General features: G+C 45.5%; 2 protein-coding genes across 4 annotated transcripts; both read right to left on the bottom strand.

Moving 5' to 3' along the window:
* Positions 1-11,767: 11,767 nt before the first annotated feature.
* Positions 11,768-18,500, bottom strand: PUS1 (pseudouridine synthase 1). Its single transcript, XM_086623386.1, has 6 exons — positions 18,405-18,500; positions 17,817-18,041; positions 16,204-16,341; positions 15,397-15,499; positions 14,426-15,123; positions 11,768-12,051 (listed from the first exon to the last, which is right to left on the bottom strand). The coding sequence occupies exons 1-6, from the start codon at positions 18,498-18,500 to the stop codon at positions 12,001-12,003; spliced, it is 1,311 nt and encodes a 436-aa protein (XP_086479512.1). The 3' UTR covers positions 11,768-12,000.
* A 6,750-nt stretch (positions 18,501-25,250) lies between these two features.
* Positions 25,251-107,520, bottom strand: ULK1 (unc-51 like autophagy activating kinase 1). Of its 3 annotated transcripts, XM_086623242.1 has the most exons (30): positions 107,377-107,397; positions 107,034-107,184; positions 106,096-106,188; positions 105,962-106,003; positions 90,679-90,711; positions 89,810-89,846; positions 83,180-83,353; positions 81,328-81,401; positions 78,532-78,633; positions 70,487-70,545; positions 66,513-66,595; positions 62,095-62,145; positions 54,746-54,834; positions 52,406-52,571; positions 51,079-51,139; positions 50,653-50,742; positions 46,660-46,785; positions 42,960-43,111; positions 42,032-42,115; positions 41,194-41,456; positions 40,381-40,565; positions 39,272-39,387; positions 38,534-38,677; positions 38,218-38,259; positions 35,795-35,982; positions 32,865-33,043; positions 32,612-32,730; positions 30,247-30,404; positions 29,894-30,029; positions 25,251-28,142 (listed from the first exon to the last, which is right to left on the bottom strand). In XM_086623242.1, the coding sequence occupies exons 1-30, from the start codon at positions 107,385-107,387 to the stop codon at positions 28,087-28,089; spliced, it is 3,264 nt and encodes a 1,087-aa protein (XP_086479368.1). In that variant the 5' UTR covers positions 107,388-107,397; the 3' UTR covers positions 25,251-28,086. The 3 variants fall into 3 exon arrangements, with proteins under 3 accessions (XP_086479368.1, XP_086479367.1, XP_086479369.1); XM_086623241.1 differs by lacking the exon at positions 38,218-38,259 and having other exon boundaries at positions 107,034-107,227; positions 107,382-107,520; XM_086623243.1 differs by lacking the exon at positions 38,218-38,259 and having other exon boundaries at positions 52,406-52,568; positions 107,377-107,396.
* Between the last annotated feature and the right edge of the window lie 18,138 nt (positions 107,521-125,658).

The following is a 125,658-nucleotide window of genomic DNA, read 5'->3' on the forward strand; positions in this document are numbered from 1 at the left end:
CTATTGTTGCCAATTCTTAAATTTCATCAACTGATAAAGCTCCCTTCTGGCAGAACTGCCTAATAGAATTAGTGCAGGACATCCTCCTGGTCACCTGCTACACAAGCTGTCTTGGGCTTCAGCAACCATACTCTGCTTTTATCAGATTAATGTATTATAAAATGTTGAAGTATACATTGCTCTGATGTATTCTACAGCAGAATTACATTAGCTGCAAGACTCAAAAACGAGCCCTCCCAACTGTTGTTCAGAGAGAAGAGTCAATAGCAAAATAAAAGGTGAAAATTTAACAGAACACCTTTTTTTTTTCTTCCTCTTCCTGCTCTACAAGAAAAACCCCGAGACCTTCAAGTGCTTTGCAAGCCCATCTTAGACTTAAAATGAATTAGAAGATTTAATTATTCTGCTTAGGAAACTCTACCACAGAAATCACTGTTCCAATGGAGTTTGAGGCCTGTTGTGTTTTTGAGTTTGGCAGGGAAGATCCCAATGGAGACTTCATAAATGAAAAGAACTAGCATAAAAAGCAGTCGCTTTCCCTCAGAAGAACGGCATACAATCTTTAGCAGTGATCAGCCTGGAAACAAAAGATAGCAAGAAAAACAAATGTTTCTAAATGTACTCTCTCTGCCCTCACAAATATTAGTCATTTTCACCTAGTATTTAAAAAAAATAATTAAAAAAAAAATCACTAGAACACTGCATACCTATTTGGATAGAGCTTCACTGGCTCAAGTCTGGGTGACGAAGAAGAATAGCAGATCTCTTCAATAAGCTTCCTGGTTACCTTTGGTTTGGGCAGTATTTGTGCTTTGTAGCAAATCATTTGGTTTTCCATCCTGATCACATCAAAGAGAGACCAGTCTGCATGCTTAAGTTATTAAAAATAACGAGGAAAAAAAAAAACAACCTAAAGAAACATTCTACTAGCATTCAGTTCCAGTAAAAAAAAATCAAAACCAAAAAAAGAGTAATAATACCACATTATCTGAGAATGATTAAAAAGCTCGCAGCTGATGCCAGAATTAAAGCAGAACGTGGAAGAGCCAAGTGTCATGTGATTTTGCAGAGAGCAGCTGCCGTTACTTTAAATGGTTTCAGCAACCTACACCATGAAAATAGAGCATTATGCTCGTGTTACCAAGCGTCAAAAACAGGACAGCACCTCAAATTACAAGCTCTGCAGTTAATTCAATGCTTGTAATTAAAACATTCGAATTTATAGAACTGGCATTCCAGCCTCATCCATTCCCACCTTGATACATTAATCCTACTGCTTTCACAAGCCTTTTACACTTACCCCCCCAAATGATTTTTCCAACGGGCTTAAAGGCATAACTATATGAATTTCCCAGGATATATAATGTTACTCTTCTACTTTTCTCCAGTCGTCCTTAAGCCTCTAGTATTGCTGAAATCACTATTAAAAAATGGATTAAATCCCTTGCAATGTAACTTTAACAGAATCTCAGACACTTTCTCATCTCCGGAGTTGTATACTGCTAACTACACCCTTACTACTCCTCAGGACAGGACAGGAATGGCACCTTTCCCTTGATTCCGAGACCCATCAGTTTAGGTTAATTGGGAACTTTAACCAAAACCAGAAAATGCTGCGAAATAGTCTGACCTTCTTTGACAAGGATAGCAAATTCTCAGCATACCTACTAAATTCAGTACTACCATAAAGTCAAAGGTTATCATTTATAATCTTAGCAGTTGCTTCTGAAAACAAATGAATTAGCAATTCAGATTTTGAAATTTAATTGGAACCTGAATTACATCTTAGAAATTTTATGTCCTAAGCCACCTGCTCTCCCAGTCAAATCAAGTCAAGCACAAGAGAATTACTTCCCTACTCACCTTCCAAAGACCTCATCTGAATGCATTCAGCACTAGAGAAGCAGTTGTCAACTCCAGCATGTCTAATATAAAGAAAGAACTCGGAAGCTGAGGACTTACCAGATCAGGATGGTCACACACCCTTAGCAGCTGCGTCAGAATTTGCAACACTGACAATGTGCCCACTTCTAAGACGTTCTTGAATTCTGTTATTTAAAACAGAAAGTATAATTTAAATTATCTTTAAAAACCAGTGGTTTTTAGGCGTTTAGATCTTTCTGCTCACTCAAATTGTTTTTCTGACTAGATCTGGTAACAATACCAAGCTACCAAACTTAGAAAAGTATGAGTTTAAAAATGCGGTCTTCCATTCTTCCAGCTTCTCTCATAGTCACACAAACTTTTAATAATTTATAGCATATATTTTGATTTTAAAACTCACATTATCATCAACCTGGATTTCTCAAATAGCCACTCTATTTCAAATGGAAATATTCATTGGAAAATATATGAAATGCATATTTTTAATATTAAGGCCTTTTTTCAATGCCTGAATAAAGAGCGCTTTAAATTATCAAATTCACCGGAAAATATGAAGTAGACATATCAGAAAAATAAAGCAAAATATAATTTTGGATATTGATTTTCTAAATAACTGAAGAACTGAATTTAGACAAAAACTGTGACACACGCTTAATTGTCTAAGTTATAAATACAGAATACAGTGTTTTGTCCCATAATCTGCAAATACTGTTTATTTATGCATCTTTTCACCTTGTAAAACAATTAGAAACAAAAAAGAACACAGAAAGAACAAATTGCTGAATACAATTACCAGTTAATGTAGAACATAATTAGCCTGCACAGCACAATGATTATGCCATGTGCTTTAATCTTCAGGTTTGCCCATGACTCACTTAGAAATAACACCAGCAAACCAGTTCTCTTCCTGTGACTGGCACGGTTCCTAACTTTGACGATGAATGAACAATTAAGAACTACTTAACAGATGTACCTTGGCTGAGACAAGATGTCTTTATACATTTATTTCTGCCGATTAGACAAGTACATGTCAGCACGTGCTCATATTTCCTTGGTAACTGCTTCTCAGCGTGAATTTTGGACATCTGCAAAATAAACGACTGCATTACCTAAAAGAATACAAAACAGTAACTTCCTAATTGTACTTCTTCAGAGAAAGAGACACTGGTATTAAATCACTATACTCAAGGGAGATGTACTATCTGCAGTCTCATTGCCACTCTCTGGTAATGATCTTTATTCCTTTCCGCTGATGCTACCTCCGTAAAATCCAGACAGGATTGGGAAATCCCTGGAATGAGGAAACAGGCAATGGCCCACAGATCTTCTAAGGTAGTAGGCAGAAGCATATCTATCAAGAGTAAATGATGATGACTGTGAACAGTGAAGATAACTAAGATAAGATCTATTTCATAACACAAATCACATCACAGCAAGATATTTTAAAAAACCTGCCGTTACAAGAGCTGATGTTATTTCAGAAAGTAACTGACAGACAAAAGCAAAAGGAAAATTTCTAATGAACGCTCCAGACCTCCAAAGATTGAATATTTCATACTGGTGCATCTCTGTCAGATTATTACCATTTTGCCTCTCATCTAAACTATGTACCTCCATTGTAATTTCATTAATGCTTCACAGCCTTTAAAGAATTGCTTGCAGGAGGCAATACATACATTAAAGTTGCTGGGATCAGTCCATTTCTGCAACATAAACCCATAAAAATCCTAAAGGCTTTTTTGATGGCTTTCAGAGCAAAGATTAAGTGTTTCCTCTTCTGGGATTATAATAGATAATCTTGCACTTTATCCTAGTGCAGTTGTTCAAAGGTTTCAAAACACCAGAAGGAAAGAGAATGCTCAGTTTAACTCTCTGGTTATGATGTTTGAAACATTATATAAAATATCCTTAACAGAAACTGTTTTTTTAAAGAAGAAAAACATCCCCACAAATGTACCCAGCACATGTGTAGATGAAAATGTTCCATAATACCTGTCTTTTGAAAAAAGTTCTCCTGGGTTCCCAAGATACAGAAGAATTTTCAAAGCTGGACACCAGCATTTCAGTTCAATCTCCCACTTCAGGACATTAAAGTTTTGTGAAAGAACAAGAGTAGGACCTCAGTTCCTACAGAGATAAAAGGTACAGCGTGACTGGAAATGACTGCATACCACTTCAGAACTTACAGGAAAAGGCAACTGTGTATATACAAACAACATACACATGCACTAACACTCAATGAAAGGAATTATGTCTCCTTTTCCATAAAATTTATTCCCGTTACATTTCTTTAAATTATACATAAAAGCAATAATTTTTTTCTCTTACTGAAAACACATTCGGTAATGAACTGATAAAAATACGGATCCATAAAATGAAAGATCTACAATATTTCATACCTTCATTACATGCCAGGTGTGCAAAAAAAGCGACAGCTTGCACTGTTTTTCCAAGTCCAGCTTCATCAGCTAGAATGCCACTGAGATTCATCTTTACAGCTTTGCCAACCACTCTAGTCCAGTCTTCTGATACTCTACGAGTGCCGCACAATAAAGACAGAGTATCACGTTTTACTGCTGTTGTGGTTTGAGCACTGCCTTTGGGTTCTACAGCAGCAGCAACATCTGCTAAATCTGCCATGTATTTCTTTACAGTAGATGTGAGAAGACCTAGAAGCACCTCCTCCTTCTGAAGACTTTCTTTTTCAGGGAGTCTCTTATTTCTGGATAAAATAATAAAAATCGTGGCGCTGCCGTATCGGAGATGAATAATTCATTAACAGATTTGATTCCATTTACAGCTAAGCCAGGGTCTAAAGAACACAAGAATTCTACACCATAAGAATAATATAAAATCCAGTGCATCAAACTTGACTACATAAAACAAGGGCAACTGGGGTGGGCCACAGGTGCACACATGATAGTTTTAGTGAATCCAGTCTCACGCGTGGGCCCCAAAGGACAAAAACCTAAACCCTGATACAAAAAAGAGCTCAGCAACAAAAAGCCTTTACACAGTGTTCATCAAAGCTTTAGTAATCTACAGGAAGTTAGAGAGCTAGAGAAAGGAGGTATTTAGGATTCAAAACTAAGACAAAAATATCAGCTCCTAAACATTTATTTTGGTAAGCTTATACTACTACTACCAGTACTCAGAAGGAAAAAAAAAGGTCATGCAAAAGCTTGTTGTAGGTTCTTATTACCTTTTTTTTTTTGAGATGTTCTGTGAGTTTAATGCTTTCTTCTTCCTCTCTTCTAACTCCATTTGCAGTTTTAAATCTACCACCTAAAATGGAGAGAGAATGGGGAAAAAAGAACAGAAGGAAATGACAAACATGAATGCACTTAGCTTCAAATACAGCTATGAATTACTGAACATTTCTTTAACAGTAAGACAGGCAGCAAACACGTCTAGAATGCAGAGCACTCAAAGAAAAGAACAATGTGTACAAAACTGACCATGAATAGAAGTCACCCGCAAGCAAGAGCCACCCAACATAACTCCCACCAAAACTTAAAAATCTGCAGCGAGCCCACTGCACCAGCGAGGATTAGTGAAGCACTCTCCTTCATGACATATAAGGTCTAAAATTATTCATGCAACCATAACATGAAGCTATCTTTACCAGCAGATAATATTCACCATGTGGGCTGAGCAAAGCTCAGTTGTAAGATTCTTGCTGTTATGGTCGAATAGGCTTTTATTCAGTATGTCTTTAGATTTTTTTCTTTTTTTACATTTATCTGTTTAATGGTGGACCAGAAATGTTCCATTTCAGCAGTAAAGGCAGAGACAGCCCTCAGTTGCTCCTCTTCTCTTTTCTTGCATGTTTCCTTATGAAGTATCTTATCCTTGTGACGACGAGCCACACTTAAAATTAGCTGAAGAAAACTGTAAAATTATTTTAAGCTTTTACTCTGTTCTAACAAGCATATTTCTAAAGAAATAAAAAAAAATACAATCCCTTTAGGAGTACTGCCCAAACTTGACAAACACAGTGGAGAGGCAAACCAAACTCACACATCCTCAGTGATCACGTCCTAATCATGAAAACGCTGCCTATTCTTCCCCCCGCCTTTCTCTGGTTGAAAATACAAAATTCACATTACCCTCTTGGCAGTTATCATCTTCCGTCTTCTTTCTTGAACAAAATCAGTTGCCATCCACTGTATTTCTTCCAAAAGGTAATCCTGGTGTGATTTGTGCCATGGGGCCTCTTGGAGTTTGGACAGATGTTTCAGAGACTATAAACCTTCTTTCCTCAGTGCTGTTATTTGCTGCAGAATCTCATTTTCCTTCAAGTGAACATAATTAAACTTACGTTTCCTACTACATAACACAAAAACAAGACAGAGACACTGTGAAAAACATTACATGAATAACTAATAGAAATGACTAATCAGTCCTTGGAAACATTCTATGCTGTTCAAAGTTGCACTTTATTAAAAGATAATGAATAACACATCTAGTGCAGATTTATGTAAAGTCTCTGAAGGACTTTGTGATGCAGCAGTATTACGTAAAATCAGTAGAGAAGTTTGGGACACAGTGGTACTCAGTCTTGAGAACTTTATTTTTTCCTCCTGAATTACAGTACCCCTAGATCTCACAAGAAGAGCAGGACTGATTCAGTGAGAATTTTCACAGAATTGAAATGTTCTGCCAGACGGCAGATGGATAGAATTCTCTAAGAACTTCATATAAAAATACATTTAGTTTATGGCATTTTTATTGATACGTATAAGCATCCTGCAACTGCTGGCAAGTAAGCACAAGCAGCACAAATTGTCATTGTGATTTCTCCCCCCTTATTCTAAATATGCTGCATAAAAAGTTAAAATAATTGATTCTGTTTAATTAAATCTCCTTCTAGGATCTCATTACAAGAATGAATTCTACTTCCCTAGAGAATCTGCCTGATTCCTTCTTGTTCCTTTTCTTTCTTCAAGAAAAATTATATGGCATGTCTGCATCACTAATTAAAACCAAAAGAGAGACACAGCTATCTACAGAGCATTCTAAATTTAAATGAAGACAATGTTTTATTGTAAAGAAAGATTTTCACCCAGCCATGCTATGCAACTTCAGCTACCTGAAGCAAATTATTAGTGCTTGGTAAAGTTATTTGCTCATTTCTCCCCAGGTTGGAGTAATAAATTCTGTCATCCACAAAGTCTCAATACAAAAAACACAGAGGACAACACTGCCGGGACACAGTGAGAGCTGTTAGCACACTCTTCCCTCTTGCTGTAACTTACTTACCTGGAACCCTCCACACACGTTTGAAATTTACTTTGAGGCATGAAATGAATTTGATTCAATGAAAATGAAAATCTAGCACAAGAATATCTACACTGAGAGTTGGACAGCCATTGCAAATGACATAAATGAATAGATATGTTCTTCATGGAAGCAAAATTTCAAGAGAAAGTAGTGGTAAAGTGCGAAAAATTAATCTTGGCTAGACTCTGTTAACAAGACAGACGTTACGGCTCTGTTTCTGAGGATACTCTCTTCATGGTATTCAGGCAGACTATTTAACGGTGCAGAATAGACAACAATAGCGATTACAACACATAAAAAACAGCTGTTCAAAACCACATACAATCTAAAATGCAAATCAGATACCTACTGCTGTACAGGAACTGGAGTTGGGACCAAAATCACATGTTTCTTATCACAGCCTGCTGGTTGTACCTGCTGAAGAAAAGCTGGGTTCCTGCTACGTGGAACAGGTAAGGAGCTACGTAAACTTGGCAAGTTTGGTCCATTTTGCTGTTGGCTTTGCTCCTGGCTAATCTGTTGAGCCACTTGAGGAACAGGAGGCATTCCACCTGCAGGGAAACTTAAAAATTGCAATTTCAGTAATTAAAATAGTGGAATAGCAAAAAGAACCAAATAAAGCAGAAATTCAGACTGTTAAGTAGTTGGTCAAATCAACTTTCTACTATACCACGATACAATTGCATACCTAAAAGCTATGAAGATGCACATCAATCAGCATGCTAGTCTAGAACGTACTTATCAGCTCTTTAACCTGCCAAAACAAAGATCTTTTTCAACATCCTACAGAGGGGTGATAGCTAGGCAACCAATCTCTACCAGGGTATCAAAAGACCAAAAGGAAAAATTTCATGCAACATCAATTAAAGAAAACAAATTAAGCACAGAGGGTAGAAATTTAAGCCCAGTGCATGGAAAATGGGATGTGTAGTGCTCACTAAGATATCTAAGAATTTTTTCCAGAGGGTTTTTGAATTGTATAATAATTGGTATTAGATATAATGCTATAATTACAGGAAATCTCATTAAAGCAATTATATTTAATTACAGAGCTTAAAACTTACATTTGATCGCAAATACTTTATCATAAACCATTAATATATGTACTAGATGTACCAACTTTATTTGAAAGGTCACGACATTTTTTTAAAACTGTTATCACAACTAATTGTGAATCTCTCTGTGAAGTACTATTTTGGAACTAAAATAAAGTTAACCTAATAAAGCATCTCATCAATAAAACGGTGCATCGGTCTACCACTTCCAAAGCTCTATCCACACTGACCATTGATTTCATTTTTACATTCTCTTTATTTTGCTATGAAATGTTTTTTTATGGTCACAGAATTGCTTCCTGCCCAACTTTTATAAAGAGAGCTCATCTCAATGGTCATTGACCCTCTAACTCAATTTAACCACTTGAATTCTTTATCATTCCAGCAGATTTATCCTGTCACTTTATTTCTAGCAGCCAGACACAGAGGATCCCTGCGGCACACACTGAGCCCTGACTTTGAGGACAACACAGGACAGTCCAGAGGCGCTTTGGGCTTGGCCCAGCACACAGACTCGCCATAACCAACGCCGCAGTCGGCGTTGGGACTGGGAGAGGCCGGTGCTGTCATACGGACATGGTCACGCGCTGGAGACGATGGAGGCCGTAACAACAGGGTGCTGCCTGGCGTCACTCATGCGATTCCTAAATTCCCTGCTTCATAAAGCGCTGCTGTTTGACAGGCAGAACGATTTATCTGGCAACACGTTAGAACCACGCACGCCACTCATACAAACCCAACGGGGGGTTAAACGCTGCCTCGAAACCGCGGTAACGCCTGCCGCGCTGCTGGCCAGGCTGCGAGGAGGCTTCAGCGCAAAGATAAAGTTATCTGAACGCACAAGGGCCGCGCACCATCAAACCTCCTCCGCTGCACGGGGCGCCGGGAACCCGCCGGTGCGGACCGGCGCGGGCAGCGTCACCCGCAGCAACTTTCCCACCGGCTGCGCAGCGGCGCCCGCCGCGCACGGCCCCTGACCGACCCCGCGCCTCGCCACGGAGGGGCTGCAGTGCCCCACGCAGGAAGAAGACAGTTGACCTCACGCCTTCCATCTTCCAAAAGCGAGAAAAACAGACTCTAACGCCCAGCTCAGCAGCCGCGGCACGGCATCGAGATGCGCAGACTGAGGCGGCGGGGAGCCCTCCCTCAGCTGCCCCAGAGCGCCCGCGCGACCCCGACCTCTCCACCGCCCCAGCCCTCGCCCACCGCTCACACCGCGGAGTGTCCCGTTCCCACGCACACGCGCCGTCGCTCGCCGCCGCGCTCAGCCCCGCCGCGCAAACCCGCCCCGCCGCGCTCAGCCCCACCGCGCAGCGCCGCGCAAACCTGCGCCGCTACGCCCGGCCCGCCGCCGCGCCCGCAGCGCCCCCTCGCGGCCGCGGCCGCTGCGGCAGCCGCCCCTCGCCCCGCCCCCTCGCCCGGCCCCGCCCCCCGGGCACCAGGCGGTACCATTCCACTCTCGCCTGGGGGGGGCCGCCCCCCGCCCGCCGCTCCCACCCGCAGGGAGGGGGGGTGCGCCGCCGAGCTCGGCGCATGCGCGAAGCGGGGCTGGAGCCGCGCTTGGATTGCAGCGTCGGTTCGAGTTCGGGCCGCGGCGGAGAATCGGCGTTTCCCTTGAGCCGCATCTGGGAGCCCCACGGGGGGTCCCAGCGGGAAGATCCCAATGCGGGCTCCTGGCAGGGGCCGTCCGGGATACGGCGTCCCGCCGTGTGTCCGGCCCTGCAGCCGCTGGATGCGGCACAGCCCTGCCTGCCTGTGCGACGGCTCAGCGCGGCGCTCCCGGACAGCCCCGTTCAGAATCCGGACCGCATCCCGATTTTGTTTTAATTTTTCAATTCAGCTCCTGCACTGAAACCGGAGCTGAAAAACCAAATTAATAATCCCCATTAAATAAAAAAGCACACATACCAAGAGGTAAGAAATATCCTTTTTATTATTATTACTATTATTTTGTTTTCTCCAAAGGCTATAAATAGAAGTTCTTGTCGATTTCAACTGAGATACATGTCAGTTTTGGGGCTTTTTTCAGATTGAAAGGGATAGAAAGACAGAGCTTTGGATAGAAAACTAATGCAGATTAGGTCAATAGTATGAACCAGTAAGGGATATAAATGACAATCTAGGCGGAGTCCCTCTCCAGAACACTTTTACACACTTGCTCTCATAAAACAGAGCAAGTCCTTCACAATAAAACAAAAAGGTCTAATTAAAACCCAAATAAACAAGAAAAATCCCTTTTTAAAGGACAGCTGTGCTCTGGCAAAAAAACTCCGCTTAATTCCAGAAGGAGCCATAAACTTAGAGGCTTTGGCCAGAAACCACTGAACAAAGGAGCAAAGAGTTGACTCCTCATTTTCAGAAACTACCATATTACGAAGAAAGTATCCACGCAGACCCAGCTAGGGAAGCGTATCAACCACTTGTACTAATACTCCAATGCTTGGAGAGTCTTGTTCCACCTCTTCCAAAGTGTTCTACAGGCAGGGAGGGCAGGAGGGCTGCTGCCTTTACTTGTTTTTTCTTCTACCACCTCCACAGAGAGCTGGAAACAAGAACCAGAAGTCAAAGGAGAGCAAGAACTCTAGAGTATGCAGATCCCTGTAACGCAGAAAATTAAAATCAATTCCCAAAGGAAGGCAGTCTTCAGACGTGCGCTTCCTGTATCATTGTACACGTTCCTCTGTTCTGAGCAGCAGGATGGGAATTAAGAGTTCACACACACGGAGTGAATTCAGACTTGATTAACGCCCAGAGGAAGTCAGCACCTTTCCTTTCACTCACGTTAAACTGAGTCAACCCTGAATCTAGCAGGTGCCTAGATAGTTTCCACTAAAACCAGAAATACTAAACCAGCAGCAACACATTTAGTGATCCAACACAGGCAACCCTAAAACATTCATGGCTGCACACTCTGAATTGCAGTCCTAACAATTTACCTTTTCTCCTCACATTTCAGCTACAGGTCTGTGAAACGACGCTCCAGGCAGCAGAGGCCCAGTTACAAACACAACTGTGGATCTATACTCTTGGGTCTGCCCAAGCACATGGGCAATACTGGGAGGATGACATCTCCCAAGCAAAAGGTCTCATCCTGAAATACGTGGTTCAGTCCGTGTTCCAAAATTAACACCTTTTACTGAGCAAGGCGTCATTTCTTTTAGACTTGCAAAGCTTTAGAAACGCAGAAAACTTGTTTCAATAGCAAAAGAATTCACAGCAGTCAGCATGATAATGAGTTCGTGACCCATGCATGTTATTCCACAGGAAAAGTCATGGATGAAATGGAAAATAAAAGCTTAATGGTGTTTAGAGATCAGGTTAAGTAAAGGTGAAGAAAACAGTAATAATAATAATAGAATCAAAAGTTCATGGAGTCATAACTTCATGATAATAATCAAAAGAGTATATTAAAATGATTTACCCCATCCTTATGTAGAGATTATACATATTTAAAATACTATTTTCCAGGTAAACATATAATAAAAACATTATTCAAATAGCAACTAAGATATCCTGCATTACAAGAGTCTTTTAGAAAGCTGCTTTCTCATTACACTATTTTCAAGTATATCGGTCAGGTGAATCAGTGGTATAAAAAGCTTCTTTTTCTTTTTCTACTGGACTGTCTTCCCCACTCAGTTTCTCCTGGGCATCCGGTTCTTGTTCTGCAAGCACACAAACCCCTGATTTACAAGATTCTTGGATTCAGGAAGGCCACTTTTTTGTAGGCAAAGAGAATTGCAAGCAGTAAGGGTCCCACGTCCAGCCGCTCACTGGCTCAGTCAGAATCATCATCACAACCATCACTGCCTTCAAGATCGCTGCTGTTCTGTAAAGTAAAATAGAAAATGGTTTGTCAGTATTTCATTTACATCTAGAGACCAACTTAAATCAAAGATATTGACTTCAAACTTCTCCAAAAGTATAAAAAAAACTGGGGCTAGATCCTAACTTGTCTTAGACCCATCTATTGTAACAAACTTCTGTGATGGTAAATGACATTTCTGGTAGCAAAAAAAATGTACATTGGATTACACTCACGAGCAGAAGAAATTGCTTCTCAATTATATTTACAACTGCGTGATTCCAACCTGCACTATGTGGGAAACTGTAAGTGGGGTAATAGCGCCAAATGTTGATGTTTAAGATAAATGCAGGTGAGAATTTAACAAGTGCTTTTTTCATGCAAGTCCCTCAAAAGTTGTTTGTTACATTGTCTAAAGCCATATTTGAGAATTTTGTTTGTCTGCTGCAGAGAATTTCTGTCCAAACTGTATGAGAGATATGCAAGGGCTCACTAATACTTCTTTAAAAATGAAGTCAGTTGTACAAAGTAGTATTAGGGAAATGCTACAAATGTTGGCAACTTACAAGGAAACTGAAGTCTGAGTTCGCAACTGGGAGCTGCTCCTTCAGAAGTTCCGATGCAATAAATTTGGGGGGTTTATGTAATTTTTGAAGCAAGTATTTTGACTGATATGATTGGCATGAAAGGGTTTTATAAAGAAAGGCTAACACGACAACATGCCTGTAGTTACTCCTTTTTTTCCTCACCACCACTTGCTGAAAACACATAAACCTCCAAATCCCATGAATTTAACATTGACAATCTAATATCCTGCTACTACAAAACAAATTCGGAGAGACTTAGTTGCCTTCATAACAGCAAGCACAGCTCACTGAAGTGCAAACAGCCTGCAAAATCTCAAAGGAGTCTGTTGTATCATCCTTCTCCAGACAGCTCGTGCTGTGATGCCAAAACTGTCCTTGGTGGAGTTTATCTAGAGCAAGCAGACCTGCCTCCTGCTAGCAATACATCAGAGGTTTTGAACCTGTCAGCAGCAAGCCCTGTCAACATTATCATCAGCACCCCTGAGCCAGGTAAGGGCTCTCTGCACCACACGGTCTCTTTAGGTCCCATTTAACCCAGCGAACGTGGCATTTGTCATAACCTCCTGTCACAAACGTCCTCGTACAGCCCGACACTTCACAAAAACAATTACCGCAAGTACAAAAATAACCCTGAGAAATTTCTGGTATCTTGCTTGTACTGTTCAACGAGGCTGTAAATTTTATTTTATGTGTCGAAAGTCAGTCTCATACTCAAAACAAAACATGGCAGAGATAGGATTAAACCTAACTTTGTTCAGAGCAGGATCATTATCTACACAAAATAAAGGTAATTTTAAAGACTCCACTTGGTGGAAAAAAGGTCATTGCCTTCTGAGTTGCACTACACAGAAGTTTTAGCCCTGCCCATCAAGGATTTGCCAGCCCTCTGGCCAAGAAAATGTGAATTACACACAGACTGTAAGGTATCTTTAGGTCACCAAGCCCAGCCCCCTGCTCAAGCAGGGCTTGCTTCAAAGTTGATCAGGTTGATCAGGGGCCTGTCCAATCAAGCACTGTTGTATTTTAAGTCACTCCAGTGGTTGTCAATTTAAAGAAAAACTTTGTGAGTTTGACTCAAGATTCCTCATGTGGTTTCCAACCTACTTCTAGCATATCTCAAATATCTTTTCACTCTTTTTTTGTGAAGGTACTCTACATCTCAGCCAGAAAAAAAAAAAACAACTTAAAACTTAAATTTTCTTTTGGTTAAAAACATATTCTACACCTTTGTTTTATTGCAGCGTAGAGCCGACAGCAGTTTCTGTTGCAGAAATCAGATTTTGTAATATCCCATTTTACTCAGTAGGAGTTGTTCTCATGACCCATTTTGAGCTCATGGCAGATTTACTTAAAAAAAGTTGGTCCTAAATTTTCCCGATTCCAAACCTTATCTAGTGAACAGGGCATTACACAAAACGAGAATTAGCCCAAAATCAGCAAATAAGAAGAGCCAGCAGGTATTTAAAGGGAAATTGTCAACCTGAAAACTAGTCTCTCAAACAGCTTCGCAACAGCAGAGGCTGGTAATGTGTCCACAATTTCTGTTGCCAGTTTGATTCTGCAAATTGGCCTTCTGCAAATTCATTCCTCCCTCCCTCAACTGCCCCATGCAAAACCTGCAAAAATAACACTTTGTATAGTTCATTCCACTACCATCAAGCGCACAAAGATGGAGAAGATAATAAACATTTCATACTCCAGATGACTGTCATCTTCCATGGCATGTTCATGGAAAACAAAAATGTTAGTAAGGGAAGAGCTACTTCAACTTGACAGTTTCCATTTGATAAAATAATGGCTTCAATCATTACCTTTGAATTTTTGTTGTTAACTTGCATCCCAGCCACAGAAGAGTTGAAGTCATGAATGGAGAGGGTGTTCAGCCAGTTCACCATGGATTTCTCTTCCCTTTCTGTGTTGATAATGGTAGGATAGATATACTGCTCTTTGAAAACAGCAATCTTCTCCTCCTCCTCTGTCCACTCCAGTGGCTCATGCAGCCCATCATTTCCAAACCGTCTGTTGTATTTTTCGAAGTGTACTCTTTCCAAGACCAGCCCGAGCCCTGGGGCTTTGGGGACATCCACCTTCTCCTCTCCCCAGCTGCGCTCTATGATGGACTCAGCAGCGTAACCTTTCACAATAGCTATCACCAGCCCAATCATCTTCCTTATTTGGTGCATCATGAAACTCTGACCTTTCACTTTGATCACTGCAAACTCTATGTTTTCCCTCACAAATGGCTCTCCACAGTACATCTCCATTATGTACCGCTTGGCACTGGGGTCCCTGGGTCCCTTCTGAGACGTGAAGTTGTGGAAGTTGTGCGTTCCTTTATAGCACGCCAGCAGTTTATTGACTTTTTCAAGAGTCTCTTTGTCCAGTCGATAAACCTCTTCTTGCACATCACGGTCTTTATGGGCAAAGGCAAATGTTGGCAGCATGTAAGAGTAGGTTCTGGCATCACATTTGTTCTTGGAGTTGAATCCCCCAGTGACTCTCTTCAGACCTTGTTTTAAAAGTGACATTAGGTTTTTGAATCAGTAGGTTACAACCTGATTGCGATCTCGCGCCTACCAAGAAGAGTATTTTTTAAATAAACTACAATTAAAAGATAGAAAGATTTATTTTATAGGACTCCAATTTCAAACTAATGGAAACATACAGATTCATGTTAAAACTAAAGTGCTTATGAGTAAAATTATAATGATAAGGGAGAGACCATCTACATAAGAAAGCTCCTCTTTGAAAACATTTTCTCTGCCCATTTCAGTATCCTTACCCAGAATTCTGATGTGAGAAGGAAGATGGTTATTGATCTTTTCTAAGATGTCATCTATTAGCCTGACCTTTAGTGACACAATCTGTCCAGCTGCAGACACACCCTATAAGAACCATAAAACACACATACACAGTTATGTATCTTGGAAGCTCTGGGATAGCAGTTGCAGAACTGAAATAGCTGAAGAACAAGTTTATTCCTTTTTCTCACTGGTCATTTCAGGCTGAAGCGAGGCAAAGGCAAGGCCACAGGCAGAAATCCAAGTCAGGGTACTCCTGGAAGACCTGCTGGTGCTGTATAGCCATACAGCACCTTAGCAACCTTAGATAGCAGAACATTGCACTCCCTTCGATGACATCTTACTGTAGTTGGCTGCTATTACATAAAGCACCAACTGAAAAGAAATTACTTATACATAAGATCAGCCATGAACTCCAGTTCATAGAACCCCACTGTGACAGGCTTAAAAACAACTGAGATGTGACTAAGCTCACAAGCATCGCATCAACCAGGCAGCAACAACAAGAAGCTGCACCAGGTTGGGATGCTGAAGCAGATGAATGTGACAGAAACACAGAAGTAGTTTAGGAATGAAGCACCAGCTTTACAAACGCCATCTAATCAATATCCTGCACCTTCTAAATATCTGCTTGCACTTAAGCTTAGTAGTGGATAAAAGGAGAAGTTTCAAGCAACACTCACCATGAATAATATTTGCTATTGGATCCCACTCCAGACAACACTTTACCAGTCAATCCCAGTAGCACTGGTGGGGGTACACCAGAGTTTATGAGAGCACCAACGTACCTTATCTGTTCGAGCACACCGCTGAAAAGACATTTTCTTCATATCTTCCCCGTGGTTCTCTGGGATGCAGCCTGACTGAACAAGGGCAGATACTAAGTCATCTTCGATTGTCCTGAACTGTGAAGATCCCACGTTCCTCTGAAAGAGGATATATAGTAAAAATAAGAAATAGAACAAACAGTAATAATTGCATAACTGAAAAATTTTGTTCATCAAACACTGTTGTGAAATTATTTAAGTCTTCCTTTCGCAGCCCTAAAAGCGCTGCCATTCTCTAACAAAACTATACTTTACCAGAGGGTGTTAATAAAACATCTACATTCTGATTTACCTTTTACTGTTATTTCAAGTAAAGAATCATTTCTAATTTCACTGTGCAATCCTTCTGCAATGTTTTTTTTTTTTTATGACTCCTTCAACTGCATGAAACAGCACCAATGAAACACTGTCCCAGTGCCTGCAAGTTCACAGCTGCTGCTCCAAACCCAGCCTCTGCGAATTCTGCTTCTAGAAATCAGATTGGGTTCTTCTGCTCAGTTCACCTGAGCTGCTGTATAACACAGGCTGTGGTTTTCTCCAGTGACTTCTGCACTGCGCGCACAGATGAACTCCCAACAGAAATACACAACTGCACTTGTGTACAAGGCTTCAAAGCACACACCCTCGGCACACACAATTACGGGAGCAGTACAGCTGACAGGATGCACTCACAAGCATAAAGTTTACTGCTGTTGAACAAATCTGGTTTGTTGCATAAGCAGAAAAGACTTCCTTCCCTGTCTGTGTGCAATCTTGTCAATTATTCCGTGGAGCTTTTAAAGGACCCTCAAGCGTGTGTCTGGAGCTTGCAGTGCACGGAGAGGAGCAGCAGATGGAGCAACATCATCCTCTTGCTGCCAGTACTTACAAGACCATCCCTGCAGGGGCAGGTCTGGTGCTGGGGCACGGCTCCTATGCTGGTGCTGTAACAAAGCAACTTCCCACATGCAAACATGGTAGTCTTGCAACAGTTTTCCTGTTTCTAAACTGCTACAAGCCATCCCATTAGAGTGCATGAGAAAAAGGGCAATTTACAACACCTTCAACTACAGATAATCTTTAAAAGTAACAGACAGCAACATACATAACTTGTTTCATTCAAACACGCAGCTCAGTTCTCCAGAATCTGTGTTTTGCATAACATGGTGAGACAACCTGTGATGTAACCTAAAGAAAACTTAGCCCAACTGCTTTGAAATGTAAAGCTCCAACCAGAAGCTGGAGCACTGGTCCGAAGGGGATCACTAGACAGCATTTCAAGCTTTGACAGAACGGCAGTGCCCATGCTTTCAGTCTCCTTAGGAGCCTTATCTGCAGCACAGTCTTTGAAAGATCTTCTGCTGATACTCTATACTAAAGGCAGACTCCCTAAAATCACCAAATATCAGAGATGTACCACTGGCTTTTTTTATTCAAGCTACTACTAAGCCGTTTGAATCCAAGCACACACTGTTACTGCCCCAGCTTTTGAAGCTGCAACTGCTTCCCTACTCAGTCACTATGACTACAGTTATAAACCTAACAGACTTCAAAAAAAAAAAAAGCAGGCCACCTTCTTTTGCCAAACCACATACTTGCATCCCATGGTAGCCTTTCCCTGAATACGCCATCAACAACACAATCTTCCTTTTGGGTGACTTTTTATTCTGATCCTCCACATCTTCCTCATCCGCATCTCTCTTCAACCTCTTATTTTCGTGTCCATTTTCTTCTAGCCGTTCGACCACCTCACTGCTGCTGTTCAGTCTCTTTGTCTGGCTGGCAACCGCTGCTTTCACACCCTCAGCCATTGTGAGAACCTGCAAGGGACAGAACAGACGGGACTCAGCAACAAACTGCGGTGAAGACTGACAGCCCCAACCCCCGCAGCAGCAGAGGGGACACCCTGGGCCGTTCAAAAAGCTGGTGGCAGGATGGGCGCCCACCCCCTGCTTCCCCCGAGGCCATGTCCCCTCCGCTGAGGCTGCCACCGCTCACCGAAGGAGCCGGGGAGCCGGGCCCGCGCAGCCCGGGCCCCACGGCAGCGCCGAGCCCGCCGCCCTGCTGGGAAGACCGGCAGGACGGGAAGGTGACGAGCCGAGACGGGGCCCCCCGCGGCCCGCCCAGCCTCTCCCACCTCCCCACGGCGAGCGGCCGAGCGCGGCGGCCCGCTGGGTACGTACGCCGCGCAGCCGCCGCCCGGGCCCGCCGCACGCCGCGCTCCCCGGGGCGGAGAAGCCGCAGCTCACGGCCCTCAGCCCCCACCACAGCCGCAGCATCGTCCCCGGGCGCGGGCCGCGCCGGGCGGGCTCTGCCGGGGGTAGAGGCCCCGGCCGCGGGCCCGCGCCTCCCGCCGCCGCCGCCACTACTTACGCGGACGCTGCGGAGCGACGCCTCCGCGCGAGAGCCACGTGCCGCCGTATGGCGGCCGCGCGGGGACAGAGCGGGACGAGCGGCGGGGCGGGGGGGCGGCGCGCCGGGCCGGGCCGCCGGCAGCCGAGCGCGGGGAATCGCTGCGGCGGGCCTCGCTGGGCGGGGGCGGGCGCGTCCGGAGGGCCACGGGCAGGGCAGCGCGCTCGTGTGACGGCGGGACCGAACCCATCCCGCCGGTGTCACGGCCCGGCAGGCCCAGTCGGTGCCGGAGCACCCGGCTAGGTAGCGAGTCACCGTCTGAGTTCTAGAAAGGGAGGGCGAGGTGACCCCGGGTCTGTGAGGGGGTTTCCGGCCCGAGGAGCGGGCACTGGAGCCCTGGGGCCGTGCCTGCCTCCTGGCTCCCCCCGTGCTCGGTCTCTGCTGCCACGGGCCGGCTCCGAGGAGCCACACATGCAAAAAGGCTGTCAGGTTATTAAAGCGAGCAACAGCAGGGGAAAGGCAAACTGACAGACTGCATTGCTGTGGTAAATAGGAGCTGTGTAGGTAAACCAGTCCGCTTTCCCCTGCAAACCCACCTGGGGAAACTAGCAGCACCAGCAGCTGTCCAGTCTCAGCAAGAGCAGGACAACTGGGAGGAAATATTTCACATGACACTAAGGTCTGATAGTAAAAGCTCAAGGCTTCCCTTCCCGGAGGGATATAATGTTGGTCCCTGTCCTTATTTTCCACGCAGCTTCTGCTTGTGCCCGTATCACGCACAGACACCTAAGGTTTCATTTTCCCCCCAGGTTTTCCTCCAGCAGGCTTTCTCAAGCAATCATTGTCCTCATGTCTTCTGCAACAAGTTTTATCTGCAGTGATGCACTTAATGGGAAAGCTGGATACAATAAGCACCCTTATCAGGCAAGAGCATGTACCTCCTGAAAAGCCAAACGCACCTGGAAATTGTGTTGTTATGCTACGAGCTTCAGTGCTTTATAGGACGGAGCTACCCGGCACGCTGTGAGATTAGTGTAAGAGAGCTCCATTTATTCATTCAGATGGAAAATGGAAGGGCTGATGTTTCCAACCAGGCCAGATTATCAAACGCAGGACTGTTATTTCTGCTAATAAGGGGAAGAAACGCAGCACGTCCTTTTTCGAACCAACACTTCTGCGTTATTTCAGTAGCGGCATGGGGCAAGGGGAAGATTTATCACACGGTCCCAGCTGCACTTTGTTTAGAGAAGTGATAAAAGATCGCCTGCCACCGTGCAGCACTGCTGCCAAGGGAAACAGGAATACAAATTTCTCTATCGCTACGACCAGGGCATCTGAATCTTTTTTTACCTCATTTCCTTAGAAAGCGAAGCTTATGCAATCCCACTGCCTGTCTTCTTTCTCCTTCCCTGCTGTGATTTCTGAATTAGGTTCATTTCAGCTAAATTCGAGAGAGGGAAGAAGGCCCCAGCGCATATGGAAAAAACAGTGGTGGGACAAGAGAGCGACTTACAGGGATATCCCCATGAGGGAAGAGCTTTAGTATTCCAGTCCCTTACCCATTCCCTGAGCAGCAAAGGAGCTTCAAACCAGGCAGTACAAGCTCTGCTCTCAACCTGCCACAGCATGTTTCTTTTTAATTTCTCTATTTTATCTTTAAACAGGTAGCTACCAAAGGCAAGGAGAAATCAAAGCGGCTTTGCCAGAGTTGCCACTGTCAGTCAGTTCTGTGGGAGCTGGCACCAGGAAGGCAGAACCTCAGGGACATATGGCTCAGGCGAAAAGGCAGCGGAGACACGGCTGCAGTTTCTGACGTGGAGCAGAAGGCCCAATTGCAGATCGCTGCGTGGGGCCTGCGAAGCCGGCGTGCTTGCTTGGATTGGATTTGCAATGCACAGCGAGGTCCCAACATCTTCAGGAACTGAATTAACAAGGGGTTTCATTCCTCGCACACGCATACCCAGGATTAAATTGGACTTGGTACGAACAATTTGCGAGTTTCCCTGCTGTTTGTGTAATAGGACTGATAAAATTAAAGCACATTGAATGGTACCTCTGCTTGGCTGTGAGAGCGCCGCCGTCAAGTTTACTCAGCAGCGGAATCGGTCTCCTAAAAGCTCCCTGGGTAACAAGAGCACCTGGGGACAAGTGCACCTTTGTCCAGCAGCTGGCCAGCACTGGGAGCAAACAGCCGCAGGACAGGGAGATAGATTCAGGTTGGATATTAGGAAAAAATTTTTTACCATGAGAGTTGTAGAACACTAGAACAGGTTGCCCAGAGAGGTGGTGGATGCTCCATCCCTGGAGACGTTCAAGGCCAGGTTGGATGAGGCCCTGAGCAACCTGATCTAGTTGGAGATATCCCTGTTCCTTGCAGGGGGGTTGGACTAGATGACCTTTGAAGGTCCCTTCCAGCCCTAACGATTCTATGATTCTATGATTCTATGACAGGGCTCTGAGCATAGTCATGTTTTGAGGCACATTAGTTTCATTTCCATAATGACACTGGTATCATTCCTCACTCAAAATTGATGTCTAGGAGCACTCACAGAGGGTCCTTCAGAGTTTTTCTGGGGTGATTCCTCGCTGCATCCGTCCCTCTCAGGGTCATGCAGCTCACCAGGGCTGCGCCCCCGCCACTGCCCCTCTCCGGGGTCCCCTCTCCACGTTCCGCGGGGGCTCGGCAGGGTCTGCGGAGCGGGTCGCAGCCCTGCTCCTGGCCCGGCAGCCCGCGGCGGCTGCGCCGGGCGGCCCCGGGAGCGGCGGCATCCTGCAGGTGGGGCTCTGGCAGCACCGACCGCCGCCTCCGCCCGAAAGTGCCGCTGCTCCGGTGCCTCCTCCTCCTCCTCTCGGCGTGTTCCTCGGGAACGCAGCGAGACTCAGCACAGCCCCGGCTCCCCAGCACCTCCCTGCCAGAGCACCTCCCGGCCAGGAGAATTTGTTTTAAATCAGAAAAAGCTCTGAAGAAACGCTGTGTTTTGAAGGACATCATCTTTGAATGGTTTTCTGTTACAAAAGCCTCCTGAACTGATGTGAGGTTAGGGGTGAGCAGTGCAGCGTACCCAGCAATCAGCTGTAGCAACAGACCCCAGGAGAGGAGGAAAACCCACAGCCCTCCTGTCACCTGGAAAAGAGGTCGGGGCTGAGGGTTCATGCGTATCTTGAGACCACCACGGAAAGGTCTTCATTGCAGTGCTGGGAAAGTAAATCCGAAGCAAATTTGGGGAGACAAATGTTTCTCGTTTAGACAAATACCGTTTGTGGCATGGCACTAAAAGTTCAGGAGGTACCAAACGTTGTAGTGAAAGGCTATTTACCTCCATGTTGGGTGCTGAAGACGCGCTGCGCTGCAAGGGACGAGGAGTACCTTAGTCTGCAGCTCCCCAGCAGTTGTGTATCAAGGCATTAGCTGGAAAAAAGCACACAGAAGAATACAAGGCAAAAGCACTGGAAGTGCTTTCAGCTGTGGAGAATATTCGTTTGAGACCAAGGCAAGTGTTCTTCCTCCACCAGGTGCTCCTGGTGTAACACAGGCCAGCCCCTTCTCCCTTTGGAAGTGACTCAACTGCCTAAAACAAGATCTGAATTGTGAGAAGTTTAGCAACAATTCTCTTGTCAAGGTTTCAAGATTACCTGCAGCAGGAACCCTGGCAGACTTGTAATTCTGCACCACAGTGTGTTAATGATCCCTCTGCCCGTGTAAGCAAATGCTCAGGCACAGCAGACACTGAGAAGAAGCCGAAGGCATGAACATCACGCGCTGTAGGTCTGCAGCACGTTGTCTCGTGCACAACAGACCTGGAAATTGCTTTTTTGGGAGCTGACTCTGCTTGCACCAGGGCTTTGGATCTGACCTATATTGTGGACACAGCCAGGGGTGTTTAACAACACATGAGGTGGCTGGGTCCAACTCCCAGGGATCTCTAATATATAGCATCTGGGTGTCAGGGAGGGCTCATGAAGGACAACTGTGAAGATTTGGAGACTCAGTTACTCTCTGTCCACAGTAAGGAAAGAAACCTGTGTTTGATATTGTTTGCTTAAGCTCATTCTTAGAAATACGTTATTTAACATCTTTCCTGAAAGCATTCAAATCCCCTGCCAGGTTTCAGCCCCCAGGAGGGGGAGTGGTTCTGACTCTATTGTCCCTAAAAATGCTGGGTTTAGAACAGAAATGTCCCAGAGAGGTTTGTATCCCCACACTACGTGCCAGTCCTCATCCAGGAAATGGCACCCCTCATCAGTGCTACATTTATGGTAATAAATTTTAAATAAATCCAGCCGCTAGGATTTGTCTGCAGAGCATTAGGCTCCTGCCCGGCAGAACTTCAGTAGCACATTGCCTCCCTGCCACACAGCCCCTCGCCTCCTTCAACAGAAACCCTCCAGCTGTCCCAACTTCCAGGACCACTCGCCCTGTTCAGGTGAGCAGGACCATCCTCCAGCACACAGGAGGGAGCTGTAATCAGGCACAATGTGCCACCGCAGGAGGAGAAGACAATGTCAGGTTAAACACTGCAGAGCTGAAGTATGCTGTGAAGGAGTTAACTCCTTGTGAAACAAAGCTTTGAAAGAGCTGGTAACTAGAAGCGGAATACTTGATCTTTGTATGGCTTTGGTTCAACACAGATCCACCCATTTCTACTTCCTTGATGTCACTAAGCCACCTCTGATCTTTCAGAGTTGAATGAGCATGTTTTTGCTGACGTATTTACCAACAACTAAATATAAAACGTGGAAATGAAGCCAAATGCCCTGGAAGAATTGCTCGGGTTTGTTTTCTCCTAGAATCAACAGCAGTGTAACGTCACAGTCGACATCTAGAAAGTTGTGCAATTTTCACTGGTGCTTTTGAACTGTTCAGGCCCCATGGTTTAGTGCTTTTAGAAGAGACTTTCTATCTGTTGTTTAAGTCTCCCCAACTAGCACTTTCTCCCTTTGCTCTGCTGCCTGTGAAAGAGTCCCACGGATTCAGCAGAGTATTCTCTGTCCACACGGGCATGTGACACACAGCGTCCCATCTTTCATTTGGCTGTAGGTTTCCACCTGAACCTTTAAACTTCTTCACAGGCAGCTTCGAAAGAAACTGCCTGCCCCCCCTTACCCTCAGCATCAGAAATTTGCACGTATATATTTGTTACCACAATCCCATGCCGCAGGGAACAAACACACACGAGATTTTTCCACAAAAGGGGGCTTTACATGTTAAAAAAACAAACAAAAATCCCACAAAACCAATAAACGAAGATCCAAGTGTGCTGAGCTGTCAGACTTTAAGCAACACCAGCATTTCTCTTTATTTAGCTCTGACCAGCTTTCCAAGGGCTGCCGTAGGGTCTTGCCCAGGTTGGACCACCACGGTATTTTCACATTGAAGTGCAGCTTCTCAAGAGTTGTCCCCAGCACTGATGCTGCTGCAGCACCCAGCAACTCCGCAGGGAAAAGGAATCAACTCTTCCTGCGTGAGTCAGCATAAACGACAACTGCCCAGAGCCTGGCGTTTCCAGGCAGGACTGTTCTCACGGAGCGAACACGTGGTGGGAAAGGCAGGGGCAGGAAACAGAAATTATAAATAGGGCTGAGCAAGAAAAAACAATTCCAGCTCATGGTAAGCTAAGATTTTGAAATAGGGTCTTTTCTTACAACAACCAGGTCAGTAACTGTATGGGGTGATGCTGAGTCACACAGGGGCTGGTGGACAGGACTCTCCCCAGGGATGCTCTTGGCCAACAATAACATGCACAGTCCAGCAAGCTGAGTTTTGGGAAACGTTGGTGGAGTTACGGTATTTGGCTCCTGAAACTTACACCCCTGTTGCCTGGCTTTGTTGCTGTGTTCAGTGATTTTTTGCACAATTAGCCAGGCAAGAGAAAACTAAGCCACTTGCCATTCTGTTCAAATAACAAATCACAGCGAGTACAAAGACGTACGCTGAGTCCTCACCCTTCCGTACGGCCATCAGGCACCCCTGCTCCAGCGTGCCTTGCGCTGGAGTGCCAAGGAATAAACAGCTCTGACAGGTTGATCTTAAAAATGCTGAAATACAGGCAAAATTTAAGCATCTAACTGGACGGGAAGTGGTCTGCTATCAACTCGTGACAGAATTTGTAACCATAGCAGGAGGAGAGCATAGCCAGGTAACAAGCAGAGATGAGCAGACATTACAGCTCCTGCCCAGAAACTGGCTTCAACTTTTCCACATTCAAAGGCTTCATCTGCAGATTTAGGCAACGTGGCTCGTTTTGTCCCAAGCTTCACCCTCTGTGAAATGGGGGTAACAGCACTTTTTCACCTGAAAAGGCTGGTGGAACCAAACACATTAAATACTTTACTCAGATACTGCACTAACTGGAATTATAAAGCACTGAAAACAGGCCACTAACAATTTCAAATCAATTTTATTTTCTTAAATTGGTGTTGTACAATTTAAAGCCAAAAAAAAAAAAAGTCACACAAAACACAAATAAAAAATGTTGACAAAGTATCAAGCATTACCTTATAAAGAACATCATCATACGCTCTCACAAACCTGAAGATACGTGTTTATTAGACTGAGGTTTCTCAAAATCTATTAAAGACGCCAGACACAAACGCCGCAACAGTAATAAAGCCATGACAATAGCAGGTGGACTACACTAGCAACTTCGACAATGGTTGGGGGGTTGGTTTTTGGGGTGTTATCTTTTTTCTTTTTTTTATTTTTTGCATACCTTATTGTCTACAAAGCAATAAATATTTTTCACCAAAAAAAGCTGGTTTCACACTACATGCAGTTAGGTAAAAAAGAAAGTCACCAAAGTGATGGCAAAATAAATCACCTGTCCGATTTTTCTTTTTTTTTTTCCTCCCCCATTATTGGGGGTTGTTTTTGTGTTTTTTTTTTTTTTAATTCAAGCACAGTGGCTAAGTTTCAAGTATTGAGAGAGAACATATATATACACGTTTGTGTTTGTGTGTGTATATGTAGATACACACACATCCTTGTATGTATATACACAAACACATACATATATATTGGTTGTAGGTCTGTAAACCACGTTTTTTTTGGAGCAATATATACTTGTATACATTGAATGTGGACAATTTTGGTACATTCAAGTAATTAAGTACAGCTGGAAGGTTAGTGCTGAGCTTGCCACACACACGGATCATTACACCTGCGGCAGAGACGTGGATCCCGGGCTGTGCTTCTCCTCGGCAGGAGGCTGTCGGTGCAGGCTCGGGGGGTGGCCGGGAGGGCTCGGGGTGCGTAGCAGGTGTCTGTATTGCAGAGTCAGTCCTGGCTTAGTGCTTTCATGCTGCCTCCCGGTGCACCGCTCCCGCCTGCTGCATAGCCCTTTGCAGAACTGGTAAAATCCTTTCGGAAGCAGTCTGGGTCTCCTCGGCATTTCTGGCCACAGGCTGAGGGGGCTGGTTGGTTGTCTTTTATTTTTTTCTCCTTTTTTTTTTCCCAGGCACAAGCACAAACGGCCACAGAAGCAGCAGGCTGTGAACGTACGATGTAACAGAGGCCCAATACTGAAGCATTTGTGAAAGGTACTTAAACTTCCCTGGTTGGGGCAATTGGAAATATTTTTAAATTTCTTCATTGGCATTTCTGCCCTGTGATCAGAAACACCCATGTTGCCAATGATGACACCAGCTCCATAGTTAATTAACTTGCTCCTGAAACCCTTGTAAAGTATCACACTGAACGTGCCAATATTGAGAGAAAAAAAGCAATGAGGACTTAACCACCACGTGCAAGATATTTTTAGATCCCCAAAAACAAAGCCTGAGGTTTCGAGTTGCTTTCAAAGATACTTTTCTGCCCAGCGCTAACAAAATACTGCCACGACTCTGATAAATTAAGACACACACACGCGCACGCCGACGCAGACGGACGGAAAGGCAGCCGGCTCTCCGCTCACGCACATGCTCGCAGCACCCGAAGCCTCAACCAGAACTCGAGCCACTCGCTCCCGCAGCCCCACTGGGCTGTGGTCTCCTTAAAAGAAATGCTGAACATAAAACTGAACACTACAGGATTTCTTTATAAAAAAAATGAAGCAGCAAATAAAACTCCTTGAAAAATGCATTTCCAACTGTAACTGTGTAGAATCTTAACGCCTGTTCTTCTGCTCTTAAAAAGCACGGAGCTTTATATTGACTGTCCTTAAAAGAACATTTAAATAAAAACAGAACAAAACAAATCGTGGTACTGCCAGACTGCAAGTCAGCTTTGCCTAGTGTGGAGGAGGAACAGCACAGACTCCGCAGTGCTTTTTGCCTCACACTCACAAGATACAGTACAGTTAAATACGTACAGTTACACACAAACCATATATATATATCAATATATATTCACCCTTAGGAATACATATTAATATACGCACACACGTAGTGCAATAAAACAACCAGGAAGCGAGGAAAGGAATAAAAAGAACAGCATTCCTAACAGTCGTGATGTTCCTGGGTTGTTGGTGTGATGCAAAGTCAACTTCTCAAAGTTCCCATAGTGTGTAAAGTGCTCCTTTGATTCACAAAGCTAGTGTTTTCAGTTCGGGGTGGGGTGAGGGCTCCAGGGAAGGGGTTATGGAGCCAACAGCTGAAAGCAGGACAGCGCTAGTGCTTCCTCCTGGTAGATCCATACTGACAGGCCAAGCTGAACAGCCAGGAGTCTTTTGTGTTGATCCCACTGAGTCTGGGGACCAAGGGAGGAACGGATTCATTTTGGCTTCTTAGAAACACAGGAGCGTTACATTTTCTGTCGTCCTCCTGTTTCCTGCGCAGAGTCTCTTTCCCTGTGTCGTTTGCCCATCCAGGCAGAGGCAGCCCATGCGGCAGCCGCGGGAGATGCAAACCTGCCCAGCAGCAGCACGTCCTCTGCCTTGCTCGGAAAGTCTGTAGGAGCGGGGAGCTACTTCAGCAACGCTCAGGCAGAAGGGAGTGGACTCTCTCCTCTCTGCCATTCAGTAAGCACTCCAAGGCATAAACACGTATGAGAAGGGACAAAGGAGAGAAAGGAGAGGAGCCTCGGGTTGCCAGGAAGCTTGATGATGCCTGGCCCTCAGCTGGGTGGGGAAAAGTACACAAACTGGCCTTGATTTCTGAATGACAGCCTCCAACATTAACTGGAGCCAGCAGTTTCAGCACATCCATTGCCTGCAATGGACACAGCACTGGAATACCCTGTTCTTAAGCAAGAGGAATAGGCAGCAGTCTTATCCTTCAAAGTGCTGGGAAGAAGCAGACTTCTATCCTTCGTCTCCTCTGCCAACGAGGGAAACCTTTCTACATGAGCTACGTCTTCCCCCAGGCCTCAGGCAGGGAAGTATTTGTGCTTGCTGCAGTCACACGTCCCCACGAAGGAATCCGAGTCTGTGGAACAACTTCCCAAAACATCAAGATACAAAACACTGAGCAGTTCATCCTCTAGGTCTTCCACTGCCAAAATCGTTTCCCACTACAGCAGCACGCCGCTGGAAACAGAGTGATCAGCGGGGGTGAGGTGCGTGAAGAACACCACTGAAATCAGGCGCAGAACCCCGACAGCAGAGCTGACAGCCTGCGCTCGATGCACAGTTTACCTGGGAGAGAAAAAAACAACAAAAGAAATCAACCTCTCATCTTCCTGGCAATATAAAGACTACAAAACATGCTGGAGATGGAAAATAAAAAAAAAAGGCAGAACTTCAGCAAAACTAAGCAGCCCTTCAAGAATCATTATCATGTACCAATTTAGACTAGGTGAGGACCCGACCACAAACACCGTGCTGGGAAGGGACAGGCCGAAGGGTTGAGTAATCAGAGATCCAACAACGAAAGCCAGATTCTCATTGTCTGAGCCCAAGACTCTCTGAAAAGCTAGACATTTGGTGGAATTCATTCCTCCCACAGGAACACTTGCTGTATTTCTATGTTTATCATTTTACTTTTCAGAAATGAGTAATCATATACCTGAGACCTAAAATGAAATGCATACCCACTACACCCTACCAGGGAACAGCTCAATCAGGAAGCTGGAACATACAGTAAAACAGGGAATACCAGGATATCAACTGGGAGAAGAAATCTATTAGATGCATTAACTGTATCTCTGGAGAGAAGATGTGATTTAAGTTTGGTAAGAACTGGTACAATAGAAACTACTTAGTATTCCCTGTTCACTTAGCCCTCCAGTACCGCACACCACCTGCCAATCTCCTTTTGCTCTCCTTCAGCGAGCCTCGTATCAACTGTGAACGTCGGTGATAATTAACTGACTGATTGCCTGTGAGCCAGAAATCTCTTCTCTCATTACCTGTCCGAGCGCTCTGCCTACACGGAGGACTAGAGCAGCCTGGCAGCACTCTGGACGCCAGCCCAAGAAAGGCGTTCGGTAGCCAGCGGAAGGGAAGGGCACGGTGTGCCAGCTCCGGCCTTTCCCTTCAGCCGTGCCGACGTTGTCGGGCGCTGATGGGCTGGTTGAGCTGTGGTGGAGCAGCGCCCAGGCCAAGCCAAGCTGCTCTAACAGACGATGGCTGTCCCCCATCCCTCTGCTCGCCTCCCGCAGAGAGAGACGACAGAGGTGATTAAAGCCCAGCCACGAGGGCAGGGAAAGTGCGCTCAGAGCAAGCGACGTCTGTCCTTTCCACTCCACATGTGCCAGGTGTGGAGCCTGCAGCAGTGGAGAGTAACACCCCTCCCGACGACGGGAGAGCATGAGAGAGGGGACAGCTCGGAGCAGCAGAGGGGTCCATCTGTCTCTGGGAGTGGGAGCCAAACGATGGCAAGTCGGTAAGAGTTCAGCTTTCACTGCTACAGCAAGCACTTGCTGATGAGAAAAATATTTGTCTGCTGCCTTCTCAGCCAGGCGTGGGGCTGGGGAACCAGACAGGCGAGCAGTCCTGCTTCAGAAGACGCGGCGGAGGGAGCCCTCGCTGTGCTGACCAGCCACCTCTGCCCGACAGCCGCTGCAGTTTCGCCTTCCCAAACGCTCTGTGCAATCAGACGGATGGTTCTGGCTGGAAACCAAACCCAGGCCTCTGCTGTTGCCAAACCACTTCCTTTAGCAAGTTCTTGCACACATCAAAAGCTCCAACAAAGCCCTGGCAATCACTCTGCACGAGAAGCTCTCAAAATACGGGTCAGAACAGGGACCTGCTTTTCTAACAGTTTTCCCACTGGGAAAGCAGGAGGCCAGGCTTCTAGGAGCTGTAACAAGCTGAGAGATCTCTGCTATGTCCACCAAGATGTAGCCAAAGGAAAAAAGGACGCTGGGTACTGAAATTTCTGATCCATGCAGCTAGAAAAATACAACCTGGTTTAGTGAGGGGAAAAAAACCCACCAAACACTTACATTTACTGATGTTCTCTATGTCGCCCTGTTCAGTGATGATGTTCAGGAGCCCCTCCATCAGTAGCAGAGCCTTGTGGTACCTCTGTGCACAGTCCTCTCTGTGGTGGAACATCTCATCCAGGGCTGCAGATTGCACCTGTGGGCAACAACCCCATGCTGAGAGGTTACTCCCAGACCAGACCAAGCTTTCCCAGCATGGCCCCTCAGCTGCAAGAACACCTCCCTCGCCCAGCCTTCGGAGGCTGCACGGAGCATCATGATTGAAACCATCTGCCAAGGCCTCCAGCAGGAACTGTTAATGCCTGGAACTGGCTCTGAGCTAACCCTGCTCCCAGGCACTGTATGGTTCTTACCATCTGCACAGCATAGCTGAAGATGAGCTTCTCTGCAGTGATGCTGTTGATCCGATCCATGAGTTTCTGTTTGTCCAAGAAGAACCTCTGCAGTCTCATGTTGAGGCAGTGGCAGGATGATACACTGGATTTATAAAGCTCATTCAGCTTCTTCACAACTAGAGTAAAGGAAAGAAAAGTTTTAGGTGCTAATTCCAGTTCTCTCTGTGCCTCTCAATCTCCGTGCACAGGACCCCAAATGAGTAACTTGAAGAGGACAGGGTTATGTTAAAACCAAAAGACTAGCAGGAAAGTACTTGGTGCACCAACAGGGTCTTTTTTCCTTTCCCCTGTCACCTTCACCAGTTTTAAGCCCGCACGTGGCCAACGCCTACACATATGCCTAGTTCACCTGAGGCCAGGTCTATTTTTGTTTCCTTCAACTGCCACAAGGCAGGGAGCAGTTTGCACCATGCAAGATGTCTCACGCACCACCAGAAGCAACACACGTGCCAGATACAAAGCTTCTGCTCCTTGATGGGTGACGACGTGCCGTGAAGAAGGATGTGACTTACATGCAGTAGCTGCTGGAGCTGAGTGTGGATGAGCAGCACTGACTAAGCAAGGGAATCTCTCTCAGGACTCTGCTGTTGCAGAAAGACAAGACACTGATGCCTGTGAAAGGCCACCTCCTTTCCTGAGCCACGGCAGCTCACACGGGAAGGTTACGGGACAGAGAGTCAGGAATCAAATATGATTCTGAGGGATTAAATAACAATCCAAGGCAGCGAGCAATGCCACAGGCTTTAGTCTCCCTAGGTGCATGCCATGATCTACACAAAGTACTGAACACAAACTCCCACTATCATCTGATGAGTATTAACCGCTACGTGCGCATTTGAAAATCCCCACGCTGCATGATTTGCTCCTGGGGGAGGCAAATTAACCTGCACCATGAACCAGCCTCTCTCAGCTACAACACAGGGGGGCAACCTCACATGACAGCCAGGCCTTGCGACTAACTCGAGCCTTCCCGGGCAAGAGAGCAGCAAGCCAGAGAAGAGGCTGCCTCCAGGAAGAAAGGCTGCTGTAATTCTTCGTCAGAGAAAGGGACCGAGGCACATAAACGTAACGGTGTAGGGGTCAGACTGTCGGATCACCCTTGCTCAGAAGGGATCGGAGAGGGAGTGGGAACCCCAAAGCTCATGGGTGACATCAGGAGGGTGAAATGAAACACACCATGAGAAGAGAGTCAAGAGAGACTATTTAAAAGCCCAAAACAGAACAACACACAAATGCAACAATATCCTCCTCCATGGAATTCAATCAGGCGGAGCTATGTTCAAATTTTCAGGAAAAAGGGGATGGGCGTGGGTAGGGACCCTGCCTAGCACACACTGTCCAAGGACACTCCAGGGCAGCGTCCCGTCATGCTTCCCTGCGTTTTCCACACACATGGGCCACAAGTACCTTGAAAACCCTCTTGTCCTCACTGTGCGCTGCAAACCCTCAAGGGTGCAGTATTTTGTGGGGAGAGAAACACGAAAAGACAGCCTTGCCCAATTCCCACACACTGAAGGACAAATTACACTGCAAATCTAAAAGTTGCAATCTGCCCTGAAAAGAAGTCATTTATTTGGGTTATGACAACTTTCCTGTTAGCCTGACCTTGCGGAAGATGTGTAGCTAAACCTGTACATCTTGCTCCATACTGCCTGCTACAACATACGTGTGCTCATTGTATAAAAACTTCTGTTTTCACACCCTATCCCAAGGCAGCACAAGTACTTTCAAAGACTAAGCTCTCGGGGAAGGCAGCTGATGGGTCAAGTACTTCAAGTGCTTCAAAAAGCTCACTCAGTAATATTACAATGGTCATTTTTGAAGTTATTTTTTCTAATCACTGAATCACAGCCAGCTCACATCACAAGCCAGCCAGTCAGATGCAAATGTTAAGGCCGTAACACTAGCAAAGAAGTGACTCTGGCTTTACCAGTATTTTACTTCCTGTGTTTTTGTTTCACTTGAAAAATCATCACTGCCAAGACAGGTCTCCATTTGCCAAGTAAGCACTTCCTAGGACATGCACTCTGTAATTAAGTTGGACTTACGTCAAGTACAAATAAGCACCTGAGACAGAGATGTACAAGGAATCAGATAAGATACATTCCCCTCTCACTAAGTAGTGCTGAAGGTTCTCAGGGGGGCACCAGCAGGAATTTTGAGACCTGAAGTCAATGTGAAAAGAGGAACAAGACCCAGCTGTGCAAAGGGACAACAAATAAGCCTATGGGCATACCGGTGGGGGTTCACACTCAACCCTCTCCGTACCCTTTGAGATACTTTTAATCCTTCCCTTCCAGGCGTGTGCCCAGCAGGCTCTTACCTTGCTTGACAGTGGAGGAGAGGCACAGCTTGCCCGCTTTGATCTGCTCTATGGCCATCTGCAGCCCCGAGGACAGAAGCTCTGCTACTTTCAGATACAGCACGAGCTGCTCTGCATAGCTGCAAAGAAAGCACATTACAATGCAAATACATCGATGGGACAGTGCTAAGTCGTCCCAAAGGACTTCTGGTACGTAAGGATACGTGGGGTGGGAGGGAGCGACGGAAGACTAGGGAGCTGAGTCAGTCCTTACCTCCACTCTCGGCTGAGGAGGCTGATCTGGTCGGCCACCACACTCTCCTGGAGCTGGTACTCAGATGTCACCGAACTGCTCATCTCGCTGGAGCTGCCTTTAAGGGCAGCAATTTCCATCACGTAGTGGACAAAGGCCAGTGTGAAGCGGAGGCTGCGCAGGATGTCAGTGTGCTCTTGCTGTTGAAGGGATGCCAAGGTGGGGGTTAGAGGGAAAGCTGGCATGCCAGGGAGGGCTGCCCACCAAGAGCCATGCCAGCAACTCATCCCAGCTTACAGAAGTGACGCCTGAGCCCCAAGCTCCCCTACGCCTCTGCTTTGGGGCAGGTACAGCCAAACCCAGCCTCAAGCCCTCACACAGCATCAGTTCCTCCTCCACAGTAACAGCAGCAAGCAACAGACCCACACCAGAAATTTACAGGCAGCTTCCTGGAGAAGCTGCTGAGACTTGCTCCAAAATTCCAAGCCCCCTTCCCAAGGAGGATCCCAGCTCTGTGGGACTTTTTCAGAAGTCAGCCTGGAAGGGGGAGAGACCATCTGGACCACAGGTCCAGCTCTGGTCCCCACCACAGCAATGGTGGTACAACACTGAAAGCGGGTGTGGATTTCATGAGAGTGACAACCTCTTATGCCACAGAAAACAGCAAACACAACATGTCCCACTCTGCAGCCCATCCCTCACTTCGCCCTTGGTCTTCGTACCCTCCCAGTTCAGTGCAGTGAGCCCTGGGTGAGGTCCTCTGAGAAGACAGCAAGGACCACCTTTCATCTGCAACTCCTGTTCAGCTAGTGAGAGAAGAGAGCCTCTCACACTAAGTGCTGCGTTTGTTTCAAAGTAGTTTTTCCTCTGTTATTACAGATCAAAGAGGATTATCCCATTTCTGGGAAGCTGCGTTGCTTAAGTCACTGTAAGCATTTTTCAGAAGTTAGTATTTGCGGAAAACTGAATGCTTGTGGGTCTACAAAATGAATTGCTGTCTGGATCAGATGCAACTCCACTGTTGGTACTGTCTCTGTACAGAAGTGGCTAACCTGCTTGATCTTCAAATATTCAGTGGCTCGCTTCTCTCAAAGGGGGCTGGTAAGGATGTTTCCTACATGAATTTAAAAAACCCCATGCTCAAGTTCTGCAAGCTTTTGTTTTTCATTCACTGGTTCAGGCACTTGGCTGCTAAGGCAGCTCTGACTATCTGAAATATGAATCTCTCCTCCCACTGTCTTGCTACCTGGACAGTCCAGTATGGTAAGGAAGTGCTATCTCCATCTTCCTCTATTTTCTTTAAAAGCAGAGGAGGAACTTGGAGATTAAGTAATTACCAAGTCATACAAGAAGTTTGTGGCAGAGCAGGAAACTGCTGAGATCTTGCAGGTCTCAGCCTGGTATCTCTAACCAATACACAGTCCTTCCTCTCTGCTTATACAGTCGGCTTCCATTAATTATGCTGGTATTCATGGCCTCATTTGGCATTACGAGAGTCCTTCCTTCCATGCCCATCTCTGTACCTGTGTTTTTAAAGCAATGCAAAACAAACTAAAACCCAGCCTTCAGTTTGCATTGTCTGCACCGAGAGAAACTTTTTCAAAAGATGGAAGAACCACCTCTCTGAATGTAACAGCTCTGCTCAAGATAAATCAGGGTGCTTAAATAGCAAGTTTTCAACGCCCTGAAATATCTGCAGAAATCAGAAAACCTGCCAGGTTTGCATTCTGGCCAACTCCACAGAGCTCAAAGGTGTCTTGAAATATGCTGTAAAGGTTTGGTGCCAGGAAGGCTTTGTGACGTGCAAATGGATTACTGCACTCAGCAGATACGATGACCAAACCCAAATGACTCATTACAGATATAAGAAGCTCAATACTTCCTTAGGACACTTCTCTTCAGACCAATGTCCAAAGTGGTGGCAGCTGGCAGTGCCCCACACTTCTGGGACCTCAGAGAGGTTAAGGATGCTCAGTTAAACTCATTACTATTGTGAGCACATCAATGCTGAAAGTCCTGGCCCTGTGGCTCTGCAGGTAATTAAGCAAATGAATGCAATTCAGCACATAATTGACAAAAAACTTGAGCTAAACAAAATCTGAAGTAGAAGAGCAAACCCACATCCTTAAAACAATGTATGCATATCTCTGTGGGTATCTAGGGGTTTTCAGCAACACCAGCAAAACTCAGATACGAAGAGCCTTCCCCAGTCCCCGACAGCCCAAGGAGGTATCACGAACAGAGCTGAAACCATGACTGAATCTGCCTCCCACCTCTACTGCAAGCAGGCAGCCTGACCTACATTTCAAATATATCTCAGCTACAAAAGCATTTGCTCTGCTTCAGCCTCTCCTCCGCCTGCAGAGAAGGGGAGAGCCTGGCAGCCTCTCAGCTCCACAATCTGGTTCAGCTGTTCTGGTGCAGAACGTGGTGTCCCCCCACCTCCATCAGCAGCACGAGTGTCAGGTTTAGTTTTTTCCAGATCCTTTCAGCAGAGACCGAATCACTGCCCGACTCCCCAAGCGCACGCAGCAGGCACTGGTGCGGCACACTGAGCTACTCGCTCTCAAGTCACCTCTCACTAATGTTGAGCCTTTTAAAAGGGAAAAGGCCCAAAGTACCCAGGTCTTCTTCAGAAGCTGTTAACACAGAATGCATCAGACGACTGATGTTTCTAACCTGCAATTTCAGCTTTGGAAATGCTGAATTTTAACCTCGGTCACGGGCTGGCTCATGGGCTGAACGGCTCGGTAGCAGGCTCAAGGCCACTGTGTTCAATATGCCCTGGGCTTCCCGAGCGCTGCACTGGCCTCCCTCTCCTGAAGCCAGTTTGCACCATCTTTGGAAGCAACTCCCTTGGCTGCAAACATGGAGTCATCTGATCTCTGGATTTGTTTTCCTTTTACTTTCCCCTGTTCTTTGCCTCTAACAAGTCCCTGGGATATACCCACCTCCATGAGCGTCTCTTCGGGCAACTCTGGTGCCTCAAATGTAACAGCACCTTCCAGGTTGGCGGTGATGGGATCAGCAAAAGCGTACCGGAGACTCGAGGGGCCTTCCACAGCATCCCCACCAGTTCCCACTGCCAAGTGCCTGCCGGTGAATGAGCCTCCAGAACTGAGAGAGCTGGAAGACCCCACTGAGAAGAAAAACATGCAAAGGAATTACTGAAGATACTAATATTAGGCCAGGTATTCCTTGCCCAACAGCGGGGACAATCCTGTAGGATCCTGGAACTGATAGGAGCCAGTAACAGGTACTTTGGAGGAAGATGCAAGGACTCTTGATGCAGAATAACCACTCCCCAACATAAGCTCTTTAGCGACTCAGGTAGACCAGCTTAGAAGCTCAAGCAGATTTAATGCACCTTCCAGAATGTCTGTCATTTATGCAGACAATTCAGAAGCACTCTTTTTTTTCTTTTTTTGTCCAAACCCTTTCTGAATCCTGCCACAGTGTGTTGGGCTGATTTTTATCATACACCGCTATAGCCAACTTTCCCGTCATGGATCAGCATGGTTTGAACCCTGTTTCTTTACACTATCACTGAATCAGCACTTCTGATAAGTGAGGTTTTTATCATGGTTTCAAAACATCAACCACTTACATGCAAACCAGGAGAGCTTTCCATTACATGCCCTGCACTTCTGTTTCCCTCTCTTTACAGACAGGAGGCTGGGCAGAGAGTAAGTGACTTCAGCTGAGTCAAGACCCTAACCTCAGGATTCAGGGACCCTGTAATTATGGTGTCCATCAGACAATTCCCTCACCTTTTCCCCTTCTTGACCACTGAATCCACCCTAAGAGCACATTCACATAAAAGATGGACACTTCAAAAGGAGCCTCTGTCTCAGAGTATTCGTAATACCTTCACCGCTTCCAGAGGGCTTCATACCCCCTGACACACTGCCACAGAGGGATACATTCTGTCTGATGTAGGAAGTGCCAATACCAGCTACAATATTCTGCTAATTCTACCAAGGCAATATTCTCCACTGTCACTGATCCTTTGGAGGGAGATGTTTCTCTTCTAGCCACGGATTTAATTTGCTGCCCTACTCTGCCTTCAAAAGGTTCAGCAATATAAAGCACAACTGATCTGCAGAGAGGCACAGTCTTCCATCCTCCCAAAGCTCCCTCCCTGTTGGCAGCTATGCTTCAAAGCTAAGTGGATCATCAAAGACTGGCAGAGTATTCCCAGATCTTTCAAAGAGAGGAAAGGACCAACAGTATCATGTTCTGGATACCCTGTAATTCCAAGAGGCTGTTTGCAGAAATTGTTATGACGACTCATGAAAAGCCTCTTCCTTCGTATCTGTCAGGTGATCTTACGCAGGGCTTGTCCAAGCACTTGGGGTGCAGTTCCAGCTTGTGACACTCCCCTTTCCACCACTCACTTTGTGCACTGACTATAACATAAGGAGCTAGTGCACAGAGCTAATGAACAAAGCCTGTCAAGCAGCATTGCTTTGACCGCCTTCACCCAACACTGTGTACGTGTTGTAGGTTCAACAGCCTTCTCTTCCAGGCATCCCATCTGAGATCTTGACTGTTTGGCAAACCCTTAAGCATCCAAATATCAACCTGTTAAAAACTGGTGCTTGGATCTGCTTTCAAATTGCTATTATCCCCACAAAAACAATACAGGAAGTCTGAATTCTCGATTTGTAACATTTCAGTCGTAGCTAGAGGCTATAGCCAGAATAGTAACCCCATTGTGCTACAGGCCCGTCAGACACTTTGTAAGAGTCTCTGCCCTGCAGAGCTTACTCTCTAAATAGATGAGACAAAGACAGGATTATGGTCCCAACTTTCCAGACAATCAAGGATGTGAGTGGTTTTAGTTATGATGGAAAGCCAAGCCATACCCAGGAACAGAGCCCATGTGTCCCCCCCATCCCAGTCAAGCAGCTTATTCATGGTTACATCCAAACTTTCCCTGCAGTAATTAAGAACAACAGACTCGACTACATTCAGATGAGGAACAGCCAAGACTAAAACCCAACAAGCCAAAAATGCAAATAAAAGTGTCCAAATATTTTCTTAAACTGAACATAGACTCCGGCTCCCAGACACACTATCCCAAAAGGGCCAATTACCACAGCCTCAACTGCTGGCTGATGAGGCCAGAGCACCAGTGTCTTAGAAGAAGTATCTGCCAAGCAGGAGTGCATTTCCCCATTTCCTACTTAAGCAGCTCAGAGCATAAGTAACACCACTAATAATTTTACATACAGAGCCATCCCGGCCCCTTCCTAGCGGTACTCGTGCACTGAAATTGTTAGACACAGGTGGTCACACTCGCCTTTCATAGCTCCTCCAAAACCCACGGGGAAAACCACCAGAACACAACACAATCTTTATGTTTGTTGACCTATTGGCAACAGTGGGTCTGTGAACAGCTGCAGCGTTATTCCTGAAGCAGAGAGAAATGAAGTAAAAGAATAGCTTGCCCCTCTCTTCCAGTATGGGAAAACCACTACATGGCACTAGTCCTTACGCCAGTATGAGCAATAACTGGGGCTGGAGCCAGCACAAGAACCTCAAAGGCATTTAGACCAGCTGAGCTCTATGTACGGACTGTGCTCTGAGCAGCCCTCTGCCACCACCAGTGTTCAGCAGCAAGGAATTCAATTGCTCTGCCCCCAGGCATTCCCACTGGAACAGGCAGGTAGGTATCAGCCCTTTACCTGAAAACATCCTGGTCCTCGTGGTCTGTGGGGGGGTTGTTCCACTGGGAGGGGATCCGACAGTAAAAATCACTGGGGATGGGCTGGCAGAGCCCCCAGCCCGGGCACCAGAGTGCAGGGTCCCTCCGTAAGCACCTGAGGGAGCTGGGGAGACAGTTGAAAGGTGCAGACTGGCATTACAGGAAAGTTACTCAGAGCATGGTGTGCCTCACCCAGCAGTTCTATGTTCCTGCAGACTCTCTTGGGAGACACTGGTTACCAGCACAGACCAGCGCTCCCCCTTTGGAGGCATCCTCCGAGAACACGACCGGGCCAGGCTGGACTACATGACACGAGCCTGGGCAGCGTTACGCATTGCTGCAGCTGTTCTCCCCTCCTCGCTTCCCAAGCTGCAAGCCCAGGAAGACCCACCCTTGCAGAGCCACTCATATCCGAACCGCCTGGCAAAAAGTCCCCACTTCCACAAGTTATCACATTCAGAAGGGGCCAAAAGAGGAAGCCCTGCCTACAAAAATCACACCAGTAGCCAGCAATTACACAGCACACGTAGTCCACAGACCTTCGAGCGCTCCACAAAAGAAAGCAAACATCATTACACTCCTCACACACTGCAGTCGCTTCCTTTGCCAAAAGCCATCAGAAAAGCAGCCTCCCATATATTAGGAGGCACGCACGCAAACTGTTCGCCCCAGCCCAAACCACGACATCCTGCCAGATCTGCCTGGCCTTCCCACCTACCTGCAATTTCCATTGGCTTCTCATTGTTCAGGCTGTCGTTGCTGCCAGCTTCCGAGATCTGTGCCCCAAAGGCTGCCTTCAGAAGCAGGTCAGTGAGCCTGCCTGTGCTCAGAGATCTAAAAAGAGGACATACGACATGATGCAGAAAGTCACCAGACGCAAGGTTTCAGCTAACTTCCACTCCAGTTTGTGCCAACCCTGGTCCACAACCACTTAACAATACACAGCAAACAGTCTGGACCTGAAATAACCACTGGCTCTTTTCCTCTTTCAACAGAGCACCTGAAGTATCTCCTGCTACTTTCAGAAAGCATACAACTACCATGACTAACTGCAGTAATGCAAGTATTGAGTACAGCATTATTGTAACACGGTTTTTCTGTGATGGAAGATACAGAAATTAGTATCAGAGGACTCCTCCAGATCACAGGAGAAAGCTGCAATCTGCAGAGAGGCAGAGAAAAAAAACTTAACACTAACACCTGAGTGACTTTGTATTCTGTTAGCAGTTTGCAGATGCTACATTACAACTTAGATGTTAGTTGAGGTTTGAAATTTGCCCCATCCATCCTGTATTAGGGAATGAAGCATCACCATAAGAGAGACATAGATCTGTCGGAGTGTGTTCAGAGGAGGGCCACAAAGATGATCCAGGGGCTGGAGCACCTCTGCTACGAGGACAGGTTGCGGGAGCTGGGACTGTCTAGCCTTGAAAAGAGAAGACTTCAGGGGGACCTAATAGCAGCCTTCCAATACCGAAGGAAACCTACAGGAAGGCTGGGGAGGGACTTTTTACAAGAGTGTCCACTGATAGGACAAGGGGAAATGGGTTTAAGTCGAAGGAGAACAGATTTAGATTAGATATTGGGAAAAAATTCTTTAGTATGAGGGTGGTAAGACTTTGGAATAAATTGCCCAGAGAAGCTGTGGATGCCCCCTCACTGGAGGTGTTCAAGGCCAAGTTGGACAGAGCCTTGAGTAGCCTGACCTACTTGAGAGGCGTCCCTGCCCATGACAGGGAGGTTGGATTAGATGATCTCTGAGGTCCCTTCCAGCCTATGCCATTCTATGGTTCTATGATCACCTGTACAAAGCAGACTATAGCTCACCTGCCCTTGATCTCTTCCACAGGCCTCAATCCTAAGCCAGTTTGCTGGCAGTGGAAATGACCCATCTCCTTCAGATCTGGCAAGGTCTTGTTCCGTGTCGGAGTCACCATGACCCCCTGATGGGCCAAGAGGGTGAGGAGATTCTGGGAACTTGGGGTTTTTGGAAACTCAAATGGGGACACAGCCTAAGAACAACAGAAAAAACAGAGATCTGTCTTTAAAACAAAAGAGGAAGTTTCCCCTCACCCTCTGACTTGTTTATCAAAATTAAGTCATATGCATAATAACCTGCCTGAAATAAAGATCCCACCCCACACAGTTACTTGCCCCTAGTCCCAGAAAGACTAAAATAAAAGGACAACGAATTTCGCTGAAAATTTGTAGCAGCCTAACATAAGCAGAGAAAACGCTGTCACAGTGCCAGCTTCGCATGAGAAGCAGGGCTGTCACCTGCTTAACCGTCTGCCGTCGCTGCCGGGGATTCCTCCCGGACACACACCGGCGTCACAAGCTGAGTTGCTGCGTGCAAACCAGCCCACTAATGCGCTTCTGCCTAATCTGGGCAGCTCTTTTTCATTGCCTGTTTAAAACCCTGGGCTCTGCTCAGATGGTGAACTCTGCTGCCAAGCGAGATCTGTCCACTAAGAACTAGGACACCACCCCATTTCACGCAGATCACCGAACAGCCCGTGAAGAACAGCAAACGAGCGGTGATAAATCCAGGTCAGAGTTATCTGATCATGCAGCAGGTCACCCCCACATAACCCAAAAGATCGAGCTGTGAGAAACCCAAAAGCAGACTCCTTGACATACCTTTGTAGGGGAGCCCATTATAGTTGGCAAAGGGCTCCTCTGCATGAACTCGGACAGCTTCGGTGAGGATCGGAGCTGCCGGCAGTGCTGCAAGCCATGAATCTGCAGAGGCTGGCTGACTGGGGTATGACCAAAGTGAGCAACAAGAGGATCAGAGTGCTGCTTGGTTATCTTCTGCCTGCAGGAATGCAAATCTGACAGGTTGGGAGCACTGTGGAGCCGGGAGCCCATCCCTCGAGGAGAAAGTTCAGGTGTCGAGGAACCTGGAGGGCCCAAACAGAGCGACAAACCACATCGTTTTCTGATTCTAACACAAAAAGCCAGCCTGATCCCTGGATCCACTGCTAAAACATCTACAGATCAAAACCTTCAGTGCATGGCTAAGGATGGCACTCTCATCAGCACCAGAACCGAACCTGCTAGGCCTGATTGGGCTTTGACTCTACAGGAGGAAGAGACAGGCACAACAGGGGCACAGAAATGTAGCTCTTTTCCTTCGTTGTTGCAGCCCTTACAAAGAAAGGGACCCCGACTGTCAGAGTTCAGCAGCAAGGAAATTACACATCAAGAGGGCCATTTGGCAGAGGGGGAGTTGGGGATTTTGAGATCCTTTTCCTTCATTCAATCCACTGACTTCAAAGTCACAAATCTGAGTTTTTGTGATGCAAAGTCTGTCAGTACTGGAAGAGGCTGGCTGACTCCTACCAGCACACAGAAATCCTGGCTGGCCAAGCATCAAGAGAAGCTGCTGAAGGACCGTACCCAACCCTGAATGTCCTGAGACTATGGTTCTGGCCTTATCCATAGGAATAATGAAGGAAGACAATGACCAACGCACCGGCAACAGGAACCCGGCTTCTCACTTCTGCTCCAAGAGAAGAGGGGATAACAGTCTGTCTGGGCTGCTCTGGGATTGTTCCAACTTTGAAGGAACACAATAAAAAAAAGGTTATTCAGTACTAAGTTTCCTTAGGCACCACCACCACTATGCATCATCTGTTTTATGGAAAGATGCTAGTTATCTCTCCCATCTTCTCAGCCCTAGCTGCGTAGTGAAAAGATTGACAACTCCTGTTAAAGGAGGAAAAAAAGCTTTATCTGGTATTAGTTTAGCCAGTTTCAGTCCGACTTTGCAGTGAGATTAATTCAGAGGAATAGAATATGAATATTCTGCATTTCCCCATCAGCAGAGAGTAATAAATACAGGATCAGAGACACTAGGTATAAAGAATAGCTAGTTACGTCACAGTCTGTTCTTTTATAGAAAACTGCAAATCACATCAGTTGCACGCTGGGGTTTTTCTTTATCCCTCTTCCACTTGAATTGCATCTGGATTCCACAGTAGCATCTGGATCAGGCTACCAGATATTCAGACAACTGCTTTTTAGTTTGAACAGTGAAGTTCAAGCCCCTTCAAAGCTGGTCAGAATTTTGCTCTGACAGCAACTGACTTACGTTTTTTGTCACCCCAGCCTGAGCCAGTAAAAAGACACTTTGCACTCACAGAAGTCCTCTTCAGAGGGCAGCAAAATGTTTGATGCAGACACCAAAACAAAGCTTGCCTCTCCTGGGGCTAATAGGTATTTTACTTTCCATTTTGCTGAGGCCAAAGCACTTGTCAAGTAATCTACTGAGAAGAGCCACGGAGAACACAACAATCTGAATTCCCTATTACCTGGCAGCTACAGCCGGTCAGAACCTCCAGCTTTACAGGAAAGAGACATGTAATTTTATCAGGGCAGAAACATGCCAGTTGACATCTTACCTTGCGGTGATGGCATAAACGGCTTGGCACCACCAAAGGAGAGCTTTCTAGAGCTGGGCACAGATCCATGCTCTCCAGGATAAGGAGGGGAAGCACCAGTTTTAGGAAAACCAAGCGGACTTGTACTGCTAGACCTCCGGACCGTACCAGACCTTGTAGGAAACAACAGCAGCACACACGTTACTCCAGATGCCAGTATAGAAGAGTAAGGAGAACAGTTATCACCAGACACATATACACACAGCTACTTCCACAGAAGCAGAGCCTCACAACTGTTTATCCTGGATCAAAATCCCACTGTTCTAGGACTACAACAATACAGATTAAGATGATTATCTTTGCTCTCAAGAGTTTCAATCAAAACAAAATTTTGCAAAACAAGTGAAAAGAAAGAACGAGATTGCTTAACTGTAAGCAGGAAAGCCTGTCATTTTTCAGAAGTCACATTTAGATGCTTTCAAGATCTACATTAATCCTGAATGAGACAGAGTTTCTTATTTTGACATGTCCCAAGGTGTTTATTTTAGGCAGTGTCTTCAGAATGCCCTGAGAGGTCTTTGTTCAAGTGTCCCTCCCGTGCTGAGCCACTCGCTCTTTTGTCAGAGCAGCTGTTTAGGTAGAACGCTCTGTGCGTGCAGGTCGTACGATGCGGAGGTAAGCTGTGCCAAAGGCACTGCTCTGCCACACAGTTCTCACTCAAATCAGAAGCTGCAGAGCGAAACAGAACAGTGTGTGGCTGTCAGATCTGAAACACTTCAGTACTGCCCAGAGGAATTACTTTTGCGGCTGGACAGTCAGACTTGCCTGGGCTTCAAACTCCTTTAACTCCTCAGGAAGCCTCACCTTAGGGAGTTAAAATTAATTCCTACAGCCCACACACTCAGGAACCTCAAGTACTACCCAGCTGCTAAAACGAAACAAAAGAGAAAACTAGACTAGCGGGAAAGTGAGTACAGCCATGCTATCACTCTGGAGAGAGATGAGATTATTGTATATTAATTAATTATTTATCAATATTTTAATGTTTTTACCACTTATTAAGAACACACAACTTAAACTCTATTTACCGAAAAGCCATTCTGCCTCTGCAGGCTCCTCCACCAAGATTCCCATTAAGACTCCTCTATATAAGAAACCAGTCTTATAACAAAACACCAAGTCCTTTGTTCTAGTCTCAACTTGGAAACATTTTTTCCCTTGTTAAAATAATATTAGTCTCAGCCAGTAGGAGGTTTTCTGGACACGAATCAGAGAATATGCTGAAAAAAAACGCTGTGCTCAAGCCACTGGAAGATGCTGACGCCAAGGTATCCTGCCTCCTCTGCCAGTGACACTGCACTAAGCTGTCCATACGTATCTGAACCAAAGGAACTAAGGCATATGGGTGTCAGCAGTGCAAGCAGGGCTACCCAGGAACAGCAAAGTCTTCCTGATGAAGTGTCAGTACATCTACTCAACACCACTACTATGTGTATGTTTTACTTTATGTCACATTTCAGAAAATAAATAAATAAATGATAACAAAAAAATCCATTTCAGTAGTTGAGAAATAAGAATCTGATCTGCTACTCCCCCTCCTTTTCACTATATTACAACATTTCTCAGCCAAGCCAATCCATGCTATATTCAGATGCTTGGAGAAAAGGAAATCCTTTAAAATTTTAACCTAAAAATCACTTCTCTTCAGGTTGCTCCAGATTCAGAGGCCTAACACTCATCAAGTGCCTGGCCCTGAAGCAAAATGAATACACAACACCTGGCAAGGTGAAAAGATACCTACATGTTCAGTGGCAGAAAGTACTGCTTGCCCAAGTTTTAACTCTCCAGAATATAAGCAATCTAGAAGGCTGAATATTATCTATCAGGAACTTGCAGAAAAAAAGACCAGCTGACTGCTGCTGCTGAAAGATATGGAATGTCAAATGCCACCCTAAGAGACATGGGATAAGCAAGCAAGCAGATGAGCTGGACAGGTGATGTGGCCAAAAGTACGCACACATAATTACCACCTCAACAAGCAACATATCTATCCACAAATAAGCTACGTTACACAGCCATACACCAGCCAGTCAGATGACAGTGGTCGATTTTTCAGAAACAAGAGTGTACACCAAGGTTTGTAGTCAAATGACTTGGCAAACATGATGAGGCACCTGGCTGTAATGGCCTATTTGATATACCTGATGGAAAAGCAGAATCACGTACTAAATGCTTGATGTTTTCTCCTTCCACTCCTGAAGGGTGTCTACTGAATTTGCTGATTAGAGGAAGTGATGGTGAGAGATAAATATGGCTTCCTGGGGCAGAGAGAAAACATGACGCCAGAGATTTTGAGAAGATGCTAAAAGCAGAGCATGAATCATCTGATTGCGTCCATTCCTCGAGTTCCTCTGCAGGGACGATGCTAATCTCATCATTACACAGTGGTGACTAAAAGGAGCAAAACATGACAGTTTGATCCCTGACTGGTAGCTGCGGGCTGTGAACCTGAACTCAGTAGCCTGTCACCAGGTTCGGGGTAGGCATGGTGTGCCTAGGTGCATCCTCTGCACCTTCTCCAAAGCTCTCACTTTATACATCATACGGATAACCAGGACTCTTCTGTGAGTTCCAACGCTAACAAGGTCCACAAGTTTTGCTGTAGAAAATACAAGGCACGTAGGAAACAGGAAGGAGCTTACCACAAAACCTGCCACACACTCAAAGAAGTGAACATAAAATAGTATTAAAGTAACACTGGCACAAAACAATCTCTTTGTTGATCCCTGATTAATATCAACATATCGTACCTCTCCTTCTGGGTCCACTTTGAATAAGCCTTATCCTGAATTAGGCTGGCTGAAGCCCAAACTCAGGTTGACACAGTTATTACCCTACTTCTGAAACCTAAACTTTAACTAATCTGGACACCAAAGCAACTCATCCAAAAAAAGACATGACACCTCATAGACAGGTCTGCTTGAATGCCTCTGCTGTACAAAATCTTTAAGATCCTGTAAGAGTCTCCTTCCAACCAGTCTATGATGTGGGCTGCCACTGGCAACCCAGATTTCAAACCTGTTAAGAGCTAGAAGTTATATGTGAGAAGAGACAGAAGCCCAGTGTGTCTTGCACGTACAAGGCACTACCACTGAACTCAGAAGGTCAGCTGTACGGCTGAAGGCTGGCATCCAGGTCTTCCTCATGGCCTTCAGAAAACATGCTCTGCCTCACAGGCACAAATTGCTCATGACTTAATCAGTCCTGGCTGCATAACCACATTAATATGCAACTCGTGTTAAGACATATCATCTACGGTGTGACTAGCTACAGGAACCAATTAAGGTAAAGTCAGGTAAAGTTTTTTGCAGCCCCATCCATTTTAGTTGTTTATCTCCACTTTTTCCTTTAATAAAGGCATCTGCCAGATGGATAGTTCTCTCTGCTTGGACACCCAACCTGTAACTGGCATGGGAAAAGCTGTCAGACTCCAAGGGGCTCAGCCTACGCTGAAAGATGACAGGAGCTTCTCACACACACACAGACAAAATTCACAGGATGTGGTGACAAATAGACCTCAACACCACTACAAAAATACCCCAAACTATGTTACCACGTAACACCAACACATTGGCTCCCTACAGCATGGGAAATTTGAGAGGCACAGAGAAAACCCCCAAGCAGTAACACAGGAGCCCCTGCTCCGAGCCCCAGCACTTACCGCGGAGAGGCGTATTGATTGGGAGACTGCAGGTTCTGCTCAATCCGCCGGTAGTTATGGATTTGTGTTGGGACTGGAATGGGCACAGAGTGTCCGTACTTGCTGCTAGAAAACTGACCTGGCCGGCTGTGGAAAGGAGACACAAAGAAAGGCTCTGTAAGGGGTGGCCTTCAGCCAGGTAATTGCAGGGTTTATCTCTGTAAAGCAGCCGAACGCAGGGAGCGTCCCCTTGGCTTCTCGTGGGCTGTGGGTTTATACTCGCAGTTCAAAGCCATATCAAAGGGAAGTGGCACCACACATCTCCTGAAACCAGGCACCTTTCTTCCAGCACGATTCCCACCCACAGACTGAAGTTAAAACACACACCCAAGCACACCACTCCCTCCAGGAAAACAGGAGCCCTGCTATTTCAGGCCACAGCTGGCCTAGTTTCCAGCAGCTCAGATCCACAGCCAAAGGACACACCGCTGAACAGGAGCTAAGCATTCGTGGCTCACAAAGGACACTGGCAAGGATTTCGCTGCCAAGAGCTACTTGCGATTCATGCAGAGGCACTGCTGCAGCAATGGCAGCTCCACGAACATCTCAGCACGCCAGGAAGAGAATATAAATTTGTGGTGGATATCAGAGTATTTGCAAGGTAACTACAGGGTGGAGATGGCAACTCAGGAGAGAATAAATTTAGGGGACAGGAGCTGGTATCTAAGGTCAGTTAGAATATCACACACACAAAATGGGACAGGCCATTCTGCAAACTTCAGACTTCTTTCTAGTTCCATCCAAGCAGGTTAATCAGCTCATGTCTGACATCTGTTCCCCTGGGTGACAGCTTCCCCTGTTACTCTTAGCCTGTACACCATACTATACACAAACCATGATATACAAAACCCATGCAAACGCCACATTTAACTAAGTAGCCACCTAAAGTCTTTTCCCAAAGGCTTCAGAGTTCTAGGATTAATTGCCATGGCAATGCTATTTACAACTGCCAACACCAATTGCAGGGATGATGCACAATTACAGAAAGATCTTATTGGTAATGAAGGCTTCTGCAGTCTTCCTTGTTGTCAGTCAAAGACACACGCCTGGGTCTGCCCCTGAGAAGCAGGAAGCGTCACTTATTCCATCTAACACTTGGAGTGGAAGCATTTCACATAAGATGAAAGAAGATATTTAAATTCAGCAAGAACATAAGTGTGTGCACAGGGGAAAAGAGAAGAGTCGGTGTCTTATCTGGAAAAGCATCCCTTTATCTGAACTTGTTTTTTGGGGAAGGTCAGGAGTACTCTGTGGTTTACAGTGACAGTGTTGAAAAAAGCTGATCTGCAGGGATGTGTCTGCAGATCTCCACACCGTGCACACAAAGATGCTCCTCCATGACAAGAGAGCTAAATAATTGAAAGAGATCTTTCATCAAGGCTGAAAGATCAAAACGTGATTCTGATTTCTTCGTTCTTCCCTCAATATGTCTACTAATTTTTTAAGTTCCGTATATGCCTCTTTATTTCTTCCAACAAGAGAACAGACTTTTAATCCTGTCTGTCTCTAAAATGCAGCATCCATAGTCTGATTTCAACATAAATTTCAAATGCTCTCTTCAATCTGGCCAAAATCCTTTTGGGAAAAGAAGTTCTCAGGTGAAATTATCTCCCCTCTCTCCAAGAGTTATAACAAGTCCTTATAGGAGCCAGGTTTCTCCACAAGGTGCAAGTTGCAAAAGAAAGCATCCAAATGAGGTGACATACACTAAACCTGCTAATTGGCCTCAAGCCTTAAAGACTACAATTGACCATAAGTTTGCAAAGATCAAGAGATAAAGCTGGAACAGGAAGTTTAATTACTTGGCAGTAACTAAAAGCTCTTTGAAAATGGTATTAAATCCACTGCTGTGGGATACATCCAAAGATGTACTTTTCTTTAGACTTATTAAGCATCTTCAACAAGGAAGTGTTTAAAATAAAAAAAAAAGCTCAACTGTCAGTGTATTTTAATTCTGCCTAGTTCTTACCCTCTTATTTAGTTAAGAATAAGGAAAGCTGCTCTAGACTGTACCGTGACATCCTGAGGAAAACCCAGTGCTGGCCACTCTAAAATAGCCTTTGCTTTCTGTCCTAGTTGGACTGCATCCAGCATTGCTTGCTAGCCTAGAGCACACATGAAAGCGAGCAAAGACAGAGACAAAATCAGGAGTCCTCTGCGCCAGTCAAGCCAAGTGCTGAACCAATGGGCCTCATGACATCTACAGTGAAGGGCACTGAAACCTGTGTTAATAATAAGGGTATACCTGGGTGGCACCAGTTCAAGGCACTTTTTGGGGGACGGGTCAGAAACCATGCTTTACACTCTGGATTCGGAGTGACTGCTCCAATCTTTCCATTACTTATGTCTTATTCCCCATCTTGGACAGGGTAGGAAGCAACTTTTCAGTGTTTCTTCAAATCAGATAGAAAAGTGGGAAGTACTAGAGCGTTTTGCATCTGCTCCACAGAAGCTGCAGGGAACAAGCAGGAAAGGCAGCGGGAGCAGAAACATGTTTAGATCTTAGCCACGGGCATTGACTTGGCACCTTGTGATCCAGTAGAATATGATGAGGCCAGCTTGGTGAAGATAGTGGTGAACAGTGAAAAGTAGGCAGCATTTGTAGTCAACTTCCATAAATTTCCACTCACTGCTGTCCAGAAACAAAGCCAAATCCTTTAATACTGATCCCCAGAATGCAAAGGAATCAGTTAAGGAATAAGCTGTTAAAAAGCTTAGCAGGCGATGGCATAAGAAGCCTCATGCAATTAAACTCCACACTGTGGTACGTGCTTGCCAATTAATCTGATCACGTCAGCAAGGCTTTGAGCTATATTCTTGTCCTTTAAATGTGTATGCTTTCAGGCTATGTTTTGTCATTTTCTGGGCTCTGTTTATGTGACGAGTGTGTTCAACACATAGCCTGGGACTACGTTGCCTTCTGAAGAAAGATTTTAGGGTCATCCGTCTCCCAGTGTGAAATCACCTTCAATTCTTCTCCCCCAACAGGTGCCATGTTGACAGAATAGAAGATGAAAGCTGTCCTGTCTCCCCAGCAGGCAAGAATGAGACAGGAAGCAACACCGCCAGCTCCCTGTAAGCTAAGCATGTACCCTAAAGCATCAGGCTCTGCAGTCAATGGGATCGCCTTCCGCAGATCATTAACGTCTTCTGAACATAAACGTGTCTGGAGGCAGTGGTGGTGCTGGGCAGCTGGTGCTGTTGTGTGTGGGCAGCTGTCACCTACGACATTTCTAAAGGCTAAAGCTGAGTTTATAGCAACTGGTTTAATTGGAACTGAACCTATGACCACGCCTGTTTGCACTTGTTATTCCCACTCCTGCATCCTCCATTACTAAACAAGGCCCATGTAGCAGCACTGCTTTACACAGACATAGTGCAAGGAGATGTTCGGAACTTCAAGCCAACTACAAACAACTAAGGAGGCCCAGATCTGTCCTGCAACAGCAAAGGAAGAAGAGCAATGCTCCCCAACATGTGCCCTCCTGTGCCTTGCCCAGTAATTCAAGTCCACAGCAGTTGCAGCCTTGGCTGAAGTGCTGTGCTCTAATTCACGGCATGAATTTAGGAACAAGGGTCTTTAGCTGGAATACTCACCGCCTCTGCAGGCCAAGCACAGAGGGGATGAGGAGCACATACATGCCAGTGGAGTACATTTACTTTCTTGCTTGAGAATAATCCCTAGCCCCCCAGGGAACAGAGTTAATTCCAGCTCTACTGCATTCTCTCCTAGCCCCTCCTGAGGGCCAGAAGAGGGAGAGACAGGCTCTGTAGTTGGGACTGATCAGTGCCCGAGGCTGGGGAGTTTCTCCTGGGTGTTTCTTATTACCCTTTAATTAAAGAGGAGATGTGGATCTTGCCCAGCACACCAACATCTGTAAAATCCCCTCCTGGAAGTCAATGGGTGTTTAATTAATCAATATTGCATAGTCATCACTGAACAGTTTTTCTTACCTGGACGGGCTAGGAGAACTGCTGTACGGAGGTGAAGGAGATGGTGTCCTTCCCTGGCTTTCCAAGCCTGCTGAAGTCACCAGAGAACTCCTGAGGAATGACAGAAAGAACTCAACTGTTAGAGCCTGGGAACCAACCCTGCTCACCCCCTACAAAGCACAGCAGCAGAGCTGTGTCTGCCCAGCACCCTCTGCTGAGTCTCGTAGGAGCCCTGGGGAATGCCATGCTGCCCCACATACACTCTGGTATTCAGGTGCCACATGCTGATGATCAAACTAAAACTGGTCAGAACCAGGCAGGTGATGGTCATTCCCGAAACAAAAGTTAACTCAGCAACATCATCCCTCCCATCCACCAGAACCTGAAAGTCCCTAATTCACAGTAGCTCCAGTGGCCAAGCAATTCCAGTTGCCTTGGTGCTCTTACCCACTGTACATCAGACTGTCTTGGATTGGTTTCCCTCCTGCAGCCTCAGCAGTTAAATCACCTGAGGAACAAGGAAGTACAGAAACATATTAATTCAAGATAATTTTCCTAAAAATCTTTATATATTCAGAGCAACTGAGATTTTGGGTAGAATTTCCTGCTCCTCCAAGACCTGCCGAGTTGGTTCTGAAGTCAGCATTTTGCCAAACACATGTGGGCTGAAGCTGATTCTTATACCTTCAAGTTTAAAAAAAAAAAATAGGCTGAAAGGGAGCCCTTTTGGAGAGGGGCCAAAACATGACAGAATCATTTAGGGCAACAGGTACATGCCCACTCGGTGCAAGCAATCTGCTGCTTTGTGAAAAGAGAGTGGTATATGTTGCACGTAGGGCTTTGAAACATCCATGTCCTAAGCGGCAAAAATCCAGGGCAGCCAAATGAGCTGGCAGCTGGATACAGAACACAGGGGAGTTTGTGCCATTGCCAAAACATCTGAACACTGGAAATATAACTAGCACAAGACAAGTGTATACTGGTCCCATCTCTGTTCCCAGGAAAAATACAAACAACACTGCACTCTTCCTTATCATAAGGATTGCACAGCCCAGATCTTTCACAGATTCCAGTTCCACCCCTCCAAACTCCTGCTTTAGTGCAAGTAGTGCAACTGCAGAAGGAGGAACGACAGCATTTATCACTAAGTTCCAACTCAGCAAAGCATCAAACACACGGTCAAGGCTGAAAAATATCCTTCTGCTGGTTAAGGACGGACTCATGCACGGACACACTCAGGCATGTGGCTGAACTGGGGCCCTGGCCTCTATGTACACATACATTTCCAAGCAATTCCTATCAAAGTATGAACACATAGAGGTGCTAAAAAGATGCCTGAAGAAAAATTCAACATCTTTTATTTTTTCTCAGGAATTTTTTTTAAGTATAAAGTTCATCTTGCTAGCTGAAATCCTGCCTTGGACTGTGATATTGAATGAAACCAAGGACAGGATGACATGGGAATGGCTTCTGTGAGAGGAAGACATTTCCCTGTGAGCCTACTTATCTTCTTTTCCAGTTGGATTTTGAGGTTCAATCTCTTATTGAGGTCCCCAAGTAATCTTTACTCTCAAATCCTATCTTGGAAGATAATTACTAAACATCCTAAGAAACTAGCCAGTGAGACAGATGTCTCTTCCAGCTTGAGAACAAAAACATTCCTGTTATTCCTTCAAAACAGACAGGTTTAATCACTTTCAACTTTCTAGTAACTATCCTTAACATCCACATTCCCCTCTGCTCAGAATGTCTGTGTTTCCAGAAACCAGCTTACTTGAGAACTGTGCTGGGACCATAACGAAATCATCCGTGTCACAGGACGAATTCTTACTGCTGCTTCCAGCAGAGTCCTTAGATCCATGCAGAAAGCCGGGGGAATCCTGCGTAGGAGATGCCAGCGCCTTCTCCTGCAGCTGCTGCTGCATCTCTCCAAGGGACTGCTAATTCAAGAAGAAAACAAACACTGGCTTCAGCACAACTACTTCATCATTCTGCTCAATCCTTTAAACTGTGCTGTACAAGGCTACAAACAACATTTTGCTGATAAACCAGGGCTGACAGTTTGCCAGAAGCAGTTGTTTAGTTTACTGAAAAGGAACAGCCTTTTATGTCCATGTCAGAACAGCGCATCTTTTGTTACACAAAACATACTACCAGCACGCCTGATGCTCCTCAGATAAGAAAAATTCACTTGAGGTATTGCATCCTTCTGCTAAGGCTTTCTGGATCAACCAAGCATTTTCTACCAACTCAATTTAGTACAGCCACAAAACAGAGAAGAGCCTTCAGAGACGTTTTTGGTTGTTCTTTCGGGTTATCTTTTTTCAATTTGTTTTTAAACATTACACATCTGGTCTTCACTCATGCTTTTACAGAAAGCAGCACTTGGGAACGCGTCCATAAGTGTCTGTGCACTTTTGGTTTTGCTGTAGTGCTGATAAAGAGTTAGAGAAAGGTCTGAAAGAGATTAAGCATTCAATAGCTGAACACCTCACAGCCATCGGAGGCAGGACAGACCCTAAAAAGTTCCATTTTTCCTCTCCCTTCAGCCGAACAATAGATAACCCCACAATCCTCATGTTTTACAAGCAGATGGAGGAGGCTGGATGGTTTAAGCAAGCTTTAAGACAGCTGAACTGCTCACTGAGCAGATCACAATCTTTATCCTAATGCATTTTTAGGCTAAGAAATACTTGAATCGCCTTTCACTGGGCCCTATTAAGACCTTGTTCACCCCCTGAAGACTCTCCTGCTGTACCAGTGGGGACTCTTTCCCACTGTACATGCAAGTAAATACAAGCAGAAGGAATTTTCCAGCTGTCAAAGTTCTCTCTTTTCCATCCAATCTGCTAGCTCTGCTCTGCTGTGCAGACGCAGTGTTTTTCGTGTGCCCAGCCAGCACACCTCCGTCAGCAAAACTTGGAAACGCAGAGCAGGACCAGTGCAGTACACTTCTAACACGGGACTCCCTCGAGTCTGGCACTGAGTCTGTACCATCCCTGAGTTTCCCAGAAAAGGAAAGCTCACGGGAGAGAGGCTGCTTTTCACACCATCTGCCCATTCCTGGAGTTTTATGGTCAGGAGGGTCTCAACCAACAACCCTCTCCCTAGGGCTGCAGGGGGAAAGAAACTTTTGGAGATACAATTACGCGACATTCAGAAGGGAGCAAATCTCTCCACTCTGTTCAGCCTGTATCATGAGCACCTACATCAACTTCAGACAGCACCTCTCCATCTTTCCCACACCAGGTCCTTACTGCAGATGCAATCTGTTCCAGAAACACGGAAAGAAAGATTCAGCCATTACACTCCTTGAAGGAGGCTGAGAAGCCTTGGTCCAGGGAAACTCAGAGAAGAAAGTAAAAGAGCAGCAATTCCAGGGCAGAAAAAATTCAGTCCTCCTCCCTTCCCCTACCCATCACACCACCAGCATTCCTGAGCTCAAAGCCAAAAGGCAGCTTTCACCAAGAGCCTCCAAAAACAAGCTTTCAGTTCAGCCAGCTGGAGGAATGTCCCTTCGCCAGTCAGTTAATATTCTGCCCTCCAGAAAAGTTTTCATCGTTTCAGGTAACCAGAGAGAAAAAAACGTCAGTTCAGATCATCTCTCACAAGACCGCCAGACTGTGGCAGGCCTGGTCTGAGCAAACAGCTTTGCTGAATGTATCTCTGTGGTGCCTGGGTATGCTGGTCAGAACGGAGGAGGTCACCTTACAAAGGAATGGAGATACGCTGTCAAGCTGCAGAGACTTTGCTTGAAAATAGAGAACTTACAGGCAAGTAAGCAGTGCTATGTCCTGGATTAGCGACTGTTTTTTGGTTGCAAGGAGCCTTCCATCTCTACCAAGACAAGCTAGTGTCAATAATGCCAACTTCTTTCATAAAGGCTCTTCATATAATAGGCAATGTTAAACTGAAATATTTCTTGTGGAGAGAAAGACAGTCCTCAGGATCCGAACTCTAAACAGACTGGAGGAGACATGAACCAAATCCAGGCAGAACTAAAGTGTTCAGTGACTTGTACCAGAAGACAGGAAAAGCAGAGACCTTGTTTCAAAGAAGCAAGCAAGGAGACTGACCATTAACACAAGCAGTCCATCTTCTGAGCTGTACTTACGGGAGGTGATGCCAGGTGGGAAGTAGAAGAGCTGCTGGAGGAACTACCGGAGCCTGAACTGGGATAGGAAGGCATTGGCACGGAAGCAGCTAAAAACAGCCAAAGACAAAACCAAAAGAAGTTGTTAAACTGAGGTAAATTAATAATAAAAGGTCTTTTTCATCTTGTCCTATGGGGTTTATCTCATGTACCATAATGTAGCTCATGTATCAGATGTGGCCAATTAAAGGAGAACAAAAGAAAAATTAGCGTTCTATTCAGTTATATGATTCACATCCATCCACTCCTCTGTGCAATATTTCACAGTTACAGCTTTTGAGGTGGAGGGTCTCAAAACATCTGATCAAGGCCAGATGTCCACTTGACAGCTGACCTACACAGCTAGCAAGATGGTTTCTGCCCTAAAGAGCCTCCAAACCACCTTTGCAAACGAAGGGAAAAATAAACAGAAAAGGGGATCGAGTTTCTCATGTCAGTGGCAGAGGTTAGGAGACAGACCATATCCTTACAGTTTCTTCTTCATCAGACCTTGCAGCTTAGCACACACTCATCAAATGCTGGGAGATCTGTGCTAAGTTAAACAAGTGTCTACTCAAGCCCTATGTGCTTGCTGCCCAAACAGTCACCTGGGCATCCCAGGCCATATACTATTAAAGAAACCCTGCAGAATTAATCATTCCACAAGGAAATAGTTCATTGCTTCCTATACCTCAACACGTTCTCCCTTGGTCACTTGTGCAAGTTAAAGAGGTTCTGCTTATTTAATCTCTTTGTACAGAAACTGTTCCACAGCACTGGCTGTTCTTACATCCCATCTGTTTGTGTTTTATTGTTCAATATCAGAACTGTCCATTTTATTCACTTCATTGTTGAACTGGATTTTGTAACCCTCACAAAGGCATAAAGCTCACACTGAAAGGGCTGGTTAGCATTGACCTTCAGGCAGAAAAATATAATTAGGGCAATACAGCAGAAAATAATAGTTAAATTCAATGATTTATGCAAGTGAGGTTCAGTGAATAACTTACAAGAGCTCAGATCAGTCGAGGAGGGAGACGAGTCAAAGTAACACTGGCTCTTCAACAGACTTTGAAGCATTTAGTGGTTCCAATTCCCCAGTCCACCCGCACAAGACTGAACAGCGCAAAAGTTGCAGAAAAGTCCCAACATACCCACTTCAAGGCAGCTTAAAGTCAGATTTTACTCTGCAACCATTTTGGTATTTGAATGACTTAGAATAGATATCTGAAGCACTGCCTAAGTGAGGAGAGGAACGCTTTGCTTTGCTTCTCTTCCATTGTGCTGGCAGAGAATTCGCACCTTGTATCAGATTTCTGCCTTTACAGGATCCGTGCTAATGACTCCACGCTTAATACAAGGAGAGTTAATAACAAGAAGAAGAAGAAGAATGCTTCTGCTTGAAGTAAAACCGCCTCTCTCATTAATCACATTGGATACTACAAAGTACTTACTCTATTCAACCAGCTAGAAAAATAAAAGTACATCTCTGCAATTAACTGTTGAAACAGTGTTCTAATTATAAAAGAATGGGAAAATATGCCTTTTAATAAAAGTCTTTCCATGTAGCCTATCAAAGAAGGTTAAAGCATGACTAGACCAGTGTCTCCCAGCACAAAGAGAGCAATCACTTAGATACTGAATTCCTCCATCTGCCAGAGCTGTAACAAGATCCATCAACAGGGAAACGAAGCCGAAGAAGCGTAGACTTCAAATATATGTTTCAACATAAGTAATCAACCACCGTAACAGTTTAACCAGGGTCACAGTGATCTCCTGCACCTTTTGTTAACATTTACAAAACCTGGAAGTTTTTCTAGAGAGGTTAAGTTATTCTGCAAACAGAGATTGATTCCGCAGAGTCCCGAGGCTTGTGCCACAGGAAGCCACAGCGAGATGGTTGCGTGGAGCTGGGGCACAGTGACACTCTCACACACGGACACTTTCCCCCCTTGCACTGGACCATACTGGCTACATTCACTCTGCCTTTTGTGGGTGAGGTTCATAACGAAATGAGCCTCCCATAAGGCTTTGGAAAGATTATTTTTCAGCCTCCACATCTATTCTACACTTGATTTTGCGCCGTCGATGGACCATGCTGTTAAAACACACTGCCCTGGCTCCAGTGAAGGAACTGGGACCACAGTACCCTGAAGACGGGTATTCTGGGAGGTCGGTCAGGGACCTGGCATGGAGAGCTACACCACCCGCAGCCCACCCGCTCTTCCAGCACAGCTGGTTCCCACTCTCCACGCTCAGGGAACACACACAGAGGTCTGAGAACTTGCCTGTAAAATAGAGAGCTGTGTCCTGCCTACACCACACTGCCTTTGATCTGCACAATCTTCCCACAGTGCCTGCAGAGCAATCCCTACTACCTTCTCTATATGTTTAATACCAGAAATCTGGGAGAGGGAAAAAAGTTTCCCCGTTTTTATCCTGCCAACTGTTACAGAACAAGTCACCCTTGTACAGACAAAAGAACCTTTCCATAATAGAATGTTTAAGAGGAGGTAAATGACTTCTGAACTGTATCCACATGTGTCTGCTGCAAGACTTGCATCACTGTTTTTACTGGAATTAGTATTTTTTGTTAGAGTCATTTCAGTTCTCTCTCAAGGTCCCCTCTACTCTATTTTGGTTCTCTTTTCATCATTGATTTAAACCTGGCTGGAATCAAGACTTTTCTATTTTTGTCTATTTGCTTTGGACAGCTTTCCAGTAATCTAGGAAGGTAGACAAGCAGGCAGACTTTGCCACTATTATCTGAAAATCAAGTTAAAACTCTATTTGCCTGAAACACACCTTTAGATACTGCCCCTATTAATCATGTTTTTGTTTAAAACCCTACGAACTTCCCAAATCCACACTGTAATGCTGTGAGGTCCAAGTCAAAAGGTCTTGACACTAAAAACGGACTTTCATACCTGCAGAAACACAAGGTTTGGCTCTGACAAACCCTCTCCGACCACCCTATCCCTCCTGCTGGTGCATTTTTCAGTGTCGGCCACGTAGGACAGCTTGAAAGCAAGTTGCTTGCTTCCATCTCTTCCACACACCCTGGCACTCCCAGTTTAAAATTAAAAAGGGTGCAAACGCTTGGCTCATCATGTTTTCAGCTCAAGTCTGAACGCAGGGAATGTTAACGTGGATTGTAGGCCCCCACCCAAATCCAAAAATTGCTGGATTGTAATTGTAATGTAAATAAGTCTGTTCTCATAATTGTCCTCTCCAACTTGTTCCAGCAGCAAAACAGTCATCCTATATGTTGTGTGACCAAGGCCAACTGGTTTCAAAACAGGAGAGCTGGGAGCCATAAAGGCAAGCCTGTGTTCCAGCTGTGTGGATCTTGATCCTGGATCCTACACCTGCAAAAATCACTTCTGACAAATCATCCTACCAGGGACACAGTAAAAAAAAAATAAAATCTAAAAATATCTGAGCCTCAAGCTTTATATAAAAGCTTTATTTGGAATCTTGAGTTTTTACACACACTGGAGAGATGCATTTTTGTGATTATCTGGATTCAATGAAAACCAGTCATCAAAAAGCTATTTAACTGCACTCTCTGACAAGGCAACAGTTTGAGTGCGAAAACTGAAAGGACTCGCCCAAAGAATAAGCCGCTTTTTAGAGTTAAAGTTTGCAACACTAAAATCTTTTATATGCGGAAGTCACGGTGATTTTTTTTTTCTAATTTATTACTTGACTATTTTATGTACAATAAGATTATAAAGATGGTATCAGTCAGGTTTAACTTGACTTGTATTTCAGACACCGAACCACCCCTACACTTCGGAACCATAACCGCTCAAGTTTCATGTTCTCTTTACTCCGCGTAAAGGAGGCACCAGTTTACCATTCATCAAAGGCAGGAGCAAAAAAACCCTCCAAAGTACTCTGCACGGGTACCAATTACAATGTGTTTACTGAGAGAAGACTTGCACAAGCGCCTAATTATGCCTTCTCCTGCATTATTGCTGTAACACACTGCCCCATACCATATGCTGATCAGACCTGGCTACAGACAGACGACATTCTGACTAGACACAGTATTTTATAGACACAGTATTTTAAAGACTTTATTAATAATTTTTTTTTTTTTTTACGCATCTAAAGTACATGCTTAGTCACAGGTACAAAACCCACAATATAAAATAAAATATAAATAAACAAACAAAAAATAAAGTGCATGTTGTAGTTCACAAAGCCCAGGGCCCTGAACCTACTCTCCAGGCTAAAGCCCGTGGCAACAGCTCTGTGGCACAGCCCGCACGGCAGCAGATTTAGGTCCTTCTTCATTAAAGGAGCGAGATGAGAGCAGAGACGGGAGAACAACCATCCCTTGAAACCGCAGCAAAGAGGAGGAGCTTGTCGGAAACGTCATATTTAAAGATTTTTGACACAAACGTTGATTTTGTTGAAGTGTCTTGAAAAACATGCAGATTTCTTTAAACAAGGGGGACTCGCTGCCTTAGCAACTTCGAAATTACCCACATTTGACGATTGCCCAATTTTCCAGAATTCCAAAATTACATTCTATTTAAAAAAAATATTCTTCATAATTCAATGAGTTGATGTACTAACACATATCCACGCCAAACGAACGGCTGATGGCTCTCACTTTATTTTTAATCATTGTGAGACCAGATCTGGACCAGCCTTGACAGTTCAAGAGCCCGGGTGACATGCTCAGCTCTGCGTGCTGGTGGCAAGCTGTCCTGTTCTGCCCTTGCCACCTGAGGGGAGATTTGCCTGTGGGGCTATGGAGACCACCACACTTCCATGCTTTGCTCAGACTGTAAAATATTCTTGTATGAACTGGAAGCATCTCACCTTAAAATTGGTTTGGGACCTAAATGGATGCACAGCTGCCTGCAACTGCAGCACAGGCACCTCTGAACTGGAAGGTACTTTAGGCAAAGGCTGCACAGCAGGTCCCCAAGCTTAGTTGAGATCTCAAAATGTTCATCATGCAACAGTTACTGCTCCAAAACAGAGATGCTGGTACAGATCATCTAACAAACTCTCCTAAGAGAAACTTGCACACTCAAATGTGAATGACTTAGTCCTGCTTCCACCAAAGTCAGTGGTAGCCCCATTATCAGCTCCCAAGGAGAACAAAAACATGAGGGTGCACTGTTCCTCCCCCTAGTTCTCCACTGCAGGCCTGAAGACTAACTCAGTCTGAGCACAACCACCACGATTCAGATGCAGCCGTATCTCTTCTCCTCTTTGATACTTCCTATGCTCACAACACTGAGCCACATGTTGAGATGATGTAGCACAACAAACTTCTGGACTCACCTTAGTTCTGTGTGCACAGCCAGGGAGGCTAGCCCCTGTGCAACTGCAACCCTGCTAAGTCATCTATTTCAGCTGGACCTGTGCAAATGGTACACAAGCTACCATGTTAAGCAGCGTTCCATATGTACCAGGTGAATTTTTCTTACTGAGATCACCATAACCCAGACCTTTGCTGACACACTGGCTCTTCTCTCACCTCTTCAGAAATTCCGAAGGACCACCATTCCTTCATGCAGCCTTTCTCATACAGGCTCTTCACTGCACTTCATCCATCACTGCCACCTGGCAGTAGCAGAGATCTCCACAGCAGACTACAAGAACGATCTTCCCCACGAGTAGATTTCTGTGCGCAACTGGAAGACCTCCAGCAATGGGGTGATGTTTGTCCCCTCGTCTTTTCAAAACTAGTAGTGGTCTCTCCTGCCTGGAGAGGACTCCAGGCTGTGGACATACGCCCGGAGGCAAGGACCAGCAGGGCAGCAGAGAGGTCTGGAGTTTGTATAGTCCTTTCCCATCCGTAAAGGTGCTCTTTCTACTGGGCCTTGACCCCACACCATTAACTTTGGTGCAGCTGGGGGCAAAGGCTGAGTTACAGTCCCCTGCTCATAACGGAGCCTTGGGTTTCTGCACAGCAAACGCGCAGAGGTTGGAAACTGAGGCCAAGTCAGGAGAATCCTCTCCTGTTTGTAGGGGGTTTTCGGTTCCCCTGGCCAATGGAGCAACGGAACTGCTGGAGGTACGAGATGAGCTGGTGAACACCCAAGAACGTCCCAAGGGAGAAGTCCTCTGCCCACAGTGGGATCAGACTTCGACGGGCTTTTCCCACAGGGCAGCGGTGCAGCAGGTGGTGAGAGCTGAGCTGGCTTAGGAGCAGTCCTACACAGGCAGAGTCCTTTCCTGCCTGCAGAGCAGTCCTGTGTTGCAGGACTCGCCCCACATCTTGCTGGCGCAGATGGAGATAGGGGCCTGGCTGGCTTGCAAGCTCCCCTAAACCAGAAGCGTCTTTTCCTGCCTGCAGGACGGTCACCTAAGCACACAGTTAAAATCCGTATCAGGAACAACTGAGAAGTCCTGCTCTGGAAGCAGGAAAGTAAGAGACTGTCAGGAGTGATGTGGACATCAGATAAGGGGTGTCCACCCACAACATACATTCAAGAGAGACTCCGTGTTCAGAAAGCATTGGACATGCTCCCCCTGAAGTTTCCAGTCCCTGCGCTGGGCATCCAAATCAGTCACTGATGAAAACATTGCCTCTATCATTTACTCAGAAGATTAAAGGCCAGGGAGGATCCTTCAAGATGATGACAATCATACACAATGCCACTAAACCAAGGCTCTTGGCCAGAAGACCATTGTATCGCATACGCTAGAATCGATTCTGAACTGTCTTCCACTGAAAACAAAACTCTGAATCATAGTACATGTGGTTGGAAATTTTCAAAAGTTTTCAAACAAAAGAGGAAAGAAAATTTTCAATGGAAATCTGTCTGTGTTTTGGCCAGTTCTCACAGAGCACCCAAATTTAACCCCTCTAAAAGAAGATTCATCAAGAATTCAGAGGTAAATGCTGAAATAAGATTTAGTAATGGGAGCCTGCCATTGGGCACAGCCAACCTAAGGTACCACCTGGCAAGCAGGGACAACAGTACCAGTTTCCATCGTTCACTATCCTGAATTGTCCTACAGATGTGGATGAAAAGCAAGATTATGGCATATGATCCCGTTTACCTACAAGCATCCCCACCGGCCAAGCACTTCATACAAAGCAGCTGAACACACTGCAAAGCTACATTCACTTCTGCTTTAGGTTTCTAAACAGCCCCTGATCATCCCTCTGAAGATAACTGAGCAAAATCAAATACATTTTGATGGCAAAATCTGGACATGACACAGCAACAAATGCTGAATCTCTGCCTAAATAACTAAGAAAATATAAAGCAGTCTTTTTCTTTCCTTTTGAACTAGCAGCAAAGGAAGTCACGTCACGGTTCAAGTAGAGTTGTAATCAAAAATGCAACACTTACATTTTTTCATAGAGGCACTTGCATCCAAGAACGGGTGATGAAAAAATTCATCTGAAAAAAAAATCAAGCACAATGACTCAGTGAAAGGAAATGACTGTAAGAAGTTTACAAAGTAGTTAAAACATGGCAAGTTACAGTATTTCACAGTGATTTTTCCAGGCAAACTAGTCAACCATGGAAGCTAAATGACTGCAGTTGTGTATAGTAGTGGTCAACAACGCAAGACTGGGGACCAGATGCAGGACTCACACACAAAAAAAGGATGGGAAGTTATTTGGATCCAGAGATTGCTATGTAAGTACGGGAAAAAAAGAGCAGCTCCTCTGCTATCAGCCATCTCTGCAAAATCAGCTGGGGATGGGGCAGGGCAGAGAAGGGAAATCAGCTGGCGTAATTACATGAATGAAGAAAGAGAGGTAAAAAAAAAATATCTCTGCCAAAAGCATGGCCAAAGGACATGTGGGTTTGTACCTTGAAACTCGCCACCATTACTTATGGATTTTCCTTCCCCACAGGACATTAAAGAAGTTAGTAAGGTTTTGCTGCAATCTACAACCCTAGGCTGCTGGTGAGAACACACCAAATTAATTGCTAATGTTCTTCTGTCTTGCAACAGCTCTTACACTTGTAGGAACGGGAATTGGTTATTGAAGGCCAGACAGTGTGACTATGCCAAGACCCAGCATGGCCACGTCTGTGCATGTGCATCAAAAGCTCCTTTCAGCAACAACAGAGAAATCCTAAGGTGCAAAGTAGCACTAAAAGACAAAGTCCCTGGCTGGTCAGGATGACAAGTCACCCTAATCCTAAGGATCCAGAGGAGCTGTATTTATCCCACTGTGCTGCCGCTCATTCCACAGAAGAGGAACGACAAACAAAAGGACTTCCATTGAGTGATCTTCCATTGCATGCTGTTCTGGTTTTGGTTGGGACAGAACTAATTTTCTTCATAGTAGCTAGTAAGGGGCTATGCTTTGGATTTGTGGCTTTTCTGCTTCTCTCACAACCCCACCAGTGAGTGGGCTGGTAGTGCACATGAAGTTGGAAAAGGGGACACAGTGAGACAGCTGACTAACTGACCAAAGGGATATTCCATACCATATGACATCATGATGAGCATATAAAGCTGGGGGAAGAAGGAGGAAGGGGTGGACGTTTGGAATGATGGCATTTTTCTTCCCAAGTAACCATTACACATGATGGAGCCCTGCTTTCCTGGAGAAGGCGGAACATCTGCCTGCTGTTGGGAAGGAGTGAATGAATTCCTTGTTTCGCTCTCCCTGTGCACGCAGCTTTTGCTTTACCTATTAAACTGTCTTTATCTCAGTCCAGGAGTTTTCTCACTTCTACCCTTCCAATTCTCTCCCTCATCCTACCAGGGGGGAGTAAGAGAGTGGCTAGGTGGGGCTCAGTTGCCAGCTGGGGTTAAACCACAACACCCACAGACCCGAATCCATCATGCACTGAAGGCAGAAATGCGCTTTCTAAAATGCCACCACAGAACCACAGCCCAGAACTCCCTTCCTTTCGCACCAGATGTAACTGCTGCTTTCTTCTGTCAGATCTCTACAGATCCAGACCAGGGAAAAACTTCTGTCCTGGCTTGCTGGGAACTCTCTGTATGTTTGCCTGTCCTCAAAACTAGCCACCCCTCCTGACTCCGTCTCTGATCCACTGCAGCTCTATGCCAGAGTCCTCTCCTATCACAATCAGCAACTCAGCCTTTAGTCACAGATCAACACTGATTATTTGGCTAACTGCAGGCAGTTCAACTTGTTTGCCCAGCATGGATTTCCTGTTGCAACACCCAAGGTTTACAAACTTCTGCTTTCTGTAAACAGCTTCTCTTTGGCCAGTGAGCTTTCCAGAAAGCAGCAACTGGGTTTTGTGTTTGTCTGCTTCTTAAACTTAAACAACCCCTCTTTCCACCAGCCCCTCCTTGCCACTGTCATGGCAGGGTCCTGCAGCCAGAGCACACTGATCTGGAGCTCAGCACAACAGAAGTGATGGAAATCTCTGGCAAGGAAAGCTGGAATCTCACAGATTAGATCTGCTGTGGATGAAGAACATCCCTATCCTGCTGGGAGCTGCTCAGATGCTGAAGTTTCCTGCTTCTTCTTCAGCCTGCTCCTCTAGAAGGTACTATCCCTCAGCTGAGCTGATTCTACTGAGGGGATGGAAATGATGATTCCTTTCACTTTTCCTCCTCCCCTGTTGAAGCTCAGATGCTTCAATAGATTTGTTAAAGAGTCAGAGGAGAGGACACAGGGGTGGATGAGTCCAAGAATGCAACCAGATGCTGAAGAAGCATATTGGTCTAAAAAAATCATGGCTCTGGTGTTTGCTTTCCTCTCAATCAACAGGATATTACAATACAACATGTGATGCCAGAAAACCATCGAGATCTGCCTTCTATAAAGCACAAGGAACATCTCAAATACAGGCTTCTGTACAGAACACACTCACAAACCCTCCCTGAGAAACAATTACATCTTATGAGGACATGCCAATTTGTAGAGAAAAGGATCCCACATGTGATTAAGGGCAAGCAACAATCTCAGTGCAGCAAGATGTACTGTAACTGTTGTCCTGAGTGAAATCAAAGTATATTACCTCAGATTTCCAAGTGTTAGACACTGACTCATACAGTCTACTCCCAAGAGGTACAAAAACAGCTTACAGGGGGCTAAAAATGTTTACCAGACTCAATTTCTGACAGCAGGGAAACAGGAAGCTTAAAGATATTTTCTTCTGAAATGTAAAGCAACATGATAGAAGAGACAAAGGATCCACAGCCCAGATAGAAGATCTGCATGGAACAATACTGCTTATATCCAAGTCAGTCTATCAGGAGCTTCAACAACTCCCTTTTCAAGAGGCTTGTTTTCTTACTTCTGCACCCTTGTCATCAGTAGTCCTTTACATTCAGCACTGGATAATTATGATCAGCCTCGGTTAACCCTCACACTTGCTTCACCCAGGTGACACTGTCCCCAGAAAGGCTTTCCCAGTGTCTCTAATCCAAAAGAATAACAGAGGCTGCAAAATAATTTCTCTTCATCAACTTGCATATACTGCCCAGCAGGAAACAATCCACCTGAGCAGACAAGCAACACAAAAAACAAAAGAAAACCAACTCCCAAAAGACAGAAATATCAAACTCTTTTACCCCAAGCCTGACTAAAAAGGAACATCCTGAAAACAGAGCAGTACACTATATTTTCAGTTAAAAAAGCAACATCTGTGCAGAAAGCAGAAAGCTTTATGACTTGCTGTGGTGCTGCCCACCTGATACTTAACACAAATCTGTGGGCTTTGGCATCGCAGCTTTGTTTCAAGAAAACCACTTGAACAGGCTTGCCCAGCACCAAACCTGACACAAACACAGACCCCGAGTGCAAGCTTACCCTTTCCACCAGCAGCACTGGCCCATGGAAGCAAAGCTGCTCCCTGCTGTTCTCCTCTGCACTCAGAGGGGACACACCACCAGGACCTACTTCCTTGGTGAGAATGAATATTCGCAGCCTGAATTTTACCAGAAAAAGGTCTAGACTATCTTTGCCCAACGGGAGAGGGGAGGTGGGGAGAAGAGTAAAAGACCATAGAGTTGTCTTTAGAGAACCTGGTCCTTTTAGGGGCTCTAGGAAAGGTTCCATCTCTGCCTGCTTTCCTTTAGGGCATGGTGTCATTAGAGGTTCTTCAGACCTTTTGGCTCAGCTATATACATCTGGAAGAGGCTGCCAAACCCACAATTGCCTGGCACATAATGATTGTTCTCAGTTTAGAAGGAATTAAAAAAAAAAAAAAAGGAAAAAAAGGAAAAAAAGGAAATCTTCATGCCAGCCAAGTCAGGAGACCGAGACACAGGTCCACAGGCAGAGCAAAGAGACTGCCAGCTTGAGCCCTGATGAGAACCAAGGCATCCTTCCATAGAAACCTGGAGAAGGAGGGAAAGGTTTGCAAGCAGCTATTGTCTCCTCACTTGGATCACTGTAGTCCCTGAGAAAGGGACACTATCAACTAAATTGTTCATTAAACGGGTGCAGCTTGCAGCTTTGGGAAGGAACTATGACAGACAAAGAGTATGGATGCACAAGATACACGTCTCACCTGGTAGCATACTTAACAGAATTTCAGAGAGCTTATAAAAGCAGAAGCCAGGAGAGGGGATGCGAGTAAGAAACATTTGCTGAAGGTGTGCCAAATCTCTGGGTTTACAAAACTGTATTGGAATCAGCACTGACCTTTCCAGCACATACTAAAAAACCCGAGGTTGTACAATCACCCAGACACAGACAGGTGAAACCAAAGCATCTGGATGCTTCTTGCAGCACTAGCCAAAAGTACAGAGGTTTGTGCAGTGCCATGGCACAAAAGAAGACACAGGCAGCAGAACTAAAACTGGAAGGAGGTCTTACCAAAGTCCATGCGATCCTTATGATTACGCTGCAAAAGGCCCAGCAGCAGCTGCCTCAGGTGGCTTGATGTCTCCCTGGGGATGCTAGGATTGAAAACAAAAGCAAAATAAGAGAGACTTGCAGTCTACTTAAATTGCTTTTACATATTCAGGAAAGCAACCCGCAAATGTAAACTCACTTTGTGCCTGCTAGGCTAGGAAGGTAACAGCCCACTGGAGAGAGGCTGAACAGGAACATCTGTATTTGCATCTGTTTGGCTTTTACTCCCCATTGTCATTGTTAAGACTACAGCTAATCTAGCTTTAACGGCCTCTCCCATGAGCACCTGCAGATCCTTGATCCTTCCCTTCCACAGGAGCACCCATGTCATCCCTGTAGTTCTCAGCTAAATCCATTCAATATACAATATTTTGCACATGATAAATAAAATCCCTTCTACTTGCTCTGACAGGAATAAGGAGGTCATTAAAATGAAACAGTTACCAAGGGGAAGCTTCTAATTCAGACACTGGTGGTGAAAAGTATCCCCAATTACTACCATTTTATTAAGGCATTTCTTTTTCAATGCAGCTTATGTAAGACTAGCAAGCGACCTTTGTCTGTTTGCTTCCTTCATACACAGCATTTATTAGCTGAAGGCCGCTAAGATGTGAGCAACTGCCACCCGAGCAAGCTAAAACTAGTGCAGCTATTACTCCACTATCCAGCACAGCTACAAAGAAAACACTTTTTCCAACAGCCATTGCAGCACAAGAGCTAGTGAATTACTGCGCCCTCCCTCACCCCACAAGCAGATGGGGGAGAGGTCAGAGCAGCTCTTCACAACCCCAGTAGATTGCAAGAAGCAGGGAATAAATGAACAGATTAAGGCAGGGAAAGCAGAGTTCAGCTCTTGCATAAGTGGATTCGGCTCTGCTGACTTCCCTCCCCAACCAGAAGCGTTGTCGGGGGCTGTAGCAGCCAGAGCAGAGCTCTCTAAATTAAGCGTAGGTGGCTCCAGCACTTTTCAGCATTGACTTTGTTTACCATGGCTGTGCCCAGCATGGCCCCCACGGTCTGCCAGGCTTTCCCCTCTCCTCATGTGTGGGTCAGTCGAGGTAATGGCATACGTGCTCAGCAGAGGAATTTTAACTGCGTGGAGCCCCAGCCTGCTGCATGGCACAGCGCTGGGCTCCGCTGTGCTGTGCTGGCATCACTCACTGCCCCGAAGCCAAGCTCGACTGACACTGGGAGAGAGAAACAACCCTTCCTGCATCATTTTCACCACCTGTACCCCTGCTACAAGTCAGGGTAAAAAAAGAAGCTGGGACAAAAATAGTAGGGGGGAAAGAGGTGCTAGCTAGCACCAACAGACTCTAGTTCAGCGAAACTAGAGATGGCAGGCAAGGTGTGTATTTATAGGTTTCAATACTACCCAGTTATTTTTCTGTGAAGCCCTAGGCCTTGCTGGCACAGGAATTTGAGCCCAGTGATTCCTAGAACAGAGAATGATGGCAAGCATCCCTCATCCTTGTTTGTACTGGAAGAGCTGCATTTCCATTCCTGACACTGGAATGGTTTCGTGCCCCTTCCCAGGCCAACAAGGGAAGCAGCCACCAGGACTCCAGAAGGGACCCAGTTAAACTGAGACTCAGTTTGAGCCAAGGAAAAACGCCCTCTTGTCAAAAAAGGGGTGCCTTAGAAGTACACTGCGTAACAATAGCCCAAGATACCACTGCTAGCAGAGTCTCCTGAAAAATACATTAGTGCTGGAGACCTGCAGTCCTCCAGTGTTATGGTCATAATTTATTTATCCATGACACACAAAGCTCTCATCCAATATAACTCCATTTCCCAGCAATGACTTTAGCTTTTGTATGGTTTTCAAGCCAAGAAACAGGAAGGTCAAGCAGTAGACCTTGGATGTCACAACACAGACCGAAGATGGTGCAGATTAACAGCCTGTTTGTCTCCTCTGATCTCTCACATCTAAAACATCAAGCCTTGCTATGCAAACTCACAGTATTATTTTCCAAGGCCATCTGTTTAAACGTAAGTAACAAAACTGCCTCCTTCCCCGCCATGATCTAGAACGTACTTTGCCATGCAAATCGGCACAATGAACGTTCGCCATTTAGATCGGCGCTATTAAAACTGTGAGGCCTTCGGGCTTTCTGCTGCTGACATGGGCTCCCCACCTCGGAACGGCATTTTACCTGTCAGCAACAGCAGCAGCCCAGCAGGCACAGACCGCTGATGAACATTCAATGAGCTTTTCTTCCCCACCCTGTTCCCAAGCCAAAACATGGCACTTTCCATGGCGATGCCAAGAGGTGGGTGCCAGCCTGCTCAGCCCCAAGGAGAACAAAGCCAAATCCTGGCAGTGCTGCAGCCTGAGGTCTCTGGAGTGGCTTCGCGTTTCGTCTTGTGTTGGCGGGCTGGCGGAGGCCGTTTATTCATGTTTACTCAGGAAATAGCACAGATTGTGGCTCACGTCAGAGAGACAAACTGACTCGGGAAAGCGGGCAACCATCCTTTACCCAAAGGCCACTGACTTCTACAGTGGAAAAAACAATGGGCTTGGATCTAAATTTTGGAGGAATTTGGTAGTTAAAAAGTGGAGATAAGTGAAAATGGTAAACTTAGTGTGTGTAAAGGACTTGCAACAGAGGACTAATCCCTACAAGAGCAGACATGCTCTCCTCTTACAGCCAAGTTTCATTTCTCCCCTCGCCTGCCTCCTCCTGCGCGTGCCATGAGCCAAAGTGGCAGCAGAGCAGCATGATCAACACAAGGAAGCTTATTAACTGTAGGTAATAATCTATCTCTTAGTAAGAGGGACTACCTCAGAGGTGGGCAATCATGTTTTAGGCAGTGTAGGGGAAACAGAACCTCTTCTTTCTGCTCACACAGACTATCTGGCCCCAACTATGCAGTGGTGGTTTTGCTTTTAATTATTCTGTTTGGGTGTTTTACTCCATCACACTCTCTTGTTCAATCCAGGAGAGTATGCAGATGCCTCACATTTAATCCCAGTAGAAATTCGTCCCTTCCCCCCAGATCAAAAAAAAGGAAGTACTTAAAGAGAAATTAAATGCCTAGTGCAAGTCATTGATAAGAGCTCTAGTTTCTTGACAGTTCCTTCTGCTATCTCTTGGAGCTGTCTAAACTGATAACGACAAAAATAAATAACCATATACAGCAACTCAGTGAACTTCCTGAGTATGTGGCTGTATTAGCAGCTCTGCCAAACAGAAGCTAAACTTTCTGGTTAAAAAAGGCCTTCCAATTTTTGCATTTATAATCTGGAACTTCAGTCCTGTCTCTATACCAAGGCAGAGGTGCTCAGAGCAGGCATGAGGTTCTGCTTTAAGGGCCCAAAGATCAAAAGGAAAGACCACAGCAACAAAACCAAACTACACTGACAAATCACAGCACGGAGCAGCTAGGTAACATACACGCCAGTGGGACGAAAGCAGTTAATTTCCCCTTGGAAACTGCAGCAGTGTCTGTTTCCATCGAGGTTATAGCATTTCCTCCCATTAGCACGATGGACACAAGCAGTTGCTGTCCTGACACGTGAGAAACAGACATGTGATCCGCAGTCAGGTATGGCAGGTTACTGGAAAGACTGCAGCTCGGCTGCTCACACGATTAAAGAATCGCCACAATTTCTTCCCAAAGCTCCCTCCCTCAGGGAAGCCACACATGGGACAGGACCACTAGCTGGCTCTTGAAATCACTAGTGATGCTGAATTTTTGCAACATAGGAGAGGAGTAGCATCAGCGGAAAGAGAGAACATCAACTCCAGCATTCCGCTGCTGACTGATTTTCTCTGGGCCACATCACTGCCAGGTTAAGGAATGTGGGACGGCAGGTGGCCAAATATTTTACAGTCACCTCCCCGAGTGACAAGCCAGGAGCTTGCAAGGACAGGTGTAAATATAGAGTAAACAAGTGCATACAAAGAGCAACACTGGAAAAAAATGCTTACTTCGGCATCAGCATCTTGTTTTTCTCATAGAAGAGGCGAAGATCCTGTGGGCTGCTGGCCTGTAGAGGAGAAAGAAAACCAGTACATGAAACAGCTGACAATGACGGAAAGGCATTAGCATTTCTATTTCACAGATACTCTGAAGAGCAGAGAAGCACTTTTCAACCACTGAACCAGCATAGACAATGAGAACCTGCAGCTTGCTTTAGACTGAAAAGCCAGCTCTGTACCAGAGTGAAAACACAGTATTTCAGCCCGCTGCCTTTTTGTCCCTGACCTGGTTCTGTCCTGCTCTCCCCTTCCAAGAGCTGAGCTTCATTGCAGTGGGCTCTGATGCTCAGGTCTGAGCTGGCCTAATAGCCTCACCCATAAGGCTAAATAATTGCAGACGTGAGGAGTCCCAAATGATGAATGGCAGCTCCCGCTGAGAACATGGATTAATGCTGCAGGGCATTTAGAAGAGGGGCAGGGAGCCTGCTGATGGGCAAGGGATCTGTGAAGAGACCAGGAACATGGGGGAAACAGCAACCGAATTAGGATTTTCTACTTTAATTCTAGAAAGCCGGAAGGCCTCAAGCCACAGCTCCTATTTGTGCAGTAATATACACAACTGCTGAGGACACTGACAACAAGATTTCATATTCTAAGAGATGGGATTAAAAAAAAAAAAAAAGGAGGCTAGGCACAACAAGAGGTTTACGGCTGAGGTTAAAAATAAAATCTCCAGTATAGAGGCACCGACATATAAAAATCTCCTAACGTCATTTCTCCATTTGCTTTTATGCAATGAATAACACAGGCCAGTAAATTAACCCTAGTGTCCCAGCTTTTCTGCTTAGGCAAAGTCGCTTTATTAAAGGGAGAGCAGGCTCGCTGGCATGACACAGACATGAAGGTTCACATAAACAGGGAAGGAAGATCAGAGAGATTCATCTGCAATCAATAATCGGTGCAGCAGAGTGTGTAGGAAAGTGTGAACGAGGAGGCAACAGGCAGCTTCTCCTGATGTTCAGGGCAGGCTCAAAAAACCCTCGAGCCTTCCACCTACTTCTATTTCTAAATTAGAAGCATTTAAGGTCAATTAAGATGCTTAAAATGGCAAATCAGACAAGCCCATCTGCAGATGGCCATCAAAATACCACTAACACAGCATGGCTGGAAAAGCAGCCATGTAAGATACTGTTTCAACATCACCTACTCCCTCTGGCTGAAGATGAAAATTAAGGATAACTGTGAGAGCTCAGTACAAAACCTCAAGAGAAACCAAAGGGAGAGTTTTTAAAGCTGCTAATATCAACAGACTCGTGTAGTACTCATCAGGCAGTATTTGTTGCAGTCTTAGCAACCTGAGCTTCACAGCTCTCCTGTCAATTTGCACCAATAAGAGCTACTGGATTCTCAGAAGGAAATAAGAAAGATTTCTCGGTTCTCCTTTCTGCAATAGCATATCCTTTGCTTTTCACAGACATAGCGAGGACTCAAACAGGAGATGTTAAAATACTTTCTTCACAAACCATTAAAATGAGTGTTATTCAGCAAAATACCTTAGAGGTATTTTATATATACCTCAGAGGTAAAATACACAGAGGCAAAACCACCTTAAAATTTCCAATCACCGCTACTCAATTTGGTTGAGCAAAACTCCATTTTACACCTTTCCCCTTGCAGATCTTGCCCTGTAATTAGATTCCTAATATTTGGCAAACTTTAACAAGGCGAGTGTACACAGTGCATCAAACAGCTTGGCCACCACGCTCTGTGCGACGAAAACTGCCTGACAGACGCAAGGTCCAAGGAGGAACAGAATTCCACTGCAGGGAAGTGAAGCGCTTGCTCTCATCAGAGATATAAGCCTTGGCTCTTTGCTCTGTTCATTTCCTGTCGCAACCACTCAATTGTTTCACAAATACAATGAAGCTCTGATCTATTTCAAACACTGTTTTGTCAGAAGTTTTCCTGGCAATAAAGACAGAGTATATTAAAAGCAGCACGCGTGCAAAGCCCAGTTCATTAGAGAGGGTTTCCAAGCACCAGCTTGGATAGAAGCTAAATCCTCAGTGAAGTTCCCTTCCTCTTTGTACAAATTAAAGCGATATCCCTGTAGGGATGATGTTTCTCCACATTCTGCTGTCTCAGTACAATTCCCACTTGTTCTGCAAGGACCACATACAGGGTGTCAGGCTCCTACCCATGCAGGCCACACTTCCTCACTAGGGCTGTCCCCAAGAGTCCCCAGTTCAAGGCTGGTCAACAATGTAAGTAACTGCCTGCTGGGGAATAGAGTCATTATAGTAGGCGTCCAGCACAGACAACTGTGGATCACTGTTAATTTGGTAAAACCAGTCGCATCTTCACGTAACTTCATCATCTATCAACTGAGTCGCCCAGTTCTGCTCCTACCAGCAGGCTCCCAGTAACATACCCACTGCTCTCCTGCTGTTAGCATCCATTTCATAAAGCACTGGTACCTCCAGCCACTTTGCTCACCTTTTTCAATACTGCTTGTCAGAATCATGGGGAAAAAAAATGCAGAAGTGTTTGTAAGACACTAAAAATGCCATTTGAATTCCTTCTTCTAGGGAGCTAAGGACTTAATTGGAAATCTACCTTCCAGGAAGATACATCCTACCCAAGAAAAACACCAGAAAGCTCATTTTAGGCACCTAACAACTAGACCATCCAAGATGCACAGAGCCAGCTGCTACCTGTAGGACAGTATCCACCTGTCAGAAACAGGGATGCAGAATGGACAGCTCAGTTTTCCCCAAGAACAGGGGACACACCAGCAGGTAATTCATGCCCTTGTTCCCCCTCTCATGTTACTATGGAGCAGCTGCATTAGTGTAACTGGGTCTGTTCTTATCTGTCCTTTCTATATATAAAAACAATTGGACAAATTCAATCCTGCCACTCTGTTAATTTGTCCTGAGCAGCAGTGGAAATATGTCGAGCCAACAAAGGCATTCAGCGTAACCCTGCCAAATCCCACTTGGTGCTGGCTGCCTGCATGCGAATTGCACGCGAAAGGCACGCAGGGTGGTGTTTCCAAAAGCACTCAGCACTGGATTTGTTGCACTTGGGGAAAGGCTGGACGCAAAAGCCCAGTTCTCAGTCAGAAGAGGGCCAGAGACATTCACACCTTCAGTGAACAGCATTATCCAGTCACACTTCATAGCAGGTGTACGTTATCTGCTCTTTTGTTTGAATCCTTTCCTTTGGGATTCCTGGGGATTTGGAGGTGCAGAGAAGGGATTCAGATAAGTGAGAAAGAAAAAAAAAAAGTAATGATGTTTCTAGCTCAGTAGTTCTAGGGAAAAGCTTGAAAACCTGCCGCAAATACCTCGTGCTTGTGCAGTTGATATTTTAAGACTCCCACAACTAAGTGGCTGGCATTTAAGGGATCCTGAAAGCACATGGATCAGAAAACAAACAAACAAAAATAAAACCCCTAAACCTTTTACTTTAGCTGTCCATGGATGTTGTCCTCTCTGCTCCCAACAGAGCAGGATCTGATCCACAAACACTGAGCCAAAAGCCAACGGCTCACTGACTACAGCAACAAGTCAATCACCACACCCAGTCTGAGCAGAAAAACCTACTGCTGCCAGGAATACCTGTCCCCATTGACACAGGACAGTTCAGAGGAACTGCTTTGGGCACAGGAGAGCAGCCTGCCTAACAAATAAACAACGAGTTCAAATTCTGGGCGTGAAATCCTCCTGTCTCTAGTCTTCCTCAAGGCCCATTTCACAACACAGCAGTTGTTGTAAGCGATACGTAATCCTAGTATTTATGCAGGCAGAATTAACCCAGAAATAAAGCAGTGGACTCAGTATACCAAGCTTAGAAATTAATTTTTCACTTGGCAGCTAGCTGAGATGAGAACATACACAAGCAGGTTAACTCTTTCAGAGCCGCCAGATCAGGCAGTAAAACTTGCATCACCTCTCTTGCCACTTCCCTGCTCCCCAGCTCACTCTCCTGCAGACACAGTGCACCATGTCTGCAAAGCAGCTGGGAGAAGATTCATGCAAAGGCTCAGACAGCAGACACCCAGGTTTCATGGCCCTTAGCAGGATGTGATGTCCAAGTGAACCTGTGCCACTGCCACAGACAGCTCTGACACAAAGTGCACGTGCGTGGTGGTACATCTGCTTACCACGAGCTGCCCAGGTTTTAAACGGGTCACACAACAGAAACCACCAGGAACATCAGTGTGATTCCTCCCCCCCCAAAAACAAAAAAAAAAAAAAAAGAGAGAGATTCAGGTCATTTAATTATATTTAAAACACCATCTGACAAGGACTAGATTGTTTTCGGAAGGTATTTTCGACCTTGTGTAAATCTTTTTCTTCTCTGCCTCCAGTTTTCCTTCTGGTTGCCACTTGTCTACACAGCCTGTATCACCACGTGGTGGGCACTGGGTCCCAACCTTTTCCAGTCAGGTATGGACAAGAGAAAACCACTACACTCTCAAGGCACTTCTCAGTCCCACTCAGCAAGACCAGGAAACACACTGCTCAAGTCCTGTCCTCGGCAACAGAAACGAAGAGATGCAAGTGCAGACCACTTATTAGGCAAGGCAAATTAACAATTCCACATTAATACAGTGCTCAGCAAATCTGTTTATAGGGATTATGAATCCCATTAATCTCATCCCTATGGCAGTCTCGCTGTTTTGTTTATGGGCACGTTTAATACAAAAAGCTCCTTAAGACAGCTTCACCAGCCATCCTACCAACTGTTCACATCTGAGCAATAGCAGCTTCTTTCTTGTCTGTGTGCAGCGAGGCAGGGAAGGGACAGGAATGGCCCTGGGAAGTTGCCTTGGGTGACCCAGCCATAGTTAATTTTAACTTTGAGACAGCTACAAATCACATTCACGCACATGCACACATCTCTCTTGATTTACAAGCGCTTTCTGGATTGACAGCTGCCTCAGCCTTTCCACACATTCGATCTTTTCTCTGCCTAACCCAGCCCCCCAAAGCCCTATTTTATTTTTAGGCAGCTCATTCCTCCTCACTACAGATAACACAAGCCCTTCTGGTTTGCATCCTGCGAAGATGCCTAACTGGTGCATGCACCAAACAGCTACAGTGCCCAAACACAGCATGTTTCACGCCACTGTGCTCCAGATTCCCATGGGAATCTGTGCTAGACAGAGCTGAAGGCTGTCCTTGCCAGTCTGGGAGGGAAGGCACAGTGAGGATTTTAGCCTGAAGAGGTTAATGTCAGAAATCCAGTTCCTGGCTGCCTGTACAACTGGGTCTGCTGGTGGCACTGTGTGGAATTAGCCTGTTATCTCCCCACCCATTTGTAGATATCTGTCCCAAAAGCACTCATTCCCATTCATGGTCTCCCCATCACCTCTGCCCACTACCTCTCTCTCTCCTCCTAAAAGCCCCATCAACAATAGCTTCTCACCTGCTCAGTGGCCATCAGCAAATTCTCACGACAGTCATGCCAACAAAGAAATAAAGCCCGTTAACCTTTAACCAGCTCTCCAACATCTGCCCTAGACAGGCTTCTTTCACCTGAAACTCACAGTTAGAAGGCAATTTGTGACACACATGGTCAAAACAAATAGATGGTGCACAGAAAACCATCTGGGCTGAGCAATTCTCTCTCCTTGATCAAACAAACCCACAGCTGCTGCTGCAGGAACAAATGGGGCCTGGCATTTTGCTTCAAAATGCAAACCCCAGCAGAGGAAAAGGCATGGAGGAAAACTAAAACAGAGAAACAAGTGACCCCTGTCCCCAGCCCAACAGATGTTGCATGTATATGGGAAAGAGAAAATTTATCCAGTCAGGCAAGCACAAAGCAAGGATCAGGACCTGTTGGGGAGGGACTGAAATGTCCCTTTGTTGTCCACCACAAGGCAAGGCATTGCCATGCCTGACCCAGAGGGACACAGGCATATAGGACTGCTCTCCCCTCTCTGTGCGCCTGAGGACACGCCTTGGCAGAGAGCTGAAGGATTCCTGATCACCTGCACTTTCAAAACCTTGGCTGAAGAGGCAAATGAAGCTGACCGGTACTCAATCTTATTTCTTGTGAAACACCTTCTCTGAGAACAAATGTTTTCAGAAGAACAATTCTGTGACATGCTTCAATGACCAATGATAAAAGCCACCTAATTCTTTTCAACGAAATCTGATGCCCCAAGGTTGTGTGTGAGCTACTAAGCTAAGAACATCTATGATAACGTCACCATGTTAAATAACTAAATCGTTTGAATGAGTAAAGTATCAAGGTGCCTTTTGAGAGTAAAAGGCACCGAGTTACAAGACAGAACAAGTGCAAGGCTCTCCTATGCATGCAGAGTCAAAACTTGCTTTCTCCACCCCCACTTTTTTTGATTAATGCAGAAGTATTTATTTTTTATCCTCTCAAAGATACCAACACTGACAAGTGGATGCAGCCAGTGAACAGGAGTCATTCAGGAGTTTCAGTGTACTTTGTAGGGGTGTTCATAAAAAAAATAAATATGCAAAGGAAATGAGGTCTTGCTCTAAAGACAGAGCAAGCTGGTGGACAGAATATAAAGCACTGGAATGGAAGATTCTTGCAGCAGCAGGGAAAAAATTACCCTGAAGGAGAAAACTGTTCTTGGCTCTAGACAAAAACAAAACATACCATTAGCTTACTTCTGTATTTGCCCACTCTTTCCTGCAACAGATTCAGAATTCACTTTATCCTTCCTGATGATGTAACTGCATAAACATTCAAGGTCTTGTGGGAAATTCTAAAGAGCTGTGCAACTAAGGCTCAGAAAGTCCTGCAGTTCATAAAATTCGCCTTATTACGTGAGCATAGATTTCCCTCCAAACTGACTTTTTTTTTTTGGTTGTTTTTTTGGGTTTGGTTTTTTTTTTTTTGGTGGTGGTGGTGTTTGGTTGGTTTTGCTTTTTTTTTTTTTTTTCTTAGAGAGTCAGGACATGAGAAAAAGAGGGCAACAGTTCAGATTTGCCCTAACTGATTTAAGAAGCTGAAAAGTTGGCATCAGCTGACACATCAGCATTCAAATTTGAGGTTTGGTCTTTTTCTACGGATCAGAGACAAGCTCTGCAGAGCTCACACCTTACAGAAGCAAAGAAATATCAGCAACTCAGGCACCTCTCTTCTATGCTGTAAGACAGCATGGAAAAAACTTGGTAAGTACAGTACTTTCGCAACCACTATTTTAGAGAGAGTCTGCAGATCTCATTCAGCATGGAAGAAGAAAAGTAACACAGTGTGGCACACTAACGACTGGGAACAAGAAAAACGCACAGAGTCTAGATGAACTCCAGCTATATATAAGATTAAAAATACATGAAGTAATCCTGAAGCAACTTGCATAAGGCAGTGATGAATTCTCCATCAAATCACAGAATGCCTTTCACAAAAGATATGCTCTAGCTCATCCAGAAGTTATGGCATAAATTACAGGGTGGAGTTTTACTAGACTGTGTTATATTTGGAAGGGTTTGGCCTTGAACATAAACATTTCAGGCTGGAAGGGATTGCTGTGAGATGACAGATAAGATCCTTTTGATAAGATCCTACTTAATCGCTTTAAAAACAAAGTCAATTTAGCTGCAATACACCAGTTACCACCAAATCATCCCAAACATTAACTTAAAATTACAAACTTCCTCACTGTCCTTCCATACCCAACAGAATTATAATTATAAATTATATGCTGAGTACAGATGTAAATAGAAACTGATTTTTTAAGCGTGTGCCTGGAAAAAAACCACTGCTTCAACTGACTCATGATAATTTTCTGAAGAGGTGACCCTCCCTAAGGATTTATAGTCAAGAAATACATTTCATTGAGATACAGCCCAGAGAAGGAGAGCCATATTCTAGTAACACATCCAGCATTACAACATATAAAGCACCACATTGCCAAGGTGTTAGACAGCCAGATCTCCACGAGGCTGGATTTACAGGAGTTAATATTTTACATGACAGAAGGCTTAGAGTAAGCAGGTTAAAAGGGAAAAAAAGCAAAAAAGTAAGAGAGTCAGAAACATTAGATCTAAGCAACTCACCTGAAAAGGAGCCTTTCCTGTCAAACACTGATAAATGATGGTTCCTATACTCCAGAGGTCAGCTTTGGCATCGTAGTGTTGAGACATAATGACTTCTGGTGCCTTTTTGGGGAGAGAAAAGAAATCAGTTTTATAAAAGATGTAGCTTTTTTTTTTTTTGCAGCTGCAAGAAAGGAAAAGAAGTCACTATTATGTTTTAAAAACCCCTGAGCTTTTGCTCCCAAAAACATGTAACACTACCTTGAAAGGGTCGATTCCCTATTTAAGTGGGGGAAGCAGAGACTTTCATTCAGTCAAACAAAAAAATACCAGATGGTGTTTCGCTACTTTGGGCAAAATCAGTACTTTCCCCTTTCAGTACATCATTTTCTGCTGAATCCACCTGTGATCAGAAGCAGCCTCACTGAAATCACCCAGACAGATCTTCTAAACCAAAGCAAGTTAACAGGTAAATGATCAAGAAAAGCAAGGCTCACACTGCACAGGTAAGCTTCAGCCTCCATCCTGATCTGCATCACTTATGCACTTTCCTCATTTAGCCCAAGACGGCAGCACATTAATTATGCTCCAGAGCCCGCTGCCAAGGTCACAGTTTGGGTTCAAAGGCAGATCTGTGCATTTCAGTCCAAGAGCTTGAGCCCTGCTGTGCCTCAGACTCTGGTTTCTATCTCACACCCTGCCCTCAGTTGCTCCCTCCCAGGCTTGTTCCAGAAGCTGGAGACGGTGCAAGTCCACAAACCCCATGGCTCAGGAGGCAGCGTGCCTTTGGAGCGGCAGAAGAGGGACAGAAGGGCAGGCTTGCTAATCCCATGTGTTTATGACAACAGATTTCGTGGCAGTGCTGCCAGCATGGCACTGGATCAATTTTCTAGCTCTGTTAGAAGTAAAGGCCACATGTAATGGAAAAAAATTGTACAGCAAACAAGCTCGGTCTGTCCCTAAGGGAAGCAGGCATGACACCAAATGAAGCCGAGGAAGCAGGACAAGAACTGCACGAGGAGGTCTGAAGTCTCACGTGATGTGGATCATATCAGGGTTCAGAGAGAAAGCTCATTCTGGAATGGGTAAAATACCTTTCTTTTAAAAAAGGCAAAATGAAAAGAACGGCAATGGGCTAAAGCAGGGAATAAGGGCCTGCCTTGCCAGCAGATGTTCCCAGGGCTACTGCAGAAGATCCACAACAGCAGTCGAGACAGACTTCAAACACTTCCTAAATCCCAACTGAAACCTCCCTCCTCATCTTCCTTAAAATCCATCAGTAAACAGAGAACAATATGAAACATTCTGAGATCCCTTGTAATGTCCAGAGTTGCTTAATATAAAAAAATAAAACAGAAAAAGGTCATCACTTGCTTTGTCCAGCCCTTTCAAAACAATAAGCTGAGTGTTTTCATTTACTTTCACAAGGGACTCTGAAAGAAAAAGTATCACTAAAAATAGACAATTCAGGAAACACTCACAGGAGAAAAAAATTACATCATCTTCACATATAGCATAGTTCAAATAAACATCAGGCTTCAGAAAAAGGGAGAGAGAGGAAGTTTGTTTTGCTTGAGTTAGTACCGTGGAAGAGACTACCCAACACACCACCCCTGTGCAGCACAGCACAGTCCAGCCCAACTCTGCCCAAAGAGTAGAGACAAAAAACCTAACTGAGAGCGGATTAGACAATGTTCAAAATCAGGTGCCTACTGCCCCCAGGGCATTTGTGAAAAATTCAACCTAAATTGATCCACATCATCTTTTTACTTTGAGCTCAGGCACCCACACCCTCAAGAAATATTACATGGCTGGCTTTGACAGTTTTATTTCTGATCTGGTTTCGTCATGTTTAATTACACTGACTTGATGTGACACTGAGATCTTGACCACTACCATGAGCACAAATAAGAGATCACCTCCTCACATCCTGGTCCCAGAGCAGAAATACAAGGGGAGTGAAAGGGATCAGTTTTGGGATGCTTTTTTAAAACATATTTCTTTCTCAAGCTACAGTCATCCTGGAAGCAGCTGGTTTGGTGAAAGAATTGGTGAGGGCGGGAGTGTTAGGGAGCAGGAATGCACAAAACATAAATTGCAAATAGAAGCAGGTGAGCTCCATTTACAGCCATCTGCTGAGCTGTACAGCAAAGAATACTTAGGAGTTAGCCAGAACGCAAAATCTCTGCCTGCACAGGTCTGTAGATATAAAGGGTATCTGCAAGACCAGAGAGCTAAAAATAGTCGGAGATTTTACAAAATTGCTGTTAAACAGGGACCTTGCTCCTGATGCTACAGCCATAGCAAAAATGACTGCAAAGCCTGAGGTGACAGCAGGCTTGTGGAATCACTCTGTCTCCAAAGGGCGTGCTGAAGCAGTGATTTACTGAGGTTCCTCTCCAAAGAATCAACACCTCAAATATAGCGAGATGTGTGAAATATCATCCCAGCTCTCACTCTTTTGCTGTTTCTTTGCTCGCAGCAGAGGAAATAGATTTCATTTCCCAATGCCTTCAGTTGAGAGGCCCTGGTCCTCTCTGGAAGATGTAGTTTCTGGGAGCAGACAGCAATCAATACTCTGTTTTGTTCAGTTTTATTTATCAACAGCTCACCTGAATGTTAGATGACAGCACAGGCACCTGTTGTCTAACATCACCAGCAGCTAGGACTTTATGAAGTCTCCCTGTGTAATAGCTAGCTTCTCAGAAGAAAATAAAATTTCACGTTTTGGGAGAAAGACTAGCAAAAAACAAAGCCTTGCTTCCGGGCAGCAAGGCAAGAATGATACAGAAAAACCTGTAAGCAAAACACACTTACCATGTACATTGGTGAACCACACAATGTTGCTGCCATCATATTATTCTGCAGATATCGGGCAAACCCAAAGTCAGCTGCAAAGAGAAACAGAGAGGTAGGTCAGGATCAGGCAGCAGTTCTAGACAGCCTGCACCTTCCCCAGTTGAATCTCCCTACTTTCCTTTCATTTCCCTGAACCTTTGCAGCCAGTGAAGTATCCCATCTTAACACGACTTGGATAGCTCTCTTCTCAAGCAGTAACATCCTTGTGCTAGTTATTAACGCATGCTACAGACACAAGAAAAGTATAGACCAAGCCACAGAAAAAAGAGTACTCAGAAGAACAAACTCCCATCCATTTTTCAGAGACCAACAGTCACTTCTTCCTGTATCCATTTGCCTGCGCTCTGAAATGTCAGCTGCTGGAAGCTGGTAAAGCTCTCTTGACTTCAGCAGTGAGATCACGTCAGTTCATACCAGCTAGTTCATCTGCTGCTATCTCAACTTTTAATTTGGGGAACTGAAAGTTCCTCTCCATTAAAAAGGCCGCAAGATTACAGACTTCCAAGAGAAACCACTACTTGTTACCACTCACGTTTCTAGACCAGCCCTACAGAAAGCAGTCTTGCATTCTTTCTTTAGGAGACCTTCAACAGTGCTAACCCCAGCATGAAGACAGAAACCTGAGCCATAGTTTACCTGGTGGCTAGAAAAGCCAGGGACAAGGAATACCAAGATGATTTACCTCTGCAGGTTACTCAGCATCTGATCATATGATACTCAGAAGTTCTCTCAAGGTTACCAGATATTTCAAGCTAGGAGATTGACGCAGCTGTTTACACTGTCATCTGTCACTAATGAACTGGTGCAGCTCGCTATTCCCTGGACCATGTACTTCTCAAAAACACGACGGAGGGGTTGCAGGACACATCACATGCAAGGGCACCCGTGCCCGTAGCCCTCCTGCCTGCGCCTGTGGCTCCCAGTCACTCCCACCTTCCAGATAACTCTGCACTTCACAAAAAAACACTGCAGCCAAACGGGCAGCAACGTTTCAAACTTTTCCACTTCATTTCTCAGCTGAGGGAAAGCACTAACACTTTCTCCACAGCACAGGGTTCAGGTGTGATAACAGTTTTATCTGATTTGTGTCCGCTTCAGCTTGTGAACTGTAAAATAATCCAAAGTCCGCATGTTGAGGGTGATATCATCCAGCACTCACTTCTGAGGGACCACGGGGAATACACATGCTCTCTAACTGGATTACTGAAGCATTTGTCCCAGCCACTGGGCTATCTGTGCCACTTGCCTAATGCGCAAAAAGTTAATTTCTCCAAGATGCAGCTGAGAAGCCCACCTCTAATCTGGCCCATGGAAAGGCTTGCTTTCAGCTGTGCTCTCCGAGCCCAGCCAGGAGAGCAGCTAGTTCCAGGCCTTAAGACACCAACATTTACCTCAATTCTATTAAAGGCTGAAGACAAAAATCACAACGGCTGCTCATTGCTTGGTAAGCCTGGAGATTACGAGCCAATTAGGGCAGGCTGATATTTGATTTTACCAAGGGACACACTGTTCAGCTTGAAGTGGAGCAATTCTTTTGCCCATTTTTTTTCTTCCCTGCCCAATTTCTTTTGCACTAAGTATGTGTCCTGGCAGAGCAGAAAGCTCTTGCTCCTATTGCTTGGAGGCAACTAATGCTTAGGTCTAGCATAGGAACTAAGCAAGGAAGATAAAAAACATTAGGAAATTTAAAAAGTGCAGCAATTCTTTCCTCCCCCAAGATGGTTCCCCAAAGAAAGACTGAGGGTTGCCACTTCTCCATCACCAAACTCTCCCAGGAGCGCTTAGGGTGGTGTTTGTATCGGGGCCTTACCGATCTTTATGCGAATGTTGTTGGGATTTGATTTCCTGCCTCCCGCGTAGGAAAGGAGGATATTCTGTGGTTTCAGGTCCCGATGGATGATGCCTTTGCTGTGCAGCATTTTCATGGCACCTGCTATCTGCTGGAGAAAGAGCCTGATGGTGTCTTCACTAAGTGTCCGCATAGCTGGGGAGGAGATAAAAAAAAAAACAAACCACAGATGAAAAAATTACAATGCCAGTTCCCTGAAGGAAGGGCAGATTCTCCACAGCAATTACCCACAATTCAGCATTTTTACTTTCACATATGGTGTTTTTTTCTCCGCGCACTATTTCCGAATGATTCCTACAGACAACAAGGGACAGCATTTGCATTCCCGACTTATTTTGTGGTCAGGACTGTTTTCAGCCCCCAGTCTCTCATGGTGAACTCGGGCCAGTGGCAGGAACTAACTTTGGGTTATCAACTGGGTCCAGAAAGCAATGTTTGGTGAGGTTTAAGGCTTCCCACAGCACAAAAAAAAAAAAATAAAAATCTGCAAATATGGAAGCTCTGAACTGCACTCTTCTGAGATGTGAGCTTCCCAAGAACAGTGGTGTGAAAATAAATATTGAAGGGATTAAAATAACGTTCAACCGGCTCTTCTAATCAGAGCAATGCGACATCAGCTCTCGTTATTTTAAGAACTATATGTATGAAACTTTTGCCAAAGCTGGGAGCAGCCTGCTGAACAAACCCCAGGATGAACAGTGCTACCAGCCTGCCTCCTTGTCCGTCACTGAGCACGTCAGGCTTAAAGCAAGCACCATTCCACTAGAACAAAATAATTTCTTTTGCAAAAGGTCCCTGTAAATTACTTGGGACTTCATTAGTGTTTTTCCAGCTGTTCTCTAGTAAGACATTAAAACGAGCTGGCAGGAGCTTCAAAATGCTGTTCTACCTCGTCGGCTAGAAGGGAGGAATCCTTATGAAAACACAGATGAGGTTGCACACAGCTTTAACACAACACAGGAAATTAAAAATCTAACTTTTAAAGTACGTGCATGGGAAACAGCAAGGGACACAGATAAGTTAAAGAGCACTTAGAACAGAAAAACTCCCACCGCTCCCAAACCTCACTGTTCTAGGAAGAGGCACAAGCAGGGCTAAAATGTCACCACAGCTATCAGCTGGTCCTGGACTCATACACGTGAGACCAGTGCACATGTATATAAGGTTTCTCACCCCTCACTGGGCCTTTTTGCTCACGAACTGGCACTCAGATGGAATTCAAGAGACTGCTCTGCAAGAAGGGGAGATTCTGTGAAGGGATTTTAAGGATATAAGAGGCAGTTCAGATGCAAGTCTACCAAAACCACTCGCACGTTCTGAAAAAAGTGCTGCCTCATCTGTAACAAGGCTTTCCCTGACCTCCTGCTGAAGTGTATCAGTGTACTCAATCCTGTACCATTTTCTGTCTATTAAAGGTCCAGCATCCTAGCTGTGCTCAACCTTCTCTCCAACAAACCATCGCTGCAATATTTCTGCAATTCCTATTCAAATAAATCTATTTAGGAATGGTTAAAACACCATCTTTAAACAACACAACAAGAATTCAGAAGTTTTTTGCCCAATTCAGCTCAGGCCCAGGAGAGGACAGGCTGTCTGATCTTCCCCCAAACATGAAGCAAGACTTGAAGCTTGGCAGTTCTTAACCTTATTAAGCTAGCAGGCAATTACAAACTCCTGGCTAGGCACAGTCTGCCTCTAGCAGGGAAACAGTGTGGTCAAGAGCCTTCTTCTGACCTGCAGTTCCAACAGCACGCCACATTTTTAAGGCGTTATCCTCTCTTTTATATAATTTGGTGGCTTTAAGGCTAACACAGCTCTAGCCACCATCCCTCAGCAAACCAGTCAAGCCTCCCTAATGCAAATCCTCTTTACATTGAAAAAAAACCCACCGCTACCAAGATCAGAAAAATCCATTCACCCAAAGAGAAAAGGGCCTCTAAGCTACTAATTTCTGCAGAATTTCAGTTTTTCCACCTCACAGAAGTCTGTACAAACTCTCAGCCCTGCAAAGGTGCTGTTTTCCAGACGTGTAGAATCTAAGCTGGTGTCTTGAGCCTGCAGACAGATTCCCCTGGTGCCTCTACTGTGGCAGAATTAGACAGAGGTCTGTTGGATTCTTGATATTTAATGCTGCCAGAGGGTCCAGGTAGTGCAGCAAGGTAGGACTGTGAAATCGAGATGCTGCCGTCGGTAGCAGAGAAGGGACAGTCAGTTACCTGGGGAGCGTAGGGGCATACCCTTTTACCTCCCTCCATTAACAGACACGCTGTAACACAGAAAAACAAGAGTCCTTATCTCTCATTCTCAGCCCATCAGTCTATCAAGTGACAGCAGCAATCTCCAACTGAAGGACAGAGACATAAATACAACTGACACTTTCAGTGACTTCAGGATATTGGTCCATAAAAGATCTTCTAGACCCGCTACCATTGACAGAGGGAGGGAGAAGACACAAAAGACTCATTCAATTTATGTGCCACCAAAAAAGAGAAAAGTGGAGAATGAAACAACTCACTCTTTGCTACATTCCAAATAGGGAACTTTTGCTTCTGTCCCTGTAAAAAAGGGACATTCTCATCTTCACCAGAAAAGTGCTGGCAAAACACTAAGCCCACACTGAAGTCTAGACATCCCCGTGGATGTCTGTGGTGAGCAACACGCTCTTGCAGAGAACGCTGTTTCACAAGCCTTACTTTGCCATTACTAAGAAGTAACAAGATCCCTGTGTTTATTTTCATAGACTCCACTTCAGTGACGAGGCACTCAGCCTTCTGCCTTGGGAACGGCTGTCCACGGGTCAGTAGATCAGAGCAAATATTTACTGCAGGTCAATGCGGGGCCCACGCACCCTGCAGCTCTTGAGGCGTCGGAAAAGGATGAAACCACTTAAAAAGGACCTTGGTCAGCCTGTGCTGAGATGTTTTCAATCTGCCAAGAGGCTGCCAGGTAAACTGTAGTAAACAGCCCTTGTCAGTTGATCCGCGGGCAGATGCATCGGAGTATACCTGCTGATGTGACACGACAACTCCATTTCGGAAAAGTTATTTCAGAAAAAGAACTGCTCTTACCCACAGGTGCCACAAGTATCTCTTCAATACAGGCCCAACCCAATTCATGCCGAAGTCTGAGAGACTAAGCTGATTTATTTGGGACCTGTCTTGTAACTCCCCCAGCTCCACCCATGCAGAACACGGCCAGTGTGACTCCTGTGAAGTCTTCTGTACAAGGCAGAAGAGTTACTTCAGACAGGTCTAGCCTTATCATAGATATTCTTCATCACTGAGCTGTAGAGGGTAAAAAGTTACACAGTAGTGTCTCACACCTCTTGTTCACAAAGGAGTCTACACACCACTTGGGATGAACTGGATCACAGCTCCTTGCACATGTCATGGTCAAACCAAGAAACACCCTGCTCTGACATGAAGTTTTCTTCACAGAGATGCACTCTCCAAGAAGCAGCTTTAAGGAAGGTCATGAATATGCACTTATGATTGTCCATAATAGCCTGTGTCAATGCCAATTTAAGGAATTTAGGAAGAAATTTTAGATCAGTGTGCCCTGACCTCATGAGTACCCAAGGCTGTCGAATTCCAGTTACTGCTGTACCAAGGACAGTCACTTCTGTAACGCCTCCCACAACTCTACCATGCACAGCAGCAATCTGCCACTCTCAGCTCAAAACATATCCTATGATGGGCTTTAAACGAAAGCAGCATCCACAGAAACCGATCATAAGGGAAACTGCATTGTGCCAGTCAAGAACACCACCACAGAAACCGTGCTTAGCAGAACACACGCAACCGTGGGTTGTATCAAACAGATGGGGCTGACCAACAGCGTAACCCAGCCAGAACACATACTGCATTGAAACATGCACATATGCACGTCCCTCCAGTTATGAGAGCAAGGGGAATTAGAGTGCCTTTGGATTCAACACAGAATTACCACATTGCCTAACGCTTGTAATTAGAGGACAGAATGGATTGGGAAGCTTACGAGCATCTCGTTCAATGAGAAACTGGGGATTTGCATGTGCAGCTTGCCTAAGTGTTACAGGAACTACCAGCAAAAACGTCTGAGGAGTCAGTGGGAAAGTAGATGTTGCAATTAAATATCATCACACAATTATTAAAATAACTGAAGCAGCACAATAACCACTCAATAGAGATGAGCCTCCTGTGTACCAGTGAAAAACGCTGGAAGAAATCTAAACTTTCTAAGATGAGTTTTCAGGAAGAAAAATCATTACCATCAAAAGCACTCCGAGCACCTGCAGTAGCTGGGAGAGAAGACACCCCAAAGGAGCATGTGGTAAAATGGAAAAAGCCATGAGATGCAAAAGCTGACACTTGTATCTAGGCTCTGGGATCTGGAAGATCCAGATCTCTGCTGCAGTGATGGGAGTAACTTTCTTGGTGCAGTCCCTTACTGACTACTATTCCCTCTGGAAATCTGTGCCTGCTGGGTTTTCTTTACTGGCTACAGGCACACAGATGTTAAGAGTTAAAATAAAAGTAAGCACCAATTTCCCAGTCAGAACAGCTGCTCTTTACTGTTGTCAAGGTAAAATATTTAATTGGTAAAAACAGAGCTAACAGTAACTTTTTCAAATTAACTCAGGCAAAGAAGGATTGAGTCTTACCCCAGGCAACACTCAAATGAACCAAACTGGAGTGAAACTGAATTTTATTTAGAAAATACAATTCATTGTCACTTTCTCAAACCATTCACCAATTCCCCGAACAGTCTCATTTGATAATCAAGGAGGTAGCTGTATTAACAGGATAGCTAATTGCACTATATGTTGTTTTTTTTTTTTGGTGGAGTGGTGGGGGCTGGTGGAAGGGAGAAGATGACAATGTACACATAAAAGCAGTAGTATGAACAGGAAGATTTTCTATAAACTCACACTTCCATAAATTATTCAGCCAGAAGCTATGTTCTTATTTACATATACAGCTTTGCCAACAAGAGCCCACAGCCCAGTGCTTTAACATCAAGGTTCATGTCATGTGCATGAAAGCTAAAAACTGTCATTTTCAAAGCCCATGCACTGGTAAAATTGAAGTTGGGCTATTTTTCAAAGGCATTTCATTATTAAAATTTGCACTTGTACTCATGGAGAAAAAGAAGGTACCAAATAGACATTTTCACTTGGCATTCATTCATAACAGCGTTCTACCACCACCAAAGATGCTCTTTTTAAAGCACAGCAATACCCCACAGATACAAAACACTATCATTTATCTAAGACAAAGCACACTAAACCTGGATTTTAAAAAACAAATGCCAGTCACTTCTCTCTCACTCACATTTTAAACAAACAAAACACATGAAAGGTAGAATATTATTTCATTTTCTTTCAAGTACTAAACTATTTCTGAAAATCAAAGTCCACAAATGTAATTCTTTACCCTGTATGAATAGAGAGCAAAACAGCAGCATCAAGCCCTAAATAATCATTTGAGGGATACCAACACTAGCTGCAGGGCAAATGTAAATTTAGCTTTTAATCCTTCAATTTCTGCTGTTTCCAGGCATTGTGTACCTCAAATAAGAAGCCTGACTATTATTCAGCTGACTAGCTTTTAATTTGGACAATGTGAACAAACTTTTTTTAACCATGACCCAGAGCCACAGATGAAATGAGATTAAAGTTGTCTCTTCACATTTAGTAATCTTCTAGTTAACATGCAAAACAACAAGAAAGCTACTTTAAGAAAAAAAAAATACAGTCAGGCCAACAGAAAATAAAGGTTGTGTCGGACTGCAGCTAAGCAACTCATTAAACATGTTATCCTGCTACCACGCAGGTGCAATGTGATTTTCACACAGGCTGTGATCCTGTACCTGTGCAGTGGCCCGCACTGAAAAATAGCTCAGGATATTAAAGCCTGAGTCCCAGCAATACCACCAGGCAACATGCAAAGCCTGTTTCATTCCATTTGATGGCAAAGTCAAACTTCGGTCTCACCAAAAGGCTCTTCAGGGCACCACAGTCACAGATACCTGTGCTAGGTTCCCACAAGACCCTGCAGTCCAACCTCCAGTGAGTTTTCATCACCCTCACAACACTGCTGGCTACACTACAGTCAGCCTCAATACACTGAAGTGAGAAATGTGTTCTGAGATGTGGGAACACCCTTAGGAGAAAACTTAAAGAAAGTGAAATATACTCTTGTGATTTTATTTTAATCCAACCCTACAGAACTGCAAGACTTAAGCATAAATAGCTTTTTTCCAGTGACCAAGAAAGAGACAAACCATGTCCCTGGCAGTGTTAAAACATGTTTAATCTAAGGCCATTGTAACTAAAATACACAACTACTGACAACAGTCACCACTGACCTACATAGGAAAGACTACCAGACTAGCTTTTATTGTCATGGATTCTCAGTTTTCTAATGATTAACAAGGGTGAACCTCTTAGAAGAGGAGCAGTGATGCTCTTATTATTTTGCAGGAATTAAAATAAAACTATATACCATCTGCTTCCTTCGATCTTCCACAAACCCCAGCAACTTTAATGAGCTAAAACAGTCAGTGTTTTCCTCGGAATACAGAGGATATTCTCCATATTGTTCTACTTACTGTGAAGATAGTCTGCCAGGTCACCACCATTACAGTACTGCAAACAGAAGAGATAGCTCAGTTACTGCAAGGCAAATCGAAGATTAAAACCAGTAAACCACTAGGGTGGCAGGCTTTTCCTGGCATTTAAACATAAATAATCACACATATATCAAAATATGTATTCATAAGTTGGCAGGAAAAACTAACAACATTCCAGTAGGTTTCTCTTCTGTCCTATTTCCCCTACATGTTATGTTGCATTATGACACACCAGCATTAACCAGCTTCCATGTGTGTGCACACGCATCAGAGGAAAATAAAACCAGAACAAAGCCAAAGCGTCACCACTGGAGAGCCCACCAGAAAAGCTGGTAGAGGAAAATCTGGGAGCAGCCATAGCTGAAAACTGAAATTCCCCATATCACATTCCATATAATTAAGGAAAGTCAACAAGACCTCAGAGAAAAGACTGCAGAGGAAAGAAAACAGTCAAAAGCTTTGCAGCTAAGCTGCGTGGAGAAAATTTATTTTCCATATATCTTTGGAGCAGACACTACCCAGTAACACCCATCCAACCCTTAAGGTAAGACGTCTGACTGATTAAACCTGTGCCAGCACGACCTTCTCTCAGCAGCAATATAAAAAAATCCCCTGGCTGCTATCGTCACCCACACTGCTCCAGTTCCCAAATGCATGCAGCTGGAGATTAGATGAGCAAAAGCATCACAGGTGAGACTGTAAGCAGAAAGCACTACTTGTGTAACAAAATAGGCTGGTCTGTTTAAACCAAGGGGTTTTTTTTTAAAAAAAAAAAAAGGAAAAGAGAGAGAAAAAAGGGGGTAAAAAAAGGAGAGGGGAAAAAAAAAGAAGAAGAGATATACACTCACCTCCATAACCAAGTAGACAGAGTTTGCCATTTCCTGGGGAAAGAGAAAACAGGAAAAACAAGGATTGATGTGTTGAAATATTTCACATGCATTACAACTGCTGCATTTCTTTTTAAACGGGTAAACTGTGCTCTGTATGATTCAGACTGAAAAGAGGGGAAAAACTTCATTACAGATTAATTCCTGGAGGATTGCTTACTTTCAAAGTGCCAGGTATTTAAGCGTTTTATTCCTTTCTGTGTGTGCACTTACTTAACCAAGCAAGTTTCGCATATTGTAGCTTGGGTCTTCATGTTCCTTTCTGGCTTTTAGGATTAACTCCGGCATGCAACGCAGATGCTGGCACACTACTATCTTAGAGCCTTAATCATTTCTACATTTAACACGGCCCTTTATAGCAGCTATTCCCACATGAGCAATGCTGGTCTGAACAGAGAGATAAGAGCAACACAGCTTTGGGACCTGCAATTCAACCCCACAGCTGAAAAGTGCCCAAGAAATTCACAGAATCATAGAATGGTTAGGGGGTTGGAAGGGACCTCAAAGATCATCTAGCTCCAACCCCCCTGCCATGGACAGGGACACCCTCCACTACACCAGGTTGCCCACAGCCTCATCCAACCTGGCCTTGAACACTTCCAGGGATGGGGCATCTACAACTTCTCTGGTTAATCTGTTCCAGTGCCTCACTACCCTCAGAGTGAAAAATTTCTTTCTTATATCCAATCTAAATCTACCCTCTTTCAATTTAAATCCATTGCCCCTTGTCCTGTCACTACATACTCTTGCATGTTTGATTCGAGGGCAAAAAGGAAAAATCTCGGGTCAAAAACGCAACATTGACCAACCCATTTCTAGACATCCATTAACAGAGTGCTATTATTGGGTGGCTAAAGCTTCCTGGATTATCATAAGGGTCAAAATCAGCAAGTCCAGGCCAAATGCTCCTCTTCCTAAGTTTGCTACTGGTGCTGCACTGTGATGCTTCTTGCAATCTTGAGAGGTTACCTCCAGCCTTAGCTGATCTTCTCCACCGGCCCTCTGGCCTTAGGAAGCATGTACAAGGCAGTATACACACCGTACAGGCACAAGATACTGCAGAGAAGTGTCTCCCAAACACACCGCACTGCAGAATTGTGTTAGGAACGTTGGTGGCTGTGCACCACACACCAACACCAGCCTGGCACTAGTCTAGCAGAGCTGCCGCACCACCAGCAGAGAACGAATATAACAACAGCCAGATGTTTCAGTCTTGGGTAGACCCAGAATGGCGAATGACTCTAAATCCTCTTGTTGAAAGAGAAGTCAGGCAGAAGCAGACCTACTACTCAAAGCCTGTGTGCCAGGGGCCACTCCTGAACTCCAGCCCCAGTCCCAGACAAGCGCAGGCAGCAATTAGCTGGGGAGCGGAGATGCTCTGAAAGCAGCAGCAGAGCAAGAGTTCAGCCCGTTCCCACAGCTGCAGGGCAGCACGCCTTTACCCACAGGCTGCTTAGACACCCGCCTGCCTGATTCCTCTTCCGAGCTCCACTACAGTCTCAAAAAGCCCCAGCATCCACCCTACCAGCCTTATCAGCTTCCAAGCAGCCTCCGCTGCCTGCTCCCAGCCCCTTTCATCTCCACCTCCCGTCATGCCTGTACCAACTAACTGCCTTTGTCAACGCCTCGAGCCCTCAGCACCTCCCGTCGTTTCTCCTGCAGGCCTCTCTCAACCTCACAACATGAAATCTGAGTTTTCAGATGCTTGCTGGAAGACCGGTTGGAGGAAGAGGGAAGGAAGCTGAACTAGCTGTGATTTGAGACTGGAGCTGCGTGCAGCACGGGCCGCCTTCCCCCGGCGGCTCACAGCATGGGCAATCCGGCAGCCTTGGCCCACGCGGCTGCCCCGGTGCGAGCGTTCGGCAGACCCCGGGGCTGGCCGTCCCCGGCTCTCACCGCTGTTCTCACTGCCAAGCCCAGAGGAGCTTTTTGAAGGTTTCCTTGTTTGTCCAAAAAGCAGTTTTCTGTGATACTTCAAGAGGGCTTTTGTTGCATTTCCTTGCATGAGGAGTACTGCTTTAAACAGGTCTTGTTTCCCAATCTCTGCATTTAAAAGCAGCACACGCTAAGTCATCCACTCTCACACACACTTCAGATGAAGTGGGACACCAGTCTGTGGTCAGAAGCACCAGCCCAGGGAGCAGCCCAAGAAGAAAACCCCAGGCATCGTCATAAGCTTTGCATGTGACAAAGCACTGGGGGAAAAATTTCAGAAGCATTTCAAAGCCCCACCAGCTCCTGCTGCCCTTAGCAAGAACAGTGGAAGGTCAAGGATAATGGGAAGGCTCCCAGGCCTCTCGCTTCTCTGCCAGCTTCAGACACAGATGTACCAGAAGACACGGGGACACACCAGCAGCGCGGCGCAGCTGCTCAGGGAACGGCTGTGGGGCTGCAGAGCTCACCACAGTCCAACTGCTGGGCACGCAGGGAGTGTCTGAAGTGGTTTTTGCAGCCCACACCGAGTTCATCACTGCCACAGCAACACTTTTCATAGACACTTCTCATCTAAACGTGCTGTGATCATTGCAGCTCAGCACCCCTACGCATGACTGTGTATAGTGCCAGCAGGGTTTGGGGAAGCTTAGTATGGTATTACCTAGATAGACAACAAAGACAAAGCTTGGCTTACACAAAGTTAAGTCCAAAAGATATCTGTAATAAGTTATTAGCCAACAGCAATGTACACTGCACAGTTTGGTTGTTTTTCCACTGTACGTTATTTAAAGACTCTGCAAACAAAACATCATCAAGCAAGTAATTGATTTTTGGCAGCCAGTGTGTACAGTGACCAGGGTTAAATAAGGACCTACACAGGCAAGGGAGATGCTCTGCTCCACTTCCCCAGCTACAAAGTGACCTTGGTGGTTTTATCCCACCAACACAGGGTGAAGAGATAAGAGGGCAATGCCCAGAAGGCTTCTAGAAGAGAAAGAGGTGGCTCCCACAGCCATTCCCTGGCACCAGCACCCTCTGAACGTTCAGGCCCCCCAGGCAGCCCTCTCCACCCTGTTGCACGCACACCCACTGCAGCAGAGGAGCATTCAGCAAGTGTGTTTTCACATCGCAGACGCCTGTAGCAAGGATGACACAAATTCCACGTTTGCAACTTCAGCATTTCAAGACACACTTACCAGAAACAGATCTGTAGGAGTTTTGCCAACAAAACTAAACATTTATTTCAAGAAGGACCCTGAAAACAAGCTCTTGTTTCAAAGCTTGTCCGAAGTCACAATGGACACAACTGTCTAAAGAGATTTCTGGTTTCTCAAATGGGCTGATGGGACTTTTCTGAAGCTGAGTCAGAAGCAGAAACTATTTCTTTTCCATTTTTATCCTTCCACTGTATTTATGGTTTGTTCATTAACAAAATGAGGAAAAAATACTGCATGCCAAATTTTGCAGGCTACCAGTCTCTCTGCAAATAAACAAAATGCCCAACTCGCTCATTTCCACAACAGTAACAAGAATAATATTACAGTTTGTTGTATTTCTGCAGAGGCTTATGTCCAAGAAGCGCTACAGATAATTTACTCTGGACCTCTCACTCATACGTGCCAGCCCGGGCAGCCAAGGCTAATCCTGTCACTAAATAAGCTTGACGAAGAGAACAGCATAGAGGCAACCTCTTAATTTTTCCTTCTCATCACAAAGTGCAGCAGTACCCTGACCACACTCCACAACGGCACCAAAAGGCCTCTGCCAAAGACGATACACTGATAATTAATCAGTCTGGATCATTGCCTGACTTGTACTTCTTGCAGCAGGGGCCCCAGCAATGAAGTTACAATTTAATTGAGTGTAAAAATAGGCAACAGCCTCTACTGTCTACAAATAACACACATCTGCTGACGGAGGACAAAGAAACGAAGAAAATTCCTTTAGCAGTACAGCATAAATCGCCCCAGGACGGCGTTAGAGACACCGAGACCCAGCAGTCCTGTCTCCCTTTAAGTTTTCTCTCCACCCGTACTGGAAGGTGGCATGATCCTCTTCTTGGAAAGTGTGCGTTTAGGTGTGTCCAAAGGGAAATGTCTGGGTGTACCCACAGTTAGTCATCCTCCTACCACAGCTTAAAAAGTCTGCAAGAGGAAACTTCCATAGAGAAATCCTCCTCTGTGCTCCAGCCCAGCACCTAGCCTGCCACCAAGTTTAGAAAGATGTTTAGGAAGGGAAAAGAGCTGAAGTTTAATTACACAACACTCCAAAACCTCTCTTGGAAGTGCAGTGTTCTCACTAACCTGGGTGAGACCACTGTTGTGATAGACACTGGGGCAAAACTAGCAAAGAATGGCTTCCACCTCACACAAATCCTCTTTTCTAGGAAGACTGGGGGATGCAGGAGGAACATGTCAAAGACAAACATATCTCCACTGTTACGTCCATGTGCTGGGCATCGCGTGGCCAGCAAGGCTCCTACTGCCTACAGGAGAGGAGCCATATGGACTCAATCCTCAAAACTGGTTTTGCTACTCTCCTGAAGAACAGTGTACCACCACCTGTTTGTTGGTGTTCCTCCAATGGCAAAGGTTCCTGTTTTGTGCCTCTCAGAAGATATCTACCATGTGCAGCTCAACACTGCCTCTCAACCAGCACCCAGAGCAGCTGCCAAGCAAAGATAACCGCCGCACACAGATCTCTGCAAACGGGGCTAGGACTCACCAATGGTACCAACACAACACAAGTGTAAAATAAAGCTGAGGGTCTGACAGTGGAAGATAAACTTGACGCCAACCGAAAGCTAAGCTTTTCCACTGTTCTTTTTTGTTGTTGTTGGGTTTTTTTTGTGTCTTGTTTTTTTTTTTTTTTTAAATGCTACTTCCTCCGCTCGCAGCAGCAGAACTGCAGCACACCGCATCCTGCCATTTGGCCAGCAGGATCTCATGGAGCCAGCACCCTTTTAGCCTATGATGTCCAGTCATAGTCATCGCTCTTCTGGCAGTGGCACTGCAGTCACAAACATGGGCTGCAATGAACACAATTCTGCTTTACAGAAACCAACACCTGGGCCAACGACACCTGGAAAGCCTCTAGCTAAGGCAGGGGCTCCCAAGCCGGCGAGGCTCAGGAAACAGAGCCCCTGTTCTTGAAAGAGGGAAGAAACTTTCCAAACAGTAAAATCTCTTGGTATTATTTCACTCTGGCTCACGCTTGGCTTGAGCACGCTAATCTCTAAAGAGGGAAAGGGAAACCATCAAGCTGTGCAAGGATTATCTCTTGACGCAACTAGTTGAACGGAACCAAGATAAAAGACAATAGTAACATCAATCTGAATTGTGGGAGCACCTACCAATGCTCACCCTTTGCAATACAGATCTAAGGTAAATAGCCAGAAGATATTCACGTGCCTTTTGACCTCACACGGAAAGAAAAACTTATTTCAGAGCCTGTTGTGTTTTTCTATTCTGTGGCCCTAGCCGTTCTCTCCACTCCTTTTGAACCTTCCCAGTAATGAAGTCAGGAACATATCAAGCAGGTTTCCAATTCAACACACAGCAGTTGACTGAGATTAAGGAAGAAAAGGAGGAAAGAAGAGGAAAGTACTCATCCACTGCACTATAATGTCCTCTCTGCACAGACATGCAATACCATAAAATGTTTCTCAAAGCCAGACGCAGGTTCACAGCCAAAGAAAAGCACATTTTAGGACAGACTTTTGGGATTGAAATTGTGCAGCCAGCAAGACCCTGCACCAAGAGAATTAGCACAGTATAAGGAACCAACAGCCACTTTTCTTTTGCATATGGGCTACACTGGAAGTGATAAATCTTGGGCTACAGTAGCAGTCACACATATGCACAGTTCAGGGGATGATACACAAGCAACAAAACCCACCATCCAACAGCCTACTCAGTATCTTTGTCTGTTTTAGCACATCCAGGTCCAGCAGCAATAAAACATACTGCTACTGACTGGAAAATGTTATCATCATGGTCAGCACATCTTTGACTTCTCACAAGAATGAGGGTTCCTAATTTCTTCACGTAGATCCCAGGCAATAAGCATAAGCAGCAAGACCCAGAGATGCCCACTGACTTCTTCATTGGTTCTTGACTGCATTCTGCTTCCTACAGACCTGTCAGCTTGCTCCAGGATGTGGAGCACCAGTGGAGGCATAGGGCAGGAAGAAGGGAGGCCCTGCAGCAGAGAGGTAGTTTACGGCCAGCCTTGAAGTAGATCGAGTTCTGTAAGACCAGAACAACGATGCCAAGGGGCCAGTGTTACACTATTCCAGGCACTACGATATTCTCTGCTTATAAAACAGATGAGTCGTTTCAGGACAGGTCAATACTCCAGGGCACATTAAAACAGCAGGAAAGCTATCCTCTGGTTCTACATGGGCTTCAGGAAGGGAGGGAAAATACTTCCCATCCCCCTGGCAACAGTCCTAAAAGTCTGACATCAAAAAACAAACACGACAACGTCATGTCCATGGAGCTACTGTTTGCCAGACAGCTAATACCACCACAGACAAACGATAGGACTGCTGGTGAGACAGCTTGATCTTCAAGTGATCTGAAGAAACTTCACCATCTCTTCCACCGGACATGAGCTTTCTGCAGCTTCCTTCAGACCAGCCCCAGCTCTCTCCTCCTCTCCACTCCTACCTGCAGGCAGCAGCAGGCTGCAGTGCCTGCCACAGCCCACGGACGGGGCAGTCTGCTGTCGGCTTCGCACAAGTTCACTGCGGGACTCAATGCACTTGCTGGATGACTGATGGCTACGGCGCTTGCGGAGAGCTCGAACAGGAAAACACGACTCTCCTTCGGAGGCAGACTGGGCCTCTGCAGAGCAACAGACTACAGCGAGTCAAAGCTGAGAGCTGCATCTGAGCCTAACCACAGAAACCAAAACGTAGGATTAATGTCATAATAAGAGCATAGAGACAAAGCGGCAGGTTCCACAAGTTACAGAGCTTCAAGGCAAGACCAAAAACACGCATCAGAGCAAACTGAAGACTCATACTGCCAGGACGCTGAAAAGCAATCACTTCTTACAGCAGTCACGTTTCATCTGGGGGTAACGCTGCACCACCTACACCAGTCTGTGCTCCCAGCTGGGCAGCCCTTTGGGAGGCATTCCTGTTGGAAAGCCAGCAGCGCAGGTCACGTCCGTATACAACAGCTGCAGCAGCCCAGCAAGGATAAGAAATAGTGGAGGAAAAAAGCAGCAGAATCTTGAAAAGTTTCGACTTTCTGACATGGAGCAGAAAGAAGTAGTTACCCCTTTGCCAACAGGCAGAATAAGACCTAGAAGCTTCTTTAAACACAAGCAAACTCATTTTTGCGAATGGCAACACATTACGTTAACGCTATTGAGAGAGGAGACTTCAGAATTCTAAAAACAGTGACAGAAACATTGCAGATCTGATTTGCTTTTCCACATTCCTCACCTCCGTTCTGTATCACAGTCCTGGTATGAAATGAACATTTAAGGTTGAATTCCCCATTGCCTTAAGCTCAGCCATGTGTACTGGAATGAAACCCTCACATACTATAAAGTTGCATTTTACAAACCTGCCCAAAGAGCAGGAGCAGGGAGGGGAGTGCTGTGGTTCAAGGTGGACAAGGCAGGCTACAGAGGGAACACTTCAGTTTTAGTCACACACTCAGACATCTTCACTTACTGAGAGATGTTCAAACACAAGCAAAGCCACACAATCTGGGAGTTTGATTTTAGAACCGATTAATGTAGTTCTACTAATAAAGTTGGGAACAGCTTAGTTTTTTAACAGCATATCCCAAACACAATCTGACATCCTGAAGGAGATTTTTTTAATGCAACTGTGGAAATTAAAGGCTCAACTCCCACGAGGTTTTCCATGGCAGCTGCCTGCCTGGCCTCTGCAAGTCTTCTCCTTTACATCCACTTATTTCATACATCATTTACCAGATTTAAGAAAACAAACACACATTGTTGCAGCACAAAGGTGTTGTAACAAGGAGTGTAAAGGAAAAAAGCATAGGTTTTCAAATAAAAGCTGTCTTAATTTAAGAGGGGGGGAAAAAATAATCCCATTACCAGAAAGCAGAGCAATATGGGCTCAAATCTGCAGTATTTAAAAAAAAAAAAACAACAAATGGAACTGAATATGTTTTAACATATTTAAAAGGCTGGCTACAATTGCCAGTTCTAGATGAAGAAAACATCAGCCAAACACAAATGAAAAATCCTGCCAAGAGACAGTTGCCCAACGGCCCAGTTGTGTGCACAGTGGCATTAAGCAGCACACTCGCAGAGGAAACACACAGCCTGTGTGCCCAAACCCGCCAAGCAGCCTGGCAGGGCTGTGTCGCAGCCCTGCCTGACCCCACCTCACCTCTGCTGCCATCCATGGGGGTTCCCATCGCACTTCCAGCTCTCACACCCCAGGCCCCCGGCACGTTCCGAGCCGGCTGGGAAGCCTTCCCTTCCTGGAGATGTAAGACGCTTTGCTAAATAGGATCTCTAACGACTTAAAATTCTGCATCTTCAAATTCCCCCTCCACCAGAACTACACTGTCTGGCTGATCTCTAATATGCCAGCTCAGCTGACCTAATTCCTCGTTATTCTGATGCCAGGAGACAAGCCAGGTGCTCCAGCAGCCAGACAGAACATTATTGCCCTAAGCAACCAGTGATGCAGAATTTGATTCATTTCTATCAGACCCCCTTGAAACAACCTTGCTTAATAAACAAACACAGCTTTGAGATCCTCACTTTGCCTTTTGAGAGCATCTCTTTATTTTTATGGTGGTGTTCAGGTTCTGCACATCATAAAGCAGGAGACATTCCACAGTCAAGGCACTCCTTTGCTATACACAAAACAAGCTCTAAAGCTATCTTGATTCTGCTGTGGATGTTTATTATTAACTTTCTCAGACAGGAACCATAACATCTGAAGGCAATTAAGATGGCTTCTCTTAAGCCAAGTGTGTTTAGGTCTGTACCCAAGAAACATTGCCTTGGAAGACCACATCACTCATACTCACTTTCCATCAAGTTTGCCATTTACCTCTGCTACATAAACATGAGTAACAGCAAAAAAAACCCCCAAAAAAACAAAAACCAAACAGGACATCCAACCAACAAAAAACAAGCAAAAAAATACATATTTATTTTGAAAACAAAAACCTTCTCTCCTTGACTTTGTGGACCAAAGACCACCACCTCTGCTGACCACCCCTGTGCTTAGCTTCTCAATTCCCGCTATATCCTGCTGTGTGCCATGAGACAGTCAGTCTGTCTCATGGAAGAGACATGTCCACTTCAGAGGACCAGAGCTTCTCCAGGAGCTTCCCCTAAACAAACCAGAGCTATCCAGCTCAGACTCCTACCACCAACACTAACCCCACGTTTGTTGTTTGCTAGTCTGCCTGTGCAAAAGCTCTCAGCTGGTATCACCGGGGAGGAAGACAAGGGGCGCAAGAAAGGGAGAGGAAAAACTGATTATCCTCAATTTGCTATGTATACTCGAGCATTAAGATGAGCCTTTGCAATACACAGTTCTATTGCAATTTCCCAGTTTAAGGTCAAACCCAGTCCTCTCAAAAAATTCAGTCTTTTAACCCGGTGTTAGTTTGGACCTACAAATATTGAAAGAAATTCAAACAGTGGTTCTCCAACTGAATTCAGTCCCACCCAACCACTGATTAGGAGGCACCTCTTCCCATCTATCTCCCAAATCTCCACTCCCTTGCTGTGCTTACTCCAACCACACACATTCAATCATCACAAGGATTTAAAAAGCGAAAGTTTTCATAATGGAAACACTGATGGAACTTCAAGAAGAGGAGCACCAATAGCACCTCAGCCATTACCAAAGCTTTGCTGTCAAACTGTGAACACAACAGCCTACCAGTTTCCGATTACTCCTGGGAAACATTCCTTAATCTGTCATTATAGTCTGAGTAATGCTACCTTCCACAGGAGCTTTAGAGGCTATTAACTTCCACGTCGCTGGCTCTTCCATGACATCTTAATCATGTGAGAGGAACACAGGTATGTGCTTTACACACAGGATGAGCAAAACAGTGATCATAAGTTCAGAAATGCAACAAGACCACTCCCTCTAAAAAAAGCCCATGACTCCTCTGAGGTCTATATTTAGTGGTCAACATTTGCTAGATGTTTCTGTGACCTGCCCAGTGGGGTGCTCAGCTGGTGAAGCCAACATTAAACAGAAGTTCAAGACTATAAAATTCTCTATTCTTAATAAACACAGCCATTCTGGTCCACGAAACTCTCAAGTCTCATCCTACAAAACTACTGGCAGAGGGTGGTTGGGTTTTCCATCCTTTTCCCCTTCTAGCTCTAAATTAAGCCAGATCCAATCTCCAGTAACAGAATGATTCCCTTCACCAGACACGAGGATGCTGACGGAGCAGGACAGCAGACACCCCGTTCTCGTCCGCAGCGCAAACAGAAAGAGGATTGCTTGGCGGTTCAGAGGAGCCTGTGCTTTACACCCACTCACCAGGCAACCTGCCAGCTTCGCTCGGGGATGGAATTAAAACAGGATTTAACCAGGCAGGCAGCCTGACCTCAGGAGCGTGATCTCCCTGACAGTGTCTCCTTAGTCATTCCAAGTGTCACAGCAGAGCCCTGTCTCCCAAGACGGGGCACCCGAACAGCAGTGCCTGAGGAACAGAAGATCCTGCATTAGGTGGCACGAGAGGTGGTGAGGCAAAGAGGTGACACTGCAGCAACACTGATTCATCCGACATCACACTCGGCAGCAGAGCGCTGCAGCAGAAGCGAGCGGTGCTGGAGGGCACACCAAAGGACACTGCCGCACTCAGAGCTCCAGAGGTCCCAGGGGACAGCAGGAGGCACGTACACAAGATGTGGACTGGCAGCTAAAGGCTCCGCGTTGGAAAAGGATGATGGTGCAGACAGGACAACAGGGCATCACAGCCCAACAGCCGTGGTCCTATTGATCACAAGGACTTTCTATACAACGATAATCGAACAAGCCTGTCATTAGTTGGCTGTCAAGACCAACCCAGGGTGACTGATGATTAAGCTGAGAAGTGTTTGTTCTGCCAGCCATGCCTTAATCCATGTGCACAAGAAAAACTGCACTGCAAGGACTCCGTGTTCTTTGCCTCCAGGAGCTCCAGGTGATACAGTCACCCCAGTAGAAATATTTTTGGTGAGTCTGTACTGCACGAGTTAAGCATTACTCTCAACTCATCTCAAGCTGATGAGTACAATCAGCTAAATTGACACAAAATTATGGAAAGCAGACCCCTAGGTAACCTAGGCTGAATCAGCACTGTGCCCTGGGTGACATTAACAGCTTTGTTTCTACAACCAGTCCAACCCACCCATGCAAAAATTAGAAAAAAACAAAACACCAAAACACCTCACCTGATATCCACACAAGCACAGTCATAGCCAGGCTGCTTTAAGCAGCAAGCTCAGATCACAGCACACAACTAGGGAAAACATGCCAGTAAAATAATCCTTCTTCCTGTTTCATGCAGGAAAACACTTTCTAACATCCAAAGCATGACTTATGTCCAGAAATAGCAGATTTTCTGCCCTAGCACCAACACAGCCACATGCGAGATCTTCAGTTGACACATACTCAACCAGCCCTCCCAGGGCACAGGGAAGGCAAGCATACTCAGGACCTGCCATTGCCCCAAACATCTTCGTTACATGTAAGAACCTACTTCTTACTAGTGCTGGAAGAAGCTGTCGAGCACATAGTGCTTCCAGGATCTGACAAGTTCAAGAGTTACCTTCCTACCACTGAATCCCCTCAGGTAATCAAGCGGTCTCTGATCACAGATTCAGAGTCCACATCCTGAATCACAAAAGAAACCAAATAAGTCCCATGCATCAGACCATGTGCTGCTAAGCTGTCAGTGTCAACATGTGTGAAGAGCTGAGCCAATCCTCAGAGTTTTAGAAACCCAGTTTCCAAGAAAACTCATTTCCAGACCAAGTCCTCATCCAGTGGAAATCACCATTTGTATCCTTGTTGCCACTAACTTCCACCTTAAGGAACAAGAGCTTATTTGGCTACCTTCAGAGAAAAAGACTTCTGGTATCCAGATGTCCATCTAAATCAGTGTACTCCCCTTGACTACTGCAGTCTGAAGACCTCGACTCCAGCCCCTCTGCAAGCCAGCTGAGGAGTCCAGGATTGTTCAGTAGCAACTGATGCACTCCACACATGGTGGAATAAAGTTTTTACTTTATGTCAAACATCTCCTGTGCCTAGGAAAGATCCGCACCACAACTCCATACAGACACTAAATGGACAGTACTTTTAGAAATGCAAAACAATATGATTTATCCTCTTTTAGTGCAGGGGTTCTCACATTAGGCTCCTAGACTATTCACAGCACCTCTCATTAATAGATGAGCACACGATAATGGGAATATGCATATTTCATTTTGCGAGCCATTCTCATGTAATGATGCTGCTCTTAGGGCTCCAGTGAAGGGATCTATAAAAGTCCAGACACTGTACTTTTACGCATTAAACATTCACCAGTATCATCTATTTCTAGGAAGCTTCTTATTTTGTCATTATTTATGAACCAATATCACAAAGATCTATGAAATGAGAAGGAACACAGCAATTTTCCCGGATTTGAAGGATAAAATAAGTGTGCCAGGATGAGAGTTGCTGTCAGTATTAAATATCAGCCCTCCAAGGGTCTGTCTGGGGCAAATCTGGCATTACATCAAAAATCTTGAATTGTATGAGGTCTGGTTAGCATTAGTTTTTAACCAGGAAAACGCAAACGAAAGCATCATTGGGTGTAATCACTTGCTTACAGCCGCTGTGGTTTTGGCAACCATTTCCTTGTGTGTAAGGAACACACGAGTAAAAGTTGAAGTCCCTGTTGACAGGAGGTGCAGAGCAAGCCACAACACAAAATGCAACGATAGGCAAAGCTACGGGGCAACATTAAGATTCACAGGAAGTATTTTTTCCCCTCTATGATGCTGTAATACAAGAATAAGCCTCTTCACTTTTAGAAAGCCTAAAAGCAAGGGCTCAATTAACTGCAACTGTGACACTTTCAAGGGTAAACATACATGCAGCTATGAGCGAGGTAACCGATCTTGTATCGGAGGAGCAAGGCAAGCAATAAGCAGTATTTCTCACAAAGTGAGGAACTGCAGGCAGATGCCAGCCTTCCACCAAACTGCACCTTTGCCTTGGCAGGTAACGTACTCCTGTACAGCTCCTAAGCAGACACAGGGCAAGGCTGAATGCTCAGACACATCCACACAGACAACCTAGGCAGGGGGACTGCATCAGACTGTGTCTGATGACCCACCACTGAACAGCAGAGGAGGCTCCACACCCTGATAGCACTATACAGAACTCAGTGCCACTTAAATCACCTCATTTTGTCCAAGAAACAAATTACTCAGGTCATACAAGCAGTCTCTGACAACGCTGGTAACTAAACATATACCTGGGCATGCCTTGAGCCCAGGACCATTCTCAAGTTCCTGTTTTGTGGTCTCTTACACAGCTTCTGGCTATCTGCTATACACAGAATTTAAGCAAAGCTCGTTTGCCATCACCTAAGGAGAAAAATGCATTGCTGCAGTCGTAATAGTGATGAAATCACTCCTTTTGCAGGAAATGTCTTTGAGCTACTTCCTACTAGGCAGTTATTTGAAGCAGAGTGAGGAACAGAACATGAGCAAAGCTTTTGAGAGATCTGCAATAAGCAAATCCAGCAGCATAACACTTCATACAAATGCAAACTATAGAGGAAGCATGGGAGCAGACTCTCACTCACTCCCTCAACTTAAAGTTACTAAGTGAACTTAGAAGGTACAAAGGAGAATGAAAAAAACAGGAGATTAATGCCTCAAGTGGCCTGTGCCCAGAGGAAACCTCCCCAGCTCTCCCAGCTACTCTGCAGCATGCATCAGGCCAAAAGTGGTCACTGCTTCACAAGACCAGCTCACAACACTGGTTCAGGAGCAACGCACCGCTGGCCTCTCATCTAGAGAGATGCTTCCAAGCAGCAATCCCATTCCCAGCAGCCTTGCCTCCCTCCCAGAGCACCCTGAAACCCTCCATGCCCACCTCTCGCCAAAACAACGCCAGGCATTAAGCACCTTCCGGGGATCCGGCCCCCCGCAGCCCCTCGCCATAACCCCCTGCCCCGTCGGAGAGGGACACGGCGGGTCGCACAGCCCCGGGGGGCTGTGGGGCCAGGGTGACGCGGGCAGACTACAGCACCCGGCAGGCGTTGCGAACAGGCTGTACCGACCGGCTGGCACTCCTGTTCGGGGTGACGTGGAGGCCACCGGAGCCAATCCACGGGAGAAGGAGGAATGTCAACAAACACAGGGCCTGCGGGACACGTGATATCAGGGACAGAGCAGGCAGCTCCAGATAAGCCACCCCAGGGCCACCCGGGGGTCCGGCGGTCACCGTCACGCGCAAACATCAGGGCTTCGGGCGGCACAGGCGGTACCGACGTCCCGCACACCAGCCCCTCCATCCACGCACAGAGGAGTTCCATTTTAGGCTTTCAAATCCTGCGGCTTTTTTTAAAAAAGCATCACGAATGTCAAAGAAAACTTGCCCCGTGATCCAGCAGGATTTTTGAGCTAAAAATTCAAGGGAGGGGGGGAAGTAGTTGGATAACTTGGGTTTCAGAGCAGATAGGTTGCAGCCCCTTAGATTAGATCTTCAGAGCTGACTTTGAAGGAAAAAGCAACTGCGGGAAACCACAATAATCTAAAAATGTCTGCTGCAATTTTTAACACTTAGTGATTGCCACAAGGACAACAGAAAAATGCAAATAAAAATCCTCTGGAACTGAAGACAATCATATGCTACAAAGTCATCTCGCACTATTTTTACATCACTTTAGGAAAAAGAAATTTTGTTAGGGATTATATCCAGACTAAAGAAAGAAAATAAAAGGCAGGCATGCCGAGAATAACTACTTTAATTTTACTTCTAACATTTTGAGAACTTAAGAGCTCCCAATACAAGCATATTCACTACGCTGCATTTCACTACATAACATCCTGGGAGCAGGAGCTCCCACCTCAGCTCCCAACTGCCTTAAGAGTTCTGTGGTCCAGACAACAACTAATAAACAATCTGCTCAGCCGTGTTTATCTTTCCCTAACTTATCAGAAGACTTTTTTCTCCTCCCCAAGAACACATATTTCATTACAAACTTCTGTGAAAAACTGAAATTCCACAAGCTCCATTCAATCTATCCCAAATCCAGAATGCTTTGCTGTAACTGAATGTATTTACCTGGAAGTCGTACAAGGCAACGATGTTTTCATGTTTCAATTCCTAGAAAAAGCAAAACAAAGACCATAAGCTAGGAGCACAAACAAAGGCCATACAGAACAAAGACTGAAGAAAACAAGTCAGTCTACTTTTACCTTAAGTATTTTTATTTCCTTGCCCAGCAGAGTTTGAGATTTTGCGAGGTTTTTCTTGTTAATGCATTTCACTGCTACTTCCAGCTCAGGTTTCTGAAAGAGTGCATATGTAATTCAATAATAAATGTAAATTTCGCCATTAATTTACATTAGGATAAGCAGCCTCTTAACAGATTACAACCACTACTGAAAGAAGTGTCTTGCAGCCCCGGTAAAGGCCTCTCACTTTATATCCTAATGCCTATCCCTCACTTGTTCAGACTTGTCCTTTCCCGAATTATGCTTGTCAGCCAAGGTTTGGGTTTTTGTCACTACTTTATACTATGATTATCCTCTTATTTAATCACTAGAAATAAACGCACTGTAGGAGCCACGGCTTATCCCAAGCCCTAATAATGGCAAATCCACTGCCGGATTGGTTTCTTTTTATTTACCAGTGAGCGATTTCCCTTCCTCTTGCAAAAATTACGTGGAGAAAGAAAAAAAACTCCACAGACACACAAAATAAAAGCACAAAGCAAAGCCCTCTACACACTTCACAGATGGCGGGGGGGGGGATTTTTGATTGCCTGATTTCAAGGTGAGGGCCACTTTTGGCGAGCAGGACGTCTCTGCGGCCACCTCCGCGGCGGGTTGCTGGCCTCCAGCCCCGCTCTGGCCAGCCGCAAGGTGAAGCCACCTGCCCGGGTCCTGCTGGGGAACACGCCTTCCCCTCCAAAAACCTCCAGAATAACAGCAACAAATAATAATAAACATGCCTACCACCAGCAGAGCTGCCCCAGAGCCCGGGGCTGATGCCCAGGCTAAGAATAGCCGCCGCAGCCCAGCAGGGACGGGGCGACCGGGACGCGGTGCCCAGCTCGGGCCAGACGAAAAATTAAGCTAAAAAAAAAAAAAAAAAAAAAAGGCAGGGAAAAAAAAAAAAAAATATTATTCACCTCTTTGTGCCTGCCTTTGAAAACGACGGCGAAGGCTCCGTGCCCGATCAGGTCCTTCCTGCTGAACTCAAACTTTCCCACCGTCTCCATGGCGCTGCGCCGGGGGGTCCCCGGAGCCGGCGGGGAGACTGCGGCCGGGACGGCTTCAGAGCTGCAAAGGGACGAGGAGGAGGAGGATGGCGGTGATGAAGGAGCTCCCTTTAAAGCAAATCAAACCTCTCCCGATCCAAACACAACGGGTCACCCCCCCACACCGCCCCCCGAAAAGCAGTCAGGAGTCGGAAACCCGCTGGCGGAGGGACCCTCTCTCCTGTCGGCTCAGCGCCGGGCTCCTCTCCCCCACCTCGCCCTCATCCATGGGCTGCCTCTTCCTGCAGAGCGGCCGGGAGCTGGTCATTGTTAGAAGCCGGGAAGAAGCTGGCTCCTCAGCAGCGGGCCTTCCCCATCTCTTCCTCGGGACAGACCGGCGCGGCTCCTCCAGCGGCCGTTTCAGGCGGGGCTCCGCATGCCGAGCCCGGCCCTCCCCGACTCGCAGGCGCGGCTTCGCGGAGAGTCCACCTTAAGCGCGATCCACCTTAAAGCCCAGTCCGCCTTACGGGCACGGTCCACCTTAAGCGTGAGTCCACCTTAAGGGCCGCACGCGCCCCCGACCGCTTGCACACAGCGGGGCCGGGGTCACCCCGAGGGTCCCGCCGGCGCCCAGACAAAGCTCTGCGGAGCGGAGCGCGGCGCGGCCGACAGCAGTGGCGGCCCCAGCGGCCGCGGCGCAGGCGCGGTGCGCGGCAGTGCGGGAGGCGGGCGCGGAGGCGGCGGCGGCCACCTGAGGCAGAGGGGGCCGAGCCGACGCATTTAAAGGCGCCGCCCGCGGGCGGCCCTGAGTCACCGGCGCGGTCCCTCGTGTCCCACCGCACCGCCGCTCCCGCGGCTGGGAACTGGGGGGGCCATCGTCAATCTCCCGATGTGCAGTAACCCACCAGCTTTGCCCGGTGGGTACGTGCCTGCAGGTCATTCCCTCCGTTGCAGGAACCTCTAACATCTTTGACCCATCCCCTGCTCCAGGCTGCCCAAACCAGCTCCCACCAGCTGCAGTGGTATCTAGACCACTTGCATACTCGCTCCAGTTCGTCTGCATCCTTATCAAAACGTCCAAAGCAGAACATCATATTCCAGCTGTAGGGAAAACAACGTGGCTCGCAGGCAGCGCCCCTGCTCACGCACTCCAGCCTGAAGTTTGCTTTTTACACAATTGCGTGGTACCGACCCGGGTGTCGACCCGTATCAGCACTGCAACACCAAACACGCGCTGCCCTTGTGACACCAGCGGCTCTGCAGACACGGGCAGGATCAAAGGGTGCTCCGTATCATGATGCTGAGCTGCTGCAGTTATTGCTGTTTCTGGAAAAATTAGGCATAAGCAGCACCTCATGGTGTCAGGCCTTGTTTGCTACACAAATTCCGTAGCTGACTGATAAAACATCTGGCCTGCGGTCTGTTGCCTTTGGTTGCTGGATAACTTGTGTTCAGCTACCATCCCGCACTTCGAATTTCGTTGGAAAAATGACAGCATATACCAAATGGCGATATAAAAGTAGCAGTGCCTGATTGGTGGTAATCTACCTCTCAAACTCCAGCAGTTCTTACCTAGTCCTTAGTGGGAACTGGAAAAGTCATAAGGTTATTCACAGAAACCGCTAAAAATGGCAAACGTCATCAAACTTGCAAAAAAATCAAGCTACTTGGCAAATGACAGACACAGGAATTTATTCTACCAGTTGTTAAAAGCTGCTGTCTCTAATGCAGAACATAACAGTTGCAAAACTTTGAGGCAGGAAGTGAAGAAAATGTTTTGAAACATCTTACAAGATTTTGCCTGCCTAGAAATCGGCTATCTCCCTTCACTGGAAAACAGCCAGGGCACCATGGTTAGCAAGCGTGCTCTTGCAAGAGCCGCGGTAAAATCTCTAGTGACCACAGGTGTTTCTGCCTTTGCTTTCCTAGCACGGCAAAGACACGCCGTCCTCGTGCTGAGCGAAGGAGGAAGTTGATATGAATGCTGTTCAATTAGAGGCCAAAATATCCCAGTGATGAATGTTCTTTGTTCGGTACTGCGTGTGCTTGTTTGTTCCTTCACGTGCTGATGGTTGTGAAAAAACTGTTTTGCTTGGTTTTGATTAAACGTGGGTTCTAACAGAGCTTTCTGCGTGCAGCTACATACAGAGCAGGGCGGTAAAGACAGCCTCCTGTCTGTTGACTTTTTATTTTTGTCCTAAGCAAGCAGGATTTGTTTTTAAGCAAGCCTGAAGACTCACTGGATAGCTTTCTAAGTGAGTAAGTGGAACTTCAAAGTAGCGTAAGAATTGTGAAAGTACCCAGAGGTCTCTACAAGGATCAGGACCGAGTTATACTGGCTGCCATGCGCACACAGGAGGCATGACACTTTCTTTGAACTGACAGTTTAACATTTTTAACAGTTAAATGTTTCTCAAACCTGGCTTCCAAAAATAGGCTAGTGAAATGATTCAAATTTCTACAGAGATTAAAAAAACTCACCCAAGGACAACTAATAAATGTAATGCCACTTGACAGCAAATACAGTTTTGAGATATTTGGAGTGCACTTTGCAGACACATGGTATTAGCAAAACATTTGTTCATTTTAGAACAAAAGCAACTGAAAAGCTTCTTTAATTAAAAGCAGGATTCCTCAAAATTTTTTTTTCTGTGGTTTGCTGATTAAATGCTTATACTCTATCAATTCTTCCCTCATGTCCAGAATTCAGTGAGAGTATGTTTAGGCCAACATCCAGCACATGCAAATTCTGTTCTCCTCCCACAGTCTCCCATTTGCTAATGATGAAAGTACTACCAGCAGCACGTATTCAACTGCTTCCTCAGATGGAGGCATTAATCTTTGAGGGGACAGAGTATATAGTTCCATTTACTAATGCAAAACATGAGTGGGGGAAGAGCTACTGCTGTGATTTACGATGGGTGGAGAAAAATATAAGCATACACCCAACCGTGGGAAACCTTTGAATAATTTCTTGAAATTATTTTTAATTTAAATTAAAAAAAAAATTTTTTTGCTTTATTCTTTTTCTAATTCTTCAGTCCCATCCTAATATGCCCAAAGAGCAAGATGGGTCCATTTGACTATGTCTTCTCGGACAAGTGACATTTTATGTTTGCTTCTGTATAGCAGAGACCTGCATTCGTATATCCCAAAGAACCTGGGCCAGATGCGTGACACGTTTCTTGTTGTTGATCTAGACAGTTCTGGCTACCACAAGCATCCTCTGTGGGCTGGATAGCTATCTTTCCTGAGATCCTAAGGTTTTGCTTTTCTAGCTCAGCAGGTCCATCCCAGTGTTCCCCACACCGTTCCACAAGAGATCAGAAGCCTCATAGTGGCCACCCAGGGAGCTGAATCGCTCCATCTGGAAGGTGTGGGGGAATCCTTGGCTGGATACAATAGCAAAGAACAAGTTCTTTCCCTGGCTGTGTATCTTTGTTTTGAAATCAAAGTTCTGCTCTACACAGAGGGAATCTCCAAGGCATTCCCGTGTAATCTTTTTATTATAGCAATTGCCTCACAGACAGAGAGGCACGAAGGGCCTGGGAAAACAAATCACTGTTTCTGGAGGAAGGGAAAAGCTGAACTATGAGGCTTGGGCACATGAGCAAGATGTGACTGAACGAGTTACTGCACGTGGGCTGAGCCTGTTAATTGGCTGCACATCTCCTCCTTACACGAAATGAAAGCTTAAGCCTGAAGATGAGCTTTAACATGAGCTGTAGCACAGTCATAGCTAGTGCTGCTGGGGAGTAATTCATTTTCTTCACAGAAACAGATGCTTGAAATTTATTCTGGGTATTTCATAGCCAAAAAGATGGACAGAGTAGCATAAGAGGAAGGATCGGGTATGGCGTAGTTTCAGAGCACATCTGGATGAAAAGCAGACACCGTATTCGCATGGATTCAAAATCCCATTCAAATTCGGACATGTTAAGACAGTTACACATCTGCTTTCCACAAACATCCTAATAGCTGAGCATAATTGCCAGCATCTAGGCAGAGCCAACACTAACCTAAATGCTGGAATTTTTGCCAGATTCATGAGAAATGAGTGAAGGAACTGAATATGCAGTGCTTGGCTGAAAATCAGTTTGGTGGAAGAAATATGTGGAAGGTCCACAAATATCTATAAATGCTAAAAGTCAATATTAGCCTAATATTAATGGAATAGAAGGCAAGCTGTAGGCTGAATTTAATGAAAAATTAAAATGGCATCTTTTAATTGTACCCATTTCAGATATCTGTTAGTAGATTAGATTCTGCCTCGGTTACGAGTAAGACTAAGACACAGACTACTGTAGAATTGCACCAAGGTTGCACCAGGATAAGCAAGTTTTGAACACAGCCATGTTGTGTGGCATTCCTGGAGAGGTTGAATGAGTAGATTAATTTGGAGCACTGAAAACATCTGTAAATTTACAGCAGTGGTGTAAGTTATGTCACAAGTATTTGTTCATACCTTACCAGGGATCTGCAGAAACAGCATTCCAGCTCTGGTAAAATGCTTTTATCTTAGAAAGGGAGTGATTCCCCACTCACAACATCAGCTCTTGATCAGTGAAACCGGAGACACCCAATTAAGTGACAGAGTTTACAATCTACTCCCTACCTTTCACAGCCAACTGCTCTCTCCACTGCACAGCTGAATCAAAAACGTTTAGGTGACATCTAAACGCGGGATAACACAGCTGGAAAGACTGGATATTTGAACCATCAGAGCATTGAGGTTATTCAAATACCAGTTGCTGGAACAGTATGGCACTTAGCATCACACATAGGAGGGGAAGAATTGCTTTCCATGCACTTCCATAGCCCTGTCATATTACTTTCTGGATTTATTTATGCTGTGGCCCCTTTATTGATTAATACCGTTGAGAGATTTAACTAGCCACTCAATTATCCTGGCAGGCCAGGTCTGAGATGTTTTATTACCCCAGCTCACTGAACAGATTTTATGAATTATTGAAGGCGGCGTTTTAATGTACTCAGCAAGGTGCTCTGGCAAGGGGCTTCCGAGGTTCCCCTTGCATTTTAATATCAGATGTGTGTCAGCTACTGGCAGAGGGCTCTGGGCACTAAGGGCTGTACTCGGTGTTCCAGTTGGTTAGTGCTCACATCAGGGACCATTAGCCAACCCACCTGTCAAACGGCTGATTATATTAAAATGAGGTTTGCCAATACCTGCAAATTCTCCACCCAGAGCAGTCTGTTTTCAGGCTAATTGGAAGCTACCTCTTGCCAAAACAAACACTGCTTGTCCATAAATCAGCAGGTATCATCACACAGATCCTTACAAGACATCATCTCTGTCCTGGATGAGAAGAGATCCATTCTCAGCCTCCCTCCACATCCACACTCACGCTTTGGTCCGTGCCATCCGTGGGGCTCCTGCTGCCAGTCCCAAGGAAGGCGGGGTGTGCTGCGAGGGGCCTCGCTTCAGCCTATGCCCTTAGGTGCTCTGGGACCCCCTCCAGCACCCACTCAAGTCAACAGGATCCTCTGCAGCAGCTCCAACAGGCTCCAGCAGTAGCTCTTGTTTTGGTGACCTGTATGTTAAAAATAACCACTCACCTCATGGAGGGAGGAGTAGTAGGAGTGTCATGTCCCTTATCTTTCACATCTGCAGAGTCATACATTTAGGAGGCCACAAGAAGGTTGCTCAGCATTCAGCCTGGGCTTCTCGCCAGATGGGACAGGCCCAAGGTGGGGTGAGGAGGGGGCATGACTCATACAGGGAAACCTCCAGGTTTAAGGACCACTCCTTTCTCCAGGAGAGAGCTGAAAATTATGGTCAGAAAGAACCTGTCAGCCCAGGGAAGTCTTTCTAAAGCAGTCCAGCTGGACAGTGAAGTCACATTTATTACCTCGGCTGTCTCTGACCTTCTTAAAAGCAGCCTTCGGACAAAAATCACCTATGAAAGCTGAAATATTAGAAGCCAGCAGTGACTTCCCAGAGCAGCCTGTATCTGTCCCGTCATGAATCAGAGGCCTCCTTGTTTTTCCTGCTCCAAAAGCTGCCCATCAGTTTAACACCTGCCTTTCTCTGCTGGCTTAAGGCAAAGAGCCCTAGAAATGTGTCTGCTTACAGAAACAGCCACCTCCTCCTCCTCTCTGATGTGAACCTGGGAAGTGTAACAGCTTAAAAATGAGATTCTCAGGCATTTTTCACAGCTGGGCTGTTCCTGGGGTTTAGTGCATCAGCACGGCTGCCCCTGGGAAGGGGAGGCCAGGCATGGGCTGGAGCACCCCACGCCAGGGACCAGCTCACTCGGGATAGTGACTGCTTCCAGCAAGCTTTCAGCTTCACCTTGGGAAGGGACTGTTAAGGAAACTTTCTTCTTTATGACTAACTGGCTTGGAGGTGTCTATGTTTTCAAGTAGACCAGTAGCATATACAATTTCACATAGACATTGCTCCAGCCAAGGCCTTACTCATCCCATGTAAAGCCAGAGCAGAAACGATAGTTTCTTTTATTTGCAAACATAGGTAAATAACAGCTGTGAACAGTGAGGAATGTCCACTGAGGATAGGAAAAGACATAATGAGCTTCAGCAGCAACGAAGAAGGTCTTTGCCCCCTCCAGATGGTTCAGGAGCAGAGCAGGCTGTCTGGGCAGCAAAGCACTGTCACTGCTGGAGCCTTTCCCGGCCAGGTCAGGCAACATCTGGCAGGAACAACACAGGCAAGGTCAAACCGTAGCCTTGGACGAGCAAGCTATGTCATGGACGAGCAAGCTACGTCATGCCCAGCTCTCTCCCCCTTTCTGTGATTTGCCTGCAGTGTTCTGGTTACGGGCAGAGGCTGAGAGCTTCTCCTGAAAAGCCCAAGATGAGCAGTTATTCCTAACTCAGGCCTTGGAAGTTATCATCCCAGTCTCCCTGGGAGATGTTGCCGTTTGCAGCAGCAAGCAGCTGTGATCTGTGCTCACGTTGCAACACTCCAAAGCAATGAGCCCTCATCCTTGAGCATTTCTAGGAAACCAGAGGGACAATTCTCCAGCACAGAAGCCTGAAGCAAAGAGTGACAGAGAAGAAAAGTTTTCAGTGGAGCATCAGAAAAGTTTTCAGTGTTTAATGCATTTAAACTCATTAAAAGAAAATAAAAGTCACGGATCTGCTGAGATATCAGACCCACCCATATCTGTACCCCAGCGCTTACTGGCCCACAGCAAAGAAGGACAAGGTGATAATGAAATAAGTTATTTTTAACCTGATTTTTAAATTTCTTTCCCTCTTTTTTGCACATTTGAGCTCTCTGCTCCATGAATTCATGTAGCAATTGCCCAGAAATGCAGTTTAGCTGAAGCACTTGACTGGGACTGAAGATACCTGGCTGCTGACTTCCTGCATGACAAATCAGAGATGCATTTCTGAGAAGTATTTAGGTACTTAACTCCCCTGAATTGCTGTCTCTTCCTTTCCCTTATCTGTGTAAATGGCAAGGTCTTTGAAGACTTAATTTCTCATAGTTATTTCTGTACTACTTTGATTTTGCTAGCAACTGTAATGCAGTAATGGTTACATCCCATTAAAGATCAGAAGTGTACATGTCTCAGCAAAGCAGCCCTGTTGTAATTTGCCCTTTGCCAAATGCAACAAGCTACAATCAGTAATAAAAACAAATATCTGAATGAAAGCAAGACGAAAAAGTCTAACCCTGATTTCGGAATTCTGTGTCCATCGCTACTGCTCTCCCCAGGGCTAAGTACAAGCTGTGAGAGTTGTTCCGCTAATAAGTCAGGTTAACTCTAACGTTCCCCAGTAGAGGATTTTGTTTTTATTGACACTATAAAGTGTGGCAGGATGCATTCATGATGTATATCCAGGCATTGGGAAGACACCTGACCTGGCAGTACTGGACAGCAAGATCATCCAGAGCTATGAGGGCTACGGAGCTTTCCCATGACTCATGGAATTGTAGTCAAATATTCCATGACTCGTGGATTAAGCTAACAAAACTCAGCAGGAAGAAAAGCTATTGGGTTGTTGGTTGACAGGAGCCTTTTAAAATTAACATGGCATAATAAGCAGGATACCAGCATCCTCTTTGTGACTGTTGAGAAACTCATAAGGAAGAGTTTTATTCACTCACTTATTATTACCAAGGGACCTCAGCTGAGGTTAGGTAATTAGGATGGGACACTTTTTGCAGCTTCAAGGCTTGAATATTAACATTAATATAATCCAGTTACAGCAAGCATGACCACATGCAACAAGCTATTAACACTAGCTTATATTTAAATGCAGTTACCTTCTATTCTACTGCAAATAAACAAAATTTATCAAATACATAGAAACAAGAATATAGCCTTAAATGAACCATATGGTAAAATACAGTAAACAAGGTTAACTGTCTCCCCTTCTGCCAAAATGTTGTGCACTTGCTTGACACTGTAACACAAATAGTCTGACCCCATGGCAGGGCATGGAAGGGGAGCCTAAATGCACATTTCCAAAGTCCTGGGTGCATTTGAGCTCCCTGCTTTGCAATGAATTTCCTGGAAAGCTCTGGGCACCTCTGCAACTACAGTAAGATAATCATGCTGGTAAATTAAATAGCGCAGTCAAACCCCTCTAACCCCACTATACCTCTCTTCTCTCTGTAAAGTTAGGTGAGTGGAATTGCAGAGTACATTAAATATTGTGGGGCCAGTGATCGATTGCAGGAACAGAGGTTATAGAAAGCCCTGGGATGCTGCTAGTTGAGCAGGTATAAAGTCCAGAGGAGCACAAAGGGGTCTACAGTGGAAAGCTTATGCACTGTGAGATTTACAGGGGATAGAAGGTGCCCCATTGTTTTTAATTTGGCATCCAGTCTCAGCCCGACCCTTAATGTATCTGGGATCCTAATGGCTTGTTTGAATTCTCTTCTATAGATATAATACTACAGACCTAAGCCAAGGGAGCAATACGATACCTTTTGCATTTAAAACATCACAGTCAGTTTGGTTTAAATAACACACATGGTATTATTTCAACGGTACTGATTACAAGTTAATAGAGATTTTCTACTTCAGAAGCTACACAGATGGATAAAGAGAAAAAATAGTCAGAAGAGTAAAGTTTAAATGGTGTCCAGAGGAGAGGAACACGGGTCTATTTGGTTTATGCTAAGTTGTTTATTTTTTATGACATTATCCTATAGCTTCTAAGACTAGGATTTGTTTGGTATAACTTCCTTCAGATCTTGGGTTCACACTGAGAATCAGATTTTTCTGTCAACAGCCTTAATCTTTTAAAGTAATATAGTATCTTTCATGAAAAAACTTAAAGCGCTTCATAATCCTCAAGTTGTATGTTTTGAGACTATACTCAACCATTCTCAACTTAATGTTGCACTCGTATAGGAGCCTAGAGCCTCAGCCAGAGGAAGCAGTCCTCATTACACTGACTTGCTCCAGTAGACAATCTGGCTAATGCCAGCCAACGTGCTTGTGAAGAGAATCAACTTGAAAGACGTGTAATCACTGTGACAACAGTTTAATGTGTCACAGGACGCCAAATTAAGGCCATGATAAAAAAAAACCTGCTGATACCTGTGTGGGTACAGACTGTTGCGTAAGGCACAGAAGTTATCCCCGTGACTCTGACACAGCAAAAGCCACCGTACACAAGTAGGAAGAAGAGCCATAGCAAGATGCACACTCATTTTCTCTTATACGTGCATGTTCATTCTGATCATTGCGTACGAGTGAGAGCTGGGAGGATTGTGTCTTTGTAGATGGGAGGTTTAGTTTTTCTTAGCGAGCTTCAGAGGAAAGGTCCCCCATATCCAAGTTGGACACCCCAACAGCATTTGAAGAAATATTAAAATATATATATATACTAGAAACAAAAGAAACGTATTCAGGCACCACAAATCAGCACTGTCACTGAGGATGAGAGTTGCCGCTAACAGACCCACCCACGTCAAACCAACCTGCCTAATTTGATCAGGGAAATTCTTTGTGGTTGGATTCAGTTAGAAAGACCATGCACAGACAGGCCCTGGAGCAAATTACACCATTTTGACAACGTAAGTATACTCTTATCTGAATCATAGAGGATCTGTTGTTACACAATGAATCAAGTGTCCTGCTTCTAATCGTTCAGCCAGTTCCCTCCTGATACAGGAGGCACACGGCGTCTGCATCATGCAGGAAACCTCCTGCCTGTCCCTGGTTATCAGCCCGGCTTTGGCCATGTAAAGGCATCACCACGCGTCACTGCAGCAGCGAGTTACTTAGCGTCCCTGCTGGTGGGTCCTAACAGCACACCGTATTCCAGATTTAGACTAGCCCTTCACTGCTTTTCTTCAGCAAAGCTCTTGCCAACTCCTTAGCTTTTAAGGACAGACTCGCCAGTGTTAGGCTACGTCAATACAAATACCTCCCCACTGGAGTGCCAGAGGTTGCAAGTGGGAATGAAGAGCCACTGGGCTACTAGACTCCAAGGCAGCCAGAGTGCCTCCCTCATTACCTCTGGCAGGGGAGAAGAGGTGAAAAATTTCAGGAGAACATGAGTAATGAAGATGTTCCAGATTCACAGTGTGTGATGATTAAAGCCAGCATTAAACCTGCTCTGTAACTACACGAAATAAAGAAAACTACCCAGGTTATATATTGCTGCTTTTTCTTTCTCCTGTTATCCAAGAAACAAGGGCCTCTTCACCATTTACCCACTAACTTCATTAACGTGTAATACTTCTTATCAAGCAACTCATTGTAAGTACACAGGTTTGCTGTGTACGTGTGTTTTCCAGGAAGTTTAACAGTACTCCTCGTGCTGATTGCAGGAACTGTTATCAAACAACTGTTTTTAAGTAGACAATGATGCATACATGGTCTCTGCAAAGGGTTTGTTTTAAAGATGTATTTCATTGATCTTGAAAAAGGAAATACATTTAGTAAAGTTATCTCCTTGTACCCTTATGGCTTTGACCTATACCGACTGCCAGTGCTACAGACCCAAGGGCAAGAAAGGATTTAGCCTTCTGCCACCCACTTCTCAAAGGTGTCAGTTAGCAAATGTTAGGGTCAGGCTATGCTAATAAATTTAATTTAAACATTTCTAATGTGGACAATATAGTGTCTACCCACCTTCTACTCTCTGCCTGGAACATGTACATTTTAAGACGTACTTTTATTACAGCCCCAATAGGCATAACTGTCAAGTGCCAGGCTGAGCCTAGATGCAAAACAGGACAGAGCACAGAGAAGCAGGCTACGGGGAGATTCCTCAGCTCTTGCATGATCTCAGAAGTGACCTAAGTAAGAAGGAGGGAGCTTAAAGAGTCTGCTGAAATGGATCCTTTTTGGAAATACAGACAGCAGCTGAAGCAGACTCCAATGGTGCTTCTTGTCTCTGTTGCATATAACAAATAGAACAAAAAAGGAAGCCAGAAAAAGCTTCCTCTCAGACACTAGTTTTTTTCTGAAGCTCATGAGGGTTTTTTGATAGTTTTTCATTTACCTGAAGTAGAGATGATTTAACTTCATGTTACACTATTAGGGAAGTACTGCCTGCTGTGTGGAATGAAACACTAGAGATATCTCCTAAAGTACAGCACAAAGAGAAGGTAATTATAGACGTATCTAAGCCTGAAGAGTCAGTTCCTTTAAGTTTCAGGGCTAATGAATTCCTGATAAGAACTTTCTGAGCCAGAAAACTCATGATGGGGCTCATGGAAAATACCAAATTAACTTGAGAAGGCAATTAGAATTTGTCAAGCACAGGTAGTTATCCAGTCCAGACTGATGCTAGTAAAGGTTAGCAGCACTGTGACTTCCTGGGCACAATGGAAGATCCAAAGTAATACAGAGAAAGAGACCAAGGGACTCTACCTTGTACAACATCTATTGTAATATGATAGGGAAAAAACAATAATATTAAAATCTCAGTCCTTGCCCTGATAGCTGCTTACCTTGTCCTTCTGTGTTAAGACAGAATTTAACCTACATAACATTTCTGTATTGCTGTAGCCAGAGCACTGAATGGCTGCACTCCCTGCTACACTTTGCTACCGATCTGGTGTGTTGGCACGTGAAACCCCCTAAGGCTGGATGATGCCTTTCCTCTCTTTATCCCTAGAGTTTTGAACAGGCCCAGTGACACCAAACCAGCTTCTTTTCTGAGCTAGTTCATACCTGGGGCTGTTTCATCATCCTGTTCCTGAGTTTACCAAGCGATGAAGCACAGCAGCTTCACAGGTACCAAGAAGTAAAGATGTGAAGTTCATGAATTAATTTGTTAGCAAGTATCTTTGGATCCTTAATCAGCTCAGCCAAAGGGAAATAAGAGCTCCAGTGCCAGAGAAACTCAGGTCTCCACGTGGCTTTGAGTTTGGGACTTTGCAAAGAAATGCAGCTCTGAAATATTTGCCTGCAGACTGACAGTTTGCATCCCAAGCAGCAGGACAGAAATCAGTAATAGAACTCCAGATTTCATGGTGAAAATGGTCTTCTGTGGAAAACTGCACACAAAGACCAGACGTTTCCCTTTTGACACAGGGGAAGTCTGATTTTTTTTTTTTTTTTTTTTTAAGGCCAAATTTCAATCACCCTGAGTCATTTTCCCTCAAGTTAAAACCCAACTGGTGATTGTAGGTGTTTCATCTTGGTCAGGTTGTGAAGCTGGAGCCAGTACAGTAAAAATCAGCACCAAAAGACTCTGCTGAAACCTGTCATTTATCACCTGAATGGAAAGAGTAACAACTCAAAACAAATATTTGAACTTCCCTTTGTTCCTGGCAGGGTGCTTGCAGCCTGCACATGAGCAGATTATGTTTGGTTTTGCTTGGGTGGGAGAAGCAATAGAAACAGAGCTGAGTATGAGCTGAATCTGGCCTACAGGAGAAGCAGATGATGTTCCCCGGGCTGTGCCCACGTGTGCAGGGCTGGAGCACCAGCACGGGTAGTTTTATCAAGGCAGGGTGAGTTGGTTCCTGGAGTCTTACTAGGGTATAGATCAAGGATTGTTGTTGATCACAAAGAGGAGCACAGGGCAGAAACTGCAGCGGTTAAATCCTCCACCTGTGAGGGTACGAGCAGAACTGAACCAACCACCAAAAGACTCCAGATCTCAGCAAAAATCCAGGTGGTCCAAACCTGAACCTTCCCTGAAACTGCTCCAGCCTGGTCACATCCCACTTGTACAGAGCAATGCATTAACCAGACAAACTGCGCCCTTCAGAATAATGGCATTTTCCTGTCCTTATTTCAGAGCAAGGGCAGGACCACCAGCTGTTCACAGCTCAGTGACCCCAGCTGCACGCCCACACAGTTGCGTCCCCCCATTTTGATATCTGCTACAAGTTCAAATACACAGCACTGCTGTTGTAGGGCTAAGTTGTCTTTATAAGTAGTTACGGGGCAGTCAGCTTGTGCTTGGTGCTGCGGTAACTCATGGAAGATGTTCCCCCATCCTCAAAAAGCACAGAGGCAGGAGATCAGAGGCCTCCACCACCTGCAGATCGAGAGGCCACGAGCAGACTTGGTTTCACTGATAGCACTGGTGCAATTTAAACAGCCAGTGGAAAAACAAACAGCCTGTGGGTTGATAGGCCTGATTCCCTGGCTCATGGCCCAAGGAGGGAAGATCAGGAGCAAAGGACTCAGTCGGCCCTCGAGTCAAACACCCACCACAGAGGTTGGTGACAGTGACCTGCGCAGGGGCCGAGGTGAAGGCACTGTCTCCCTCCTGGCACTGGATTTCACCAGCCATCACAAGGGGCTGCTTGTCTCTGGTTTGGAATAAGATTCCTTGGTGAAATAACTGGTGATCGATATAAAAGGCAAGATTAGAATTAACTTCTGTTATTTCTCCTGCTGCTCACCCTGCCCTAATTCAGCACAGTTTGCTAAACAACACATTTAGGTTTTGTTCCAACATTAAAAAAAATAAATCTGCTCTGCACTCATGGCTTCAAGAGGAAAGAATTGAAGGAGAAAGTTCAATAGCAACGTCATCTGCTGCTCTGCCCATGAAGATGTGCTCAACCAGACACAGCAGCTGCACAAACTGGTCTTCTAGTACAGCTAAGCTGCTTCTGCAGTGCTGGGAACAGCGACCCAAAATACCCACCTTCAAATGCTCAGTGGTGTGATGGATGTTCACTGATACGTGTATGAATTATTTCTTAACATTTATGAGCTCTTCACATCCATCTATGCCAACGTGCTTCAGGAGCCAGGTTCAAATGAGGCGAGAGCCCTGACACCAGGCAGAGAACAATACCACACTTTCTTCTTGCTATCTACAGCATGATTACACACCAGGAGCTCCCCAGGCACACCTGCCTAGCCCAAACAAAGCTGGAGATAGCGTGTACATAAACATATGCGTGTTACAAGGACAGGCAGGCAGTCAGGCAGCTGTGCCTTTTGGTGGAGTCTTCTTGGCAAGTGTTTGTTTGCTCACCCTTAGTGACACGGACAAGCAAGAAGAAAGCAAAGCTGAACAAAAACTCAATACCTTAATCACGTTTGCAAGCTCAGGATAGCATTAGCACACCTCCTGTGCTTTGGGAGCGCAGCAGAGAGGGATACTTCTCACAAGCTGGTAAAGCGGCCCCTTCAGATATTTGTCAAGTCCATCCTCTTGGCAGCCTCCCATTGGGAGCCAAGGAGACAGGAGTTACTAAGGGATCAACATCTCCTGGCAAACACTTGCCGAGTCAGCCCATATCAGTCTGCAGATACTCTTGGAAGGAGAGGCACCATCCCTGAATGGCTTTGCCCAGGATCTGCAGAGGTGCTGGCTTACACAGCTACCATCACCTCGTCCTGCCCACGCCAAAGGGAGGGAGAACAGGGCAAAGCACAAAGCCCTGAGCTTACAGTAACGTGAGAGGCAAGGAAGCTTACACTGGCTCCCAGCAGGGTGGACAACAGTAAACAAACAGATGGCCTTTGGCAGTGTAGAGAAGAACGTTTCACTTTGCTAATGAGAAATGGCTTATGCCAGTGGAAGAGGAGCACCAGGGCCACTCCCTTTTGCAGCAGCAAACAGAATGACACGAGTTCCAATGCAGATCACTATAGAGTAGCTGAGGGATGAGCCATACTTCAGAGCTGCCGTGACAGAGCGTGCAGAGCAGAGTTCTTCCATTACGTCACTGCTACCTTGCTTGACCCAAGGTTAAGAATAACAAATCAGGCTCCACTGCCTCATGCTGCCAGAGTGAAACTATTTAGAGACAGGCTTCCAAGGGCAGCCACGAGCTTGCTCCCCTGGCAGGCTTACAGGGAGAAGAGCTTTCAGAGGTAGGGCCCGTTGGTACCCCTGAAGGAGGTGGAGGCCCGTAGGGACACGACTTCATTCCTATGAACGCAAGAGGTGCCAAGTGTTTGGTGTGTGCTGTGCAGAATAGGATTAACATGGGCCCGGCAAAGCTCTACTTGCCCGAGCATGGCTTTTGCTTAGGGGTTTTCTGATCTCAATTGTTTATCCTGGTTGTACATGATCATGAAAGCCTTCCAGAGCCACCAGAGATGAAAGAAGTGCATTCCTGATGAGCTGCTCCCTCCCAAGTCAGCCCCCTCTCTTTCAGTAGAAGACTCTACAGCCCACACAAGGCATTGTGGTTTTTAATGGGACTAGAATAGGATCCATGTCTTGTTTCTGGAACTGCACTTGTGTTACAAGGACACCTCATAGTCCCCCTCTCACATCCCCCGTCACAAAAGGAAGGGTACGAGGGAGATTGGGCATGGGAGCACTGTGCAACCACTTGCTGAGTGCTAGAAACGCTCTCTCTTCCCTGAGAAGTCAAGTATCTGCATCTCTCCGAGGCACAGGACTGGGAAAAGCAGGAATTTGCTTGCTTGCAGGGGTAGCTCAGGAGAAAGAGCAAGTTACAGCCAGAGTTACAGACAAATTGCTCCACTCTTCTTCATGGTTTCCTTAGACACATATCCATTGCATCCTGGGAACTCTGCTGCTACCTAGAAGGCACATCTGGACAGATGTTTTAAAGCAGCAGCACAGACATCTGTCAAATCCCATTACACAAGTCTTCTTTCTGTAGATGTTCGCAGGTCACTCCAGTCCTGCTTTCTCTCAACTTCATATTCCCAGGTCAAACTATTGGAGTTTTACCAAGTAAGATGTGGTATTTCTGATCCTCATGACCTCAGGCTGAGGTCATGCTGTCCTCTAATGGGTAGTGGTCATCCCTTATACAGAGATACACGAAGCTCTCTAACCACTGGTGCCTGCAGAGCTCCAGGATCTCCTTTCCTAAGAGACTATCAGCTCCAGCCCAACTTGTGCATTTTTGCAACGGGGAGGGAAAACTTCATGGCAACAAATGAGGAAGAAGGGAGGATGAACACAGCAGTAGAAAAAGGGAGGGTGAAAGCAGATAATTGCTATAAAACACTGAGCCCTTTGCTTCTGCATGCTCAGGAAATTAGAGCAGTTAAGAGCCTGGGTTGAGCATTAGTGATGACATTTCAGATAAGTCCCAGCACAGCAACGCAAATAAATGGGGCAAAGAGTTACCACTGCTTGCGTGGAAATCCCTCCCTGTGAGCTCCAGCACCGTTTTGTCACAACAAGCCCTCATTGGCCACAGTCACTTCTTTACCTGGCAACTTCAAAAACAAGCAAACCCATCCCATGGCACTGCCGCCTTACTGACACGCAGGAGCTGCTGCGTGCCGTGTATAGCTGTCATCCTGGTAAACAGGGAGCAGCAGGGCAAGGCCCCAGGAGCGGAGGGGTTGCAGGATGTGAGATGGCCATGGTGCTTAAGACACCCGACGAGGGACAATTTCTATGTGAAGACCACTCAACACCATGATTTTCTATTTGCTGGACAAAGAGCCTCAGATACAGAATAACCATCAATTTCTCCAGATTGGCTGGGAAGAGGAAACAGACACTGCCCTTGAGTTGCCATGTAACCACCAAGCTCCTGCCCTACCCTACAGGGAGAACATGCCAGGGGCCATGGGGGCTTGACTTTTTCTGCAGTACAGCGGGGGTGGGAAGCAAAACAGGGCATTTCAACTCTTTGAAATTTAGTGGAGAGGCTCTGCATGCAAACAGGCTTCTGCAGTCGTCACCTGTGGTCCACCAAAAAACCTCCTCTTGTTGTGGCAGAGAAGAACAGACTGAATGTCTGACCTGGAGTGAGAGGGTCTCTTGCTCCCAAGGTTTACAGCTGCACAACACATGGCTCAGTTTGGCTTGTCAGATGTGGGGTGGGAAGGCCTCTTCCTAGGATGTGCATTTCCTCGCATGAAGCCCAAAGACGAGATGCCACAACCCAAGCAGCACAACCCATTGATCCCGATGCAGTTCCTTAGGAAGCTTGTGAAGTCTCATCTTCACCGCAACAAAGTGGCCTGTTGTCAGTGCAGTTCTTCCCTGCCATGCTGTGCTTGCTGAAAGCTGCTTGGAGCACACTGATCACTGGCCCAGCCTGGGTCTGGGACTCATTTTATTTGACTGGTTTGGGTGTGCAGTCAAGCTCAAAGCCCTTTAAAAAAACCCAACCAACCAAAACAAAAAAAAAACAAACCAACAACAAAACCCCCAGATCCTTCCATACCACTGAGAAATTAGCCCACCAGAGCTGGCAATCCAGTGCTGAGTTAGTTTCACTGCTGACAGGGTAATAAATCCCAGAGGTTTGGGATTTGTTGAAATTTGGGTGGAAGACAGGGAACTGTTCTGGCAGCTCTTATAGCAATTTCATTAGTGCCACGAGGTCAGTAATCGCTTGTACTGCGTAGGATTCAGAGATAGTCCCTCTGCTTTCCCATTTACAGCCCTAGCACATGCCTACAGAAACCAGGTTTAATACCCTCTCCTATTCTTAGCCCGAGCTAGTCTTCTTATAGACTATTACTCAGCCATGTGTCCCTCCCCTGGCCTGCTCCAGCCCAAGGCCAGCCAACTCTGCCTGTCTAGAAATTTCAGAGAAAAGCAAGTAAGCAATCCATAGCACCCAGCTTACCAGGAACTGCTGGGACATGGAGAGCCAGGACAAGTCTCCTTCCCTTGTGCAAAACATCCCTTGGGATCCCTTCTGCTGCTTGCAGCAGCATCAAGCTCTGCCCTGGCTCGTACACTGTGCTCACCTGGCAGAAGGGTTGGAAAAAACAAGGTGGCAGGGCTGGAGGCAGCTTTGGTGTTTGTCCTCTCACAAACTGCTATCTGAGAAGCAAAAGAAGAGCTCCATCTCCAGGAGCTGCAGCAAGACAAGAAGGTTCCAGGAGCATGTACCCACCTGCTGATATAGGGCATCATCCAGAGCAGTTCCACCTGAGCTATGGGGCTGCTCCCCACTACTTGCTTTCCAGCCTACAGCTGTGCAAGGGCAGTTTCTGATTAAATTGGAGGTTGAGAAGAGAAATGTAATTCTTAATAAAACAAAAAGTCTCATTTTCAAAAAGCCCGCCAGAGTAAGGGCTGGGTCTTCCCCTCAGTTATAAGGAGGCTATGAGAGGTGGCAACCTTTTGTAACACACACATTTGCCTTACGATTTGAATCAGCAAGTGAGAATGAGTCTCTTCTCAATAACTTTATTGTGTTTCTCAAGCTGTTAAATCTCAGGTCTTA

Source organism: Tauraco erythrolophus, chromosome 19 (assembly GCF_009769465.1).
Source record: "Tauraco erythrolophus isolate bTauEry1 chromosome 19, bTauEry1.pri, whole genome shotgun sequence".
NCBI classification, from domain to species: Eukaryota; Metazoa; Chordata; class Aves; order Musophagiformes; family Musophagidae; genus Tauraco; species Tauraco erythrolophus.

Coding starts and splice junctions, on each gene's coding strand:
- PUS1 (XM_086623386.1), bottom strand. CDS start 18,500: ATGCTGCGGCTGTGGTGGGGGCTGAGGGCCGTGAGCTGCGGCTTCTCC. Junction 16,342..17,816: donor AAGGCTACCATGGGATGCAA/GTATGTGGTTTG, acceptor ATCCTCTTTCAG/AGGAACGTGGGATCTTCACA. Junction 15,500..16,203: donor GGTGTGCTCGAACAGATAAG/GTACGTTGGTGC, acceptor TGGTTCTTATAG/GGTGTGTCTGCAGCTGGACA.
- ULK1 (XM_086623241.1), bottom strand. CDS start 107,430: ATGACCAGCTCCCGGCCGCTCTGCAGGAAGAGGCAGCCCATGGATGAG. Junction 50,743..51,078: donor GACAGTCTGATGTACAGTGG/GTAAGAGCACCA, acceptor GTCATTCCTCAG/GAGTTCTCTGGTGACTTCAG. Junction 30,405..32,611: donor CTCCTCCACTGTCAAGCAAG/GTAAGAGCCTGC, acceptor CCTTTACTCTAG/TTGTGAAGAAGCTGAATGAG.